Below are 144,179 nucleotides of genomic sequence, written 5' to 3'. Positions count from 1 at the left end.
CGCCTACACTGCAGAGCCAGGCATGTGCGCACAGGCGAATCAGAGACGACACTTTCCGCCTACACTGCAGAGCCAGGCATGTGCGCACAGGCGAATCAGAGACGACACTTTCCGCCTACACTGCAGAGCCAGGCATGTGCGTACAGGCGAATCACAGACGACAATTTCCACCTACACTGCAGAGCCAGGTATGTGCCCATCGGCGAATCAGAGACGACACTTTCCACCTACACTGCAGAGCCAGGCATGTGCCCACAGGCGAATCAAAGACGACACTTTCCGCCTACACTGCAGAGCCAGGCATGTGCCCACAGGCGAATCAAAGACAACACTTTCCGCCTACACTGCAGAGCCAGGCATGTGCGCACAGGCGAATCAGAGACGACACTTTCCACCTACACTGGAGAGCCAGGCATGTGCGCACAGGCGAATCAGAGACGACACTTTCCGCCTACACTGCATAGCCAGGCATGTACCAACAGGCGAATCAGAGACGACACTTTCCACCTACACTGCAGAGCCAGGCATGTGCGTACAGGCGAATCAGAGACGACACTTTCCGCCTACACGGCAGAGCCAGGCATGTTCGTTCAGGCGAATCAGAGACGACACTTTCCACCCACACTGCAGAGCCAGGCATGTGCGTACAGGCGAATCAGAGACGACACTTTCCGCCTACACTGCAGAGCCAGGCATGTGCCCACAGGCGAATCACAGACGACACTTTCCGCCTAAAATGCAGAGCCAGGCATATGCGTACAGGCGAATCAGAGACGACACTTTCCGCCTACACTGCAGAGCCAGGCATGTGCGCACAGGCGAATCAGAGACGAAACATTCCGCCTACACTGCAGAGCCAGGCATGTGCGCACAGGCGAATCAGAGACGACACTTTTCGCCTACACTGCAGAGCCAGGCATGTGCGCACAAGCGAATCAGATACGACACTTTCCACCTACACTGCAGAGCCAGGCATGTGCGCACAGGCGAATCAGAGACGACACTTTCCGCCTACACTGCAGAGCCAGGCATGTGCGCACAGGCGAATCAGAGACGACACTTTCCGCCTACACTGCAGAGCCAGGCATGTGCCCACAGGCGAATCAGAGACGACACTTTCCGCCTACACTGCAGAGCCAGGCATGTGCGCACAGGCAAATCAGAGGCGACAATTTCCGCCTACACTGCAGAGCCAGGCATATGCCCACAGGCGAATCAGAGACGACACTTTCCGTCTGCACTGCAGAGCCAGGCATGTGCCCACAGGCGAACCAGAGAAGTTACTTTCCGCCTACACTGCAGAGCCAGGCATGTGTGCACAGGCGAATCAGAGACGACACTTTCCACCTACACTGCAGAAGCAGGCATGTGCGCACAGGCGAATCAGAGACGACACTTTCCGCCTACACTGCAGAGCCAGGCATGTGCGTACAGGCGAATCAGAGACGACACTTTCCACCTACACTGCAGAGCCAGTCATGTGCGCACAGGCGAATCAGAGACGACACTTTCCGCCTACACTGCATAGCCAGACTAGTTATTTTAAATTTAGCTATATTTAAAATTAAGAACAGCTTAAGTAATTTTAATATAAATGCTTACTATTAATAGGTTATATTAGTAATCTTATATTTGAATAATTCACTTCCGTTCTTCTTTTACATTATTAATTAATTTTATATTATTAATTAATTATTATAATAACAACTATCAGTATTGGTAGCAGAGCTAGAAGAAGAAGCAGCAGTATAATTTGTTGCTATTTCCATGCGTTTGTGTGTTTTAAATATCGTGTTGTTATTGTTGTAATTAGCAAAAATAATTCTTACCATAGATAATATATCCCCAGTATCAGAACTAGAGCACGACGTTGTTTTTTTTTTACATTAAATATGATGTATTCCAGTTACTCAGTTATTCTGAGGCTTCGATTGCGCGACGCTTGCTACATAACCAATACTCTCACATTGGCTACGATTCTCCGCAAGCAGCACGTGAACTGAGCTCGTGATTTCCTGGCATCTGGCATCCAGGCCTATGATGTCAAGCGATTCTAGTCCTATCTTCAATAGCTGTTGAAAAACGGTCCGTTTATATTTCTGACCTTTATATAAGTACAGTTAGAAAGATGTACACATTAAGTTTCGCCTCATAAATGACTGTTTTCTTAATGGATAAGAATTTCAAATTAAAGTTTCAGCAATTTGCATCTGATATATTTATGCATGTATGCATGTCATTATCTTAAAGCAGAAAATGCTAATTGTTTAAGTGGTAGTTATATAGATGTTTGTTATATGAAGAACATGGCGAGGATAGATTATTACCGTATATTAAAAATACGATATTATATTTGTTATCGTTCGTCCACATGTAATTCATCGTGTACCTTTTGTGATTATCTAACCATATAATGTTTGCAATACTGCTCGTAATCATGCATATGCCATCAACAGGCATTGATAAGCATATGTTCGTTTCAGTCTTCCTTTAGATAACTTGATTGTGATGCTTAGTTTTCGTGCGTGTTCTGGGTTGTATAGCCCACCATAACTTCAAAAGAGATAAAAACAGGACGTTTCAATTAACAGTTTTCGTAATATGTCCCTGTTCCGTGGGCTTAGCCGCCTTATGTATATTGCAATAAAATGCTTTGATATAGCTTCTCGGTACAAGCACGGCAGCACTTTGCAAAGAACACTAGGTCATTTTTGGTTTATTTCCACGTGCAAATTACCACCTTTGACACTTCTAATGCAAAGCAGTAACATATTTCGTGCGACGTTGGACATAATGTTCAATATATTTGGACCATTTTGCTTGGACGGCCAAAAAGCAAAGTCGTATGTGAATGTGATCACTTTAACATATTATCCCAACACATAACTTACAGCCTATAATTGTGATGTTGAGAGTAAAATTAGGAAGACTAGAGTTATGATCGCCTGAGCACGGCAATGAGCATCCCTCAAACCATAAAAACCGTTAGTTTTCCACTCAATAATATTCCAGAGACAGAAACTATTACAGTATCCTTCCAACACATCAAGCACATTCTAGAGAAGGTCGCCGGGGTCCTATTTACTGGGAATATTGCGGAACGAAAAATTGGCCAACGAGAGAATTGTATTTAATCTATCAGACAACAATGTCAGCAATTGGAAAAGATCTCGTTTCTAGTAACCGATTGAGGGTTAAAATATATCAGGAACTATCTAGACAGTGCTTATATGTCGCGCCTTATTACAATTGGCACTGTGGTCTAATAAACACGCTCAGTAGCTAATAAACATTCGTAAATTGCGTTTGCGTCTTTGTAACGAATACCCATTAAACGTTCAACGGGGCAGCGAACCTTGTTCTTGAAAGGGTTATATTCATTATCAAATATTGGCCAATTATTCCAATAGAATTATATCTTTTGAAACACAATATCGATTTTATTATCAAAAAGAACGATAAGTCTTGAAGAGAATAACGCCTGATGAATGTTGGTTCCAATGTATGTCATTACTTCTGATTAAATGGATGGTCGTGTTTTATGTTCTAAGTGTCAGTATTAAATATTAGCCATGTCACGCTATACCGCAACAATTCAAATACTGTTTCATCTCTATTCACTATTTAAATATTTACACGTTGATCACTATTTAATCTTAATATTTCATACACGAACTACCTTGATAAATTTAAGTTTTTGAAAGCTTTAAATTCCGGCTCCGCATATATTTAGACAAAATATTTTTTCGTGACTCTAATTTTTCGGACGCGAAGATTTGCCCTAAAATTAATGACTCCTTATTGCCGGACAGATTGGTTTTATAAGAATTCTAAAAGTTTGTGTTGATTCGATGACACATCACACACGTGTTTTTGTAACCAGATGACGGCCATAAAATCTAGGAGACGAATACAATTAGTCGCTGGACCGTAACATTAGCTATGTTAGTGTAAATTGGCATTTTTACCTTATAGAGACTTTGGTTAAACTTGATAGCTTCAAGATGATGCATTTGTTATAATTGTTTTGTATAGGGGGTATAATGTAAATAAGATCCACTTTTGAGAATCCGCTTGCTTTTGAAAAGTAGTGTTTTATATATTAATGAAATGCCCTGTTAAAAAGTGTGAGTGATAATCAGCTATGTTGCAAATGCACTTCGCCATTTTTTGAAGATGTAAAAGCATCCATAAAAATATAAACGTCCATTCTATTGTACATCAAAAAGTAACCATCAGATAGTTGACGTTTTACACACGAATATCCAAACTCAATCGGTCATATTGCCTTTCAATTTTCTTATACCATATTTTGCGTATTCTTGTGATACTTTCTTAAGATATGAAAAATAAACTTCAAGCAATTACGGGTTCACTGAAATCTAGTTTGTGACAACAAACAAGAAAACAAAACAGACACCAAAGAGACGCCTTCAAGGGACCGTACCAATAAACAACGTTTCTTTACATTTTTGCCATTATCATTATCAATACTGTAAGATAAAAACCTGAATACATGGAAGGCTAAATAAGGTTTTTGTAATTAATTAATGTTGAACACGATATTTCCAAATATGCCAAGTATTTATATTCATTATTTCTCTCCAGATTGTATTTTCCCTAAATAGTCAAAATGTTCAAATCGTATGCCCTCAAAATGTTATGTACTATATTCGTAACAATATGGAATAAAGAGGCGTTTATTTCCTTCTGTTTATTTCAGAAAATTTCGTGTTACTTTACAGACATTTCGCGCTTTATTGCCTGTATGATGCTTTATTCTTTATTTTATGAACAATAATGACTCATGCAAGGAAAACCAATAGTATATTGTAATGTAAGGGTTTATTTGATTGTTCTTGTTTATGTCAGAAGCCGGGTGTAAACTTAACGCAAATGTGTAGCAGTAGTAGTACAGCGCAGAGTTCCTTGGTTAAATTACAAGAGCAACCATCGATATTGCAGTTCGAATTGCTAAACATTTCTTTGATTTAACGCCATGGTGGATACACTTTATCGACCTATTTGTTGGGACTACCGCAAATCAACCGCGTCTGTGAATTAATTATCACATTATTCCGCAAAAGGAGCGTAAAATTTGACGTTTTAAGTAATATTTCAAGGAGGCGATTGATGATTGCCTAAACACGGAAAGGAACTCCCTCAAAGACTAAAACGCCTTTGTTTGCCAATCAATAGCCACTTTTCCACAGAAGAAAATATTGTGTCATTTTTTCCGACTCAATAAGCACTTTGTCGAGAAGGTCGTTGGGGTTTTATTTGATCTTTTTTCACGTTATATGGTTGAGCGCACACAAAGGTCAGCCAACGACACGCATTACAAGAATAACAGACAGCAGTGCGAACATTGGGGTAGTGATCATCAATACAAGATTTTAACTCAATCTCTTAGTGAGCCCGAGTCTGAGTCTGAAACTTGAGCGAAGTCTAAAACACGGATTACGGCTCTTGTACGGAAGCGGAGGGTAAAAAAGCAATTGTACCTCTTTTAGACTGGGCCTACTGCATATAAAGAGTCGTCCTTGATTAGTCCGTGCAGTTACACAGGCTTATTAGGAAGCACACTTTATGCGTAGACTGGATTTTCTTTGAAAATAGTCTTTCTTTTAACGAAAAAAAAAACACACTAAAAGCGGAAGCATACGTTTGTTCCGGTTATATTCATGATCAAATCGCATGCCCTCTTCACGTATTGCATTTATGTTCATGACGATATGACATATACAAGTTGATTAGCCTCTAACTGTTTCAGCCATTTTCCGGCTATTTGTCAGAGAGTGTGTTCTTTATTGTCTGCATAATGCTGCTTTTTATGGATGTTCAAAAGAGAATTGAAGAAGGTCATTGCAATATAAGGATTTGAGCCAGGCATGTGCGTACAGGCGAATCAGAGACGACACTTTCCGCCTACACTGCAGAGCCAGGCATGTGCGCACAGGCGAATCAGAGACGACACTTTCCGACTACACTGCAGAGCCAGGCATGTGCGTACAGGCGAATCAGAGACGACACTTTCCGCCTACACTGCAGAGCCAGGCATGTGCGCACAGGCGAATCAGAGACGACACTTTCCGCCTACACTGCAGAGCCAGGCATGTGCGTACAGGCGAATCAGAGACGACACTTTCCGCCTGCACTGCAGAGCCAGGCATTTGCGTACAGGCGAATCACAGACGACACTTTCCACCTACACTGCAGAGCCAGGTATGTGCCCATCGGCGAATCAGAGACGACACTTTCCGCCTACACTGCAGAGCCAGGCATGTGCGTACAGGCGAATCATAGACGACACTTTCCGCCTACACTGCAGAGCCAGGCATGTGCGCACAGGCGAATCAGAGACGACACTTTCCGCCTACACTGCAGAGCCAGGCATGTGCGTACAGGCGAATCAGAGACGACACTTTCCGCCTATACTGCAGAGCCAGGCATGTGCGTACAGGCGAATCACAGACGACAATTTCCACCTACACTGCAGAGCCAGGTATGTGCCCCACGGCGAATCAGAGACGACACTTTCCACCTACACTGCAGAGCCAGGCATGTGCCCACAGGCGAATCAAAGACGACACTTTCCGCCTACACTGCAGAGCCAGGCATGTGCCCACAGGCGAATCAAAGACAACACTTTCCGCCTACACTGCAGAGCCAGGCATGTGCGCACAGGCGAATCAGAGACGACACTTTCCACCTACACTGGAGAGCCAGGCATGTGCGCACAGGCGAATCAGAGACGACATTTTCCGCCTACACTGCATAGCCAGGCATGTACCAACAGGCGAATCAGAGACGACACTTTCCACCTACACTGCAGAGCCAGGCATGTGCGTACAGGCGAATCAGAGACGACACTTTCCGCCTACACGGCAGAGCCAGGCATGTTCGTTCAGGCGAATCAGAGACGACACTTTCCACCCACACTGCAGAGCCAGGCATGTGCGTACAGGCGAATCAGAGACGACACTTTCCGCCTACACTGCAGAGCCAGGCATGTGCCCACAAGCGAATCACAGACGACACTTTCCGCCTAAAATGCAGAGCCAGGCATATGCGTACAGGCGAATCGGGGCGACACTTTCCGCCTACACTGCAGAGCCAGGCATGTGCGCACAGGCGAATCAGAGACGACACATTCCGCCTACACTGCAGAGCCAGGCATGTGCGTACAGGCGAATCAGAGACGACACTTTTCGCCTACACTGCAGAGCCAGGCATGTGCGCACAAGCGAATCAGATACGACACTTTCCACCTACACTGCAGAGCCAGGCATGTGCGCACAGGCGAATCAGAGACGACACTTTCCGCCTACACTGCAGAGCCAGGCATGTGCGCACAGGCGAATCAGAGACGACACTTTCCGCCTACACTGCAGAGCCAGGCATGTGCCCACAGGCGAATCAGAGACGACACTTTCCGCCTACACTGCAGAGCCAGGCATGTGCGCACAGGCAAATCAGAGGCGACAATTTCCGCCTACACTGCAGAGCCAGGCATATGCCCACAGGCGAATCAGAGACGACACTTTCCGTCTGCACTGCAGAGCCAGGCATGTGCCCACAGGCGAACCAGAGAAGTTACTTTCCGCCTACACTGCAGAGCCAGGCATGTGTGCACAGGCGAATCAGAGACGACACTTTCCGCCTACACTGCAGAAGCAGGCATGTGCGCACAGGCGAATCAGAGACGACACTTTCCGCCTACACTGCAGAGCCAGGCATGTGCGTACAGGCGAATCAGAGACGACACTTTCCACCTACACTGCAGAGCCAGGCATGTGCGCACAGGCGAATCAGAGACGACACTTTCCGCCTACACTGCAGAGCCAGGCATGTGCGCACAGGCGAATCAGAGACGCCACTTTCCGCCTACACTGCAGAGCCAGGCATGTGCCCACAGGCGAATCAGAGACGACACTTTCCGCCTACAGTGCAGAGCCAGGCATGTGCGCACAGGCGAATCAGATACGACACTTTCCGCCTACACTGCAGAGCCAGGCATGTGCGCAAGGCGAATCAGAGACGACACTTTCCGCCTACACTGCAGAGCCAGGCATGTGCGTACAGGCGAATCAGAGACGACACTTTCCACCTACACTACAGAGCCAGGCATGTGCGTACAGGCGAATCAGAGACGACACTTTCCGCCTACACTGCAGAGGCAGGCATGTGCGCACAGGCGAATCAGAGACGACACTTTCCACCTACACTGCAGAGCCAGGCATGTGCCCACAGGCGAATCACAGACGACACTTTCCACCTACACTGCAGAGCCAGGTATGTGCCCATCGGCGAATCAGAGACGACACTTTCCACCTACACTGCAGAGCCAGGCATGTGCCCACAGGCGAATCAAAGACGACACTTTCCGCCTACACTGCAGTGCCAGGCATGTGCCCACAGGCGAATCAAAGACGACACTTTCCGCCTACACTGCAGAGCCAGGCATGTGCGCACAGGCGAATCAGAGACGACACTTTCCACCTACACTGCAGAGCCAGGCATGTGCGCACAGGCGAATCAGAGACGACACTTTCCGCCTACACGGCAGAGCCGGGCATGTTCGTACAGGCGAATCAGAGACGACACTTTCCACCCACACTGCAGAGCCAGGTATGTGCGTACAGGCGAATCAGAGACGACACTTTCCGCCTACACTGCAGAGCCAGGCATGTGCCCACAGGCGAATCAGAGACGACACTTTCCGCCTACACTGCAGAGCCAGGCATGTGCGCACAGGCGAATCAGATACGACACTTTCCGCCTACACTGCAGAGCCAGGCATGTGCGCAATGCGAATCAGAGACGACACTTTCCGTCTACACTGCAGAGCCAGGCATGTGCCCACAGGCGAATCAGAGACGTCACTTTCCGCCTACACTGCAGAGCCAGGCATGTGCGCACAGGCGAATCAGAGACGACACTTTCCGCCTACACTGCTGAGCAAGCATGTGCGTACAGGCGAATCAGAGACGACACTTTCCGCCTACACTGCAGAGCCAGGCATGTGCCCACAGGCGAATCAGAAACGACACTTTCCGTCTACACTGCAGAGCCAGGCAAGTGCGCACAGGCGAATCAGAGACGACACTTTCCGCCTACACTGCAGAGCCAGGCATGTGCGCACAGGCGAATCAGAGACGACACTTTCCGCCTACACTGCAGAGCCAGGCATGTGCCCACAGGCGAATCAGAGACGACACTTTCCGCCTACACTGCAGAGCCAGGCATGTGCGCACAGGCAAATCAGAGGCGACAATTTCCGCCTACACTGCAGAGCCAGGCATATGCCCACAGGCGAATCAGAGACGACACTTTCCGTCTGCACTGCAGAGCCAGGCATGTGCCCACAGGCGAACCAGAGAAGTTACTTTCCGCCTACACTGCAGAGCCAGGCATGTGTGCACAGGCGAATCAGAGACGACACTTTCCGCCTACACTGCAGAAGCAGGCATGTGCGCACAGGCGAATCAGAGACGACACTTTCCGCCTACACTGCAGAGCCAGGCATGTGCGTACAGGCGAATCAGAGACGACACTTTCCACCTACACTGCAGAGCCAGGCATGTGCGCACAGGCGAATCAGAGACGACACTTTCCGCCTACACTGCAGAGCCAGGCATGTGCGCACAGGCGAATCAGAGACGACAATTTCCGCCTACACTGCAGAGCCAGGCATGTGCCCACAGGCGAATCAGAGACGACACTTTCCGCCTACAGTGCAGAGCCAGGCATGTGCGCACAGGCGAATCAGATACGACACTTTCCGCCTACACTGCAGAGCCAGGCATGTGCGCAAGGCGAATCAGAGACGACACTTTCCGCCTACACTGCAGAGCCAGGCATGTGCGTACAGGCGAATCAGAGACGACACTTTCCACCTACACTACAGAGCCAGGCATGTGCGTACAGGCGAATCAGAGACGACACTTTCCGCCTACACTGCAGAGGCAGGCATGTGCGCACAGGCGAATCAGAGACGACACTTTCCACCTACACTGCAGAGCCAGGCATGTGCCCACAGGCGAATCACAGACGACACTTTCCACCTACACTGCAGAGCCAGGTATGTGCCCATCGGCGAATCAGAGACGACACTTTCCACCTACACTGCAGAGCCAGGCATGTGCCTACAGGCGAATCAAAGACGACACTTTCCGCCTACACTGCAGTGCCAGGCATGTGCCCACAGGCGAATCAAAGACGACACTTTCCGCCTACACTGCAGAGCCAGGCATGTGCGCACAGGCGAATCAGAGACGACACTTTCCACCTACACTGCAGAGCCAGGCATGTGCGCACAGGCGAATCAGAGACGACACTTTCCGCCTACACGGCAGAGCCGGGCATGTTCGTACAGGCGAATCAGAGACGACACTTTCCACCCACACTGCAGAGCCAGGTATGTGCGTACAGGCGAATCAGAGACGACACTTTCCGCCTACACTGCAGAGCCAGGCATGTGCCCACAGGCGAATCAGAGACGACACTTTCCGCCTACACTGCAGAGCCAGGCATGTGCGCACAGGCGAATCAGATACGACACTTTCCGCCTACACTGCAGAGCCAGGCATGTGCGCAATGCGAATCAGAGACGACACTTTCCGTCTACACTGCAGAGCCAGGCATGTGCCCACAGGCGAATCAGAGACGTCACTTTCCGCCTACACTGCAGAGCCAGGCATGTGCGCACAGGCGAATCAGAGACGACACTTTCCGCCTACACTGCTGAGCAAGCATGTGCGTACAGGCGAATCAGAGACGACACTTTCCGCCTACACTGCAGAGCCAGGCATGTGCCCACAGGCGAATCAGAAACGACACTTTCCGTCTACACTGCAGAGCCAGGCAAGTGCGCACAGGCGAATCAGAGACGACACTTTCCGCCTACACTGCAGAGCCAGGCATGTGCGCACAGGCGAATCAGAGACGACACTTTCCGCCTACACTGCAGAGCCAGGCATGTGCCCACAGGCGAACTAGAGACGACACTGTCCGCCTACACTGCAGAGCCAGGCATGTGCGTACAGGCAAATCAGAGACGACACTTTCCGCCTACACTGCAGAGCCAGGCATGTGCCCACAGGCGAATCAGAGACGACACTTTCCGCCTACACTGCAGAGCCAGGCATGTGCGTACAGGCGAATCAGAGACGACACTTTCCGCCTACACTGCAGAGCCAGGCATGTGCGCACAGGCGAATCAGAGACGACACTTTCCGCCTACGCTGCAGAGCCAGGCATGTGCGTACAGGCGAATCAGAGACGACACTTTCCGCCTACACTGCAGAGCCAGGCATGTGCGTACAGGCGAATCACAGACGACACTTTCCGCCTACACTGCAGAGCCAGGCATGTGCGCACAGGCAAATCAGAGGCGACACTTTCCGCCTATACTGCAGAGCCAGGCATATGCCCACAGGCAAATCAGAGGCGACACTTTCCGCCTACACTGCAGAGCCAGGCATGTGCGCACAGGCGAATCAGAGACGACACTTTCCGCCTACACTGCAGAACCAGGCATTTGCGCACAGGCGAATCAGAGACGACACTTTCCGCCTACACTGCAGAGCCAGGCATGTGCGTACAGGCGAATCAGAGACGACACGTTCCGCCTACACTGCAGAGCCAGGCATGTGGGTACAGGCGAATCAGAGACGACACTTTCCGCCTACTCTGCAGAGCCAGGCATGTGCGCACAGGCGAATCAGAGACGACACATTCCGCCCACACTGCAGAGCCAGGCATGTGCGCACAGGCGAATCAGAGACGACACTTTTCGCCTACACTGCAGAGCCAGGCATGTGCGCACAAGCGAATCAGATACGACACTTTCCACCTACACTGCAGAGCCAGGCATGTGCGCACAGGCGAATCAGAGACGACACTTTCCGCCTACACTGCAGAGCCAGGCATGTGCGCACAGGCGAATCAGAGACGACACTTTCCGCCTACACTGCAGAGCCAGGCATGTGCCCACAGGCGAATCAGAGACGACACTTTCCGCCTACACTGCAGAGCCAGGCATGTGCGCACAGGCAAATCAGAGGCGACACTTTCCGCCTACACTGCAGAGCCAGGCATATGCCCACAGGCAAATCAGAGGCGACACTTTCCGCCTACACTGCAGAGCCAGGCATGTGCCCACAGGCGAACCAAAGACGACACTTTCCGCCTACACTGCAGAGCCAGGCATGTGCCCACAGGCGAACCAGAGACGACACTTTCCGCCTACACTGCAGAGCCAGGCATGTGCGCACAGGCGAATCAGAGACGACACTTTCCGCCTACACTGCAGAGCCAGGCATGTGCGTACAGGCGAATCAGAGACGACACTTTCCACCTACACTGCAGAGCCAGGCATGTGCGAACAGGCGAATCAGAGACGACACTTTCCGCCTACACTGCAGAGCCAGGCATGTGCGCACAGGCGAATCAGAGACGACACTTTCCGCCTACACTGCAGAGCCAGGCATGTGCGCACAGGCGAATCAGAGACGACACTTTCCACCTACACTGCAGAGCCAGGCATGTGCGCACAGGCGAATCAGAGACGACACTTTCCGCCTACACTGCAGAGCCAGGCATGTGCCCACAGGCGAATCAGAGACGACACTTTCCGCCTACACTGCAGAGCCAGGCATGTGCGCACAGGCAAATCAGAGGCGACACTTTCCGCCTACACTGCAGAGCCAGGCATATGCCCACAGGCAAATCAGAGGCGACACTTTCCGCCTACACTGCAGAGCCAGGCATGTGCCCACAGGCGAACCAAAGACGACGGTTTCCGCCTACACTGCAGAGCCAGGCATGTGCCCACAGGCGAATCAGATACGACACTTTCCGCCTACACTGCAGAGCCAGGCATGTGCGCAAGGCGAATCAGAAACGACACTTTCCGCCTACACTGCAGAGCCAGGCATGTGCGTACAGGCGAATCAGAGACGACACTTTCCGCCTACACTGCAGAGCCAGGCATGTGCGCACACGCGAATCAGAGACGACACTTTCCGCCTACACTGCAGAGCAAGGCATGTGCGCACGGGCGAATCAGAGACGACACTTTCCGCCTACACTGCAGAGCCAGGCATGTGCGCACAGGCGAATCAGATACGACACTTTCCGCCTACACTGCAGAGCCAGGCATGTGCGCAATGCGAATCAGAGACGACACTTTCCGTCTACACTGCAGAGCCAGGCATGTGCCCACAGGCGAATCAGAGACGTCACTTTCCGCCTACACTGCAGAGCCAGGCATGTGCGCACAGGCGAATCAGAGACGACACTTTCCGCCTACACTGCTGAGCAAGCATGTGCGTACAGGCGAATCAGAGACGACACTTTCCGCCTACACTGCAGAGCCAGGCATGTGCCCACAGGCGAATCAGAAACGACACTTTCCGTCTACACTGCAGAGCCAGGCAAGTGCGCACAGGCGAATCAGAGACGACACTTTCCGCCTACACTGCAGAGCCAGGCATGTGCGCACAGGCGAATCAGAGACGACACTTTCCGCCTACACTGCAGAGCCAGGCATGTGCCCACAGGCGAACTAGAGACGACACTGTCCGCCTACACTGCAGAGCCAGGCATGTGCGTACAGGCAAATCAGAGACGACACTTTCCGCCTACACTGCAGAGCCAGGCATGTGCCCACAGGCGAATCAGAGACGACACTTTCCGCCTACACTGCAGAGCCAGGCATGTGCGTACAGGCGAATCAGAGACGACACTTTCCGCCTACACTGCAGAGCCAGGCATGTGCGCACAGGCGAATCAGAGACGACACTTTCCGCCTACGCTGCAGAGCCAGGCATGTGCGTACAGGCGAATCAGAGACGACACTTTCCGCCTACACTGCAGAGCCAGGCATGTGCGTACAGGCGAAGCACAGACGACACTTTCCGCCTACACTGCAGAGCCAGGCATGTGCGCACAGGCAAATCAGAGGCGACACTTTCCGCCTATACTGCAGAGCCAGGCATATGCCCACAGGCAAATCAGAGGCGACACTTTCCGCCTACACTGCAGAGCCAGGCATGTGCGCACAGGCGAATCAGAGACGACACTTTCCGCCTACACTGCAGAACCAGGCATTTGCGCACAGGCGAATCAGAGACGACACTTTCCGCCTACACTGCAGAGCCAGGCATGTGCGTACAGGCGAATCAGAGACGACACGTTCCGCCTACACTGCAGAGCCAGGCATGTGGGTACAGGCGAATCAGAGACGACACTTTCCGCCTACTCTGCAGAGCCAGGCATGTGCGCACAGGCGAATCAGAGACGACACATTCCGCCCACACTGCAGAGCCAGGCATGTGCGCACAGGCGAATCAGAGACGACACTTTTCGCCTACACTGCAGAGCCACGCATGTGCGCACAAGCGAATCAGATACGACACTTTCCACCTACACTGCAGAGCCAGGCATGTGCGCACAGGCGAATCAGAGACGACACTTTCCGCCTACACTGCAGAGCCAGGCATGTGCGCACAGGCGAATCAGAGACGACACTTTCCGCCTACACTGCAGAGCCAGGCATGTGCCCACAGGCGAATCAGAGACGACACTTTCCGCCTACACTGCAGAGCCAGGCATGTGCGCACAGGCAAATCAGAGGCGACACTTTCCGCCTACACTGCAGAGCCAGGCATATGCCCACAGGCAAATCAGAGGCGACACTTTCCGCCTACACTGCAGAGCCAGGCATGTGCCCACAGGCGAACCAAAGACGACACTTTCCGCCTACACTGCAGAGCCAGGCATGTGCCCACAGGCGAACCAGAGACGACACTTTCCGCCTACACTGCAGAGCCAGGCATGTGCGCACAGGCGAATCAGAGACGACACTTTCCGCCTACACTGCAGAGCCAGGCATGTGCGTACAGGCGAATCAGAGACGACACTTTCCACCTACACTGCAGAGCCAGGCATGTGCGAACAGGCGAATCAGAGACGACACTTTCCGCCTACACTGCAGAGCCAGGCATGTGCGCACAGGCGAATCAGAGACGACACTTTCCGCCTACACTGCAGAGCCAGGCATGTGCGCACAGGCGAATCAGAGACGACACTTTCCACCTACACTGCAGAGCCAGGCATGTGCGCACAGGCGAATCAGAGACGACACTTTCCGCCTACACTGCAGAGCCAGGCATGTGCCCACAGGCGAATCAGAGACGACACTTTCCGCCTACACTGCAGAGCCAGGCATGTGCGCACAGGCAAATCAGAGGCGACACTTTCCGCCTACACTGCAGAGCCAGGCATATGCCCACAGGCAAATCAGAGGCGACACTTTCCGCCTACACTGCAGAGCCAGGCATGTGCCCACAGGCGAACCAAAGACGACGGTTTCCGCCTACACTGCAGAGCCAGGCATGTGCCCACAGGCGAATCAGATACGACACTTTCCGCCTACACTGCAGAGCCAGGCATGTGCGCAAGGCGAATCAGAAACGACACTTTCCGCCTACACTGCAGAGCCAGGCATGTGCGTACAGGCGAATCAGAGACGACACTTTCCGCCTACACTGCAGAGCCAGGCATGTGCGCACACGCGAATCAGAGACGACACTTTCCGCCTACACTGCAGAGCAAGGCATGTGCGCACGGGCGAATCAGAGACGACACTTTCCGCCTACACTGCAGAGCCAGGCATGTGCGTACAGGCGAATCAGAGACGACACATTCCGCCTACACTGCAGAGCCAGGCATGTGCGTACAGGCGAATCGAAGACGACACTTTCCGCATACACTGCATTTTATATCGTTAGATTTGACGTCCTTTAAACGAAACATCTCATACATGCGGAAATAGCCGTCCTTGATTACTCTGAACGTACTGTACATGCTAATCTAGGAAGACACGTTACGCACATGCATTCATACAAGATTTCCCAGAACGAGGCTTACTAGCAAAGCACCGCATGTTATTTACACCGTGGGGATATACTAGTTTATCGAACAAATTGTTATGACGTTCGAAAAACTAGCGCCCCCCCCCCCCCTTAATGGTAATTAATTACCACTTTAACCACAAGGAGAGTATCATTTTATTGTTAGTAATACTCTTATGGCACGATTTATCAATGCTTGAGAATGAACAATCTCGAAATGTTTTAAGAAAAATACTAATTAGTATATATCCACTATTTGTTTGTTCGCAATACCTCATATTCCAGAGACAGAAACTTGCGTTTTACTTTTATCGACACATAAAGCACTTTGTAGAGAAGGTCACCGAGGTTTTATTCACCATGATAGAAATATGTACGAATCCAAACAATAAGCACTAATTTAATTCACGCAGAAAACAATGTAAACTCGGAAAAGAAAATTTACCATTGTTTTCATATTAATATGTGCGACAGACTAATAATTTGCTTGACTCACATTTACATGACCAATGTTTGCATTTGGAATCGACATCGTTTAATAATTAAATATGTATTTAGTTTATTCTTTTCGGAGCTTTGTGCAATTCACGATATTTGTCGTTACTTTTATATAGAACAGAACACTTGTACTTTTGTTTAGCGCAATACTTCTTTAAAGTAAGTACACGGGTGTTAAACAATTTCATATTCTTAATAACTATTTTAGATAACAATATATGCATAATAGTATACACTCATTGAAGTGTTTTATAATATCGAAATAGTATTGACCATATGCCATAAAACAACATTAATTTATTGACATAATCATATATCCATCTTGTACATGTGTATTTTGGTAATATGAACAATCAAATGTCATGCCAAGCATAAGTATTGTAAACAAGGTCCTAACTATTAAGTGTTGTTTTATCATCGTTTCTGTTCAACTCCTTTGTTTCGGAAAGTTATGTTTTTTTTGTACATCGTCGCTTAATTGCTATAGTGCTCTATCTCCATTTTTTTTCAAAAATGAGTTTTTTTATATCGCTGTGTTCGTGAGAACGAGATCTTTAAAATGATGTAATCGGGTGAATGTTGTACTGCACCATCTCCGGGACTTATAGCAAAGTAGAATTCACGCTCAGATTAGTCTATCAATCGCCAGAATTTACACCACGTGACTGAGTTTCATTTCAGAACTGTACTGATCCATCTCCATGACGTTCAATGAATAAATGTCCAGATCCGTATGTGATAAAATTCTCTATATCCCGATAGAGCAGTTCAGCATTAACGATTTTTTTTTACTAGAATGCTCTTTCTCCATACATAAAATTGCAAATTACATAAACATATAATTTACTAAAGTTAATATTTAATGGTATTCATATTCTCCGTTTGCTGATAAACACTCCGGTATATTTTTTCCACATACGTGCATAAATAAGTGAGAAAATAAAGGTTAAACCTTTACATGCGTTTTTTCTAAAAAAATAAAAATGGTAGTTAGAGCACTATAGCAATCAAGCGAGGACATTGTGATTTCAATAATGGGTCATTATACCTTCATAACACGAAAGAAAAGAGTTCGTTGCTAATACAGTTGTATTGTAACTACTCATGACAAAAGCTTCGCAGCGAGTGTATGCAAATGAGCAGATTGTCTCGAACATAAACGTATTTTTCAAAAATTGCCACTGGCTATCATCATGTAAATATCCGTTACGTATTTCGTTTGCAGAGTAGAATTACTAACAATATATCGAATGATTTGTCATGACGCCTAACAATATTTCCGTCAGTGAATAAATTACCATGGTAAAATTGTATCACCACACAAGAAGCGTAATTTATTTTCATGTTGTTTATGATATTCATATTTATGATTGCTTAAGTACTGAAACCAGCTGGACGTATATTGCTTAACTTGACGTAAATGTATGCCTTGTGTTGATCGCACGTAATTTTGTATACATGTAGACAGAAGTGTCGCTCGCATTAATCAGTAATAGTTCGCTTTATTTGACAAAAGTATAATCAGTATAACATTTATTCGCGGAAGTACGAAATTCAAAGTACACACTTTGTTATAGCAATACGTACCTTGTCTTAATGCAGTTATTTTTATTCATTTATACGTTTATAGCTATTGCAGGCACAATGGTGCTATAATTTATTACTTACTTCTGTAACATATATGAGTTTGCGCATTGTCTTTATGAATGATATTGTTTTAGGCCATATCGGTATACTAGCCATACCCTATGTATATTTACAATAGCAAGTCATGTGTGTTTGTATTTTCTACAAATAATATTTAGGAAAGGTTTCTGCACAGCATTGACTGAGTAGAATTGTATTGATATAGATTCAAATTTATATTTCTACACAGATCTGGGTTTTCATCAAAGGTGATTTCATTATTTTTAAATCGTCATGTAAGATTATGAAAATGTTCGAACTTACTTTTTCCCTTAATTTCTGATAAGCTTGATTTAATTTTACCAAATGACCTCAGCATATTATTGAAATGTGTATTTTTCTATGTTTTCGTGTAGTTTATCAACAGAAACAAGTTTGTCATAAAAAGAAGTATAGCTGATGTTATTCGGTAAAACGGTTTTTCATTATTGCAGACCCCACTAACATTTCGTGATATTTTTCTATTTATGTGAATTGGAAAAGAATTTCAAATCATACTTATAATGGCTGAACAATGTTAGCTTTAAACTCTAATATACATGTGCATTTACATGTACTACCGAATAAGAAGTCAGAGAAATTAACATGCAAAATTATCAGATTAATGAAGATTAACTTAACAGTAACATAAGCAAATGAGGTATTCTATGTAAAGTGAGGCATCTAGATCCAGCTTCTAAACGAAAGATATATTTAAATGCATCTGCAATATTTTAATGTTTTCAAGTGTCATTTATTTCTTCGGGAGGTCGTCTAGTATTAAATTAGTAAACAAATGAGCACGTGCTTCTGCCTTTTGGTAGTCTTATAAATACTATACCTTATTTTCAGAGCTAAAATAACCTAACTACAAACTTCAAACGATTAAAACTGTGATTATCGCAATGGAACGATTAATACAAAGCATGGCGCTGTTAACCAGTTGGATTGCTAGCCGACCTTAAAATTACCACAGAATAAATCACTAATAAAGTTCTCGTCTTAAATGACCTTAACCCATTTATGCCTAGCGTCTAGAAAATAGGCATAGGCAAATGATGCGGCGTCTCATCAGTGTCTACGCTGTTTGCTTAAAGGAATGTCTGTAAGAAATATTCTTAATATAGAAATAAATATACTAAAAATCCCTATTTTTGGAAATAAATTGATCCAATTACGACGGATGGGAGAGTCCACTTGGCATAAATGGGCTAATCTACCTATGCGTAGAAAAAATGAAAACAAGCTTGCCGAACCGTGACGCATGAAACATAAAGTGCACATATAATTCAGCTGTGACGGTTTCTCAAGTATCGGATATCTATAACAGCAATAAGGGGATATCTTTTAAAAGTAATCGGTATATAGAGAAATATGGAACACTTCTTAAAGATATAAAACAAAAATATCAAATAAGCGATGTATCTACATAAAAATTGTCAAACAAATTAAGTGTAAGAAAGAGAGTTGATATGCCTCATCTACGTAAAAAAGCTTATCTTCTTACAGTCTCTGAATACATAATCTTATTTAATACCTACATGCTATAATTTATACAATTGTTGACATGTGGAGATTCATGCAAACGCATCACACCCAATCATAGGCATCAAGAGAGCATCCATTCCTTTAAAGTATCAGCCATACATACCCGCATTGGAAAAAATCAACAATGCACCCCATTATGGACAGGAATCAACAATACACCCCATCATTGGCAACATCAACAATACATCCAATCATTGGAAACATCAACAATACACCCACTCATTGACAGACATGAACAATACGCTAAATAATTGGAAAGCATCAACTAAATACGCCATAATAGGCAAGCATCAACAATACAATTCATCATTTGCAAGCATCAACATCCCATCATTGGTAACACCAACAATGCACCCCATCATTGGCAAGTATAAAAAATACATCCTATCATTGTCTGTCATAAACAATACACCCCATAATGAACAGTCATCAACACCATCATCATGGATAGGCATAACCAATAAACACCATCAAGCATCAATAATTCACCCTATAGGTGGCAGGCATCACATTACACCCCATCATGGGAAAGCACCAACAATACACCCCATCATTGGAAAGCACCAACAATTACCACATTATTGGCAAAACCCAACAATACACCCATCATGAGCAAGCACCAACAATACACCCCATAATAAGGCACGCACCAACAATATGCATCATCAATGGCAGGTATAAACAAAACACCCAATCATGGACAAGCACCAACAATACACCGCATCATTTGCAAGCACCAACAATACACCCCATATTGGCCAAGCATCAACAACATAAACCAGTAATGTCAGGCGTTACCAATATACCCCATCATTGACACGCATCAACACTACACCCCATCATTGTAACGCATCAATAATAGACACCATCATTTAAAGAAATCAACAATATACTCCATCATTGGCAAGCATCAACACTACATCAATAAATCATTTGCAGGCATCGAATATACGCCACATAATGTGCATGCTTCAACAATAAACCCCATCATCGGAAACTATAAAAATACAACTGAAAATGACAAGCTTAAACACTTCGCTATACCATTCGTTTTATTAATAAATACATCAAATACCTGGCAGGCATCAACAACACACACCGTTAATTGGTAGGCGTCAGAAATAATGCAAATCATTTGCAGGCATCAGCATTACTAACCATAATTGTCATTAACAGTACCCCCCCCCCCATTGGCAAGCATTACCAATACGTCCCATTATAGGCACGTATTAACACTACACACCAACATTGGAAAGCATCAACAATACGCGTTATCATAAGCAAGCACCAGCAAGTAACCAGGCATTAACAATACACCCAATTATTGGCATGAAACAACAATACAACCCATTATTGGCATGAATCAACAATACACCCCACCATTGGAAATCATCAAGAATATACCCCATAATTGGCATGTACCAACAATACATCCCATCATAAGCGAGCATCAGAAATACACCCCATAATTGGCAAGCATCAAATACTAGTATATGCCCCAGCATTGGCAAGTATCAGCAAAACACCCAATAATTGGCAAGCATCAACACTACACACCATCAATGGAAATTTTAAACATTACAACCCATATTGGCAAGAATCAACAATACATCCCACAATTGGGGATAATCAAGAATATACCCCATATTTGGCATGCACCAACACTACACCCCATCATTGACAAGCATCAGCAATACAACCCATATATAGCGAGCAACAACACTACACCTTATTAATGGCAGATATCAACACTACACCCAATCATTGGCTACATCAACAATACACTCCAATCATTTGCAGGCATTAACAATACGCTTATTTATTTGTAAGCACCAACAATAAACCACATCATTGGATGGCATTAACAATTCACCCCATTATTGGAACGAATTAACAAAACACCCCACCATTGGCAATCATCAACAATATACACCGTAATTGGCAAGCATAAACAATTTACCCCATACACTGAAAGCATCAAGAATACACCTCATAATTTGCAGTTATCAACAACACGCCCAATCATTGACAAGCATCAATAATACGCCATAACATTGGCAAGCATCAACAATATAACCCATGAATTGCAAACAACAACAATACACCCCATTATAAGCATACATCAACAATACACCCCACCATTGGAAAGCACCAACAATATATCCTATATTTGGCAAAAACATCAACAATTTACCCTATCATTGGCAATACTCAACAATAAACTTCATTGTTTGCAAGCCTCACCAATACACCCCATTATTGGCACGAATCAACAATGCATCCCTTCATGGGCAAGCATCAACAATACAGCCTAAAATGGCAGGCATAAACACTTCAGCCAATAATTTGCAAGCATAAAAAATTAAACCCCAACATTTTTCCAACATCAACAATACACCCAATCATTTTCAACATAAACACCACATCCCAACATCAACAATACAGTCAAATATTTGCAACATAAACAATACACCCCATCATTGGCAACATAAACACTACACACCATCATTGGTCACAAAAACACTATATCCCATCAATGGCAAGCATCAACACTACACTCTTCCATTTGAAGGCATTAACAATATTGTCCATCTTTGGCAACATCAACAATACACCCCATCATTGGCACGCAAACACAGTACACTCCATCATGGATAAGCAACAACACCACTCGCCCTAGTTGGCAACACAATAATACACACCATCAATGTCAGGCATCAACAATTAACACTATCAATGGATGGCCGTTACACTACATCCAATCATCGGCAAGCAGAAACAAATACACCCCATCATTGGCAAGCTTGAATACTACACACCATCATTGGTAAGCAGCAACAATACACTCCATCATTGGAAAGCGTCAACATCATGCCTCATCATTGGAAGGCATAAACAATATACCCCATGATTTCAATGCAACAACAATACATCCCAATCATTGGGAAACATTAACACTACACCCCATAATTGGCAAGCATCAACAATACACCCCATCATTAGCAGGCATAAATAATACACTCCATAATTAGCAAGCATCACCAATACACCCCATCGTTAGCAAGCATAAACAATACACTCCATAATTAGCAAGCATCAACAATACACTCCATCATTCGCAAGCATCAACACTAAACCCCATCATAAGCAAGCACAAACAATACACTCCATAATTAGAAAGCATCAAAACAATATTGTCCATCACTGGCAGGCATCAACAATACGCTTAATCATAAGCAAATATCAACATTTAACCACATCATTGGCATGCATTTACAATACGCCCCGTTATTGGGAAAATTCAACAATACACACAATCAAATGCAAGAATTTATAATACGCTTCATCAGTAGCAAACATCAACAATAAATCCCATCATAAGCAAGCATCAACAATACGCCAAGGAATGGCAAGCATCAACACTACACCATATCATTTGTGAACTATAGTTAACTCAGATTTAGGTAAGCAGACCTTAATGAAATAAGTTATTTCAAATAACACAAAAGAACTGATTATAAATGATTATTAATAAAATTTGTTAAAAATACTTTGATGCAGTCCGTTTTTGAATTGAACAGTCCTATTTTTCATTGAGACAAGAGCAATTAAAACATTGTTTGTTTCCATGGTGTGTGGACAGATGAAAGTTTGTATTGAAAAATATCTGTGACAATGCAATTTAGGATAACATTCTAGCCAGATGATATCATTTCTAATCTGTCTTTTCAGCCACATGCTTCCCTGGTTCTTAAACATTTAACAGTATGTTATTATGTAAAGATAGCAATAGTTTAACATAGTCTTTAAGGAAAGAAATGAATAAAAAATGCACGTTTATCTTTATACTAACTGTGTGTGTTATTGTTAACATAGCTGGTAAAATATAATCTTTTTTGAACATTTACATTTTTTTTTATCGGTAAAATCAGTTCAATATAAAATTTACATGTTAAAAATACATAGTACACAGATTTTTGTCATCAAAGTCATTTTTGAATTGCATTTTTTATTTACAAAAAATGTCAATAAACAATATCTGCAACATTACTTTGCTTACTTTGTATATGATATTCTATTGCACGTTTTACTCCAGTAATGAAAGATAATATTGTAATACGTAGACACTTCTCTCTAAATTGTCAGGATGTGACTCTGATTGAACAAACGACCGAGTACGTTTCAAGAAATCTATTCAAATCGTAAAACATGTCAGGACCTTAGTTTAAATATAAATAACTATGATGAAGGTGCGCAGCATTACTGTCATTCTGTTAATTTTGTAAAATAACTTAAAATACTTACAAGTTCATGGAATTTTTCCGTACAATTATAGCGACTTCAGCAGTTAAGCTGGTAGGTTTCCGACTTAAACATAGATTTTGAGCCAGTGACCGAGATAATGATTCCGTGATGCTGCGCGCTATTTATAGTTATGATGCTTTAGGATTCCGAAACTTAGGCGTCTCGACCAATCAACCAGCACTTAGGAATTCATAAACCAATGAAATAAGTTTACCAAGAACCGTTTTCCTAAACAGCATTTAGGAATCCTAAATTCACAAATTAAGTCAATAATATGATATGTATATCATAAGAAGCAAATCATATTAAAACACATTAAATTAATACATCATATCAGGCAGTAATGTTCTGCATTTAAAGTCTGTTTAACAATTAAATAATACAATGAAAACACGAAACTATACGATGCATAGGCTTTCTACGCGTAACAAAATAGTTCCGAAGCATTTTGCAACTGGAAAATAACTTTACCAAATGCAATAAACAAATGCATATTAAGATTAATAATATAAGTGAAAACCATTAATTTTGAAGAACAATAATTAGGAAAAACAAATCAGATTGTGAAATTGAAAATGTAGGTAGTATTCTTACACAGCTCGCTGACAGCGTCATAGTAAACCAACATGGAGCGTATTTTTGGATTGGAATGACTGTGTTTTGATGAACAATGGATTGTGAGCAGGTATCTGGAGTTAATAAAACATGTGTAAGTAAATTTAATTGATAATATCATAACTAGGCAATAAGGATATAGTATAGAACTGTGGACTAATACATATTACAATATTTCTTGTGCGACAGTATATTATAATGTTTGGCCACATACGTATTGAGTAATTTTAAATTTCTATGAGTGTTTAATTTAATGATAAAACAGTGAGTCATGACTCTAAACACCACCGTAAGACATATCTGACTCATCATGCTAGACTTGGAATGCCTTATTATTTTTTAAGTGCATTCATGTCACCGCATACAGGCATGCAGTCCAATAAATAACAAAACACATTTTCGTGTTTTATTCTGTAATTTTGCAGATGTTCTCATAAATCTAATAGCTGTGTGTTTGTAAAGTAAAATTAACAAATATTAACCTGGCACTTACCTTAATACATTATTATAATTACAGTAGTGTAACGCATGGATACATTACCGCACTAAAAGTGATTTTTATCGATTGAAGCATACCTCACTGGGTGTTCTGCCTCATTCAAATTAAAGCCCCTGGGTAATGAAAGTAATATTATTATGCAATTATTGACTGCATTTAGTGTGACATTTAGACAGCGTACTGATTCAATTTATAACAAGAGCACCGCATAACGGGTGCCAACGCTCGGCTGCGGGTGCAGTTTTGAATAAAGAAATCAGAATATATTTTTTTAGAGGTCACAGTGACCTTGACCTTTGACCTAGTGACCCCAAAAATGGGTGTGGCGTGTAGAACTCATCAAGGTGCACCTACATATTAAGTTTCAAAGTTGTAGGTGGAGGCACTTTGATTTTAGAGACAAATGTCAAGGTTTTAGCACGACGCGGACGGCAGACGGCGGACGGCAGACGGCGGACGCCAAACGGCGGACGACGAGCTGGCTATGAAATACGTCGTGTTTCTCCGAAAGCAGCCGAGCTAAAAATCAACAAGGTGGATACATTGACATTATGAAGTCATCTTGTTTCAATAACAACCACAACCACATTCCATGCCACATTATGAGATGCATCATGTACCAGTAGGTAGGGTTTTATTATTATTATTATTGGCAGCATTTGTTTACAAATTTATTAAAGTGAATTAGTCATAACAATAAATCATTCTACGGTATGCATACTGTATTCGCATTTTCAGATGGCACAATGATTCTAGTTATGTAGCTCTTTTTATTTAAGTACTGTGCAAGACAATAAAGAACAGAAACCGTCCGTAGTCCTGCAGAAGTATTTTGGTTAGATTTAAACGTCTTACAAGAAATAAAGATATGTAAGTTGAAAGTGTTCACCCTCACAGATGACCTATATCAAATAGAATCTTCAGAAAACAGAACAGATGCTGTTCTGATAGTATGGCGTGTCAAACGTTGCAAAATTTATGGCGTGTCAAACGTTTCAAAATTCAATGTTTCCATAATAATGTGGTATATTAATATATATGTTCTATATTCACATGTGTGTGTGGTAAAGTTGCATATATATGTTGTATAAAGTCAAATATATATGGTAAAATCCTGTATATGTATTGCATAACAAATATATGTTGTAAAATGTCATACATATGTTCGATATTTTCATATATATGTTCTAAAAGTTCATATATGTATGCAATATTTAGATATATATGTGGAATAATTCTGATATTTGTGTTGTATAATTTTCAAAATATTTGTCTGTTCTAAACTTTCATATTTGTTTGCAATAATTCCATTTGTTTGTTGCAAAATTTTCATATATAAAATTATGTTCTATAATTGCATCGTGGGAAATATTTTGAACAGGCGTGAATGAAAAGCCGAGATGGATCCCGCGTAAAGGGCTTTTAGTGGAAGAAACAGGCCTCATAAATATTTAAGCTGAAATTTCAATAATATTTTATAAGTTATTTATTGAGATAATGAATACATTTCTGTTGTATATATTGGGAAATATTCAAAATAAAAGATATGAGGCCCTGTCCGTTTAATGAAAGCCCTGTCCACGGAAAGGGACACTTCCCGCTATTAATTAAAACCGATTTGAAAGGAAGGGTTTCATTGGACGGAATCACAATCATCATTGTGGAATGAAACCTCATGGGTGAAGGTTTTGCGGGAAATTTAACAGATAAAATTTAATGAGTATTTAAGTAATTAACAATTCTAGAACAATATTAACATATCTTATGGTGGTATATGGATTACTAAATTAATAAACTTTACGATTTGTGCACTTAAAGCTTGGAGTAGCCATATCCGGTTTTAGTCATACCCGTTTAAAATATTTCCCATGATGCAAATTATAGGGCATATATGAAACCTCTACAACAAATATATGGAGTCATTGCACACATGCCACATGTATGAAAGTTTAGAACACACAAATATTTTGAAAAATAAACAACACAAATATCAGAATTATACCACATATACATCAAAATATTACATACATATATGAACTTATAGAACATATACAGGGTGATCCATAATATATGATATACAGTTTTGATATTAAAAATAAATAATTTCCGGCTGATATAATTACTCAACCTCCGCGCAGTGATTTGACGGGAATCAACCTCCGCGCAGTGATTTGACGGGAACCAGCATAGCTGGGGTTGTATGTGAGAGCAAGGAACGACAACTCTGCATGGAGATTGTTGTATGTGAGAGCAAGGAACGACAACTCTGCATGGAGATTGATAATTACTAAGTGTTATATACCCCTGTAAATGGAATTGTCAAAAGATTTGTCATAAGAAAATTACGGGAAAACGCTGACGTCGTGACTTCATATATGACGTCATCCAATAAGGTTTGTTTTTCAAGATGGCGACGTCAAATCAGAAGGCTGCTGAAATAGTAAAGCTTTATTTTCAGACTAAAGCTCCAGTTACTGTCATGCGAACGATGCAGAAAAAATATCCTGAAGATCACAGACTAACAATGTTTCAAGTACATCGGCTTATTAATAGATTTTTAACAGACTGGTTCAGTTGGGGACAGCCGAAAAAACAACAGTGGAAGACCAAGATCTTGCCGCAGCTCAGAGAACGTTGCAGAGATCATTGAGGTGATTCAGGAGACACCGCCGAAATCAGTAAGACAGATTATAGGAGATATCAACAGTAAGTCTAGTTATGGAAGTCTTTACAGAGCGCTGCGTTTCGATTTGAAATTGTATTTTTATTCGGTATCTATAAGTATAATGCACATTTGAAAGAAAAATACATAAACAGCAGACTAGAGTTTGCTGAATGGATGGTTGATAAATTAGACACAGTTGATAAAATATGGTTTTCAGATGAATCACATTGTTATCTTAATAATACTACTTACAAACCAGCGATTTTTCTTCCCCAATTGGGAAAAGAACCTGTACCATACCAATTGGAAAAAATTAGCGCGAAAACCCCTGAAATTGGGAAAATTCCCGTCGTAAAATCGTCCAATTGGGAATTAAGTTTTTTTGATTGCTTGGTATCAATAGCTCAAAATCTACTGAAATCTACTGAAATATTGATTTAAATTCCTTTTGGCTTGAAATGTTCAGTGTCAGTGCTCATTTTATTTGTTAACTTGCAGATAATGCACTTTTGGGGAAAAAATGGAAGAAATTGTCCTTTCTTTTGGAAATTTTTTAGACGGCAATTGGGAATTTGGTAGGTTTTCTTCAATTGGGAAAGTACCCTTTACGGGTACTTAATAAAGAAGGGAAACAATCGCTGCAAACAGTACAGTTAGAGTATGGAGTAAGGAGAAACCACATTTCTATTTTGAAAAGCCTGTTAATTATGAAAAGGTGGCAGTATGGGCAGCGCTGAGTTTGAGATACTACTCGCCATGATCGTAGGTCAAGGTACTCTGGAAATACCATGCAGTGGAAACAATTTCCGCGATAACACGTCACTTGCCGCAAACATGCAATCGGACAATAATCACCGCGTCGTACTTGGCATGTCCACACCGAGGGTATCCTAATAGATGGCATGAATGCAGCTGACGCAAACCATACTGAATCATCGTGGTTACATCATAATACCGCTTCGTAACAGTTTGCTACTTTAAGCTCAAGCAGAAGATTCCGAAGTAATTATAATTAAAAAATCGCAAATAACCCTTGCGTTACAATTTGTACAAATTATTATCTATAACACTGCGAGTGAATGTTTTGTTATATCAATAGGTCATCTTAAACAAAACACAACAATATCCACCTATACAGGACAAGGCTTAAGAAATAACCCGTAAGCATCCTGGCGCCAGTCACGCATTGTGTGGTACTATGGTACGAGCTCGCACGTGAACTTCCGTGTGACAAACAGTGCGTTTGTGTAAATTTGAGGGTTTTGTAACTTCAAATCCTGAACGAAGACATCACTTTGAAACCGCAAGAAATGTGATATTACCTCACGCTTTCATATGATTTATGTTAAAAAATTAAGATTGTTTTCATGCTTTAAACACGATGCAGTGCATTATCTTTCGTGCTATAATTCTAATATTTCAAAGAATAGTCACCATTGTTTTATTTTATTTGTTTTTACTTTATTTTTGTACATGCAAATTCAAACGTAGCAAATAGCAAATTTACCCGACTATAAACAGGTACGTGGGAAAAAAAACTAAAAATATTGTATACTTTAAATGTACATATAATTTACTGTGATTTGAATTTGCTCTTGACACCGATTCTAAATACAATGCTCTTTAAAAACTTTTTAAAAGAGACTACATGGCGCATATTGCGCGTGCATTTTACAACAATATTAATTTATTTACATATGTGTAACAAGAAGTTTTGCATCCTGTTTGAACAGGATGTTTTAAGCGTTAGATCTTTTAAATTAACTTTTTATGATGTATTGCTAAGTTTTTATGTTCCTTATGGCACATGAATGCATATATTTATATAGCAGTATTGAACAATTTCCTGAAAAAAGCTTTATGTGAATATTTTCTAAGATCGTACAATCGCTGTAGATACCTCAAGCATATATATTGAGTCGTGTCGTTCGAAAATGTGTCTTACGCAACAGGCGACCAGCGTATTTCATGTTATTGTCCGCAAGGTTTCTGGGTTTACAAGCGGACTGGGTAGCTCCTGACATGACTACGCGAATTCGCAGGCGGTTCTTGAGCTACGCAGGTCGTATATGGCGTATGATCCATTTATGGATAACGCGGCGTAACCTTACACCTTTGTAATCGATGCTCAATAAAACCCGTGTAATGCACACATTAGAATTTGCCCATTATTTCATTGTTTATATGTCCTCTGTAATAGTATGCACGGTCCTTACTTTTTCATAAGGACAATAGGTACGTTATCATGAATGCAAATATTACAACTGTAATCGTACATACTGGTAATTATTTCAATATGTTGATAGTGCGTCAAATATATCAATAGTTTTTCACATCCAACGGTTCTCTTAATGACATAAGTAGTATGCACGTAACAATCCTAATTGGTGTACTTTATACTAAATGTATCTTTATCTGCCATGCCTAAACAATAAGTTTGTGTTAACTGAAATGTACGTCTTGTTTTAAATTATGTGTAGGTTATTATCTTGCCAAACAGTATTGTCAACTTCTTATTGTAAAGTGTTTCCGAGTATACTCAGCAAAATTAACAGCAGTATAAACAACAACAACGGCTGTTTGATAAATACATTTTAAAAGTACTAAAACGTAAATAATTAATAATGACACGTGACATTTATATAAGCTGAACATTTAATGTTATGGCCTTCACCATCATACACCTACTGCGCATCAATATGTTTCTTCATAAACAACAAAGTGATACGTTTTTATAGCGAGTGTTTCCTTCTCATTAAACTTAATTCAGAAATAAATGCGCGACGTTAAGTTACCACGCTGTATTTTGTCTTCAGTGCATACACATTCTTGAAGTTTTTAAAACCGTCGCGAGCATATTTACACATTTCGTCGTTACTCGGTTCACTCCGTTTGCTGCATCGTCAGAATTATAAAACTGAACGCTTGCCTCAACGTAAAACAAAACGTTCGTTGACATTTAGTGCTTTCACGGAACATTACGCGTTGTGTACGGTTTTCGACGTTGACACATTGTTTGGCTTGCGTTTTCATTTACTTACACGTTTATTCAGTGTGCATCCAACGTTTTGAAGTGTTGCATCGCTTCTGGTGATGCCCTGAGCACGTCGTGGCTTGACGTTAAAACGCTAACAACGTAAGTGTTTACGGTGAACTCGCGGATTAACCTTGGGACAATTGATGTAAATGACGTAAACGAAACGTGGAGAAAAAAATACAAATTAAAAAAAAGAATCCGTTTTCTTATTTAACTGTTGGTTTATACGTAAGACAGAGAGTGTTATAATAGAGATGCAAGTGTAAAAGTCGCTCGCTAATCGGACGTCATTCGTAAAAAGTGTCCCAAAGGAGCCAATATGGAGTCTAGGAAATCCGTGTTTCATTTCACATCCTTGGCCGTCGGACTGTATGCCTTTATCGGCAGTATATCAACAATAACCTCTAGCGATGGTAAGATAATGCTAGATATCGCCATAAAGGACGCGGGTTTTCTTTTCTTTTCTATTATAATTCCTTATCGGTATGCCTTTTCTTTATTTTATTATACCTTCCATTTATGCAATTTCTGTTTCATAGCTTATAGCTCTAAAATACAAAGGTACATCATATATACCTGTTGTGGTCATATGAATTGTTAACCGGCAAATATTTTATGCTACTTACTATTCTGCAAAAGTACCTGACAGAAATTTTGACACCGAAATGGGGCATTCATTATATTTTTTTAGCTACACTCAGTCACACAAGTCAGTGTGTGTTGTTAACTGGATATTTTACCGCCGATACATTTGTTCTATGTCCTTTGTTAAGGGACGCGAATAACTATGCATGCATTTCTCAATTAAGCAGTGATGTGTACACGGGTTTTATGAAAACAATAACAACAACACGCACGCTTGTGATGTAACAATAATGTAATTTTTCCTCGAAATCCTAAAAAGACCTGTACTTCTGAAAAAAAAAACAATACAGTTTTAGGGATGATTCATACAATGCTTAACGTTATTTTACTTCAATAATAAACAAAATTCATCAAGTGCATAGTGCACGTAACCTTGCTCAACATTGTATTCGAGCTAGTCGACTGTCGAAACGTTGGTAAAGTTGGATATTAATGAGTGTGCGTTTCGCAACGCGATAATTGATAATAAGATTCAGTATTCTTTGATGCTCCCAATCATTAAACTGTCATTGATTGTGTACGATTGTGTCAAAAACAACATGGCGCTGTTCGCACTATATTGCAGCAGCATCTGTCATCCAACGTAAAGAGGTGGCCCTGTAGTTAATTTCGACGTAAAACACGTCACCCGGACAGTGCGTTAACGTGTGCCTGACTAAGTCAGTTAGCGATAATAAACAACCTGTCAAAGATAGAGATCTTAATTATGGTTGCTGGGCGTTATGCTGCTTGTGATTAATGGCGAAGAATTAGATGTTGTTGTCCTGTTTGCATTGTAATAGATATATCTGTTATGATCACTGAACATATTAAGACATGAACAAACGATTTTTTCCATAAATTAAAATGCGAGGAAAACTTAAAATATAATATTGCGGTACTCATGAAACATCTATCATTGTTTTTTTCGCTGTTAGATATATTGTAAATGTAACAACCATAAGTGCTTATGAATGCATAAAAAACTCCATGCCCAACATGATATGTTTAATAATGACAAATGAAGGAAAATCTGTATAGCTTGGCTAATATAATTACTTTAAGTTAAATGCCTGAACATGGCCCGTTTTGACCGATCTTCTACTTTAGGGAGCCACATTTCGCTCATTTTTTAAGAAAATTTGTCAGGATTTTTTCTACATGTAGGCCAATACCTTTGTTATCAATGTTAATACACAGTTGTTTCAAATTGGACTTTGAAAAAATTAATTTTTCCAATTTACTTACCCTATGAAAGTTCATGCCAAAATGGACAGCACTGTCCCCTATGGTATTACACGACCCGCAAGGTATCGGGTTTCCTGGGGTGAAATATGCAAAACAATAATAAAACGAGCATTTTGTATCTACAAACATTTATTTTACCAGACCACACCTGGCGTTGAAATTTCGGCAATATTGCCATAAGGAACACTGATTTTAATTGTTTAACTTTATTTTACGAAATATTGTACGAAATGTTCGTTGATTTTGAGTAGTGATGGGGCTTTAAATCGTACGGGTAAACAAATGTGCATTTTAATGTTATTCATATAAATGTAAATGTTAACAGCAGTAATATTTTAAATTTTACGGCGGCAAATCCGAATACATAGACTGTGATTATTAATGATATTGTTTACGACAACATCATGATAACCCTCCTACCTTAGACTTTCATTGCTAACTGCATACGTTCAAATATGTTAATTTTATTGCTTTTTGCATTATATAATGTCTTTACCGACAAGGAAATTATACAGTGTTTTACACGATAAGATGCAATAAATAGTGGCGTGCGGTGATAAATGCCTTATTTAAACGCATGCATTCTACATACGATATAGTATATTGAACATATCCTAGTTCTAAACATAGATACACTTATTTCATATAACATATTATTTTAACAAAGTTTTTCACTTGTTTATTTGCAACACTTAATTAAATTTGCATTCAAATTGAACACATGTTTTAATGTTAACAATTGATGACAGCAGATTTCCTTTTTGGTGTTTTTTTACAAGTTGGCTAGAACACAAGTTGTCCACGCAATCAACATACTTCTTACAAGTTCAAATATTCAAACAACGTTTTGGTCTTGGCCAACTTTTCTAGACGGTCGTGTTAGGAGATAGCCAAGACAAATATTTTGCAATATCTAGTAACAGCGGAAGGAACGGCATGACGTAAATTCGATTAATGTAAAGCTCGTATTTAAATCAATATTATGCAATTATGGGTTTCTTAATCATGATAAATGATGAAGTTAATGTCAATGAAAAGGACAATGTCTGAAAATAAATTGTAAGGTAAGACGGGGCCCTCTCTGTCTGCGTATAGTAACACATCCAGACTCCTAAATTCAGACAGAAGATTTTTGACCAGCAAAATGAGTTTAAGACAGATTCGTATACATTTGTAATTGATATGAAAATGTAATGTCGAATATTGAAAGGAAATAATGTTTAATATCGAGGATGAAATGCCGACATTAAGCTATTGCGCTTGTTATTCGAACGCAGATTGTAAATGTAGGTTCCAATGCCCGCTGTATTGATGTCTTGTAGATGCTATTACGTTTATAGTTTAAAGTATAAATAGTTTATAGTTTATTTATTGATTTTGATGATACAATTATTTGCTGTGATACAGTAGACGAAAACTATTGCCTCCCAGTCTTTCTGTTTATGCAAGGCTCTAAAGTAAACCGATTTATAAAACAAAATTTCGAGATTTCTACCACGGAAATAAACATTAAATCTCGGTGAAAAACTATCCTTGATCAAAAGGTATCTATTGATCACGTAATAATTACATGTGTTTTAAAAAGAGCTTCATAAAAACATACTATAATAATAATCAGAACAACAGCCGTAGTAAAGGCAATTTTAGATTTCTCGGTTTCCACAAGTTGTCGAGAACAATATATACTTTCCGTTGCTATGGCAATGACACTTGTTTGTGCTACTTGCGACTGTGCTGTCAAACATACAGGGCATACACACAGCCGCAGACGAGACCTATGTCTGCTTTGCATAAGAATGGATCCATATAAACTTAAATCTGTCAAAAGCCTTTTAACATGGTGTAAAATTGCTAGACCTTGCGACTGTAATGCCACAAAAAAGATATAAATTTCGTTATTGTTTGTTTGGGTTGTCGAAAAAATGCCTCTAGGGCCTTTGATATCTTTTGTTGCTTATGTATTTTGCGAAATAAACCAATCCACAATTTCCACTCAATTGTTTTGTAACATAGTTCGATGAAATGATAATTCATACACACGTCCGATAGTATGATCATTGATATTTTATTTTGCTTATTAATAAGTCCACATTATACATGTATTCTTATTAATAAGATACGTTCAGTAACTTTCGAGATCGAGATAATATTGATGTCCAATAATTAAAAATACGGCCGGCAGCCAGACCCTTACGGGCCTGCACGGCGATTCACAATTAACATGAATCCCATGTATATCCTAGTTAAACTCTAGCTGGACTCTTTTTGTACATACAACATGGTCTCATTTATATTCAAAAAGACTCAAACCTACGTTTCGAGTAAATAGTATATTTTGGGATTTACACCATATGTATAATATAGTGTTATAAAAAAACTGTCGTCTTCGTGTTCAAGGTCAAAACTCTACACATACCCTGTCGATTTCCCAGTCATTTATATATTATAACATGAAAAGTGTCGTTGTTAATGACTTAATGATTCGGTGGCTAGAACAGATGGTTTTAACATTTTATCAATAAATTTAATTCCGTTATTTAATCCAAGTCAAAACCAAAACTAGAAATGGCGCGGCAGAGGCCGACGCGTATCCCCACGCCGCATGTTTGACCCAGGGACGCCCCAGGGTTGGTAATGGGGCCATGCATAGTTGAGATTGACCGTTTTGTCATAAGACAAGTTCAGTATCAATTAGAAGTCAATCGGTGTAGAAATGAAGAAATTATAGTAAAAGACAATTTTGGGTGGGTGTGGCCTATTATGGGCGGGGCGCCCCAGGGTTGGTAATGGGGCCATACAAAGTTGAGATTGACCGTATTGTCATAAGAGATGTTCAGTATCAATTTGACGAGAATCGGTGTAGAAATGAAGAAATTATAGTAAAAGGCAATTTTGGGTGGGCGTGGCCTATGTGGGCGGGGCGCCCCAGGGTTGGTAATGGCGCCATGCATAGTTAAGATTGACTGTATTGTCATAAAAGAGGTTCAGTATCAATTTGAAGTGAATCGGTGTAGAAATGAAGAAATTATAGTAAAAGACAAATTTTGGGTGGGCGTGGCCTATGTGGTCTAGGCCTATGTGGGCGGGGCGCCCCAGGGTTGGTAATGGGGCCATGCATCAGGCCCGTAGCCAGGGTTTTGAAAAAGGGGTGCGAATTTTTGCCATCGACGATTGTTATTGAGCAACGAAGTGGCGAAGGGGGCATGTGCGGGATAAGATGTCCCCTCCTGCCATCGCGGGCTTTGGAGGTCCTTCCCCTAGAACATTTTGAAAATGAAACGTAAACTACTGCATTCTGGTCATTTTTTAACTGCATTTAGAGACTAAAGATAAAGAGCATTTTTATATGAAATTTCACTTGCATTGACCATACTCAGTGACTGATCGACATGAATATGATATTACATACATGTATTCCCAACCACGTTTTTCAATAACCACCTTTTTTGATAATTCACGGATAAACATAATTTCATACGATGTTTAACCCGCCACTAGTATGCTCGCACACATTTTGTTTGCAACAACACAACAACAAGTCGTGGCTTCACCATTTGGTTATAATATCTATTAAAGTTATGGCTTTAACAGACATTAATAACGATGAAAAAAAACAATCATTTAGTATCAAATATCTATAAATAAGTGTCGATTTTATACCGAGTGCCAGGTTTATAATTATGCATTATACAGAAAACAAATAACAATTTATAACAAAGATTCCTATTCCATTTTGCGGGGACCGATCTTATTTACTTATAGTGCACTTTTTTTACTCGTCCAAAAAGATTGGGTGCGAATGCACCCAACGCATCCCCCCCCCCTGGCTACGGGTATGTGCATAGCTGAGATTGACCGTATTGTCATAAGAGAGGTTAAGTATCAATTTGAAGTGAATCGGTGTAGAAATGAAGACATTATAGTAAAAGGCAATTTGGGGTGGGCGTGGTCTATGTGGAGGTGGCCTATGTGGGCGGGTTGCCCTAGGGTTGGTAATGGGGCCATGCATAGCTGAGATTGACCGTATTGTCATAAGAGAGGTTCAGTATCAATTTGAAGTGAATCGGTGAAGAAATGAAGAAATTATTGTAAAAGGCAATTTTGGGTGGACGTGGCCTATGCGGCCGGGGCGCCCCAGGGTTGGTAATGGGGCCATGCATAGTTGAGATTGACCATATTGTCATAAAAGAGGCTCAGTATCAATTTGAAGTAAATTTGTGCAGAAATGAAGAAGATAATGTAAAATAACATAAAAAAAAATAGTGAAAATCTCTGACCCGGCCCCGCCCCAACCCCCATAACTTTTGACCAAGGGGTCAGATCAAAATTCCGTCACTTTCACCGTCGCACATATGCTCATAGCTACCATGCATGTAAGTTTCAAGGTTCCAGTGCTAATAGTGTAGGAGGAGCAGGTGGCCAGGACGGACGGACGGACAGACGCTCATCACCACAATATCCCCACTTTTTCTCCGAAAAACGTGGGGATAACAACTGTGTCTTTTTATAACTACCATAAGAGGCTTATTTATGCAACCTTGACCTGTTGACGGTTCGTTGATTTAATGGGGCCTTTTCACATTGATGAATGTAAACATTACAGTTTAAAAGCTCCAGTAAAAAATCAAAAATAAAATTTAAAAAAAGGAAAAAAAAGTAGCCTGCAGCAGGGCTCGAACCAGTGACCCCCGGAATCCTGAAGTAAAAACGCATTAGCCAACTTAGCTATCCTGCAAATCATACATAAGATGCGTATTTTATACGTTATATAAGCAATCTTCTTAGTTTAACAAATTTAAACGACAACAGAACTCTCCAAATTATTCAATCGTTTCGCGTTGCAACGCTTTATAATTTTTAAGTTTTTAAATCGTCAAAAGATGCATATAGTGGCTATAGTAGACCATGGCAAATGTTCAGTAATACTGTTTCCTCACAAATATCATAACTAAACCGAAAATTTGCGAATCTGAAACAACTTTTTTCAATTTTGTCAATTTACCAAACCGTGAAAAGATCCTTGATAGTCGTCACTTAACCAATTAATAATATTTTACAATCTACAAGCCGCAGAATTGAACCAACATCTTGGAAAAGAACACACAAAAGAACAACAAAAACAACGTAATTTTGTGAGAAATGACTGACGATAATTTTATAATGTATGTGCACGATTTGTAACATTCAATCATTTACTAACGTCATAGACTCTCTCACACGCCCAATAATTTGAATTCTAATTGGGCATGATTGATGTACAGTGTTTCGTAACAAATATACTAAAGCGTCCCGTTCAAATGTCGCAGTTCTCGGTATCTTTATTACAGACCGTCTTGTAGAAGTGTTCTTACTTTTTAATGCGATTAGAAACCAAAAGAGTTAAATAACAGTTTTCTCATACAGTAAGAGATTTGTCAGAACACTATCTATTTTACAATGTGCTTCACATTTTTTACTCGTATATTAAGTTAGTATTAAAATTTACTGTGAGCACAATCCTTGAATCGGTTTTTGGTTATGTGTTATTCAATACAAATACGTCCCGATAAATACATGGCCTCATATTCGTACGAATGACGTGTTCATCAAGTAAAAAATAAGCTCCCACGTCTCAGAACGACAAATAGTTGTCAAATGAAAGATAACCTGGGATATTAGGGGTTATAAGTTTCGAGTCTAATTAAGCTAAATATTGTTTTACCACGCCGTGCTCCTGACCATGACTTCTTTATGCTCTGTTTATTGATTTGTTAAATAACGTTACTTGTGATTCTGCCTACATTAAATACTTATATTTTATCATGTAAGAATATGTATCATTAAATTAAATCACGGAAAAGTTTTTGTTTGCCAACTGATGGTGACCTCTAATAACAGCAACATTTATTCATTCCAAATGACAGAAGAAGGGGGAAACATCAATTAATAATTGCTGTCCGCATGTTCTGGCAAGTAACCACACATGACGTACACAACATCCAAGATCAAGGCCTGTTTATGGAGTAACCACTGTTGCAATCGTACAGAAACCGCTAACGATGTACTTTTGAATATCATTTTTAATTCGTGTATATTTTATCTTGGGCTTGCAAGTACATTTTGTATTCCATTGTGTATACGTTGGACGCATTGTAGCTGCTATGTAGCTCGTTTTAATCTTAGCACAGCTCAGAATAACATGTGGGTATTTATATGAATACCGGCAGCATATACAAGTTACTTAACAACCACCAGCTTTCGTCTTAGGTCCCTATCTATCTGCACGTTGAACGACATGTCAATGTCTGAAAATTCATCCGCACCATGCGAAACATAGATTGTACACACTACGAGATTAGTCAAGCTTTGGCTCCTGACAAGCTTGCTCGTTTTCCTTGTCCGTTATAAGTCAGGCGCAGTTTTGTGGTTTAATTAGCGGGTAGCTGAAGATTACAAATATTATGTTTATGTCTTCCATTTCAGTGGAAGTCGTCCGCGCTCGCCTCGTAGGGGGCCATGACAACACGACGGGCCGCGTAGAGGTGTCGCGTAACGGAAGTGTCTGGGGCACGGTCTGCGACGACCTCTGGACAGACAAGGAGGCGCAGGTCGTCTGTAGGCAGCTAGGATACAAGTGGGGAGCGGTGAGTGAACAGAACGTATTCAGGACTTTCAAACAAAGGTTTATTCTAGTACTTGTAGAGAGGTAGCGGGGCATTATGCGTTGCCATTGTCCTTCAATTCATGTTTGATTCCCCCGAAAAAAAAAATGGTTGTTTTTTTTTAATAGAAAGATGTGTCTCATGATTATTATATCTCAATTCTATTTCAATTTAATCTTTGCAAACATACTAAATTATGAAAAATGCAATGAATATAGTGCAAACATGTTCAAATGTTATAATGAGAGAGTAAGTAAAAAAATCCCCCAAAAAGGGAAACGCCAAGAAAATTCCCCCATCCAAAGGGCTGCGGACCCCTTCCCCCAAAGTAGTGTGAGGGCGCTGTATTGTCCTGTATAGTAAAATACACGTTTCACACGTACTTGATAAGCGCGAAACTCGAAACGCGTTGCTCCTTACATGATGAAATATAACATATTTACTTACCAGCATGTGAACTTGCGCACTTGGGTATAATGGATCATTTGTCGCCATTGTTGATGTTATGATACAATAGTGGAATGTAAGTGTTCATCATTGTCCTACGGCAATCTGACTAGTCACTGTTAATTGCACCGGTGTCACACGAATATTCTCATGCTAAAAGCGATATGATGTCACTCTATGGATAAATGTCATTTTATAGTTGTACCTGATGTACATTGTGGACTATGCAGTTTTTTTTACTGAATTCCTCACGTCGTCTTATGTGCACGTATTGACGAAGACGTCTTAGACTTAGGGGTAAGACTAAACACTATTGTAAATATGACGCATTCTGGGAGAACAGGGCTAAATGCATGTGCGGGAAAGGTCGTCTTATATTAGACGTCTTAGACACTTTGAGGATAGACTCGATATTCTTTAATAAGAGACTCCAATTAAGCGAAATAAATCATAAAAGCGGAAGGTGTCGTCCATGATAAGCCAGTGTGGACTGCACAAGTTAATATGGGATGACATTTTACGCACATGCATTACCGATAAGCCACGTTTTTCCAGTGCGTGACACACATGGTAATATTTCTATAGATGTAATCCGAACGCATTTATATCGCTTGATGTTAACTTTGTTTTTTAATTTAATTATGTATTTGCTACTTATCTATCTTTACTATCAATTTGATTAAGTTGCTCATTTTATGTGTGTACATTCGTTATTTTAATATCAAAGTACATGTATTCACTATGATTCGTTTTGTGTCGCTCACTTTTAAGGTCACTTTCACGGGAAGCAATATTTAATTTGAATCGCTATTGTAAATTAGTCGAAATGACTTTTACACTTAAAGGGACACTCACGTTTTGGTAAAGTGACAAAATAAAAAAAATGCGAGGAAACAATAATACTGAACCTTTACTATGCTCTAAAATATCCATTATATGCATCTTTTGACGATTTAAATATCTGAAAGTTATAAAGCGTTGAAACGCGAAACTATTGAATAATTTGGAGAGCCCTGATATTGTCGTTATATGTTGTGACACTACGAGGATTGCTTATAGAAAGTATAAAAAAACATCGCTCAATGTATGAGCACGGATTGCCGAGTGGTCTAAGCGTTAGACTTTTACTCCTGGGGTCAGTGGTTCAAGCCCAGTTGAGAGTTACTTTTTTCTCTTATTTTATTCTGTTGTTTTTTTTCACTGGAGTTTTTTTTAGATCCAGTGTTTAAACTAACACAATATAGAGCATTTGACTTCAATATCTGCCAAAATCTGTGAAAAGGTTCCTTTAAAATTCCAAAGCAGTGGGTAGATTTTACATTTTATCAATTCACTGGCTGATTTCATATTTCATTTTCGATTATGTATGTGCGCAGTATGCAGCTGATTTATATATTAAAATATACTTCTAACATATACACAACTTTTATTGCATTATAGTATTGTTTCTGGATTTTCGTCAGTTTGCATCAGTGTAAACATAAAAATATTTGGTCATTATCTATATTCACGGTGAAACCGCCCTGAGCTAAATGATGAATCGTCGTTAACATTTCACTTTAATCGAAAGACATAAGTTATACCTAATGAAACACTACGTTTTTTACACACTTTTGTACAGTTGGGCAGTTGGAGGGGGGGGGGGGGTGTATGGATTATATTCCTTGTTCAAAGAACTGCCATATTACTAAGAAAGAATGGTCGATTAACCTTATCGCGTTACGTAAAGATCAGTTGATGACCTATTCATGTTAAACAAAAAAACTACGTTTCTAACGCTGTTGAAACGCGTATTTTATTTGTTTTTAATTATAGACAGATGTAACGCTCGGATGACGGCGGTATAACAGCCAGTGGATGTCACTTGTTATTTTACCGGACATTTATGGTTTTGCGACGCAAAAAAATAAATAAATTGACGGGTTAAAGGCATATCGGTGTATTTAAATTAGCTACACAATGAACACAAACAATTTGAAACAATTAATCATAGCTGGTTAACCAAAGGTATTATTAAAGGCGTTTTCCAACATTAATTACATGTATACAACTCTTGCTTTATTTTCAATACGACTTGAACATGATCATAGTCGCAATTCATGTTGCAATACTTTGAAAGTCGTGTTTTCTTGCGTAATCATACTGAAGTAATCTAATTCCTAGACAAGAGATGTTAAAATTTTGAAATTCATTTTCCATCAATTGTTGCGTTCACGTTGCGTGTTTGTTTCTTACAAAATCATATTATTTTTTTACGTAAAACCACCTTATCAAGTAACGCGGTAACCTAGGTATTGTTTTCCATGCCTAAAAGCGTTTACGAGGTTGTTCTACGAAAATAGTCCTATGTATTTGTTCAACGAAATTAACCATTGAAACACTGAATTAGACGATAATTTTATAATACCTCTACTCAATAAAATATCTCGGCAAAGAACTCGTTTTAATAAACCATCGTAAGTAAAAAGCAGTTATACTACTCGAATAAATTACCAGTGATATTTTGAAAAGCAAAATGATAAGTTGCCCGGAAAAGATTTCAATAAATCCGCGTTGGTTTTTCATAGTAACTATCGATAATCGTAAACCAGTTTCAATAATATTTTACAAGTTGCCTAGATATCTGTCCTTCAATCCTCATGGGTTATAAATAGTTTCTACTCGTTTACCAGTCCAAATACCTAGCGCAACGCAAATTGATGACTTATGCGAATACTTAATGGTTAACGACTCAGTAATATTAAGCAGTTTATGGTGCGAACCGCAACTGCCATGGCTCCCACAATTTTTCTTAAATGTCTTGAAACGCCCCCCCCCCCAGTCTTAAACACTGACACTTACAATAGAGGTCGCTGTCAATTCAGTCGTTCACGGGAGCTGCGTTTGGCGAGGGCGTCGGCGAGATCTTTTTGGACAACGTGCAGTGCACGGGTACCGAGAAAAACCTCGGCGAGTGTCAGCACAACGGCTGGGGGAACAACAACTGTCGTCACTACGAGGACGCCGGTGTCGCCTGCTACAACAGCTCAGGTAGGTGTCGCTGTTGTAGTATTGTTTGCAAATTTATATACATGATATAAGCTATATATTAGTAGTGATGTAAGATTGACACTTAGAATTTGCAGAGCGTACAAAGACAACTGAAGTACTATCAACTTGCCAATAGAGAATCACATGCCAAAAAACGTTAAATATTTCCGATAGAATTTTGTCCTTTTGGCTTTTGTGTATATATGACAAGATGTACAAATAAATGCTATTATATCATTTTTCTGTATTACTATTTTGCCACAGTACACTTCTGATTTTTTGCAAAATTTACCAATTAAAGTACGACAATGAAAAAATATCATATGATCACAAAAACTATAAAATAAACAGTTGATAACGCTGTTATTTAACCATATTTCAGATTTAATAAGGTTTCATTGAAAATAAATAAACATTACCTATAATAAAATAATGTACACGAAAGCACTCACTATCGCCAATAAAGGATCACTGTTAACAGCATTATCTCCCCTGTCAGATCAACAGTTGGAGCATCTTTTCACAAATTTGTAAAATTGTTCATTTATCCAAGGGACATACTATGCAACAATTGTTTTTGATTTGCTTATACACGATAGTGATCCCCTATAGGTGTGACGCCCTATAACTGGCGAGTTGACTGTATGCCAATATTCAAATAACGGGTTGTTAAGCATATTTGCAAAAACCAAAGTAGTGATTTGAGCAAATAAAAACTAACCCAAATTACGATGTTACAAGGACCTGTGTTCTTGTTTTAATTGTTCAGTACACCCTAACCCTATCAATTTGTTCCACAAAGGCTCTCTGTGTATGGCTATTTTCATGCTTATGGTGTGATTGTATATTGATAAATACCTCTTCAGTAAACCCATTGCATAATGGCGAAATGCGCAGTGTCAGCTGACCATGGCATGTATTCAACCTTAAACGTAATGGAATAGATCTTTTTTTTTTTTTAAAGGGACATATTAGAAACGCCTTGTCATATTTTATGTGAGGTCTTATGTTCCAAAATTCCTACTGAACTGCGTATGCAATAAGAGTAAAATTGAATAATATTGTGGCCATTTATCATCACTTGCATAACCAGTGAATCCTTTGGAGTAAATCTGCAGTAAATTCTATTTGGAGCAAATTGTTCAGACTTGCTATCTTCACCCCCACCCCCTCCTAACAAAAAAAAAGTTTTTTTTTCCACTAAAATCTCCAATGATCTTCAATAAACATTTTTGCATTTTATGAAAGTATATATTTCATCTTTGAAATTTGCTGGAGAAAAATGATTGTTTTTGTCCATTGGTTGTTTCCTTACAATAAGTGTTCAAACAGAATCTTTAACTGAAAACTAGTTGGGCTATACCCTGTTTCCCATGTAATACTACCATTACATATTTTCTTATATTACACATGTGTAATACAACATTTTTAAGCGTTTTCATTGGCTTATTTTTTGTTTATTGACCAATCGCATTTTGTTATTTTGCTGAAATGACGTTGCAACGTCAAATGACGTCACGAAATGTAAACAACATTCAGGATTTATCATTATGTTTGTGTAAATATTTATTTAATTAGCTCATTTAAAAGCATGTGATAACAAAGATCTGAAACGTGTTGTCATATCATAGCATATTTGATAAAACTCTTCCAGGAAATTCGTTAGTAAGCTTGCCAAAGGCTCGCTTACTAACAAAATTCCTGAACTTGTTTAATAAAATATGGTATGATATGACAACTCGTGCCAGATCCTATATATATCTACCAACTGAAAAGAAGCTGCTTATTTGATACAATATATTGCCCTTATGAAAATCTTGTTCTAATTAAATGAAACTTCACTTAAGCACTTAACATTTTTCTACACACTTTAAATGCTGTTTGTAACCACTTCAAAGGCTTATTTTTGAATATTCATGAATAACATTGGAACATTATTTAAGCACTTTGAGACAAATTTGGGAACAAGGGTAGAAGTCAATTTACAATCAAGCTAATTAATATCTATCAATAATTTGCTTATTACTTCAAACAGATGTGGGAAGAAATTAGGAATCCAATAATAATGTAACATTTTCAACACCTGAACTTGTTGCTAAGGCACCAGGAATGGTTTTCTCAAGCATTCATTATTCTTTGCAATTTCGCTTACAATAAACACTACCCATATTTTTGGTTTGGAGACTTGATATCTTTATTAACTCAAACTGTTTCTGTTTTATTTCAAATTGCAATGATATCAAAATTTGCAATTATTGACTTGTATTTACCATCATGTTGATAAATTTGTATGGTAAAGATAACTTAGTAAGCAGATCTATAATTAAAATAAATATTTTGGTGACTTGTTGGCACATTTGGCTTAGAGGTAACAGGTCAGTAATTATGATAATCATTTTGGTGTTCTAAAGGCCTTTTGGCCAAGTGCTTTGATATTTTTTAATATTGTGATAATTTAAACTATTATTTCAATGCATATGTCATAACTATCATTCACTTATTATGCCCCCCTTCGAAGAAGAGGGGGTATAATGTTTTGCTCATGTTGGTCCGTATTCCGTATGTCCGTATGTTTGTCCACCAGATGGATTCCGGATGATAACTCAAGAACACTTAGGCCTAGGATCATGAAACTTTATAGGTACATTGATCATGACTCGCAGATGACCCCTATTGATTTTGAGGTCACTACGTCAAAGGTCAAGGTCACGGTGATCCGAAATAGCAAAATGGTTTTCGGATGATAAATCAAGAACGCTTAATTATGCCTAGGATCATGAAACTTCATAGGTACATTGATCATGACTCGCAAATGACCCCTATTGATTTTGAGATCACTAGGTTAAAGGTTAAGGTCACGGTGACCCGAAATAGTAAAATGGTTTCCAGATGATAACTCAAGAACGCTTATGCCTAGGATAATGAAACTTCATAGGTACATTGATCATGACTCGCAAATGAACCCTATTGATTTTGAGGTCACTAGGTTAAAGGTCAAGGTCACGGTGACCCGAAATAGTAAAATGGTTTCCTGATGATAACTCAAGAACGCTTATGCCTAGGATAATGAGACTTCATAGGTACATTGATCATGACTCGCAGATGACCCCTATTGATTTTCAGGTCACTAGGTCAAAGGTCAAGGTCACGGTGACCTGAAATAGTAATATGGGATCCGGATGATGACTCAAGAACGCTTATGCCTAGGATCATGAAACTTCATAGGTACATTGATCATGACTCGCAGATGACCCCTATTGATTTTCAGGTCACTAGGTCAAAGGTCAAGGTCACGGTGACCTGAAATAGCAAAATGGTTTCCGGATGATAACTCAAGAACACTTATGCCTAGGATCATGAAACTTCATAGGTATATTGATCATGACTCACAGATGACCCCTAATGATTTTCAGGTCACTAGGTCAAAGGTCAAGGTCACGGTGACTCAACTTAGAAAAATGGTTTCCGTATGATAACTCAAGAACAATTACGCCTAGGATCATGAAACTTCATAGGTACATTGATCATGACTCGCAAGGGACCCCTATTGACTTTCAGGTCACTAGGTCAAAGGTCAAGGTTACAGTGCCAAAAAACGTATTCACACAATGGCTGCCACTACAACTGACAGCCCTTATGGGGGGCATGCATGTTTTACAAACAGCCCTTGTTTACTTATTTTTTTTTTGCAGTAAAATTGAAATCCAGAGGGCGGACTGATGTGGGGACAGTAGAAATTCGTACTGATGATGGCTGGGTGGAGGTGTGTGACCAGGACTGGGACCCAATGGAGGCACATGTGGTGTGCCGAGAGATGGGATACACCAGCGGGTTTTCCCAATGCTGTTCCATCCTTGGTGTGGACCAGTCCATGACAGGACCCAACAAGGCCTACACGCAGTTCGCTTGCAAGGGAATGGAGACCAATCTGCTGGACTGCCCCCATGTGACATTGAAGACCAAGTGTGCCCCTGAACATCGCGCATCTGCTATTTGTTATCATCAGCCTTTGGCTAAAGTTGATAGATGTAAGTGTACTTGATAGGCCAGTATTTGTTATCATAACCAATATTGGCTGAATTTGATAGATGTAAGTGAGCTTCATTTGGCCTTTACTTAAACCATTGGCAGTTACAGTAGTTGATAGATGTAAGTGCACTCAATGGACCTTCACTACTTGTTCTCATCAACCATTGGCTGAGGTTGATAGATGTAAGTGTACTTGATGGGATGCCACTATGTCCATGGAATTTAAACTATTCCGTGAAAAAAGGTTATCGTATTGAACTACATATCCAATCATATTTCAGCTTTTGCTGTACGTCTGGACAATGGTTCAGACCCCAACCGTTACTGGGGAGAGGTAAATGTGCGCAACGAAGGTGTGTGGGGACAGGTATGCGCCATGGGAGACAACTGGAATGACAAGGCTGCCACTGTAAGTACCATGGACTCGTATTAATTAATCAAGTAAGGAATTTTCATACTGAAAATAATATTCCTTTATGAAAAAGCTATTTGAGCATTGTTTTTATGGAACTTTCCGAACAAGTATTTAAAAGAAATATATTTTTTTCTTGACTAATTATGATTTCCTCCTTTTCTCCCATTGAAGGTTGTGTGCAAACAACTGAAATTCAAAGCTGGGAAAGCGTACGGGACAGTCAATGAAACGCTGACACCACACTGGATAATAGACATGAACTGCACTGGGTCAGAGTCCAGTCTCCAGGAATGTGCCAAGCAACCCTGGGGACAGCCCTCTCGTTCATGTAAACCGGCGTACGCTCTGTGCTATAATAAAGGTAACTAGCTAATTGGCATTGTGATTTAAGCATTGAATCAAAAGTTTTAACCAATAATTATTTGTAGGAGGGAAGAGAGGGAAGAGAAACTTACTTTGAAAAATGTTTCTGATTAAAAAGAGTAGGTCACCCAATTCAGTCCCGCCAAACATAACAATAAAATGTAAAATAGTAAAAGGAGGTATTGGAAATATGTTCAAATTACTTTCCTATACACAATGCCACAGTAATAAGTTGTAGAATTTCAGTGGTGACATAGTAATCGCATAATCTATAAACAAGTCAAATGAAGTAATGAATAATACAAGGTATACAACACAGTTAAGCTTACCCGAGTAAATAAAAATGCATGTATCACCTATAGGCATTTTAGATCTGTATTCCTTTATTCTTAATTTAATAGATACAATCTGCTAACAAGTATGATTATGAAATATGCTTGTATTTAGTATGTACACTTACAGTTTACTTTAACCTGTTTTATATTTCAATAAGTGAAGTGTTAAAAGATGAAGTGTTTGAATATAAATTTCAATTGTCTCCTTTTGATTTTTCCCTCTCACACTCGTCAATACCATTTTTGAGATACTTTTCTTTTAAATTTACTAAATACATTCTTGTATTGATCATTTGTTGTTTTCTTCTATAAAATAGCTCAATAATACATAATTAAATTGTATTGCACTACATGTATATTTGTTATTTTCCAGAGGTATCCGTGAACCTACGAGGGGGTGGGGACTACTACGGGCGTGTAGAGATCACCCATGATGGTCATACAGGCACCATTTGTGACAAGGCCTGGTCCACCAGTGATGCCAGGGTCGTCTGCAAACAGCTCGGGTATGCTGATGGGGACCCTGTTACAGGTGAGAGTCAGTTTTAACCCTTTACTGCTTCGATACATATTTTGACACATTTTGTTTTCCCTTTCAAAATCAAATTAAATTAAGACCTTTTAATAGATCCAAGTTTACTTTCAACCCTCAGAAAATGATGAGCAGCAAACAGCATAAAAACCTTTACTGACTGGGAGTAACTTGCAGACTGTTCTGGTTTTATGCCGGTTGCAATAAGCTTAAAGCCATTTTTCTTTGTTTCTGATTGGGAAAGTGTTAAACACCATTTATATGTTGAATTTAAGGTATGTTTTGTTAAAATCCTAAATACGTTTTTATTTTAACATTAATTCGACCAAATGCAAGCTGAAAATACTTTTTTTCTAATTCTGACCTTTAGGAAAGTTCTTTGTTGGTGTGGATGGTTTATTTTTTGCTTAAAATATTATGCATCTTAGAGCATAGCCTGTGCATGTGTACCTTAAAGCGGGTATATACGATTTAGTCAAATATTTATGAATTTATATAAACTGTGTAAAAAATTATTATATATATATCTCAATATAAATTTAAATAAAAGTTAAGAAGAACATGTGTCGAAAAATGCGTAATAAGCCAGATATTTAATTCTGAAATTGAAAACGGCTGTATAGCCGAATTCGCCAGCATGTATACCATACATGTACGATGTGCATCTAAACTTAGTTTAACGGTTTATTTGAAATTCTGCAAGGATATCTATTCATACGACACACGAACACTATCTCCGATCCTAATACAAAGACGAATGCTTTGGTTATTGTAGGAAAATATGTACGTCACTATCGGCTCGGGGCGCTTATTCGTCTTTGCTGCATTTTATGAAATTCGGCTTTAATGTATAATTTTTCTTGCCTATTTTGTGTTATTGTAACATATTTGATCAATATATTACAATCAAACACATATAAAAAATCGTATATACCCGCTTTAAGAGAATTTCTTAATTAAGAATAACTACAATTCTTTGATATTTTTCCAAGATTTATTCTGATTATGACCACCTATAATATACAGTATTATATAAGGCCAAAAAAAAAAATAGTCTTGGTTCAGGGAACCCGACCGACCCTATTTTTTGCCCCCGACCCTAACGATTTTTTTGGTCCATGGAAAAAAATCTGATGAAGAAAATGCTAAAATCTCGTAAAATTTCATTGAAAACAGCCACCAATTAAACCTGGATTGGTTTTCTATATTTTTCTCTTTGTTTCAATGAAAATGTTCGCAATTTGAACAGTGAACAATAACCGGTCTGCACGTGTATACGAGACATCGCTTGACCTTATTGTTATTGAAGTGCGCATGCTAGCTGGCCAATCAACATTGAGCTCGCTTACACATGAAATGACGTTGTTAAATGAAATGTAAAAATGGGTGGAGCTATGGAGTAATATTCGGTCATTCATGCGCAGACACTGTGCACTTTGAATACACAGTTAATATTGTCGTCTGCAAACAAAATAGCGGCCGGTCACAAATGTCGTATTATTATAGATTAAAAATGAAAAGAAGCGTGACAATATTTTAATTATTTCCAAGCTGTCTATTGATCTGAATTTAAAAGTGATAATTAAATAATTAGTTCTATGTCGATGATGTTACAACTTTCTGCCAATATCCGATCGAAATGAAAAGATGATAATTAATTCATTTGTTTGTTTTACTCGCACACTATGCTAACTGACAGCAGCGTATTTTAATCAAATAAAAATGTGAAAAACACGCGCGGTTTAATTTTAATTAACATTTCAAATTTTTAACACATAGGAAGAGTCCTTCATCTACACTACTATAAAAATGGAAGTAACCACTTTGTCTCTAAAGTCGCTAACATGGCGTTGTTGGACGAAAAAGAGTCATAACAAAAAAAAAATTAAAACACAAAACACTAGAACATTCAAAGAGTCATAGAAACTTGACAACAATTGGCTTCGCTTTGATAATGAATCAAAATCAATGTACTGTGACGCCCTTAGCCTGTACAAACCAATAGCAACATTCAAATTTATGTACACTGCTCACTTCCTGTGCGATGCGCTCAAACCCATTGCCATTTTATCAAAAAAAGTACCAGAAGAAAGACTTGTGCTATTCTGAGGTTACCCTCCTTTTGACAGCCACTATTCAGACTCTTGAGCACCTGTCGGAGACTAGGTCAGGTCTCATGATGAAAAAAATTCTGAAGGTCACACCCCAAACACCAGAGACTCATAAAGATGGCTTGTTCACTTTTGAATATGAAGGTCACACTATCACAGACAGACAAAGAAAAAATGGTTGGCTAAAAGAAATTTTGGGCCAGCGCTAGCCCTGAAGAAGTGCATAAAGAGCTAGGAATATTGAATAATATACAACGACTAAATACCACATGTGCAATATTAATCATTTGGTCAGTGTTTAAACAATCATGGGTGCATTAACTGACCCTTTTTCACCCTGAAATCAGTCGACTGGTAAAAAAAAAAAAAAAAAAAAAAAAAAAAAAAAACCTACCTACCCTCCTACGTTTTTCTGGCCATGTTTCCTGAACCAAGACTATTTTTTTTTTTGGCCTAATGCTGTTTACATATAATATCATATATATTGACTTTTTAACTGACTTAACATACAAATTAAGAATAAGAAAAATATTTACATATTTATATTAATATATATAAAGCTATCAGACCCTTGAACAGGATATTTTGGGAGATAATGAACAACAAGATTTAAAGATGATATAAGCAAGTAGTGTGTTTTTAATTGATTCCTTATTTTAAAATATAATGTTTCATCCTGGCTCCCCCATACCTACAATACAACATCAAAAACATGGATGATTAACGGTATAAATGTTTTTATTTTATATCATTATGCTGATTAGAATCACCTGTGGTTATGGATGAGCAACTGGGGAATGTTCAGAAACAAAATGATTGATAAGCATATCAGTGCATCTTTGGGGTGATTATTAAATGTTAATGATCATGACTTTTTTTGTGCAAATAATACAAAGTTTTGTCATGATGTAGAAAATGTATCCATGCTAAGATTTTTATTTTTGAAGGGATAAAATGTGTATCAATAGCTTAAACATGACTGTGCAGATTGTCCTTATAGCTATAAAAACAATAACAAAGTTCATATTTATTGACATTTTACTTTTGATGATTTATATAAATATTTTTTTAGATATGATTTATTTGTTTAAATTATAATTTGCACATGCCTAGATTTACATTGAAAAAATATCTTATTATTTGGTTTTGCTTGGCCATTTAGGGGCTTAGTTTTATGAAGTATATTTTATGCATTTAAATGTAAATAATGTTTATCATGGTTACAAAATTGATGTTTTTAACACTGCAAATGCCCTATTTCAGGCTCCTTTTATGGAAAGGGGACTGGCCCTGTGATGATGAATGGTATGGGTTGCTATGGTTACGAGTCCAACATCGTCAACTGCAGAAACAAGGGTTGGATGTCATACCAGGGGACTTCCTGTGACGACCATAAAAATGATGCCTCAGTGATATGCTACAAAAATGGTAGTTATGAATTTGGTGCATGATGATGGCTGATGGGCAGCTCTATTCTAGTTTTAATAGTTTGATTGTGGTTATCGGGTTACTGAGCATTAAAATGCCTCTTAGAAATCTTGTTGTAACTTTGCTGTTATACTTTCTAAAAACCATTGAATTTTTGTCTGATGATCCTTCAAATGGCTTGAATAACAGTTCATTTATTTATATTTAATATTAAAAAATTATTTAATCATAGATTTGTTTCATAGCCATCAATAAATTAGCATATGATTTTGTAAGTTTTGTTAATAATATAATAAAGTGAAGTAATTGGCAATAGAATTCACATTCCCTATTTTATGTATTATCAAGGCACAATAATGTCTTATGACAACTAAAACTAAATACTGTAATTACATTCAACATTTAAACGACTGAATATTATAATTCCTCTGTCGTTAATCTCAGCTTTCACAATTGCAGCCTTATTCCAAATTTGTTTTATCACGTCAGGCAACTCATACGGAACTTAATATAGGGAATGTGAACAGGGTCTTATTTGAAAATGAACCTAGACTGGCTGAATTTAGCCTTAATTTGGGCAGTATATGGTAAACAATCATCACTGATTGGTTTGGTATACAGTTCTGTTTGACATTCATACATGCTTAGTTGGCTGTCAGTTAAATAAATATTAGACATGTAAATAAAGGAGAATACTGAAGAAAGAATATTGAAGACGTATCAATGATTCATCCATATGAAATTCTTTTTCTGAATTGCAAATATTATAATGAAATTTTGATGTAATTATTTCCACATTAAGTTGCACTGGGACTTGTACATCAATTTTATGAATTATATCAAGCAGGACTTAATTACTTAATTACAGAAAAAGCTATTTCATATACTTGTTTGATTGTAACATTTAAACGTTCAGTGCGATATTACAATTCGCTGTTTTTTTTGTTCACCTGTCAACATGAGACCAATTTTTATACTTAAAATTAGGGGTTTTCCAATAATATTGAAAAAAGAAAATTACATTATTTCATTATCTCCCCCTTTTTGTTCAGTGCGTTTATCTAGGGGAGACCATTCTCACGGTGTTGTTCAGATAATGGAAGACAACTGGTCGGTGTTGTGTGGCGAAGGATTTGGCAACAAGGAGGCACAGAGAGTTTGCTACGAACTCGGCTTTCAGGTGACTCCATTGTTTAAGCCTTTCCCACGCAGAACCAAAGTGAAAATGGCTATTTGCAAACAGCATAAAACCAGAACAGCCTGCAAGTCACTTGCAGTTTGTTCAGGTTTTATGCTGTTTGCTGATCAACAGTATCTAAGGGTTGAAATTTAAGCCTTTAAAACTTGAATCTAGTAAGAAAGGTCATTAATTAAATTTAACTTTCTAAGGGACTACAAAAGCGTCAAAATACGTATCTCAGTGGTAAAGGGTTAACTAGATCAAAATGACAGACACATCAAAAACCTGATAATGATTTATAATTAAACATAATCTACCACATAATTCGCATTTGAAATTAGAATGCTACTTTCATTATGCTGCCCTCTGGATAGGTATTAAACTGGATTTCCGCAAAGCAGAGAATTAAAAGCTGAAAGTGTTGTCACTGATCAGCCTGTGTGAACTGCACAGGCTAATCTGTGCAACAATTTATGAACATACTTTTAGCCCCATTTATCCAGATTGAGGCTCATATAAATGTTTTTTGTGAAATAAACAACACTTTGTCAATTAAAAAAAAATTAACCACAATTTTCATTTTTCATGTCTTTACTGGTTTGCAGAATGGAATAGCGCTAGCAATGGGTTCCTTTGGTACATTTTATGGAAAGTATGTTCGACCAAATGTGACATGTGTCGGAAATGAGTCCAGCATTCTCAACTGCACATATGACAAGTTCCGCGCTTGCCAGAAAGACGCTTTTCTTGGATATGCTGTTGTGTCATGTTTTAATGGAACACTGAACAAGGGTGAGTTGAAAGATGATTGCATTTTTAAACACATGTATTTTTATGTGCTTTGTCGTTGTTTTTTTATATTAACGGTATGTCAGACACATGAGACTTGCTTGATTTGACTGCATTATAGACTAATTTATTTTTAACATGTTTTTGAAAGTAATAACACAAAAATAGTAGTTGTTTATCTCATAAAATACAGCTTCATTAATATATGCTAATTGCTTTTAACAAAAATCGAGGATCCTGACACTGCACTAATGATTTTAGCCCCATTTTACCAAAGTATTGCTAATTTGTTTTATCCGTTCAGAGCCTAAGCTGAAGCTAGAGGGCAGTGAAGGTACAGACATGGCCAACCAGACAGGCCGTGTGGTGATCCAGCAGTACGGGATCTGGGGCCGCGTGTGCCCCAACGCCTGGGACGACAAGGACGCTGACGTCGTGTGTCGGAACCTCGGCTACCTGGGCGGAGTCGCATACAAGTATACATCATCAGGTCCGTGTACATATTTCAGTGTCATTTCGGAGTGAAGGAAATCATTATTATTTGTTGTTTAAGTCTTTGGATTATTAGTAATCATTTTTCAAGCAATCACCATGAAAGTATGCTTTTAGATAAAATAAAATCAAGGAAAGTATACACAATTTCATATTTCATGTTAAGTCCTTGATATGGTTTAGTAAAACATAATTCTTGTGATATGAATATGGTGCAATTAAAATTGAAACTTGCAATTTTTGTAAATTTGTTTTCTACTTTATCATTGGAGTCACTGTATTTAAATTTTGCTTCTAACTATACAAGTGTCAATGAGATAAAAAAGAATCCTTTTACACCCAATTTGAGAAGTATTGTGCAAAAGATGATCCGATGTCATATGACATCTGATGTAAGAGAATTTCTAGACCAACCTCCGTATTTGCGTATTGTGGTCAGGAGCTATCGTGTCAGCTAGATAGACACACCAGGTTTTGTGGTGTAATGTAAGACAATAAGGTAACTCATGAACAGATTGAATGTATGCGCAGGCTGGTGTTGGGCTTTGTTGGCCACATATCACATTACGACATAAGACCCATTTTTGCATGGTGTGGCTAATGTATTATTCAACTAAAGGGTGAAAACTTTAAAAAATGTCAATATATCCATTTTTAGCTGTAAGGTTTTCACTTTTAACCCACATATTTTACGATTTCACAAAACAACAGCACAAAAACAGCGGCTGTTAGTAGTATATTTAAAAATGATTTTAAATTGTTAACATAGGTTGGGAGTATTGAACATGATTTGCTGCCAAAAATCCAATAGATTTTTTATTTTCTTTATTTATTGACATGTCTTCATTGCAGGCTATGGTCCCTACACACTGGGGATGGTTGGTTGTCATGGTAACGAGTCCACACTGTTTGACTGCCCTGTGAGTCCCGGACTGTGTGACGCTCAGTTCTCCTCTGGGGACGCAGGCGTGCTGTGCTACACTGTCAAGAGTAGGTTTAGCCGTTGATTGTATTTGAGCCTCGTGCGTGGAAAACTTGGCTTAATGCATGTGCGTAAAGTGTTGTCCCAGATTAGCCTGTGCTAACCACACTTAGAAAGCACTAATTTCCCACATTTCAAAGAACGCTGCACATATTGTACCATATAGGACCAGTACTTTACTTCGGACCTTCTTAAGTTCACACAATTAGATCCAATAAAAAAAATCAAATATTCGAATAATGAAGAACGAATATTCAAATATCATTTTCAGTTTTCGTTCCCATCCCTAGTTTCTAAATGATAAAGCATCCATTGTTCAACTTGTCAAACGTTGTGTTTTCTACACATGCCATTAATTTTATTCTCAACTCATGATATTCTGAAATGGTTTGCCCTTGACTTTTCAGAGCCAGCATTGCGCCTGGTTGGTTCAGCCAACACGGGTCACCTGGAGATCATACTGGACACCTTCACAGGCACCATCTGTGACTTTGGCTGGTCCCGTTACGATGCAAGTGTGGCCTGCAAACAGCTGGGCTTCCAGGATGGGGAACCAAGAAGGTGGGATTATAAAAAGCCAGTCTCTGGGAAAACCAGGCTTAATGCCTGTGGGTAAATTATTGTCCGAAATTTGCCAGTGAAGTTGTCACATGCCAAGTACAACTTTTTCCACTTGTATGGAAGTTTTTGTTGTAAGGAAGTGTCTTCTAAATGAAAGTGCATTCTGGACAAAAAAATAGTGCACGATTTTTGAAGGCATTTTTTTTTTTTAAATATCCACCGATCAGAAATATATTTTTTATATTTTAATGATGAAGTAAATTCTTGTGTTTTCATAAGAATGGTTCAAGTGAAGCATGTACTACAATTCAGTTCCCTTCTCTCATCGACCGGGGCAACAGTTGTAATGTCATCAATGGGTTGCTATGGAGGAGAGAGCTCAATTTTCATGTGTCGAAACCCCGGCTGGCAGAAAAACATCAACGAAAAATGCTACGAGGCAAACAGAAATGCTGGTGTCTTCTGCTACAACCATGGTGAGACACTTGTTTTGCACTTTTGTTAATGTTTTTGTTCCATTACCTGTATTAGTATTTGATATTCATAATGTCTATAGACATCACTGTATTTATAAACAATAAGTGTTAAATATTGGCCGATTTTCTTAAAGATGGATTTAGTTCAGATTATAGTTCAGATTATATTCATGTCAATGTGTCAATTATGCCTCCAGTTTAGCCATATAATTTATAAATGAAGCATTAAGATCTGTGACAGCTAAATCTGGTGTGTAGGGGCTGGGTGGAAAAAAAATCAATTTAACTGATTTTCTGTGTTGTCCAAATTGAAGAATTTTTGTTATGCAATTGCTTTATCCTTATACAAGTAATTATAATAATACTTACAAAAAATATTTAAAAAATAAATAAAAATAAAATATAATTCAGGGCAATTGCTCTAACATCACACTTCATGCAAACTACATCATAATGGTTAGAAACTTTTCAGTGTCAATAATATCAACCATTATTAATGGTTGATATTTTTGACACTGAAAAGTTTTTAACCATTATGTCCTTGCCTTCCAGTACGTATATCCGGTGGCCAAGCTGACGAGAACACGACAGCAGGAAAAGTGGAGATGTATCACCATGGAAACTGGATCACAGTTTGCGCCGACGGGTTCAACGACACAGACGCCCGTCTGGTGTGCAGAGAGCTTGGTTTTCCCAACAGCAAGGCTCTTGTACCAGGTGATGTTATTGTGCCTTGTAGGTTAACTAGGCTTAATGCATGTGCCTAAAGTGTCATCGCAGGTTAGCCTGTGCAGTTATGTTTAACTGGATTTTCACTATGAAGAGACTTCCTTTAATAGAAAACTGCCATAAAAGCAGAAAGTAGCATCACTGATTAGCCTGTGTGCGGACTGCATAGGCTTATCTGGGATGACACTTTTTGCAAATGCATTAAGCCCAGTCTAAGCTTAATATAAAATAAGGTGTTTGATAACTTCTTGAAGTTGAACATTATAAATATCATGTTGTTTTTTTCATTTTTCAGTAAGAAACCAATTGTCAAAATACTGTTTTGAAATATTCTAGAGATTTCAATATCAAGTGTATTTAAAGCAGATCATAACATATAATAGCAATTCACATGTCAACCATATGAATATATTAAGCAGAATAAGCACCTATATGGGGTCACAACTTTCAACAACATGAGGGATCAATCCTTACCTGTTACCCATTTGTTGTCAGTATATATGAAGATGGCTTACAATTATCAATAAACATTCTGTTTAAAATGTTAAGAATTTTGAAAATAAAAAAATAGACATGACAGAAATTTTAAATTAAATTTTAAGCAAAGAATATTGTACAAATTACCTTTTATCTCTTTAATTTTAAGAGGCCATTTTGACATTTAAATTATCCAGCTGATATTAACTGAATATAAGACTTATTTATTGTTTGATGGATTTTCCTTAAAAAGAATTGCAAGTTGCATGGTATAACAGGATCGGGAAAAAAAAGTAGCATCACACAGGCTGCTTTATTTTTCTGTTGATATGAATTTCACTGGATGATGAAGCCTGCTTTGTGTAAAGATTGCAAACCAGTATATACTTAAATGTAAGGCAAATCCCCTTTATAGAATAACACCATTTTGTTTTATTTTAAAGGTGCTTTTGGAAGGAAATACTACTCGGACTTTGTAACTGACTTCAACTGTACAGGGAGTGAGATTTCTATAGCCCTGTGTCCGTTCAATGAGACGGGTGAATGTCTTGATAAATCATCAAACTATGCCTCTGTCCTTTGCTCAAAGTTCCCCATCGATAATAATGGTGAGTCTTAGACCAAGATATGTGATTTCTTAATATTTAAATATATATTTAAATGTGGCAATGTACACTGACCAAACATTTAAATCATAATAATTTTTGTCGTGTATGTTTTTCTATTTTCTTGAGTATGGTTTAACTCTGTTTTTGCCATTTAATTGTATGAAATATTGTTGCTTTTCTGGTTCTAGAATGGAAATCTTAGATGAGCGAGTCTGGTTTTATTAAATTGAATAAAAAAACATCAAAAAACTATTTTCAAAGCATGAAACACTTTGTCTTACGCGTTTAATAAAAGCATAACAAACTTGTTTTTCACAGCAATCTACATCTTGCCCTTTGAATCATTCCCTGCAACTGTGGCGGTCAAGAAACATGGAATGAATGGCACAATTTGTGCGGAAGGCTGGGACAACAAAGACGCAGATGTTTTGTGTCGACAGCTTGGATATTCTGGGGGAGGCGTGTCATTTGGACCACAGTACTCAGGTCATTTTTCAGCACACTTTGTTGTTGTTTATGTGTAAATATTTGTTATACACATAGAGGAATGCTTGTTATATTTAACGTATTTGTTTGTACTAGCTTTGACCAAATCGTTTCATATTTCAGTTACAAATAACACAGTTGTATTTGGCCCTTGAGAGCCAGAACTACATTACAGCCTTCTTTGTACATATACTGGTAGGATCTTCTGGCTTTGAGGGTTGATAATTTATATGTACTACGTGTAAATTTTATGGTTCTTTCAATTTCTTCCTTCTTTTGCTAGGCTCCAGTACACCTATCTGGATGACCAATGTGAATTGCTATGGCAACGAAACACGTATCCAAGACTGCCGTTTTCTGGAAACCCCGACTAGTGGCTGCCTGTCTAATCACATGGCAGCTAGGGTGTATTGTTACGAGGGCCCAGGTATTTCAGTGTTGCTGTTTTTTGCTATATTGATGCTTTGAGACAAAAACAATTCAAAGGCTCATTGTTTTCATCACCCTTAACGATGTGTGTGTTTGTTTGTAAATCGTCAGTGCGCCAAAACCTTTTTAGAAACAACAGTTATGTAACGTTATGTTATTCATTTTAAATGGTCGAACAAATATAACCAGAAACGAGACAGCTATGCCCAATTTTGGTATTTTAAGCTTTTAATTTCAAGTCCCATTTCATCTTATAAGCAAAGCTAATTTTCCTCTTACTTAGCACTAAGTACCTTCCAGAACTGCTGGGCAGTATTTGATGAATATCACTCAAATATTCCTTGAGCAGTCTTAAATGAAAATTGTTCAAATGCTTTGAGTATGTTGATAAATCAGGTCACTGGGACCTAAACGGAATTTTAAAAATGAAAACTTAAAAAACTATATCTTCTCAGAAAGCGCATAGCCTAGAGGCTTTTTGTTTTTTATGTAACATTCTTTTGAGTTTTTAGAAGGATCACCCTGGGGTAAATCATATAAAAAAATTTATAAACAGAATAACTTCAAAGGTTATTTTCAAAGGACATGGCCGATACGTGTAATATTAGGTATGGAACATCAGGTAGTGGTCCTATATTGCTAAGATTGTTCAAATTATGAAGAAATACTTAATATAGACTTTCAAATATTATAATGCCCCTGTTGTGAAAAGGCACCACAAACTAGTTTTATTATACTATTGAGTATTATACCACTGAGCTACAGTTTCTCAGGTAAGCGTTCAAGGATCCTAAAAGACCATGAAAAAGACCAAAGTTAGCATACTATGTGCTTGAGTACCCTCATCGATAACTTCTATTCCCCAAACTTGACTATTTAAAGAGTGCTCAGAGATAAAAAAGAGTGTTTGTTTGAGGGCTTCCATGCAGGCCTGCTTCCTTGATGCATTATTCTTGTTAAGTGATGTTGAAAAATGAAATTGCTCAATTAATAGCATATACATAAGTTATAGCAGCAATTCCTTGAGTGTTTGCATTGGTATATTTATAGTTTAGAAGAACTACTGAATGGTAATTGTCAAAAACACATTAAAAATTAATTGCAATCCAAAATTTTTATTCTTTGCAGGATTCCAAGTGAGACTAGTGAATGGAAGTGCGCCGTCAAATGGTCGGGTAGAAGTTTCCTACGGTGGAACATGGGGCACAATATGTGACTCGTACTGGTCAGATAGCGATGCTAGGGTGGTCTGTCGGCAGCTTGGTTTCCTAGATGGTGTGGCACAAGCAAACTCCTACTATGGAGCTGGGATGGGTAGGATGATTTGGATGACTTACTGGAAATTCTATCTCACCTGAGCATGATTTGCTCATTGTGAGCTATTGTGGTTTGCTGATGTCTGTTGTCTGTCTTGGCGAATCATGTGTCTGGCGTCATGCCATGTTCATTGTGTGACCTCAATTTTGCTGTTTAAAACTCTATGAAGGCCACATTTTTCAGCCAATTTTGATGAAACTTGGTCAGAATATTTATATGGAACATATTAAGGATGAGTTTTAATCTTGGTTACCTTCCTTTAAAAACTACGTCATATGGTCAAATCTTAGGAAAAATTTGTGACCACTCTAGACGGGACATTATTCATCCAGTCATGATGAAACTGGGTTTAATTGTTTAACTTGACAAAATCTAAGCTGAGTTTGAACCTGGGTCAAGTGGTTTTAAAAACTAGGTCACCAGGTCAAAGCTTTAACCAAATTTCTTACTTTTTAGAAGTCAAATTTATTATTCAGTCTTATTTAAACGTGCTTAGAATAATTATCCTTATATCTAGACCAACTTAATATCTTTGTGATGTGTGTCGAAAAATAGGTCACTTAGTCAAATCATAGAAAAACTTCGTTTTAACTATAGCAGCAAAATTTACATCTGAATCTTGATGAAACTTGGTCAGAATGTTTGACTTGTAAAGTTCAAATGCAGTCAAACACTAGGTAAAAAGGTAAGATCTTAGAAAAACCTTTTAACCTCTCTAAAGACTACATTTCTGACTCGGTCTTGATGAAAACTGGGTACTAAATATCCAGGCTAGGTTCAAATATGGGTCTTGTGAATCCTTAATCTAGATCAACAAGTCCATTTGGAAACAATAGGTCACAACTCAGGTCTGCGCTTTAGGGCCATCATGGTTCTCTTGTTTGAATGAATTATATTGTTTTTTGTAATTATTTGATTATTTAGTATTTAGTTTGGCTCTTGAAAAAGACTTTGTTATTGGGTTGTTGTTGACTTATAATATATTCATAAAATGAGCTTTTTAAAAATAATTGTTGCAAATTTTTTTATTTGTTCCTTATAAAAAATTGAATGTTATGCTTTCGATAAAGAAAAAAAGTCACGCTAAAGTGAGTTATCACACAAAATAGCAAACGCAGCAATGCGATCAGGACCCATCCTGTTCCTGTATAAGTCATGCAAGATTCATAGTCGCATTACTACACAGGGTATCTGATCCTTACCAGACTGCCCAAGTGCAGAGGCTCGTCTGGAGCTAAGCTACCCGCATATGGCATCATACCTATTTTCCCATGATGCAGGTTAATTGTAATCTTGGTACTTGAATGCGCAGGTCCATCATGGCTGTACTACGTACGATGTGATGGGGATGAGAAGTCAATATGGTCCTGCACAAATAGCGGCTTCAATGTGAGCCACACTTCCTGTCGCAATCACAAACATGACGCCAGCGTGTATTGTACTGATAGAGGTATGTACAAACATGACGCCAGTGTGTATTGTACTGATAGAGGTATGTACAAACATGACGCCAGCGTGTATTGTACTGATAGAGGTATGTACAAACATGACGCCAGCGTGTATTGTACTGATAGAGGTATGTACAAACATGACGCCAGCGTGTATTGCACTGATAGAGGTATGTACAAACATGACGCCAGCGTGTATTGCACTGATAGAGGTATGTACAAACATTGCGCCAGCGTGTATTGTACTGTTAGAGGTATGCACAGTATTGTCTTGTCTTATAACATGCATAGTTCTCAACTATGATAACCCAAGTAAAAGAGAGGTATGATTTCACCTCAGAGTAAATTTTTGTTAAAGCCTAGTATTTTAAGAAGCTATTTAAATGGTATTGGAAAAGGAAAATCAAAACTGAAATAATTTCATAAGAATATTATTGAAACAATATGAAACAATAATGGTTTACATAATCATGTGTTACTGAATAAAGATTTAAATAATGTCTTTCATGAACTTAGCAAATAATTTTCGCTTATTAAATTGCTTAGAACTTTGTGCATCCATATCTCCCTGTTTTATATTGCTTTATTCCTCTCTTGTAAAATGTTGCATGGAACAGAACTCACATATGCATCCTAGATGACTTTTAATCCATGAAACATATTATCATAATGTTTAATATGCACATGATGTCATGCAGTATATTTTGAACCAATGCATATGCTTAAACTTAATGATAATAGAATAACAGTTTTTATAAAATAGCACTATTTGGATCTTACATTCTTACACAGTATTTTTTTTGCCAGTGAGACTGGAGCCTAACGTAAGCTATGGAGCAGTGCAGATATGGAACAGAGAAGCATACAGACTTGTGTGTGCAGACGGCTTTGATGACCTTGCAGCCAAGGTCGTGTGCAGGTCGGCAGGATTCCAAAATGGAATAAGCGTTTGTTGTTCTGCCTTTGGGGAAATGAAGTATGACATTGGGTATCGCAACGTCCGATGCACAGGAAACGAAATGTCCATTCTGGACTGCAGCTATGTGGACGATAATACCGGCTGCTCTAGCGGGAAGTATGCGTCTGTGGCTTGTTCTGATCAACCTGCCAATGGAGGTGAGATTTTGCAGATAAATTTCAGTAGGAAAGGCTTTAATTTTGGTTTAAATTCGGTTTAATAAACAAAGTAGGAAAACGTTTGGCGAAATATATATGGGGAATACTTTTCAAAAGACGTGTTTTCTAGATGGAGTGACACTTAAATTAAGCTGTTTTGGAAAACAAAATAATATAAATAACAACTATTCTAAAAGAACAAAATTAATTTGAATGCTATAACTCACAGCCTTTCAACCTGGCACACACCATTTACATATCACACTCCAAATGTCAGAAACATATTTCTGTTATAGAATATGCACTGAAACTAAAAAGTTACAACCGCGGGACAATCTCCCTCCGCCATTTCGACATCTGGGGCTACATCTGCGCTGATGGTTTTGATGATGCAGAGGCCACTGTCATTTGCAGAGAGATGGGCTTCCAGGGTGGATTCTCCTACTTTGAAATGAAATATGATAGCTCAAAAACACTTGGTGAGTAAAGCAAATTTATTTGAGCCTGGTTCTGGGATTACTTGGCTAACCAGTCAGCAATATTTTTACTTCCATATAGAAAATGTTAGCGTAAAAACGCTAGGTTTGCCCTGGATTTTGTACTTGAAGATGAAATGTGATGGCCTTAAATTGCTGGGAGTGCATTTGATTTTATATTTTTGCATTAAGATGAAATATGGTTGCATGAAAGCGCTGGGTTTTCAGTTTGTTTTCAGTTTGTTTTTTCCCCTCAACTTTATCATGCAATATGCCTTTTTGTTTATCTCTTAGAGTTGAAATATGGTTGTCCAAGAATGGTTGCTGAGTATGGGAACTTCAGTTCTTACTTTAAGATGATATGTGGTATCATGGAAACACTATGGGAGAAATTTAACTTTTATTCTTACTTCAAGGTGATATAATTAAATTATGGTGATATTATATAAAAACAGACAGTGTGCATTTGAACTTTAACATTTGTACTAATAAATGAATGATGGTAGCCCAAAAACACTTGATGTTCATTCGAAAATTATTTTTATTCTTAGTTCAAGTTTAAATATCGTAGCCCTAAACGTTTTGGTGAGAAACAGAACTTTTATATTAACTTTAGGGGAATTGAGGTAATGAGGTATACTGAAAATTCCAGATGACCTATTACACTTTGATTTCTTAAAGTCAACCACAAACGACGAAAAAAGAAAAGTTCTAAAATACCATATTTTTTTACAATTATTAGTTTATATTGATAAAAATATCACGACTGATATATTAAATTAATTGAAAAAAGTTGTTAAGTTTTCATATTTTCATATATTCGGTAATAAAATTTAACTGTGTACAGGTACCAGGTAACTAACACTCAACTATAAATAACGCAAGTAGATTGATCATCATAGTCACGTGGTAAACTCAGAAATGCAAATTGTGCATGCATAGTAAATTGTATATATTTTATAAATAAGATGATCAATCTACTTGCGTTATTTATAGTGTCTTTATTGTAATGTCACCTATTTTCATGATGTGCTTTCGATTTCACATCCCAAAATTTTATTACCGAATATACTAAAAATATAAACTTTTACTCCTTTTTGGTTGACAGTCCCTTTAAAGTGAGCCCTGGAGCATGCATTGACATTGTAGTAAAATATTAAGGGCAGAATATATAGTCTAAAATCTCACTTTTGGAAAGCGGGGCTGCATGTGCGCAAAGTGGCAATCCAGCAGTTGGCACAGGGTATTATCTGGGAGGACTATTTCCGCTAAAACACAATTTTCATTCGTATACTTCCTTTAAATGAAACATTCCATACAAGCAGAAATTGTCCCACTTAATTAGACTGTGTTGACTTCACAGGCTAATCTGGGAAGACACTTTGCGCAAAATTCAGAGTTCCGCTCATATGATTTTATAATTGTGAAGAGTTCTGGGCTTTTCAGGATATTTAGATTATTGTTTATTTTAACATGAAGAACTGAGATGACAAAGTGTCACAATTTTAGGTCAAATATAAAGGTAAATAAGAACATATTACCATGTTCTTTAAAGGGATCTTTTCACGCTTTGGTAAATTGACAAAATTGAAAAAAGTTGTTTCAGATTCGCAAATTTTCGTTTAAGTTATGATATTTGTGAGGAAACAGTAATACTGAACATTTACCATGGTCTAATAGAGCCATTATATGCATCTTTTGACGATTTTAAAACCTAAAAATTATAAAGCGTTGCAACGCGAAACGATTGAATAATTTGGAGAGTTCTCTTTTTGTCGTTAAATTTTGTGAAACTACGAAGATTGCTTATATAAGGTATAAAATACGTTCAGCATGTGTACTCGGCGGAATAGCTCAGTAGGCTAAAGCGTTTTTACTTCAGGACTGTGGCAGGACTCCAGGGGACACTGGTTCGAAACCTGGTCCGGGCTATGTTCTTTTCCTTTTTTTAATTTTATTCTTGATTTTTTACTGGAGCATTTACGATCCAATGTTTACATTTATCGATATAAAGCATTTAATGAATAAGTTAAAAAATGCCAAAATCTGTGAAAAGGCCCCTTTAATATGTTGAAAGTTTTGTCACCTGAAAACTCATAATATTAAATGAGAATTTATGCTTTCAGTTTTGTGGATTATTCAATTTATAATATTTTGCATGCTTATATTATTAAGGTTATTTTTTAAGGATTATACTAAATATGATAATTCTATGGATAATACATGTTGTGCTATTTCTTCATCATAGGCATACCCTGGCTGACCAACGTGAATTGTACCGGCCAGGAGGGGTCTCTGGTTCGATGTGGCAACATTCGATGGGGCTCTGTAGAACAGTGCAAGTCCGGGCTTGAGCCCGCAGTGTTCTGCTACCAGAACTCAGGTAGTGATGTCCTGTACATCTGGTATAAGTCACAGAACTATTGTGTTAGGGTTTCATTAAAATCTGAGATGTGGTTAAATCAACACGCTTTTCTGTCTAACATATTGAAAAAGCAGTGACCTCAGTGGCCATATTGTATAAGCTTTAGTAAAAATTTACTTAAATTGTGAACTGTCATGCAAAATTAAGCGTCTGTCAAAAGGTCATAGAAGTTTTAAATGCTCACTCAAGAGATCATCCTTAACTTAAAGTTAATGAATGAAATTGTCTTATATCAAATTTGAATTTCATTTAGCAAGATTTAGTGTTGTTCTTGTAGAGTTATAGATTGAGATCTCTTATAGCCATTTGGCTGAATCTCATGTATAATGAAGAAATGCTTTGATATTTTAGCTAATATGCACATTTTGAAATAAACTAAATACATGTATTTCATTTTGTAACGAATTCTTTTGCCAGCATTGAACCAGCAATAAAATTATGAGATTCATTCTGAAGGACCAGAATATGACTATTTATATATCTTTAAAGTTATTATATTTCTAGGGCTTTGCAGTTCGGTTTGGGTTACATTCATGGCTATGTTCCAAATGTACATGTTTGATTTTTTTTTTCCTGATTTTTCATCTATGTAACATTATTACCATGATTCCTTTGCAGGGTATAAACTGTCTATTGTACATAAGATTTGTATATAAGTGACATGTAATTGTAAACATTTTTATTATTTGTGCCCAATAAACAGGCACCATTTTTACCAGACTGCAGAAGTTGGACTTCATAATAAATGGGATTTATAAATGATGTATAATTAATCGTTATTCAATGTTGATAAACCAATGAAATATTTTTGTGCACAGTATCTAAGAGCACATTATGGTATTCATGAATTTGCTTCATGCTTTACAATGCTCTGCTTATCAGGGTACAAGTTTAGGTTGGCAAATGGCACCAGTCTGTTGTCTGGCCGCGTTGAAATTTCTTTGGACAATGAATGGGGAACTGTCTGTGGAACGTCAAAGTTTGATGACAAAGCAGCGCATGTCCTCTGTTCAGAGATGGGCTATACAAGTGGTCGTTCCCTTGACAATGGATACTTTGGAGAAGGCAAGGGAAAAATCATGATTCCCTATATTCGTTGCGCTGGTAACGAGAGTTCACTGTTAAAATGTGGGATCAAGATTGAACCTGAAGAGGCGATATATGAGAACAGGGGACGTCTAAATTTTGTGTCCCGCAGTACCTACTACACATGCAGGACTCACGCCCAGGATGCTGCTGTCCAATGTTACAACCAAGGTATGGTTTGTCTCACATGAGATAAGGTTACTAACATTTCATTGATTGCAGGTTTAATCAAATTCTCTTACAGGGTCTTGCAACATCATCAGAGATTTGACACACACCTGTGTCATCCTCAGTTTGTAGTTGAACTGCATGTCACAACCAAATAAGAACACACATTTTTAAATATATATTTTATCAGGTTTGAATATAAGTCTACAAAATGGCACCAATCACATGAATGGAAGAATTCAGTTCACTGTCGACGATCAAGTGGGTTCTTTCTGTGGATGGTTTGACGATGATTATGCTCAAGTAGTCTGTCGTCAGTTAAACTATACATCTGGTCGCGCACTCGACAAGGGGACGTTCGGCTCTCAGGTTGTTGGTCTGCATATTTCCACTCTGAAATGCGATGGAAGCGAGCGTACGATACTCCAATGTCCCTTAATGATTTCCGGAGCGCAAGCCTCGCAAAACAACATTCCTGATGTCATGAGTTTGCCTGGCACAGGTGGTTGGTACCGGGCTTACCACAATCCCAGGGACTGTTACCATAGCAATGAAGACGCTGCTGTTCAGTGTTACAAATCAGGTTCTCAAACTGCATACATAGCCTCCCAACACTTATTATCGAGCACCAACTTTATATTTATTTTACAGGTTCTCAAACTTAGTACATAGCCTTCCAACACTTCGCACGGAGCACAAACTTTATATTTACTTTACAGGTTCTCAAACTTAGTACATAGCCTTCCAACACTTTGCACGGAGCACAAACTTTATATTTACTTATTTCTAGTGTATGTGTAGTGTCCACAAAATGTATTCAGGCACTTCATATCAATTTATATTTGCTTCAGGAAGGTCATTCTTTTATTACTAGAAAAGCTTTCATAGCAAATCATTGCACTCATTTATTGGTAGGTACATACTATGGTGTACATGTACATTGTAGTAATTTAAAGTATTGGTAATTATAGATCCACATCATGCACTTTTATCTGGTAGATAATCTCATAATGAAAAAGCCTTTCTTTTTATTTGATTTATTGATCAGATTTGAAAAAGGAGCCTTAAAATAAATATCCCGTGCTTAAGGTGACCAAATTATATTTGGCAAGACATAGAGGATATTTGTTGGATTCGGTGGATTATCGATTTTAATTCACGAGTGATCATAGAAAATAATATTTTCACGAGTGGCGCAGCCACGAGTGAAAATATATATTTTATATGATCACGAGTGAATTTAAATCGATAATCCACCGAACCCAACAAATTTTCTTTTTATTTTATGCTTTTTTTCACAGTTTATATACATTGTTAAAGAGTTAAAATAAAGAATTTCGCCGGGAAAATGACGTCATTTTGTCAAAAAATGACGTCATTTAACATAAACAATGAAAATTATCGATAATTTTCACTGATAATTTTCATTGTTTGAAACAGTGAAGCCATGAAGGACTGCTTCTAATGCTGAAAGTGTCTCGAAATTGCCTTCAAAAGTCTCTGGCTAAGTTTGAATAGACTTATATGCTATGTTCATTCCATATTTAAAATACCTGAAACCAATATAGTGAAGATAAAGAAGGAATAATCATTGACATTTCCTATTCCAATTTATAATGTACAAGCTAATGTTAGTCATTCTATTATATCTTGTGCTTTACATTGTGTAGTTACTTTTTGTGTAGCATCTGTTCTCATTCTTGTGTGCATTTAGTGAAGTCTGGTGCAATACTGTTTTTTTCCAATTATTGATCATGAACTGTTTCATTAGTTGCTAAGTTCAGAGAATTCATTTCTGTTGAGTGACAGCACTGAGTGGAAGCAGGTACCTTATTTTGTGCATCTTTGTTTATTCCAACAAGGTCCTTGTATTTCATTTACAATATTGGTTTGACACTGTCATTGACTATATTGGTATGTCTGCGATAAAATGAACTGAAGCATCCATGAGTTTGTAAACCATGTGCCCACACTCCACCCCACACCACTACACATTTGTTACCTATCGCTTATTGTTGAGTCTATATGTGCATGTCAAATAGAAAACTTCTTCCCTGTAATTGTTACATCTAGGACAAATACTTTCGCCAGGTTTTGAAGTTGTGATGAAATTACGGAATTTAGACTTTACACTTCAAGTATTAGTGTTCATCGCAATACACCAAACAAAACAACACTGTTGTGGGTCAACAGGAGTTGCACATTTCATAAAAAAGCTTTTCATTTGGTCTCTCTTGGCAGTTTACTTGTTAAAACTTAATTCAATATTGCGGAGATACTAGCCTTAATTCAAGATGTATGCTGTTGTTTTCTATTATTGTTTTAGTTTCATTTCATTTGGCTTAAACAAATTTCAATTTTGTTTGTCTGGTTTTCATCAAACAACTTAAAGGTAAATGATTACTTAATAGAAAATTAATGCATATTTTGTTACAAGTGTTTAATTTGACTTGTGACACGATTTGGTATATTTATTCATTCACTGATGACTTGACTTGTGACACTATTTGGTATATTTGTTCATTCACTATTTGGTATATTTGTTCATTCACTATTTGGTATATTTGTTCATTCACTATTTGGTATATTTGTTCATTCACTGATGATTTGCGAATAATTATGGAACTCAGTGGGAAGTTTTGAGTTCCTAACAACCGGTAGCAACACCTGATCCTGAACATTGACTGTTCCAAGCGGATCATCCCCAGTTTCATTTATTTTGTGGGTTTGTTGTGTATTTGTGTGTTACGACAAAAAGTGTGTAACTCGATCCTATGTGTTGAAAAAAGAATAGAATGCTTTGATATAAGGTTCCTCTCCTGCTGGTGCGGATGAAGTCTCACTTTGTTTATGGACATTTTAAAGATATCTGAGGCAGTATAACATTTTCAAAACTGATGAAGTTCCTAAATTTCTAATAGCCACTTTATTAATAAATATATTCTCATTTCAACAACAACAATTGATAAGAATAATCTTTAAAGGACATATCTAAGAGTACCAATTAAGAACCTAAGTTTCTTGAAGATTTGTGTGGATTTAACATTCATTGAAACGTGACAATAGGATTCTATTTAATAAAAAAAATAAAATAGTATTGTATATTATGGTACTGTAAAGGTAACAGGAAACTATAAATGATGAAAAAAACGAAATCGTGTTATTAATGAAACCTTACAGTCAATATAGGTATAACAACAAGAGATTGCCATGCAATATGGTCCCCTACCTGTGAAACTCCACCATTGTCAGAATTTTTTTTTGTTTTGTTTTTTGTTGCCATAGCAACCTTAATTATTGACGTAGGAACACAATGAAATGACGTGCATAATCTCCATATTGCCATCTATCCATATTTTAAGTTTCATGAAAAAATATGAAGAACTTTTAAAGTTATTGCAGGATCCAAAAAAGTGTGACGGACAGACTGATGGACAGACTTGCAGACAGACTGACGGAGCGCAAACCATAAGTTTCACCGGTAGGGGACAATTACTGTAATGTAATACAGAAATATTGCTAAAAAGCTAATAAATGGTAATGAAAATAAGTATTGACATTTTTGTATGGCAATCACATAAATGTATAAGTGATAATCACATTTACTCATAGTCATGAATAAATTTAGTATTCTCTATTCTCAAAATACTATAAAATCCTCCTTATGATTATCAACAATAACTTAACAATTTCTGATCTTATAAATAATAACACACAGATAAACTAGGAGTGGGTGTTTGTATTTGACAGGGCTCTACTGATGATATAAAGGCAAAAAAACAATTGTTCTAATGATCATAATGTCTTCAATGTTCAACAGAGATAGACCTTGATAGCATCGCTCAGTTGAATAGTCACGAGACGTCAGTAAACATTGCGACATCTTTCTCATATTTATATATATATAACAAACAGATGCTTAACTAAATCAATTCTCTAGGACATGCCGTTATCATTAAACATGCACATGCGTGGAATACGACTAGTGCAATATTATTCATAACAATCAGACGGTGAGCTTAAATCAAAATCATACAAGCACACAATTTAACTACATCATGTAAAAGAACAAGCCCATTGGCACAATTCATGAACAGTCTGCTCACCTCTGCCAATGCCATAATTGCACACAGGACTTCCCAAATGCCCATCCACCATGCCCTAAGTTAAGGCTTATGTTCAGAGGTTGCAGTGTTGCAGTGGATATGGTGTCCGCCTAGGGATAGAGAGGTCATGGGTCAGTGTTGCAGTGGATATGGTGTCAGCCTAGGGATAGAGAGTTCATGGGTCAGTGTTGCAGTGGATATGGTGTCCGCCTAGGGATAGAGAGGTCATGAGTCAGTGTTGCAGTGGATATGGTGTCCGCCTAGGGATAGAGAGGTCATGAGTCAGTGTTGCAGTGGATATGGTGTCCGCCTAGGGATAGAGAGGTCATGGGTTCAATCCACATTGTAGGAGCGTTCTTTGAATTTTCCCCATAGACACTAAGTACTGGTTCTAGTCCCAGGAACGGACCCTAAAGCGTTTTAAATAAGCATAAGGCTTTCTATGCAATCGAGCAAAAATAAACTAGGTTGAAAAGTAAGGCTTATTTAGATGGAATGATGTGGATGGGAAGGAATGTGGTTCTTATGGGATGGACAGACAGAAGAAAAATGTAATGTGCACCATTTGGGCCGTACTCTTGTGAAAAGGGGGTTTACTGCATGTGTGTAAAGTGTTGTCCCAGATTAGCCTGTGCAGTCCACTACGCCTAAACTAAATTTTGCTAAGATGAGACTTTCTTTAAACGAAAAATACCATAAAAGCGTTAAGTGTTGTCCCTGGACGACACTTTATGCACATGCATTAAACCCCCTGTTTACAGAGCACGGCCCATTTGTTATGCGCAACAGTTGACTTTCAGTACAGTATGACTTATGACAAACAGAAGCTGCCACAACAGATAGGAGTAGTCCATACTTTTTCATGAATACCAAATCTTGAATGCATAGACATTGAAACAAGCTATAAGGTACATGTATGATTTTGGATATATGCAGGATGAAAAAGCAAAGTTCAATTTCCATCTTCTACACATATCATAAGTTACTCTGATGGACCCATGTCACCATTCACACATTGGGCTAGACACAAAGTGCTATTTGACAACTGTGGTTTGGTTATTATGGTACAGTCAGTTTGTATGGCTTTATTGGCTTAATTGCTGCTAAATATTATTATACCTTGCTTTTTCTTCATTCAATAAAAAGTGGGAAGCATTTTGATTCTTGTTATCCAATCATTTCGGCTGTCAGCCTCATGATTTGATTCCGAAGCATAGGAACTCTAAACTGGTGGTGATTACTGCAAAAACCAACACTTATCTGGATTTGTTTCTTATTTAGTAAGAAAGCACTATTATTAACCCTTTACCACTTAGAAACGTTTTTAGACGCATTTGTAGTCCTTGGAAAGTTTAATTTAATTAAAGGCCTTTTTAACTAGATTCCATTTTTTAAGGCATCATTTCTAGCCTTTATATACTGATGAGCAGCAAACAGCATAAAATCTGAACAAACTGCAAGTTGCACGCAGGTTGTTCTGGTTTTATGCTGTTTGCACATAGCCATTTTCACTTTGCCTCTGAGTGGAAGAGGGTTAATGCATAATTTTATACAAGTCGTAGAGTGATGTTGGAAATTTGGTATTTGAATACACATGTACCAAAATAATTAGTATCACCTCAACACAAAGTAGAAAACAACTATAGTGGGAATATTTAAATATTGCATGGAATTAAACATTCAAAAACTAGTATTCAAATACCAAATTTAGTATTTGACTCAATCTCATTTAAATACAGAGATGAGAAATTTAACACAAAAATACAATTTATTTTTCAGTCATAATTTTTTTAATTTATCTCTTTCAGAAATCACAAAGAATAGCTGACTTATAAGGACACCGGAAAAGATTAAACATTTTACATTACAAATGCATGCTCATTTTGGCAACATTTTCTGTTGTTTAGGCTTCACATTCAATCTGGCCTATGGCAACAATCCATTGCATGGACAAGTGAGGTTTACAATCGATAACCAAACAGGATCTTTTTGCGGGACCTTTAATGACAGTGTAGCAATGGTAGTTTGTAGACAAATGGGTTTTGTGTCAGGAAAATCTCTTTTGCCACTACTGACTTCAACAGGAAGTGGGAATTACCAGTTTACCAATGTTGCTTGCATTGGAAATGAGAACAGCTTTACTCACTGTTCATTCAAAATAATTGAGAAGGATTTTAAGATTCAAACAGAGGGAAGCTGTGGGTCTTGCTCTCCGACAGACGCAAGCTGTTTGAGGTCTTGTTATATGGGTCTTCGATACAATCGAATGAACATGGATCCGTGCTATATTAGGGAGCAGCCCCTGACTGTCCAGTGTTACACCACAGGTGCTGCTAGTGTCGTTATCCTTATTCGTATCATCACATGTTACACCTGTATTAGCTTTTGTATTATTTGCAGCAGCGACATTTCATGGCTTAGTATTAATTACATCTTTGCATGAATAATGTTCTTGAAATTATGCACTTTTGGTAATTAACAAAGTTGGCTAGATATTTATAGTATTGCTGCTAAAGACTTTATTCTTGCTGAATAGCGTATTGCAGCTGAAAAGTTAACATGGTGTTTATGCTTAACATGTTTTAATTTGGATGACAATTATAATGCCCTTGACTAGTTTTTGCTTTTGGACTTTTTCTTTTTTTTTAAAGATGGAAAATGTTGAATGTTGAAATTAACTGGGAATTTCATTAGTTGAGAAAATTTGTACTTGTCATTTTTTTCAAGTATGGATTCATTTCAACAATGCATGGAACAAAGTTGGGGATGGAATTGTACCCCGGAAATCATGGTCTCATAGCCTGAAAAATATACATATTTAAGCCGCATTGTGCGACAATGGTCTTATGCCTTATGCAGCCAGTGACCTCTAGACAAGCCTGTGCAATTGCACAATATGATCACGAGCTAAGTGCTCTGCTATGAAATCATGCAAGGTTTTGTGTTCTCATTAACGGCGAGGTAGCTCCTGACCAGACTGCACAGTACTCTGGCCATATTTGGCATAATATCCATTTTTCCCGACGCGGGTCATTAATATTATGATCACCAAAATTACTGACACAATTCTAACAACAATAATTCTATAAACGCACAACATGCAAATTATTATTATCCCATTTGAAAAATTGCTTGATTTTGCCAGTTGTTCAACTTGAAATTTCAATTGATAACATGAGGAGATGCGGGTGTCATTGCTTTGACTCTGCTCCCATACAAATGATCTCTTGAGACTTTGCTATTGAACTATAACTCTAGCTATTCAATTTAACAAAAAACAAATGAATCTTTTTATCTGCACGCCTTTAAGTGCAGACATTAATGGAAAATCATAACAAATATTAATTGTTTTTTATTACATTCACTGCAGACCATGTATGGTTGTAGTGCAGTTGCAGTGCAAACACCAAACTAGTGTGGTAGAATACATGCCAGGAATAATGTGTGGAAGGTGTGACATCAGTGATAAATAGTGCATGAACGCCCAAGGGTTGCATTAGCTCAGTAAAAATGCTAAGGACCATGTGCTTTCGTAGTGAGGACAGCCCTGTATTACAGGAGATGCCAGACCACCATACATGTTGCCTGATGAAAAAATGATAGCACTGCACTGACAGTTTGAAAATTCTAGGTGATCATGGATGTATTCTATCAATGCTTGGTACAAAATATGTATGCTTACTTGATTTGAACTGAAAAGAGGGATAAGCATAGGTAAGGGCATACACAAAAGTTTAATAGCAATTATGAAATTATGCTACTAGTTTACCAATTTCAACGCATTTCTTTAATTTGGTATTTAGATGTGCTTTAGAAACAGTACTTCTGAAAAGTTGTGTTATTGAAATAGGTGGTTACTCAGACTTGAACATAAGACATGAGAAAGGAAACAGAAGAAGAAATTATTCGATTTAGTGTGTGTAATGGACCAGACTCAATGATATCTTTTATATCTTTCAGAAATCTTGAAGCAGGGCAGTCGTATATTCAGACTAGGAAAAGCTCAGAATTATATGTTCAGTTTGTTAGTATATTCCGCTCTCATATATTCTGTTATTCAGGTTTAACATTCAATCTGGCCTATGGCAACAATCTGATGCACGGACAAGTGAGGTTCACAATTGATAACCAAACAGGATCTTTTTGCGGGACCTTTAATGACAGTGTAGCAATGGTAGTTTGTAGACAAATGGGTTTTGTGTCAGGAAAATCTCTTTTGCCACTACCGACTTCAACAGGAAGTGTGAACTACCAGTTTACCAATGTTGCTTGCGTTGGAAATGAGAGCAGCTTTACTGACTGTTCATTCAAAATACTTGACAAAGAGTTAAAGTTTCCAACAGATGGAAGCTGTTCCTCAGCATGCTATCGGAGTCTTGTGTACAATCGAATGGCCGTTGATCCATGCTATATTACGGAGCAACCTCTTACTGTCCAGTGTTCCTCCACAGGTGCTTTTTGTGTTATCTTCACTTCATTAACTAATATCTTGCACTGTTTTAGGCTTTTTTATTATTTGGCAACAGCTCCAACATTCTTTGCTTAGTACTTATTTCGTTGTTACTGTAATTTATTTTTGACAATAGACAAAGCAGGGGGAATGTTGATGTTATTCATGCTACAGATTGTTACGCGCTATTAAGGCTTAACAGGCTTCTGGTTCCCAATGATGCTAGATTGCATGCTACTAAACAATTTGCATATTGACTGATGCTCTTATGAACTCTTTAACACTTAACCCTTTGCATGCTGGGTAATTTGTCATCTGCTAAAATGTTGTCTGCAGAATTTCTAAAATTAGCATTTATTCGATTTTTTTTTCAAAGAATACTATCAGAATAGCAAACAGTTTGGATCCTGATGAGACGTCACATTTCGTGGCGTCTCATCTGGATCCAAACTGTTTGCAAATGCCTTTAAAATTCGGTTCCAGCACTGTAAGGGTTAAGAATTGAAATGTTGAATGTAGAATTTTACAGATTTTCATGAGTCAATGAACTATTGTACAAGGCATCTTTACAACTATGGAAATTCTAACATGGACTCCTTTGTACCTTCCATCTCTGTCTAGCCTGAAGGTTTGCTATTCTCTGAGGTCACTTAAAGAAAGTTCTTGTATATTCCCTCCACATTCCATTAAAGAAAGTTTAACGGTCGAAGGTTCTCTTGAGTGTTTGGTGTTCTTTCTTGGCCAGTTGTATTTACACTCCGCCTTCATAGCCTGGCTCTTTGCAGCGGGACAGGGTTACCTCCGTAGCTTTGGTTGCACCCCTTCAAGGCATGGGGTCTGGCAATCTACCAGTTTAATGGTGCTCCACAGAAGATCACCATCATGCAATAACTGTTGTCCATTATTGGAGTATAAAGAGTTGGCCGAGTACATCCGTCTTCAGCAGTGATTTATTGTCAGACTTTTGGTTTTCTCAGGAGACTTGCCAGCCAAGGCTTCAGAGCATCTCCTTCCCTTGTTTTTTTGTCTAAGTGATCCGCCTCGTATCTCTTAGCCTCAAGGAGATGTGGCTGATATTCATATGGCCCCTACCTTTCAACATGTCCAGCTTAGGAAGCTCTGTCATGAGTTTAAACTTTGGCTGGAATTCCTCTGTGACCAACAGACCCTCAAACGATCACACCATCTAAATGAATCAGCTGAGTGGTAGGAGTGTGCATTTGAAATTCTTACAAAAAAACGCTGAAGATTGACTTTCTTGAAGACGATAGCGAGTGTGGGTTCCATTGTCAAGGGGCTATGCTGGACTAGTCATATGATAATTGCTTCTTTAATGAGGGACTTCTCCACATAGTTCAGTGCTTTAATACAGCTGCCCCCTACTCAATTACAATCAGTTCCCTGTAACTAAACACTAAGCAAATGCAATCATAGGACAACCAAAAGAAGTTACATATCACTTACCTCAGTGGAGCTTTCATCCAACCAATCACGGAGACTTGATTGCAGACTGGGAAAATATGGAAACAAAAAGAGCATTTACAAACATCTAGGTAAAATTCATTAGAATGGGCTGGGGCGAATACAAAGTATTTTGTTAGATTTTGGAAGTGAGCTTTATGCTATATTTTCTGGTAAGGCATCATTAGACTGTTGCTTTGTGTGTTTGCAAGTTTCTAGGATAAATTGTTATATTTGTTGTCATTAGGGTCCTGATATAATAGTTACCAACCAAGTCTAAGGCGTAAGGTTTCAGCATAATGAATTATTCTTGAGACTATGCTATGTGTGCTTTTTCTTGGTTTATATGCCTAGTCATGATTTTATGAAATTTATACATTTGGACAGTTAGACTTGTGCTATATTGAAAGAACAAATACACTGATGGTAATAGCATACTTGATCATTATATATATAATTTTCCTATAGTATTGAAATATTGTACAAAATAATGTATTTAAATTGGTCTTACTACCAGTATACATATTTCACTGAAATAATGAACTTGTATCATCCTTAAAGTTTGCTCACAGATAACAAACTTAACATTTGCTTTTAACATTACATATAGGATCTGGCACGAATTGTCCAAAATCTCGCTTACTAACAAAATTCCTGAATTCATTTAATAAAATATGGTATGATATGACAACAAGTGTCAGATCTTTTTTATCACATGCTTTTAAATGAGCAAATTTAATAAATATTTGCGCAAACATAATGATATCATCCCGAATGTTGCACACATTTACATTTCGTGACGTCATTTGACGTTGCAACATCATTTTAGCAAAATAACAAAATGCGATTGGTCAATAAACGAAAACTAAGCCAATGAAAACGCTTAAAAATGTTGTATTACACATGTGTGATATAAAAAAATATGTAATGGTTGTATTACATGGGAAACAGGGTATAGCATGTGATAAAAACTATTATTAAACATGAGTCTCAGATCTAATTACAACTACATTGCAGTACCATAACATAAATCATGTGTCTGACTTAACAAACATGTACATTTATACATTTGTCTAATACAGATTGAAATGGATTCCAAGTTGTTTTTTTTTCAAATATAAATTAAATTTCCACAAAATATAACGATAAGAATTACTGGCCCCAAATCATGCAATCAAAATAATTGCTCTTAAAGAAAAAATTATCATAAAGAGTATATGTATTTTAAATGTACACAGTTATTTACTGTAAATAATAAGGTAGCTTATTAAAATATTTTCACCATTAATAAATGCCTAGCAACAACAATCTAACAAATGAAAAAAAAAATGAAGCAACAACTGTGGTATTATTGTTGAGCTGGACATGGCAATGTTACATACATATTTTGAAAGTTCATGTGTCTATTTTCGTATTCCAATGAGAGGACAGGATGTTAGTGGTATATGTACATACTATTGATGTTTGTATGATTATGAGGAGTTGCATGGTATTTTTTATGGATTTAGCATGTGTCTGCGGAAAAACTGGTTTACACTGTGTAAAATATGGTGATCAGACATTGATATTTGTATAAGAACTTTTTGACTTGAATTATCAGATATATGAAGTCTGTGTGTCTGCCATTTCCTATGGTAGTGGACAATGTGAAGTTAAATAGCTGCCAACTGTGAATGCATTTTGAAGCTATTACTAGTTGTCCAATTTTCATAACAATTTTTTGCGCGTGATTGAGTCTGCTTGGATGAAGACCTGAGTGACTTGACCTTATGGTCTGTTGCCTTACCATAATTAGGCAATTACATATTCTGTTTATTGTCACCACTTGATGCTTTTTTCTCTAAACAACTATCATTTTCTGCCTGCATGATTTTATCTTTGAACGCAGTAGTTTGCACTGCGATTGATTGTTCAGTAAGCACAAGGTTTTGGTGATGAAGAGTTAACATACATATATAATAGACACAACACATATTAAATTATTGCTACCAAGCACTTGTATCTTTTTCCACACTTGAAAGTCAATTACATAAATGTGTAATATTTCATAAAAAATATGCTCAGATTTACATTTTGTTGTGAACATGTATTATAATGTCTATCTCCATTATTATACCCCCCTTCGAAGAAGAGGGGGTATATTGTTTTGCACGTGTTGGTCCGTCGATCGGTCGGTCCATCGGTCCATCCACCAGATGGTTTCCGGATCAGATAACTCAAGAACGCTTAGGCCTAGGATCATGGAACTTCATAGGTACATTGATCATGACTGGCAGATGACCTCTAAAGATTTTCAGGTCAATAGGTCAAAGGTCAAGGTCACAGTGACTCGAAATAGTAAAATGGTTTCCGGATGATAACTCAAGAATTCTTATGCCTGTGATCATGAAACTTCATAGGTACATTGATCATGACTGGCAGATGACCCCTATTGATTTTCAGGTCAATAGGTCAAAGGTCAAGGTCACAGTGACTCGAAATAGTAAAATGGTTTCCGGATGATAACTCCAGAATGCTTACGCCTAGGATCATGAAACTTCATAGGTACATTAATCATGACTGGAAGATGACCCCTATTGATTTTCAGATCACTAGGTCAGAGGTCAAGGTCACAGTGACTCGAAATAGTAAAATGGTTTCCGGATGATAACTCAAGAATGCTTACGCCTAGGATCATGAAACTTCATAGGAACATTGATCATGACTGGCAGATGACCCCTATTAATTTTCAGGTCACTAGGTCAAAGGTCAAGGTCACAGTGATAAAACACATATTAACACAATGGCTGCCACTACAACTGACAGCCTATATGGGGGGCATGCATGTTTTACAAACAGACCTTGTTTATGATAAACTCTGGGAATTCCTGGCTTAATGCATGTGCATACAATTTTGTTCCAGATTAATGTGTGCAATGTGCATTGGCTAATCAGGGACGACTCTCTCTGCTTAGACTGGAGTTTCATTTAGAAGATACTTCCTGATTTAAAGAAAAAAATCCATTAAAGCTATATTGTTGTCCCAGGTTAGCTTGTGCGGACTGAATAGGTCAACCAGCAACAACACTTAATTAGCATTAAGCCTATTTTTCCCAGAGCGCAGCTGCATTGTTAACATGTGATGCCAAATTTGAGTTGATTTAATCCACTGATCACATTTGTTCATATAAATAGATACAGACTTGTGATTGTTTTAATTCAAAAATAATTATGTCAGAAACAATGTTGTACACTTGAAGACTTTTCTTACGCAACACTTTTATAAAATTAATATCTCAGTTATGAGCTAAGATTATGATTCAAAATTGTACATGTTATCATTTGACTACATAATATTGTAGGCAAGCTCACAATAAAATCATTCATCTGTTATGTTCTGACGCTTTCACGTCGGGGTTTGAATGGTTTCATATTTTTGTACCGGTATGTTGAAATGTTGAATCACAAATTTATTTTTAATTTATTTCAATTTCATCATGTTAGGTGGGTTCTTACACTAAGAAACCATAAATTTATTAAATAAGTATCGCTCATATGAATATTCAGAAACACAACGGCACATTTTGGCAAAAGTCTCCAAGTGTTGTACAGATGGACTGTACGCTCACAGCTTTGTGATACATTATTTAATCAATAAATCAATCAATAAAAAAGGATTTTCAAATTTGAAGCAACCATGTTCAATATTTCTACATTTTGGGATCAATCATTTGAATAATTGTGTATCATGAATGTATGCTGTATAAGCCTTGATGCATTTGGCAATGAAACAAGTGGCTTTGCATATTGATTATTACACACACATTTTATTTGAATACTTATGTCTATTTCATATTCACCTTGGTACTATCTGTCTTATATGTTTTAAATTGTCAATTGCTTTTGAAATCAAATGTTTGTTTTCAAACTAATGATGCAGGATAGTATTAAAATGTAAAATGCAACATCTAACATTAGTTTATATAGTTTTTTATCCTCATTTTCTGCAAAAATATTAAGATTGCTTTCCTGAGCAACTATGGCTGCATCGATGCTTTTTTTTTATCCTACCATCACGCCAGCATTTAAGAAATAGAACACTAAATCTGATAATATTTGGCGAACTTCAAACTTGTTGAACACAGCAAGTCCTGCCTAGTATAGCGAAAGTGTTTTATATAATGTTCATGGTGTCATTTTGATGTTTGAGTGTCATTGCAACAGTTCTCCATTTTCTTTTGTTTATACTTTTGAAATGAAGTAAAAACATTCGAAACTGATGGGATAATAGAATACCAGATAATAAGATTTCTTGCACAGCATGAAAACAGGAAACACTGGCCATTGTTCGTGGTATGCAGGTCGCTCAATTTAAATTTCAACACTAACTGATTCAACACTAACTAGTATTCTCTATATACATAGTCACTGCAGTTAACACACAATTTCCTTCTACATTCTATAAACATAAAATTAATTTTGACCAAATTAATAAGATAAATAATTGTACTCACAGCATTCACCTATTTGGCAAAATAAATATCCAGTGTTTGTGTTTTCCCTTTAGACAAAAGCCTTTTTCCCAAATCCTAAACATGTCTTATGTCAATCAAAATGAGTATAAAAAGCATGAAATTGCAGCTTTGTTAGACAAACAATTAAATGATGTTTGTTTCTGACAATTTAAGTCATTAGTTGCAAAGGAAAGCATTCATTGATGCATTATATTTTGCAATAATTACTTTTGTGAATGAGTTTTCATGTTTGTAGCAAATGTTGAAGGTTGCATCTGGAACGTCTGTATCTGATTCAGAAAATTTAACCCTTTGCAAGCTGGGAAATTTGTTGTCTGCTAAAATGTCGTCTGCTGAATTTCTAAAATTAGCATTTTCTTGATTTTTTTCAAAGAATACTATCAGAATAGCAAACAGTTTGGATCCTGATGAGACGCCACAGAACGGCGTCTCATCTGGATCCAAACTGTTTGCAAAGGCCTTCAAAATTCGGTTCCAGCACTGAAAAAGTTAAAAGCAGACGCAACAGTGTCAGGCGCAACCTTCACAATGCAGTGTAAAAATGTGCAAGTTACTTAAAACATGTTTAATATCTCTCTTCTGTTTCATTTCAGTGCGACTGTCGGGGACCAGTGACTTGAACTATGGAATTCTAGAGCTGTATGTTAATGGCCAATGGAAGGCTGTATGTGATGAGCATTTCACTGAGTCTATAGCGCGTGTCGCCTGTCGACAGCTCGGATACAAGGATGGGCGCTTCCAACCAGGTACCTTTGAACTCGTGTTTTATGTAGTGTTTTGAAGTTAATCTATTTTGTTTGATGTTCTTTTTTTACAGTCTGGTAAAATATATTTATTCTTTGAAAACTGTGAAAATATTATTTTTTTTTTACTGTATTCTTATATGATATGTATTCATAGTTTTAATCTTTCTATATTTGCATTTAAAATGATTCTTATGGGTTTTTTTAACTTGTTTTTCAGATTATTTCTTGATAAATTAAAAAAAAAAAGTTTTGAAGACTTAAAATAAAAATCCAAAGATTAATTGTTAAGATTTGATACTATTTCTGTACCCAGGTTCGGTCCTTGGTCCCAATGAGAGCGATGGGATCTCCATTACTGACTTGAGATGTAACGGCGATGAGGCATCCCTGGACCAGTGCAAGTATCTAATCGGAGAGTGTCATACTAGCAACTACGTCACCGTCTACTGTAATGAGTCCATCATTGTAGAGAAAAGTATGAGCAAGCCTTTTGACATTGTTTTTTAACTCACATATGGGCCGTGATTTGTGAGTAGGGGGTTTAATGCATATGCCTAAAGAATTGTCCCAGATTAGCCTGTGCTAATCTGGGACAACACTTTCTTAGCAAAAATCCAGTTTAGGGGGAAAGTGTCGTCCTTGATTAGCCTTGACTGCACAGGCTTATTTGGGACAACACTTTACACACATGGATTAAACACCCTTTTGCACAGAGCACGGCTCATATATGGGTGCCTTCGCGACTTTATGAATATCTGTTAAGAGCTTTTCTTGGTATCCTTTATTAAAAACATATATTTAATAAAACAAATAATATGCATCAATTAATGCATGTACAATATATAAAATGTGTGTGTCAGTCTATAAAGTGCATAGCTCCTTTATAGATTGTACTAGCAAACATCTGATGAAACTATAATTACGCAGTGTAAGGAGAACATGAGCATATTTTAAGGTCGATCAGCTCCTATGATTTGTTAGAGTGCTATTATCCTTTGGTTCATAGAACAACATTTTCTGAGAAATTTTCATTTTAGTTATATATCTTATAAACAAATGATTTAAACTTGATTATCTACTGACTGCAGTCTACTTATAGGCTGAATATGTGTCAATTTTGGGGTTTCAGTGCTGTGAAAATTCTCTTTAACTAATACACATATGCAATTACATTCTTAATGTGACTTTCCTCTGTAATGAAAGGATCTTGCACATACTGTCAAACTGTTTCTGCTTGTGGATATCTTTCAGGAAGTAATTATTCCATTTTCTTGTTCCCATGCTTACGATCAATTGACAACAGGCATTATTTGAGGTTATCAATAAGCTTTACTTATATTCTCAGGGATAATTTTAATTTAATCTGCGTCCTGCGTCCTGTACGCATAGAAATCGCAGGGGACGCAAACATTTGCTATATTATATATGCGTCCCGTGGACACACAATCCTAAGAGTGTATAAATTATGATACTGAAAAATATTTCGTTCAAGGAGAAAAAAGCATTTAAGACAAAAAAACATGCAAATTGACCCCAAATTGCCGCCATTTTGCTATTGCACAATCAATAATTTGGGTCATTTGAAAGCTTAATTTTGTATTCAACAATAGGAAGCGTCATTATGAAACGGAGCATGGGTTGCATAGCACTATATTTTTCTGACAATTTTGTAATTTTCTAGCAACAAATTAACAGTCCTCGTGCATTTCATGTTAAAACATGCCAAAATAAGAAATCATGTAATTCTTCCTCGGGGAAAGCCTGGGCTTTTAATTTGAATGATGAATAAAAAACTTGTACTGCTTTGTTTTAAAATGGAAAATTTTTATGTTAATTACGCTGCATCTTAATGGCTACAGTGGTTGAGATATGTCAGTAAAACTGCTCCTCATAATGGTCAAGTGCCGGATTATTGTTTGTCGCACTACACACGCGTGAATGTGATGAACAATGGCCTGTTTAAGTCTTGAAAATAATCTAGTTATAAAACTGTTGAGTTGAGTTTTAAATTTTCCTATTTAATTGCGACTAGATAGCCATGTGATGTCATTAAAATGTAGAAATACCCTGATCCACTATGTTTTTTCTTCTGCTCATAGATGGGACCCATACCTTTTCTCTGGGATCCATAGATTTAAAACCTATGAGTCCCTGGCACTAATATACTTTTGATTTATAAAATTATCACTGTATTCTTGTGAGTGTATGACAGGTTGCTTACAATATTCATGAATGAGTTCATAACCTTTCAGTCAAATGAACAGTTTTCATAATTTACCATGTATTTAAGATGCGTTCTGGAAAAACGGGGTGTAATGCATTCTGGCAAAGTGTCATCTCAGGTTCTGGAACGACACTTTACGCACATTCACAAAGCCCAGTTTTCCCACAGTGAGGATTATTTCATTTCCAGGCACATTTGATATACGTATATCCTCCGGTCTGTACTATGGGTCACTAGAGGTCAACAAGTATGGCTTCTGGGGGCCAATATGCCCGCATGGCTGGTCTAACAGCACAGCAAGGGCTGCCTGTAGGCAGCTCAATTACATTGGGGGAGTCGCGTACAACGGCACAAGTCGTGTAGAGGCACCAATGGTACTCGGGAACTTTAAATGCAGCGGGGATGAGAACTCTGCTCAGAATCTCAGTGATTGCAAGTACAGCAAGTTCAATGATAATATCGGCTGCCAATACTCCATTCAGAAGAGCTTTCAGAGGCCCACCGCTGGCGTCCTGTGTTATAACCATGAAGGTATAATCAAAATAACAATCCAAATGATGTTGCTGTTGGATCTTTTTTTTTTATAGATATAAGCCTTTTGTTAAGGTGTGCCTATGCTTTTCATAACAAAAGAAAAAAAGAGCCATTTACCACCAATTAGTTTCATTCAAATATAGTTTGGTGCAATTGTAACTTATAAAAGTGAATTTAGTTAAGACAAGATGGTATACAAGTTGTGTTTTTTTTCATTTGGAATTCTAAACTGAAATTCAGAAAGTGATGTTAACCCTTTCAGACCCAGAATAAAAGTGAAAATAGCTATATTCAATCAGCATAAAACCTGAACAGCCTGTGAGTGACTAGCAGGCTGTTCAGGTTTGATACTGTTTGCTTTTCATCCTTATCTATGGAGTTGGAAATGAAGCCTTTAAAACTTAAATGTTTTAAGGAACTTGTCTTACATTTAATGTGATTTTCTAAAGGACTTAAATGTATCAAAATGCCTATCTGAGTGATTAAAGGGTGAATATTGACCCATTGTAAACATTTCAGAGGGAGTAAAATTCCGTCTGGATGAAGAGGGCCGTGTGCAGATCATGTTTAATGGAGAGTGGGGTCGGGTCTGCAACAGTAGCTGGGGAAACAAGGAGGCAGGCGTGTTCTGTCGTCAGCAAGGTTACATTGATGGCATCACCAAGACTTTCAGTTCCCGTCATGATGGTCATGTCTGGATGAACTACATCGCCTGTACTGGGAATGAGAATACCATACTGGAGTGTACCAATACGTGGACGCCTGGTTCCGCAAATTGCGATGACGCTGGTGTAACTTGTCTGAAATCAGGTAGGCTGGTTGGATAATGATGTAGACGATTTCTTAAAGAAGTTGCTATTGGATGATTTTTGTTTGTTGTTTTTTTTAATCTTTTTTTATTATTAGCATATGGGATAACCTTGAAAGCTGTCATTTAATAGTACACTTATATTGAATTGAATGCTGTCTTTTACCTTAAATGATAAAAAGTAATTGTGATGATATGCCCTAAATCAGATGTCAACTAAATCCTTTTGTTTGTTTTAGAAGTATAAAAGTTCATTGAATGTCACTTAATTTTGAATTGCTTATTATTGCTCACCTCGATTATAACTAGGTGATATATTTATAATGATATAAGTTAAAGCTTTGTAGGAAAATCTCAAGATAATGTTTTCATCAAATTTGTTAAGAATACATTATATATGTTAACATTTTAAACACTGTCTTTATACTGGCTACTCTAAATCTATAAGCAAAGAACTCATTTTTTATGGTTAAGAGCTCCATTAAAAGATCTTAAAATATTTCCAGATAAGAAGTACATCACTGTTTAAATTTTTTGTTTTGTTAAATCATGCAAATTGAAAAATTGAAAAGGTTTGCACATATTGTAATCTTGTTAATGGCTCAATAAACAACTCGATCTTTGTCAATTAGATAAATGGGTATAAATCCATGTTGACTGATGTTTTTGGTTCAATATCACATTGGATCTCCAAATCAAGTTTGATTGAGCCATAAACAACAATAAATGAACCTTGTTCTGGGACAACAGGGCTAAATTTATGTGTGCAGTCTGATAAGGCTAATCAAGGAAAAAAAAATTCCGCTTTTATTGTATTTTTTGTTTAAATGAAATCTCATCTTCGCAAAAATCCAGAATAGGCAGAAAGTGTTGTCCCTGATAAGCCTTTGCAGACTGCACAGGCTTACCTGAGAAAACACTATATGCACATGCATTAAGCCCCCTTTCCCCAAAGAGATGCCTCAGTCTATGATGATTTCCTTCTCGCTGCAGTGATGCTGACTAGGGGAGACTACAAGTCCCACGGTGCTGTAGAGGTGAACATGAACAACCATTGGGGCCTCGTGTGCAACAAGGACTGGGACCAGAAAGACGTCGGTGAGTACAACCTTGTCAGTCTGTATGGGATCAGAGAGATGTTGTTCAGTGAGTACAACCTAGTAAGTCTGTAATCACATAACCTTTTCCCACTTAAGAGGCAAAGTGAAAATGTGCACACAGCATAAAACCAGAACAGCCTGGGAGTAACTGGCAATCTGTTCAGGTTTTATGCTGTTTGCTGATCATCAGTACCTAAGGGTTGGAAAGGAAATCTTTAAAACTTGAATCCCGTTAGAAAGGTCATTAATAAAATTAACCTAGTGTGGGACTACAAATGCGTCAAAATACGTATCTAAGTGGGAAGAGATAACCAGAAAATTATTTACATGAGCTAGGAATATGCAGAGCGTTGTGGTAAAAACTTGAAGATGTGAGTTTTATTTCCAGCCTTACCACAAACCTTTTGTGTGGGATTGGTCAGGCAATTATTTTTGTGGGCTGTTTTCCCCTCAGTCAGATTAAATTTGGGCTATTGTCAGTTACTGGCATTAGTGTGTGTTACTATTAGTTTTGGTGTAGCAGCGTATGTACAAAAGGGGGAGATTATGTGTGCAGTCTAAAAATGCAACCAACTAGTTTATATTGTTGCGGCAGCAGTAACTGAGGTTTTCTCCTTTGAAAAAAAAGGATGTAACAGTATTGGTTGTGTGTAGAAATAACTTCAATCATAATGAAACTTTCGAGAGGTTTTAGCAGGCATTCAGGAAAGTATGTTTGATTTTTGGCTTGATTGCTTTTATGGTATTTTTATCTTTTGCCCTTTCAGAAATAGTTTAAGAAGAACTTGTGTGACCACCAGAGAAACGTATGCCGTGTTAAAAACACATCTGACAGAGATCTTTGATGTTTATTTTGCTCTCCAACATAAACATATTTGACAGAGATTTTTGATGTTTATTTTGCTCTCCAGCATAAACACATCTGACAGAGATCTTTGATGTTTAATGCTCTCCAACATAAACATGTCTGACAGAGATCTTTGATGTTTATTTTGCTCTCCAACATAAACACATCTGGCAGAGATCTTTGATGTTTATTTTGCTCTCCAACATAAACACATCTGACAGAGATCTTTGATTTTTATTATGCTCTCCAACATAAACACATATGACAGAGATCATTGGAAAGAGATCATTGATGTTTATTATGCTCTCCAACATAAAGACATCGGACAGAGATCTTTGATGCTTATTATGCTCTCCAACATAAACACATCTGACAGAGATCTTTGATGTTTATTTTGCTCTCCAACACAAACACATCTGACAGAGATCGTTGATGTTTGTTATGTTCTCAAACATAAACACATCTGACAAAGATCTTTGATGTTTATAATGCTGTCCAACATAAACACATCTGACAGAGATCTTTGATTTTTATTATGCTCTCCAACATAAACACGTATGACAGAGATCGTTGATGTTTATTATGCTCTCCAACATAAAGACATCAGACAGAGATCTTTGATGTTTATTTTGCTCTCCAACATAAACACATCTGACAGCGATCTTTGATGTTTATTTTGCTCTCCAATATAAACACATCTGACAGAGATCTTTGATATTTATTATGCTCTCCAACATAAACACATCTGACAGAGATCTTTGATGTTTATTTTGCTCTCCAACATAAAGACATCGAACAGAGATCTTTGATGTTTATTTTGCTCTCCAACATAAACACATCGCATTCGGACAGAGATCTTTGATGTTTATTTTGCTCTCCAACATATACACATCTGACAGAGATCTTTGATATTTATTATGCTCTCCATCATAAACACATCTGACAGAGACCTTTGATGTTTATTTTGCTCTCCAACATAAACACATCGGACAGAGATCTTCGATGTTTATTTTGCTCTCCAACATAAACACATCGACAGAGATCCTTGATGTTTATAATGCTCTCCAACATAAACACATCTCACAGAGATCTTTGATGTTTATAATGCTCTCTAACATAAGACATTTCCTTATAACAGAGTGTTCTGCACAATGAAATTTACTGCTTTTATCAGTAGGTATTATTCTATATTCTGGAGATGAAATAACATTCAATATCATTACTTCTTTCCAATCAGACAACAAATTAGGTTTAAGAAAGCACTTTTTTCATAAAAAATAATGTCTTTCATTCTTTATAAAACTCATATGTATCATTACGACAGATGTTGTGTGCAGACAGCTTGGTTTTGAGACTGGATTTCCCCTACACAATGCCCCATATGGCTACATAAAGGCTCCTGGGACCATGGAAGCGGTTCAGTGCAACGGCAACGAGAAAAAGATCACTGACTGTCCACACAATATTCCGTATGTCTCTATGTGCTCCATGGATTATGCAGCCGCAGCCTGCTTCAATCGCTCCACTTTGGAAAAATACAGTGGTGTGTACCCTCATAATAACAGTTAATGCATATTTGACATATTTACAATGGAACAGAAAAAGACACGATTTAACATTTGATAAGTACTATGGTTTCTTAAATTTTGCAAAGCTAAAACTTACATTTGTGCCGTGCACTGTGAAAAGGGGGTTAAATGTATGTGCTTAAAGTGTCGTCCCAGATTAGCCAGGAACTAGCCAGGAAATACAGTTTCCGCCTAAACTGGATGTTTGCTAAAAAGAGACGAAAAATACGAAAAATACCATAAAAGCGGAAAGTGTCGTCAAAGATAAGCCTGTGCGGACTGCAAGGATAGCTTATCTGGGACAACGTTTTATGCACATGCATTAAACCCCTTTTTCACAGAGCACGGCTCATATTTAATAAATATTTGAGAAAGTGTCCTTAAGTGTCCTTGACCATGTTTGACCACATTATTTTAGCCTTTCAGGAAGCTTAGGCATAAATATTTGACAGACATAACTTGAAAAAAAGATTTGTTTACTGTCATCAATGTTTTACAGACTTAATCATAAGTAAATCAAAGATATGTAATGTTTATCTCTAGTGCCCTCCTTCTCCATCGCTGGTAACCGGACCCTAGGTGTTGTTGAGGTATCCTACCTGAACATCACCGGGCGTGTCTGCTCTGAAGGCTGGGACGACTTAGATGCCACAGTCCTCTGCAAGCAGTTAGGATTCTACTATGGTAGCACTTTAGACTGTGTTCGTTATATATGCAGCTCAAGGATTATTTGCCATTGACCATGGCTGTGAAATAGAGTTAGTTTAAAAACAACAACACCATGATAAGGGTAATCTGATTTTATGGTACAAAAACTATTACAATGCCAATTTAAGTTCTAACAGTATGATCTTATCAATACTCGAGAATGAAAACATAAGAATCCATGAATACAATTCTTATTTTTGACTACTTCACCTAATATCATCCGCATATTTAGAATACAAATGAATATGCTTAGCACCCAACTGATACACACGACTACACTTCACTGATTAACACATTCCCTTCCACTCCAGGTCAGGCCTACAGCCACTACAAATGGAGCACAGGTAGGGGAGAAAACGCACCATTCTGGACATCACAGGTCAATTGTTCCGGAAAGGAGACATCCTTGGACCTTTGTCCGATGGTCAAGTACGGTCAAGTGCAGGACTGTCCTAGTCGAAATTATGCTGGCGTCTTGTGCTACCAGAAATATGGTTTGTTAGTCTAAATGCTTTTGTAGTGATATTGTGGTACAATCTGTGCATGATGTTTGTAAGGTTGTTTCTCAACATTTTTATGTCAGTATAGGAAAAGTGTCTGGCAATCATTGACTTTTCAAAATAAGAATTCAATACTTTTCTCATGTTAAATGTGTGTGTTCTATGTAAGCGTTACCTTGAAAGAATCTCAAACTTTTCTCTCTTTTTTCATAGAATATTTTCTATTTTATGCAATTTGTTTTGTATATGATGAGAAAATATTTCAATATATTTCAGGTGTGGACATCCGTATTATGGGTGGCGGAAATGAGTATGGGCGTGTTGAGATATCTGTGGATGGGGTCTGGGGAACAGTATGCAATCGATACTGGGACTTGAATGATGCCAAGGTCCTGTGTCGCTCCCTTGGCTACAAAACCGGGTACCCGCTTTATACAGGAAAGTTTGGCCCACCTCCTGATAAGATTTATGCGGCTAACTTGCACTGTAACGGTTCGGAAGATTCGCTACGTAATTGTTCACACGAGGGATTTGAACCTTCCCCCACCGATTCTAACTGTGATCACTCGAAGGATGCGGCAGTTAATTGCTACAATTCAGGTGAGAAAGAGTTACACTGTCAGCACACTTGGTGATACTTTTCAGACAGTCAGGCAAACATGATTAAATTTTCAGAACATTTGCTCACATAAAGACAAAACCCAATTGAATAGCCCATAAATGATAAATCAAATGGAAATCATTTTAACATTTCATAACATTGTCTGATATAACGGCACTTTGGTGTTTCAATTAAACTTAACAAATACTTTCAAATGCGGCTCAATGTGTAAATATTAATGGTATGTGTACCACATAACCTAATGAGGCATTTCAACATCAATATATTGTTGCCTCAATAAAGAGAGTAAAATCATAAGCATGTAAACTAAACAGCACTATAACCAAATGGCAACACTAATAATAGCTTTGATCCATACAACAGAATTGGAATGACTGGCATCAACTTTTTATAGGCATGAAAGCATATAGAAACGCAAGCATTGACACACCTACACGGTTTGCATCAGAGCCATTTTATAAATTGATAAAGTACACCAGAAATAAACCTTGACATTAAATACCCACTGTCTAGAAAATTGTTTGTAATGATATGAACAGTTTTCATTTAAAGGGCAGTTACCAGTGATGGAGAAAGCGGGCACTTAAGTGCAACATTATATATCATTGATGGGAATCAGAGCTTTTTAAATACTACAAATTTTGTTTAATTCAAATTAATTATCAGGGTTAACTTCTTAACTTTAGATAACACGTAACGGTATTGCTGTTTTTGGCCAGAAATTCCAATATTGTCTGCATATAGTATTATAAATAATTCCTCATAATCTGGACGAAATTGCAAACTTAAATGTTATCATGCAAATCATCAATTTATACGTAAAAAATAATAGGACTAAGGCGCCTTGTTCTTATCCCATTTGAAAAGTACAGGTAATAATATCACTTAAAGCATTATTTAACATTACATTAGGCATCTCACATGCATTGAGCCTTATTGTCTTAGAGACCCGACAGCTCACTAGTGGTAATGTATTGCAGTAAAGCTCGGTTCTGCTCACTAGTGGTTATGTATTGCAGTTAAGCTCGGTTCTGCTCACTAGTGGTTATGTATTGCAGTAAAGCTGGGTTCTGCTCACTAGTGGTTATGTTTTGCAGTAAAGCTCGGTTCTGCTCACTTGTGGTTATGTATTGCAGTAAAGCTCGGTTCTGCTCACTAGTGGTTATGTATTGCAGTAAAGCTCGGTTCTGCTCACTAGTGGTTATGTATTGCAGTAAAGCTCGGTTCTGGTGTTGGCAAGCACATCACCAATGGACCTGTCCTCTACTTTGACTCTACAAGAAATGTGTGGGAGGCAGTGTGTGATAAAGGATTCAATGACAATAGTGCCACGCTGGTCTGCAAAGAACTGGGTTTTGATGTAAGTTCAGGGCATTTGTATGCTTTATATGACAGTAGCAAAATACGGGGATCATTCCAAAGCACTATTCTTTTCAACATGTGTTTATGAACTTAAGGGCTGTATTGTGTTTTCTTCCATCCACCAAATCATGATGTCTGGCCTTATCTGCAGCCACTGAAATAACCAATGATGTTGCAAGCTTCATACTTAGATATTTTAATCAATATTTCGTGTTTAAAATTTAGTAATAGTATTATTTAAAAAATTGCACAGGAATATGAGAATGATTTATATTCTTAAAGTGTAATATTGTTTTAAAAGTACTTTAACCCATTTATGCATAGCGTCTAGAAAAAAAGCCTTGGCAAACAGCATAGAACCACATGATGCGGCGTCTCATCAGGGTCTGCGCTGTTTGCTTAAAAGAATTTGTGTAAGAAATATTCTAAATATAGAAATAAATATACAAGACATCCCTAATTTTTTTAATAAATTGATCCAATTTAGAAGGATGGGAGAGTCCACTAGGCATAAATGGGTTATTATATTCAAGTTTGAGTGGAATTTTACATTTTCTTTATTTTATCTATGTATTGGAAAAGTACTTATTTCAATAAAAGCTTATGATATTTGTATCAGGTCATGATTATGCAAATTATAATTGCATACTAATTGGGTTTATTGTCCCCTACCAGTGAAACTGGAGGTGTCTTATGGTTGCGCTCTGCTCTGTCTGTCAGTCAGTCAGTCAGTCTGTCTGTCACACTTCTGGATCCTGCAATAACTTAAAAAGTTCTTCATATTTTTTCATGAAACTTGAAACATGGATAGATGGCAATATGGAGATTATGCACTTCATTTCATTTCGTTCCTACGTCAAGAATTCTGGTTGCTATGGCAACAAATAGACTAGAAATATTAACAAATAGACTACAAATATTGCTGAAAATAGTGGATCCTGTGATAACTTTAAAAGTTCCTCATATTTTTTCATGAAACTTGAAACATGGATAGATGGAAATATGGAGATTATGCATGTCATTTCATTTTGTTCCTACGTAAAGAATTCTGGTTGCTATGGCAACAAATAAAAATTAAAAATCTGACAATGGTGGAGTTTCACCGGTAGGGGACCATAGTTCATGGCAATCTCTTGTTTGTAAATATAACAAGAAATATCTTTAAAAAGATATACGGCGTTGATTGTGGTTGCAGTTAATGAAAGGTAAAGACTTCAATGAATGAGATCAAAGATAGCGAATGTCTTTTTCTTAGCAGTTCTTAGCTGCTGCAAACGCAGTACGGGATGATACGCGGAGTTTTCGCGGCTTATTTTACATTATTACATATTGCTGGTCATAAACGTATAGATACAAAGCAGAAAACCAAAAGAAGAATGAAAGTGAAATTAAAACATATGAGTCAATCGGCCACACGTGAAGTATCCGTACATATTTTAAATATTTATACGCGCGTTCTTCGAACAAACCTGTTTTAGTGGTTTGTCTGGCGTTGCTATTTGATTCGATTATTAACAGTATCGAGAATCATTGCGCTCATGCTTAATTCATTAGTCAATATGATGGCATAATTCTTGTTAAATTAATTAAAAATAATATTTATCATGGTATTGTTGTAAAACACATTAAGAATCTATTATTGACATACCATATGATATCACTGGATATCTTCATTTAACATCTGTCTGGTCTAAAGAAAATTCCAGTTCACGCTATAGCGTCTTTATTATGTAACGATTTTTTCCTGGCCGCGAACTCCGATCAGCACATAGGGTAGAGACGCATCGATGACCTGTATGTAAACTCTGACATTCACACACAGTGGCCGCAAATTGACCCGATATACCTCGCGAGTTGAAATGCAATGCATTAAAGTGAGTATTCGCTTCCACTGCTCTCTATACTTTAACATGTTAACATGTTGACAGGAATATGGAAGTTAGTACTAAATATGAGAACATAGCCTTAAAGTGCAAAAGTTCTCGCGCTGAAAATCTTCTGAAAATAAAAGGTGGACGCACAAACTGTATTGATGTCGAGATTGAGTGTAAAACTGTTCTATCTATTAAGCCTTTTCATTAGATATAAATTGTTAAATGCTGAACACGCAGTAAAACAGTGTTACAAAGACGCGGACATGTTTCCAATGTTCTGGTCGTATTCTCAAATCAGCCAATGCAGTCAATGAAGTTTATTCATCTGTACTTGGCCGCGGGAAGTTTTATTTGGATTCTATTGGACGCTAACAAAGGTCAGGCTAAGGTGAAAAGCTGGCGTATACAGCTAATGCCGAAAAACCCAGGTCATGTGGGTAGATTATCCTTACAGAATAATAACATATGTGAAAACAATGTTTCCAGCTTGTTAATTCACAATCTCTGAGGTATTATGTCTAAGGCCAAATTTTTATTTCTTATGTCAGCCATGTTTTCTGTAATCTCGGATGAAGTTCTTATTTTCTATGTAAGTCTTAAGTTTTTGTAACTCTTTCTTTCTATGCAAGTCTTATTCTCTATAAAGTCTTATTTTCTATAAATTCTAATTTTATTTAAAGTCTTATTTTCTATAGAAGTCTTATTTTTCATAAAATTCTTATTTCATTTTTTCTAAGTCAAGGAATGGGTGGGCAAATAAGGAAATCTTAAATAAGATCCCAAAATGGCGTCATGTGATTTTAGACTGGGCGTGCAATCCTGAGCTCTGCTTTTGGCACGATACATGAGGAAATCTTTGAGAACAACACGCTGTCATGCTCGGAAGACGCCACCTCTATAGACCAGTGTCTCATGGCCGGGCAGTGTAACCAGTCCGACTCCTATGCCTCCGTGGCCTGCTACATGAACTCTGACCTGCCTCTCACTGAGGGTTGGTACATTCGTACTGTTTTAGGAAATGATGCGTGTTTTAATTCTCCCGATATTGTTAAATTGATTTTTATAAAACCGTTGTTTTGAAATGGTTTAATGTTTGGAAATTCACAATTATGTATTTAAATGAAATATTTCGTAGATTAATAATAATTTTTGTTTTGAAAATGAAATATTTTGTAGCTTAATAATTTTTGTTTTGAACAGTTCATTTGACCAATGTGGTCATTATTGTTAGACTATATGGATGTTTAACTGTAAAGTCTTTAAAGAGAATTTAAAGAGGCACTGTATATAAAAAGGTTGTTAATTTAAATTCATTATCTAAACAAAGACAGTCATTCTTCTGGACATATTGTAGTTTACCATGTACAGCTGAGGCTATCTTGTTGGATTTAGCATTTTAAATATCTCATAATGTAAAATAAGCAAATATTTTAACCAAATACATACCATATTTAAATAACACATACATTAATTATACATTTATATATAGATTGCATATACACATGTAAACAATACGTATAATAAAACTATTAGAATAAAATGAAAGGATCCCAAAATCATATTTAAATAGCATATTTCACTTGTTTTTTCAAAGACTACAGCTACTCGATTGAGAAAGGTTCTGCTGGGGACTATTCTGGTGTGGTTTCCGTGCGTCACTACGGACTGTTTGGAAAGATCTGCTCAGAGGGATGGGATGATATTGATGCATCGGTAATCATATTTGTTGCATATGTTACTATTCTAAATGATATTTGTTGCATATGGTACCATTGTTAATCATATTTGTTGCATATATGTTACCATTGGTAATGATATTTGTTGCATATGTTACCATTGGTAATGATATTTGTTACATATGTTGCCATTGATAATGATATTTGTTGCATATGATACGATTTATACCAATACGAGCTTTTCCATGACAAAAGCTGTCTTAATTATTATTTTTTCATTTAGTCATTTATACATTTTATTTGCCCCCCCCCCCAAAAAAAAATAATTAAAATTAAAGGTAAAACAAAAAAGTTGTTTCTAATAATATCTCAGAAATAATGGATTAGGTAGGTCAGCCTAAACTTTTTATACAATACTGAAGGTACCGTGCTTGAATAAGGATGTTCAATGATCTTCAAAATGGCTTAACAACACATGTTTCTTTATAAGTTAAAGTGAATGTAGCATTGTATATAATTATAATTAATGGTAGCAAAAAATTATCGAAAAATAAACCTGGACTTCTAAAATAAAGTTTAGGGTTAAGACCAATAAATTACGTTCATAGAAAACTAGCAACTTATTATGTTGGGCATAAATTCTGGTTAGGTTGTCAATACAGCCTATGGTATTGTTTTTGCTTCATTTTTTTGGAATGATAAACCCTTTCAGCGCTGGAACCGAATTTTAAAGGCATTTGCAAACAGAACGTGGCGTCTCATCAGGATCCAAACTGTTTGCTATTCTGATAGTATTCTTTGAAAAAATCGAAAAAAATGCTAATTTAAGAAATTCAGCAGATGACATTTTAGCAGACGACAAATTTCCCAGCATACAAAGGGTTAGGGTCATTAATTTTTTCTGCAACACATTCCTATAGCAGCATAATCTACAACTATTTTACTTTCAATACGTGTTGGTTATCATGGTGAGTTTCAAGTTTCAACTTTCAACCAATAATTTTAACGTCTGATTAAAAAGATAAGGAATCTGATTTAAAGTAAATGGAAAGAGCTTTCTGTGATCTTTTTTGAAGCTGATATTTTTAACACATATCTACCTAAATACCTCTTATTGAAATAATTGTTTTAGTGTGTACTGGGTATGTTTTCAGGTACTTTGTCGCAATTTGACCTACCAGCATGGCATTGCATTCCCGCAGGCAGACAATGATTTCTCTCCCTTGATGGGACGTGGTCCGTACTGGATGAGTGATGTCAAATGTACAGGTCACGAACCGTCCCTAAACAACTGCGTATTCAAAGAGAGACTAGACGAGAAAAATTGCTCAAGCCGAATGCATGCAGCTGTCCTATGTTACAATGACAATGGTGTGGATTTGTAGTTTGTCGATTGTTTGCTTTCAGGTCCTTCATGATTTTAAATCAATGGAATCCTGTATGAAGATCTTTATTTGTTAGTGTTATTGTGATGGAATTATCATAATGTCTACTCAATTAAGCAAACAGATTTTTTACAGTACACTGTCATTTTACTAAAAGTTATTGAAACGCAGGCATAGCAACAATTGTTTAGTATTTTAATAAGTAATAACTATTTCTATGCTGGAGTTCAAACTTATTTCTCATATCTAATGAATCTGCATATGAAAGTTTGGAAATTCAACAATTCTTTTGTGTCTGTACAGGAATTGACTACCGAATAGTAAACGACAAGAATCCAAACGTAACGTCAGAGGGACGCGTAGAAATATCGATCAACAAAGTTTGGGGAACAGTCTGTGATGCATCCTGGGACGACTATGACGCCAGGGTTTTCTGCCGCCAGCAGAATTTCCATGATGGATACGCCATCAAGGGAGGCTATTTTGGTGAGAGCAAGGTCAGTCCAATCTGGATGAGCCATCTCAAGTGTGCAGGCACTGAAGCCAGTCTCGACAAGTGCCCACACCGTGGGTTCAACAGCGGAATAGTGGACGGGTCGCTGGGATGGTGGAAGTGTAAATCACACAAGGACGATGCTGGAGTGCTGTGTGTTAACAATTGTAAGTGGAAAAAATTAGTTTCACATATATCGCTTGTATTTTCTTTTTGTGAATTTATTTAAGCAAGTCTCTAGAAAAACAGGCTTAATGTGCGTAAAGTGTTGTCCCTGATTTGCCTGTGCAGTCCAGGGAGGACACTTTTGATGTTAAAATGGATTTTTGTTTAGAACAGACATCATTTGAACGAAATAATCCATAACAGCAGAAAGTGTTGTCCTAGATGAGTCTGTGGGGACTGCATAGGCTTGTATCTAGGCAGATACTTTACACACATGTTAAAAGCCCAGTTTTCCCAGGGACTGGTCCTTTTATAATTGTTTATCATTCAAATAATACTTTTTCTTTTATACCTAATGATAAAATATGACATTTCTGCAATAACAGCAGTGAAAATAAACAAATTGTTATTTTCACAGTTGAAAATAACAAAATTTCTGAACTCCTTTTTCTTTTTTTAGATTATCATAAATAATTATATATATATATTTTCTATGATCACGAGTGAATTAAAATCGACATTCCACTGAATCCAACAAATTTTCTTTTTATTTTATGCTTTTTCACCGTTTATTTACATTATAAAACAGTTTAACTGAAGAATTTTGCTGGTATAATGACGTCACTCGTGAAAATATAATTTTCTATTATAACTCGTGAAATAACGATCTTACACTGACATGAACAAATATCCTCTATTTCACACTTGTGATGAGCAGGAAATAAATTAAATTAGCCAGACTGGCAAGAGATTATTAGAACAACAATATGATATATGTAAGCAATCTTAGTATGTACATTTAATTGGATTCAAAAATATTCTGACGAATATACTCCTGCAACAGATGCATTTTTTTCGCTTACGGGAGGAGAAGTTATTTTACGGATCAATTTATATATTTTTGTTTTAAGAATATCTTACATAGTGGTGATTTTTTGTGTAAATTAGTGTAAATAAGTACGGCATTTGTGCCTATAACATTTATTACAACATTTATTGCCAATAATGCAAAGCTAATTGTTTTAATTAATAACTGATCAGTCTGATCCACAACTGATCACAGGGGAAAGATCACAGGGACTGGGCAAATACGCGAAACTTTCTGGTTTTGAATAAAAACAAAACATAATCAAAATATATTTATTTTGTGGTTTTTCTAATTTGCTTATTTAGTGGAGAATCAATGTAATACGATATTTGACGACCTATCCCGCAAACAAGTTTATTGGAAGGCGTAGTGGTACGAAAACGTACAATGTATTAGTTTATTAATAGACATATAATAAAGATCGCTATACACAACTTCACCAAATAGCAGTACATAAATGATGTCAGCCGGAATAGCTCAGTTGGGAGAGCGTAAGACTGAAGTTGTTTACGCAACAATCATCTGAAGGCCCCCGGTTCAATCCCGGGTTCCGGCACGAACGGAACAGTTCGGCGGCTGACAATTTTTTCAGTCAGGTTAATAAATATAATAAAGCTTTATTTTATGTTAACATTTTAATATCCATTTTACTACAATTGGACATTTTTATTAAAATTAATGGATGCCGCATGGTGACAACGTTAATTAAAATTTCATACATCACTTAAATATCTTATAAAGAAATACACGTGTTTTTATATTAACAAATAAATGCAAACAACACATCTATTATCAATGTATTTTTATGGTTGTCTATCATAGGCCCTAAGTACTAACCCTACCACATATAGAGTGCGAAGCGCGACACGTATTATTGATTGTAACAATGAGTTGCGATAAAGGAAGCAGCCGCTTATCAAGGAGGAGCTGTGTCCCAGCAACCCGTTTCCCTAGAGTCAAGCACTCCTCGGAGTTTTTTTTTAAGAACCACATATAGAGCGCGAAGCGCGACACGTATTACTATCCAGATGGTATTGGCCCTTTAGCATTATCCGACCATTACGTCAATAGTTATCTTCCTTAGAATTTGAGAAATTTTGAAATCATTGTTCGAAGTCCAAAATTTTCATCCGATTGTTCCCAAATTTGCACAGGTTTTTTTTTATCAATGAGAACCCAACCCAAACTCTATATGAGCAATATCGGACCATAAGTCCAGAATTATGTCTCTTTGAATTTAAAAATAAAAGTGAAAAACTGCTTTGTTAGGTGATTGATTATGTCAACATTTTTCATCAGATTCTTTCCAAACTTACAGTGTCTTCATATCAATGAGCATTTTTACCTCATTTAAAATGAGAAACATCAGGACAATAAGTCCAGATTTTTTTTCTATTAAATTTGACAGAATAAACTAGAAATGGCAATGCAGAGGCCGACGTGTATCCCCACGCCGCATGTTTTACCCAGGGGGCGCCCCAGGGTTGGTAATTAGGCCCTGCATAGTTGAGATTGACCGTATTGTCCTAAGAGATGTTCATTATCAATTTGAAGTAAATCAGTGTAGAAATGAAGAAGTTATGGTAAAAGGCAATTTTTGGTGGGCGTGGTCTATGTGGGCGGCATGCCCCAGGGTTGATAATGGGGCCATGCATAGTCGAGATTGACCGTATTGTCATAAGAGATGTTCAGTATCAATTTGAAGTAAATCAGTGTAGAAATGAAGAAGTTATGGTAAAAGGCAATTTTTGGTGGGCGTGGCCTATGTGGGCTGGCATGCCCCAGGGTTGGTAATGGGGCCATGCATAGTTGAGATTGTCTGTTTTGTCATAAGGGATGTTCAGTATCAATTTGAAGTAAATCGGTGTAAAAATGAAGAAGTTATAGTAAAAGGCAATTTTGGGTGGGCGTGGCCTATGTGGGGGGGGGGGTGCCCCGGGGTTGGTAATGGGGCCATACTAAGTTGAGATTGACCGTATTGTCATAAGAGTTGTTCAGTATCAATTTGAAGAAAATCTGTGAAGAAATGAAGAATTTATAGTAAAAGGAAATTTTGGGTGGGCGTGGTCTATGTGGGCGGGGTCGCCCCAGGGTTGGTAATGGGGCCATGCATAGTTGAGATTGACCGTATTGTCATAAGAGATGTTCAGTATCAATTTGAAGTAAATCGGTGTAGAAATGAAGAAGTTAAAGTAAAATAACATAAAAAAAATGAGTGAAAATCTCTGACCCGGCCCCACCCCAACCCCCATAACTTTTGACCCAGGGGTCAGATCAAAATTCCAAATAGTGCAGGGTCGCACATATGCTCATAGCTACTATGTGTGTAAGTTTCAAGGTTCTAGTGCTTATAGTGTAGGAGGAGATAGTGGCCAGGACGGACGGACAGACAGACACAGACAGCTGAGATAACCACAATATCCCCACGCTTTTCAAAAAGCGTGGGGATAACAATTTCCACTTGTTTAAAAGATTTCACAACTTTCGTCTGAATCTTTCCAAACTTGCTAAGTGTTTTTATTTCAGTATTACTCGACCCTATTGAAAATGATGAATATTGGAGCAATAAATCTATTATGATCTTTTACTGAATTGCAAAGTATTGTGAAATGCAGCTTCATACATGCCATACGTCCCGGATTGTCCGGGACAGTCCCGGAAATGAAGAACTTGTCCCGCTGTCCCGGAAATCTGTCAAATGTCCCAGAATTTACAAAATCCATATATACATGTACCTTATCTTAGGCTTAACTGCACCTCGAATCTGTGTATATCTGCGGCGTCTCCATGACAATGCCTACCCGAATAGGCAGACTACGCTACGTGTCAAAATCGATCAATTAACAGGGGTCCTGTTATCATATCGATTGTCTCACGTTCGCGGTCAAACCGAAAAGGCGGCATTGTTTAATGTGGTTGTTAATTGACTTTAATCTACTACGTCATTATTTCCCGCTGCGTAAGGGCTAAGGATAGTTGTTTACACATCTGAAGTCCAACATCGCTGAGTAAAAAATTAAAAGCAGTTTATGTTAGCACGTTTAAACGACAAAGAAGTTGAGTAAAAAAGTAAGCATATAAAAACGACATCCTCACTAGGTTTATTATTGTCTTGTTCTAAAACCCCAGTAAACATAACGTTAAAAATAATAAGTGAATTTGAATTGCGTTCGCCATGTCAAAACGCCCAGCAGATTCGTCCACTTGTCCCAGCGTGAATAAAGGCGTATCAACAACTACGCGTTACACACCGGTCTTAATAACAATAACGCAGTGACGTCACCATCTATGTTTAGAACGCTTACACTGAAAACACATGGCTTGTATGTAGTAACGGATGTAGTAATGTTTCATTTGACGTTAATAGATCAAGTGTATTTCGGATAGGCTTTCGAACTTTTGCTATTAACGACGCGAAACAAAAACAAAACGTACCAAAAATGCATATGTCTATAAATATCGCTACATTTTATACATGTCCCGGAAAATCGGCAAAAACCTACACAGTTCTGTTCCATTTATGAAAACTGCACAAGGATGCCAGTAAAAAAAGGAAACCAATGTAAATAAAATGAACTATGAAATATTTGGGGGTTACAACACAAAATCATAGATAATGGTTATTTGGGGGTTATAACACATCATAAATAATGGTTATTTGGGGGTTATAACACAAAATTATAGATAATGGTTATACCAGTATCTCTTTCTATTTTGTTTAAAATAATCGGCCAATATATTAATATTTACAGTAGAAAAAAATCGTCATTGAGTGCCTAATACACTGAAATTCCCGACGCCCTCTGATGCTTTGCATCAATACTTATCTTGTATTTCACTGTGTTGCACTTAAGAACATGAACTGTGTTTGGTGGTAATGTCAATTTTGTGCTTGTCTGTGATAGGTAAGTGACTGTCATGTTAGTATAAAGCGTATTATATAAGTTGCTATGTGCATGTATGAAGGACTTTTATGAGATGCCACTGAGAAAACTATACTATGAAAATTTGAGAATGTCTCTCGCTGTGTTGTCCGTATTCCTGTTTATAATTCTGAAGATAAAATGTTAAAAAAATATATCTTGATTCGCATTCTGCAATTTCGATATCTTAAATTAAAGAGTTTCTCGGATACCAATAACTTTTAGTATATGTATACCTAAACATATTTTTATGATTTTTGGAAAACATCCCATAAAAACAAAGTGTTTTTCCTGATGAGCCTGTACTAATCTGGAACGACACTTAACTAACATGCATTAGGTCCTGTTTTCCCAGAGCAAGGCTCATATCTATATGAGGTACAATAGATTCACGTCCTACCCACAATATAATTTATTCTTCAACTAGTGAAGCTGAGTGGCGAGTACAACTCTTCCATGGGCGCGGTTCTGGTGTACCACAACAATGACTGGTATGCGGTCTGTGATGACAGCTTCAACTCACTTGATGCCCGGGTCGTTTGTCGGTCCCTAGGCTTCATTGATGGGAATGTCAGTCCCGGCTCAGCTTTCGGGAATGTCTCTAGCCCTATTGGTATACTTTCCTGTAGTTGATGTCTTTTTTATATACAATGCTTTCATAAGTCGTGTTTTTATTAATTTGGAATTTTTAACTTGTTTCATTTTTATTTCTTTTTTTTGCCAGTGGTATGAAGAGAAATATTTATTTTCAAAATGCCTGCATCAAACATACATAAAAACCATTTTATTAAAGATCTATTGTTATTGTAAAAATAACATTTTTGAAGATTTACGTAACATAATAAGTATATTATTTATTGGAAATATAATAATCATTTTTAAAAAAGTTTATCTTAAAGAATGAATATTTCTCTAAATATACAACATTTAATGATTCTCATATTTGAAAACAGGCGTGAATTCAGTGCAGTGTAAGGGCGGTGAAAACGTGTTCAATAAATGTTCCATGGAGTTTAGCAGTTCCTGCCCATCAGGAAAATATGCATCCGTATATTGCAGCCAAGAGAATATCTTTGATAAAGGTAGGCATCTGGATTAACTGAGACATGGAAGCAAAAAAGATGTTCAAAGGTTCTTATAATAGTTAATGTAGCTTTCTAAAAAGAGCGTGTAATGCACATTTCTCGCTTAAAGGCAGAGATTGTTTGTATTTATTAATTGGTGGGAAAGCGGAGAAAAGTATACCGGTACAATTTTCTTTTATATATATTGTATGCATTTTCATCTGGATTAAATGTGTTTGAAACTCAGAAAATATGCTGTGCCAATGCAAATCCATTAAATGTGAATTAAATGCGTGTAACAAGATAATATTGATAATCCAATAAGTTTTAAACTGTCAATTTACACACACTTAGTATTGAAAGCCATACCTATTTTGTAAATTGACAGTTTAAAACTTATTGGATTTTCATGGAATCCACACAGTCAAATTTTCATCGAAGATAATATTGATCGTCATGGCTTCAAATACAAATGTTTTATCATTGCTAACCCATATGTGTTGAAGCATTTATTTTTAGATATTATATTAGAACAAAGATTTGGTTTGTTCTCGCAGTTTCAGTCTGATTTCCTCAGGAGAGAAGAATGAATGAGTTCTTTATTTCTTGGCAACAAAGCTGTACCTGTACCAAAAACTCTTGTGCATTACGCGCACTCACGCATAACCATATACTTATGTGTTTTAGGTGGGATAGAGGTTTTCCCATTACATTTCTTTTGGATATTGCTGTACATTTTTAATTTATTGTAAAAAAATTGTTTAAAAATTCATAAATTTCAGTAGTGAAACAAGTGCACATAACAGGCAGTTTTGTACTATTATTCTTTGCCCCGCTGCAGGTTTCCAGGTGCGTATCAACCCGGATTATGGGAAGTCCATGCACAGTTTCCATGGTTACATGGAGGTGAACGTGGACGGGGTTTGGGGCTCTGTGTGTAACCGAAACTGGACTGACAAGAACGCTTTTGTTGCCTGCAGGCAGATGGGCTATGCAGGTATTACATAAAAAACAGATATTACCACAGAGGAATTTATGATTTATCTTAAGCGAATGTCAAGTATTCCGCTTTGGAAAATGTCATGCTAGCATTCACAGAAGTAATGATCATTCCAAATAGGACCATGTGCCATACATTGCCAGCCCAGCTCAAACCAGCCTACACAAACGTGCAACACTGGCCAATATTAAGTCTTTCAATGTTTTGTGGTCTTATTAGCAGATTGGCTAGCTCCCGATCAAAGCTCAGGCTTGTCTTGGGCTATCCGGCCACATTTGACATAAGGCTCATTTTCGCATGACACAGATCTTAGCATATTAGCACAAGTGCAGCATATTTGTAACCCATGTATTTCTGTCAGAGGACATGCTCAATATTAATGCGTTACTATTTTTATGCTCCCCCAAAATTTATTTTAGGGTAAATTTTGGGGGGAGCATATAGTCGCCGCTTCGTCTGTCCGTGCGTCTGTCTGTCCGTCCGTGCACAATTTTTGTCCGGGCTATTTCTCAGCAACTAATGACCGGAATTCAATGAAACTTTATGGGAAGTTTCACTACCAAGAGGAGATGTGCATATTATCAGCGGGTTCTGGTCGGATGATTTTTCACAGAGTTATGGCCCTTTAAAATTTTCTATAAAAAAATTCTTGTCGCCCCAACTACTGTGCCCTCAAGACGTTTCCTTTTATCTGAATATATGGTGCAATGTTGTGACAAAATTTCACTTTGGGGAGCATAACCGGTCTCCGACGGTCTCTTGTTTCCACTTAGATGTTCTATATATGCAATTGTTTTTTGAAAATGCAGAACATTTTCTGTGTTTAGATAAAACAAATAACAATAAAAAGTAAAAAGTATTTATAAAATCTCTTCCAAGTCCTGTTTTCCATAAATATGCTTTCCTTTTTACCTGAAACATAAATGGTACTTGCTATTTATCCAAGTATTGTCAGCCAAGAAGAGATGTACAGTTCACAATATAGTGATAGGTTATATTTTTTATTAATATTTTTTAAGTGTTAGTGACTTTTTACACTGCTTTCCATATCATGTTCGGTGTATTGAATATATAAACAATTATCATTAAAAAATATAGTGAGATATTATAAAGCATTATGAAATCCAAGTGTTTTAAACCTTCAGGTGGATACGCCTACAGACCTCCGAAGAACATTTCTAACGTGATCCTGATGGACAATGTGGGTTGTCGTGGTGACGAGACCTCGCTCCTCAATTGTACATACAACAAGTGGGAGGCCACCACAGGCTGTGATTTCTATGCCGAGCGTGCAGGGGTGTTTTGCTTCAGTGACACAAGTTAGTATAATTCTTATAATGTGACAATTAGTCCTTTTAGACAAAGTATTTATTATCTGGGGAAAACATGATAGAAACAAATCATATTTTCTATGTTCAACTGTACTTATTTTGAATACATATATTATGAGTAGTATATTGATTCAAATGGGCAATTGCAGTTTCATGTCTGTTTCACTGTTTAATTAAAGCAAAATCCTAAAAAATATGGAAAAGAATGTTATTTTTCATAGACGTTAATGTGTATGCTTCCCAGACTTTTTAAACTTCTAGCCTTCATAACAAGTTTTACTTAAAACATTCGACGTACAGTAATAATTGACATCTCGCCAAGTGTCAATCAAATTCTTATCTACCTGATAAATATCGATCGACCACTCGGCGATCGATAAATCGTGCTCGCCTCTTGCTAACGACCCGTCCCCCATTTTCTAGACAAGCCGAATGCCTAGTTCTCATTTATTCGAGTTTCGTTTATTTTGATCGAACAAAATAGGAAATCTAATATAAAGAAACGGTGTAAATAAGGTTTATTTAACTCTGACAATCGGTAACAAATAGAGAAATTTAATTTATACAATTTCCAACACGTGCGAGTGGAAGCTTCAATATGTAGAATTACCAAAAATACCAAAACCTCCCTTATAGAAATTTAATTTCAGAAACTGAAACTGTCATATAAGCAATATCACGTATGAATTGGATCACGTGTATATGTACGCTAATAGGGTATATTGGTATATTAGTAACTTAACGAAATCAACGCTACAACTCGCTTTTCATGTCAGAAACAAATGAAAACTATTTTATGTTTCTATTATATTAAAAAAACTCGATGCCACCGTTTTGTTGTTCTGCACTTTCAATTATAATGATTGATAAATGTCCCATAAGCATTGTTTAATATTAGTTTTATCACTTAAAAATTATACATAATACCATGGGGGATTTCGGTACCCAGTTACAAAGCGCTATTCGTGTCAAATACATATGGACACAGTGTTTTGTTAGTATCTTTGTAAATAACATTTGTAAATACCAGTGTAGAGGTATATTTTTTTTTACTCATACCACCATTACACGTAGTAATAGGTTAAATTTCGGTAAGCGCGCAAGCGATTAGGGGCGTTTTTTAAGTACCGAAATACCTTTTATGTATAGCTTATGTTATATAAACTAATAAATACATGACAAAAATCCCTTTTACTAGTGTTATAGGGATGAAAAAGTCCATAAAACCATCCGGAATATCGCGTAATATATAGGCAATCTATAGGCAAAGAAGCCACCGATAGGTTGTATAGGTTTTCAAACCGCTAAGCCACGTGACTAAGTGGGCGGAGCAATCATCGTCTAGGCGAGATTTCAATTCAACGTGTAATCGCAATAAACGCCACATGAGGTAATAGATAATCCACTGATAAGAGATAGTATGATGTGCATATCGAAGATTCTTGCCACGTGATGATATTTACATTTAACAGTCATTTCCCCGTTGCACACATTTACAGTATACATTATACACTATACATGTATATCATGATGATGTAAACTACGTTATTTAATAAAAGCGCGAAATTGTTGCTGTCGTCTGCAATGTCAAGTTCCACCCATGGAAAGCGTGCGTAATGCAACAGTCCATGTGCTGTTACCAGAGTCTCTGCTGTTACTAAATACAGACGTACATGCAGTATTTTACACTGAAAAAATGTACATTGGTATAAAAGCACACAATAACAGAGTATTCACCCATTGAAATTATATGGAAACAATATGTCACTTCACGACGTATATTTATTTTTTACTACATCATTTGACACGTACGTTCCTAAAAAATAATAAGGGAGGGCGAGAGGAGCGGAGAGAGTTACCCATCGCAAGACCGACCCCGTCAAGAACCGGGGCGTCTGCAAACAATCTTGTGAAAGGCTCTGACATTGTATACCTTAACTGCCATGCATGAAAACTAATAAAAACATATGAAAATAATGAAATTAATCATTTGATTTAAGGTGGAAAATATTTTATTTAGAAGTGGTTTGTGTGATAATGTATAACAATAATTTTGATACCAATAAATATGTGATAATACTTATGTTGTTGTTCATTATTTCATAACCTCACACACAAAGCGGCATGTTCACTCATTTATAGAGCAAATAAGCTTATGATGTGGTCGTCATCTTTACGCTGAAATTTGGCTACTTGTTTTTTTCAGTTGGATCCAACCTAGAAATGTAATTACCAAATTCCGTCCTTATAACGTATAATATATTGTTAGGAGTTGTGTGATTTTGAATTAACGCTTTAGAATTTATTAGCATTTTTCTGCAGTTCATCGGTTTAAGAACTGTTGGGTCTTGAAAATAACGCCTTATTTGAATACATGTTGACGGCGTTTATGCATAAATTAGGTGTTATTTTCCATACAAACAATGACGTCATTTTAGTTTGACTAATGAAAAGAAATGTCGTTCAATTTCAGGATCTGACAACTTGTTAAACAAAAAATTGTGCTGTCATTAATATGTATTTGTTAATTTGCAAACTTATTGAGTTCATCGGGAAATAAAACACTGTTTACATGAGCGGCTTATCAAATCAGAAGGCAGCATTTATGTGAAAATGCGAACAGCTTTAATTAGAAATACATTTTGAATCATGTTTTAGGATGTGTATAGTTTTACCCTACACTTCGTAAATATTTATGCTTTCTTGGAAAAAATACTGTATAAGATCTTTGAATGAGTAAATTTATATTACTTTCTTTGTAAAGATTACAAAACTATCTTTGAATGAAAAATGTAAAGTAATGTCTCCATGGAGAATAGAGGAGATCTTAAAAAGAAAAAATGTTAAGTATAAGATTTTATATAGAACGCAGGAATATCATTAAGTGAGAAAATTTAAAGTAATATCTTAATGGATTATGCAGGAATATCTTTGAATGAGGTAATTAAAATAATATCTGAATGGAGAATGTAGGAATATCTTCCAATTTGAAAAAGGAAAGTAACATCTGCACGGAGAATGCAGTAAAAACGGCGAATGAGAACATGAAAATTAATATCTCCATGGAGAATTCATATCGATAATTGAATGAGGAAATTTTAGATACAACCTTCATGATAAAAAATATCATTTGCGCCTCGCTCTGGGAAAACAGGGCTTAATGTATGTGCGTAAATGGTTGTTCATCCCAGATTAGCCTTTGCATTCAGTACAGGCTTATAAGATGCCACACTTTCCTCCTAGGCAGGATTGTCGTTCAAAAAGACTTCCTTTAAACGAAAAACAACAATATAAAAACTAAAAATGTTATCCCTGATTAGCCTGCACATGGTTTAAGGCCCGTTTTCCCAGAGCGCTCATCATTTGTATTGACCTCTATATTGTAGATGGCCTCAAGTACCGGCTAGGCAGTGGTGAGACTAAACACGGCCGGGTGGAGATCATGTACAACGGGGTCTGGGGCTCCATTTGCGACTGGCTCTGGGACTCTCGGGACGCGCGCGTCTTCTGCCGTAGCATTGGCTTCGAGGACGGACTGGAGGTTGTGGGCGCTAGATACGGGCAGGTGGAGGGGCCGCTCTGGTTCACGCGGGTCAGCTGTGACGGGTACGAGGATAGCCTGCTGCAGTGTCGCCATACAGGCTTCAACAGCTCCAGCGAGATGGAGGGGGTCTACGCGGGCCTGTGCAGAAAGAGGTCTTATGATGCATCCGCTAGATGCTTTGATAAGAAGCTGGGTAGGAACATTATTAGATATGATCGTAGTTTGTTCCGTGGATGTTTTGGTACGATTTATGGGTCAGTGTTTTGTGTTGCAAAATAAGAGTTTCGATTTTTTATTATAAATATATATATATTTTTTAATATTTAATAACTTAATATCATTTTATTTTACAATCGAGTTTTATAAAATATTCTGGATTGATATTAAAACACATGTAATTAATTCACTTAACTATTCATTTAACAACGAAAACTTAACTACGCTTCAAAATAAAGTATAATATCACTCATTCCAAAACCTGGAAAAAACTTAGAATCCTTATCAAACTGGCGCCCGATTAGTCTTCTGAGCAATGATTATAAAATTGCAACTAAAAGTATATTAAACAGAATTTAAAAATATTACTATCAATTATTTCAAGATCTCAATCTGATTTCATTAAAGAAAGTTACATTGGTGAAAACGTACGTCTGATACAAGAATGCATTAATTATTTCAACCAACCAAACAATTCAGACCTTATTTTCTTTGCAGACTTCGAAAAGGCTTTCGTTTATGTTCTCTTGTTTAGAAAATATGAATTTTGGTAAAAGTCTAATTAAATGGGTTAAACTATTTTATACCGATATTAACAGCATTATTATTAACAATGTTTTTTTTTTCAAACAGTTTTAACATCAAACGAGGGGTAAGACAAGGATGCCCACTTTCATCCTCGCTATTTATTGTATGCATCGAGTATCTATCACACTATATCCAATCAAATAAACATATAAAGGGAAAACCACTAGAACCAGACGAAGAAATTAAACAGTCCCTATTTGCTGACGATGCAACTTATTTTTTAAATGACAGTAGTGACTCATTCAACAATCTCATAGAATCGCTAACCCTTTATGGAATGGCATCGGGTCTTACATTAAACAAAAATAAATGCGCTGTGCTACGAGTAGGTAAATTTAAACAAAGTAATATTCATCTTAAAAAAGAAATGAAATTAATTGGACATCAGATGATGCAACAACGTTAGTAATAACTTTTACAAACAATGAAAATGAAACAGTTCGAAAAACCTATTGCCTAAATTACAAAAAAATAAAAAATGTTTAAAATCATGGCAGCATCGTAAACTTACACTAATCGGAAAAAATACTGTGTTGAAAACATTTGCACTCCCTAAATTTATTTATACACTAACAGTTCTCCCAAACCAACCGAATGATATTATTAAAGATATACAATCAGAAATATTTAATTTCATATGGGACGGTAAACCTGATAAAATTAAGCGAACTCAATTAATTAAATCAGTAGAATATGGAGGTATCCGACCAACAGACATAGATTCATTTCTGAACGCAATCAAATGCAGTTGGGTTAAAAGATATTTAGATAATACCAATACGAACTAGGCGTAAGCATTCTTGAGTTATCATCCGGAAACCATTTTACTGTTTCGAGTCACTGTGACCTTGACCTTTGACCTAGTGACCTGAAAATCAATAGGGGTCATCTGCCAGTCATGATCAATGTACCTATGAAGTTTCATGATCCTAGGCGTAAGCATTATTGAGTTATCATCCGGAAACCATTTTACTGTTTCGAGTCATTGTGACCTTGACCTTTGACCTAGTGACCTGAAAATCAATAGGGGTCATCTGCCAGTCATGATCAATGTACCTATGAAGTTTCATGATCCTAGGCCTAAGCATTCTTGAGTTATCATCCGGAAACCATTTTACTATTTCGAGTCACTGTAACCTTGACCTTTGACCTTGTGACCTGAAAATCAAATGGGGTCATCTGCCAGTCATGATCAATGTACCTATGAAGTTTCATGATCCTAGACCTAAGCGTTCTTGAGTTATCATCCGGAAACCATCTGGTGGACGGACCGACCGACCGATCGACGGACCGACCAACATGTGCAAAACAATATACCCCCTCTTCTTCGAAGGGGGAGGGGGGCATAATAAATGGAAATTATTCTACCAGAAAATTCTAAAAACATTTGGTGATTCCTTACTTTTGAATGTAACATCAACAATAATATTTTAGCTGAAATTTCTATCGAATGTTCTATCGTCATGGTGTAAAGTTACTTATAATTTAGAAACAAAAATAAACAGTAAAACCATTTTATGGAACAATAAAGACATAACTACTAACACTAAAATTTTTTTTGTATAAACATTGGTTGGAACGAAACATAAAATATGTAGATCAAATGTACGACTACAGAATAAACGACTTCTGTTCCTTTGATAATTTATGCTACAAATTCGGAGTATCTACAATTAATTTCCTGATTTACTACAAATTGATCAAAAGTATAATACCCATACATATTAAAGCTGTTACCAGTACAAATAACACACCATGTACTCAAAAAACATTCGTAGACAACATAATTGCAAAACAAAACAAAACGAACAAAATATTTTACACACTACAAATCAAAAACCCTACCGAACCCTCTAAAGCTCAAACTAAATGGCAAAACCTTTTTGGAGAAAAATAATTAAATTGGAAACAAATATTTGTCATGCCATATAAATCAACTGATAGCACATTGAGACATTTCCAATATAAATACATCCAGAGAATCATAGCTACAAATAAATATCTTTTTAAGTGCAACCTATCCAACACAAATCTATGTGATATGTGTAGTAAATATTGAAACAATAGAACACCTTTTCTGGGAGTGTAAACATATTCAATCTCTATGGAATCAATTCACAAACTTTCTAGAGAAACAACAATTAAATGTTAAACTATCTTTTTTAGACATAAGTTTAGGGGAAAATACCTTCAAAATACAAGTGGTTAATAACGCTGTGAATTACATTCATATTAATTAAATATTTTATATTCAGCATGAAATGCAGAAAACAAACACCCACCATGAACTGTTTCATCAATTATTTAAAATTAAAGATTCAAGTTGAAAAAGAAATTGCCCTCAACAACGATACACTCCATATATTTGAACATAAATGGAAAAACATTAAACTTTCATAAACAAGCTCAGTTTGCTTTCTAACCACTTTGTGCAACTCATATTTATTCATACTTATTCTGTTTTTTTCTTAAACAACTATCACAAACAACCAAACAAAGAAAATACACATTAACTTTTTTTAATAAGAAAGAGACCACAATGTCAAAAAGTATATATTAGCATATCTTGTATAACATGTTTGAACATTATTGCTGCTACGTGGTATCACTTTGTTTTATGATCATATACATGTATAAATTGTATGTCTTATAGTGAATAAAAAATGATTAAAACAAATCATTTTATTTTAGTTTTTATTTTCAGGTCATTTTTTTTCAATTTTAAGGAAATCTGAGGAAATTTGTAATGTACACCTCATTTTCTGTATCTTTTTTTTAATTTTTTTTTTTTATTTAATGCAAATTATCAAGATATTAAACTTAATGTGAAATTTATCATATTTGAAAAAAAAGTTACACTGGATTTCACAAACAACGTGTTTATATTATGATTTATTATATACGGTAGTATCACATAGAAAAAATATGTTTATTATCAGAGTTGACGAATGTGCGCCTTGTAAACATTGAGGGAGACCCAACATATGGCCGCGTGGAGGTGTATCTAGCAGGCGCGGAGGAATGGGGCACAGTCTGCGATGATTACTGGGACGATGTAGACGCCACTGTCGTCTGTCAGTCTCTCGGATTTGGAGTAGGACACGGCGTTAAGGGTGAGATGTAGAAAACTTAAAAAATCTTTATGAAAAGGGAATATCTCCATGTTAGCAAATAGTGTTCATTTTTATTCACTATGTATGACATCTGTGATACGAGATAAAGGTGGGTATACTTGAATTCCCTTGGAGGTCTCTCCGTCTGTCTTCCTGTCTGTCAATCTGGCTGTTTGTCTTTAGGCAGACATTTTACCACAGGATGTCTTCACTTTTCAACGTACACGTGCAAAATGCTAACTTACGTAGATTGTTATTTATGGCACTAAGGTATGCATAAAGGATTGTTTTTTGTCTTTCTTTAAAGTTAACAAAACTTTATTCAAGTTTTTAACTTGAATTTCTTAAAATTATTATTGTTACTATAGACTCTATAAGCAACAATATACATCTCTGAAACTAAAATGTCGCGGTGTGTTACCCAAAGTTAAAGACTCGGAGTGCTTCCACATTTGAGAAAATAAGATTATCATCAAGAAAGGAACCCCTGATCAATAGTATATAGTTATCTATATTAGAATACAGCAACTTACTCTCGTGTTACAAATAACATAGCAGATTAATCACATTTTATAAAGATGTATTTACAAAACCATTCAAAAATGAACTTCATTATGGTTGTAGAAGAAAGCATTCTATTTATTCGAACATTCATGAATACGCGAGTACTGCACAATACGCATTACCTTATGTACCCAGTATTCCTTTTGTATTTAAGAGTCACGTGATGAAACAAACTAAAACGAAAACAACGGATGAGTACCCGGTATTTAAAAATACTATGTATTTCATTATGTTTATACGTCGCTTGTGTTAATCCGCTACATGATCATATACTGCGTTCTTTTAAAAGTTTGAAAATAAAAATGAAAATGGGTCTTTCTTTAAGATGTGACCAATGCCCGTTCAAACAGTTTATGCATGATTGAGTTGCTTGCGGTAATCGGACTTTCGTTGTCTTGATAATCGGTGTCGTTTTTCGACAATATCGGATTTGTCAAGTATAACAGTATTATATCAAATACCTGTACGTCATTCTTTTGTTATTCAAACAACTGCTATTGCGTGTTCCCGTGTACAGTTTCCATGGTATAATATCAATCGGTGTAGTAATCCAGGGTCTCTGACAGGTCAAGTTTACCACAGACTTCTAATGATTGACACTGAACAAATATTATAACGCTTATAATATTTATAAGTTCATTTTACATGTGTTTTTTTAAATACTTAAGTTCGTAGTTCATGTTTTTCTTTAATGCTTTGAGCCTCGTTCTGGTAAAACCGGACGTAATGCACGTTTGTAAAGTGTCGTATCAGAATAGCACGTGAAGGCTAATGAGGGATGACACTTTCCGCTTTTAATAAAGTTATCGTTGAAACGTTCATGCATTAAGCCCAGTTTCCTCAGAACGCGGCGCTAATAATAAAATATTTGCATAGTTGAAAATGAATACATGTTTATAAACCATTGTTGTTGTTGGTGGTGTTATTTATATTGATAATAATAATGCTGCTTATATTTTAGCAAGGTTATGGGGTGCCTATCTGACTATAGTGGTCTCAGATAAGATTCGAATATGAAGCTATTTTTCAGAGTTTTGTGGCCACTAATTTTTCCGTGTACGCACTTGTAGGAGCCCATTTTGGCAGAGGCAAGGGTCCTGTGTGGTTGGACAATGTGCGCTGCACGGGGAACGAGACTCACATCCGGCAGTGTCCTCACAACAGCTTTGCCGTGCAGAACTGTAACCACGGCGAAGACGCCGGAGTCTACTGCAAAGGTCATTCTCATTTAGACTGCCGTTTTATTCATATACACGTCACATTAAAATAATATTCAATATACGGGGTATACTAAAGGGGTAGAGATACTATGCCATATTTGTTTTGTTTTTTATTTGTCTCATTTGCTTTAATATGTTTTAATTACACACAGTCCCGTGACATGTAAAGCTACATGCTGAATGCAGTTTATGTTAAGAAAATTTAAACTATTAATGAATAATACAGTAAGTAAGTTTGTAACTATAGAGAAAAACTAAATCAATAAAACTAAATGAATGCACAGGGAAAATGTTAAATGACATAAAACCTGTTCAATCTGTCATTTGTAATACATTTTTTTAAATAGAACATTTGTTGTCACAGGTAACTACACCCGTGTTCTTCCAATCACCGTGGGTCCAGAGGGAGTTGGTCGCACAGAGGTTGCGGATAATGGTTTGGTTAAGGAAGAACTTCGTCGCTCAGAGGCGGAACAAAGTGGCTCCGGTGTTATCATAGGGGTGACGGTCACCATCATTGCTGTACTCATAGCGGTCATCGTCGTCGGTGGCGTGATCATATACCGCCGGACCCGACCGAAAGGGGAGATCAAGAAAGTGCTAGTACACAACGACGCAAACGACCCTAATCCCGTGGTTAACCAGTCGGGGGCAGATGGTCGTGTAACTCTATCAAAACTTAAGGCCCATTTCTCGAAGTCCAAGTTGAACAGTGAGATTGAGGACTCTGGGGCGTCGGCAAATACGTCGGCGGGAGTTGCCAACCCTGTGTATGTGGATGATAGAAATCAAGGGATAATTATGGAGGAAGCATCCATTGAGCAGCCCACTCATGCCGGATATGACATTTAATGAAATTTCTGTTAACTTTGAATATCTCGACAGCTTTAATTATGTGCAGATGTGTTTTCTGCGGCAGCGACATAATAGTGGTTAGTTTCACTCTGGAACCAATATTTTTTGACGCTTAGACCAAGTATCTTATTTCTTGATCGTGAGTGCTTGCTTACTGAAGTATTTTTGTCATGGTTTTTGGAGTTAATAATTAACTTGCCGCTTAGCATGTGTGATGCGCATTGTGTGGTTCTGTGCATGGATATTTGTAATTTAACACTTGAAATTTAGCAGATAGTTATATACTACACATATCTACAACGAACATACACTATCCCATGATTTTTGTACTTAATTTTATGTGGTTGTATAAATACTTATGGCATTCACCATGCGTGCACAAAATAAATGTTATACAATAGCATGTCTTTAGGTGTAGTGAAAGTACGTAAGTATGCTATTTTGACTGAGGTTGTACAGTTGATACGTATGTATATACACTTATAATAATTGCTTGTAATTAAATATAGTATGACGAGAGGTTTTCGCAGATGTTTTGCGCTTACTTTATATGTAGCAATTACAAAAATGTTTTCTACAAGGCTGGTCTTGAGTTGTTTTTTTTATAGATCGCGCATGTGGAAAGTTTGATACATCTGAATGGTCAAGTGCGGTTTAATGCTAGCGAGTGTGCGTCTGGAATTATAAGGTATAATTTAAATTTGGGCATAGATGATCTTCTCCGGTCTGTCACTAAAATACTTGCCACAAATGTCAACCATAAACAGCAAGCCTGTCACGCACAAGTCCGGCGCCAAGGTCAATGTTACACTTCAAAGGGGACTTTTCACAGATTTTGGCTTGTATTGAAGTTTGTCATTAAATGCTTTATATTGATAAATGTAAACGTTGGATCTAAAAAGCCCCAGTAAAAAACAAGAATAAAATTAAAGGAAGAAACAAAAAGTAACCCTCAACTGGGCTCGAACTACTGACCCTTGGAGTAAGTCTATCGCTTAGACCACTCGGCCATTCATGCTCATACAATGAGTGATGCATTTTTTACATTATATAAGAAATCCTCGTAGTATCCCAAAATATAACGACAACAACAGAACTCTAAAAATCATTCAATCGTTTCGCGTTGCAACGCTTTATAATTTTCAGGTGTGTTTAAATCGTCAAAAGATGCATATAATGGATATTTTAGAGCATGGTAAATGTTCTGTATTACTGTTTCCTCACAAATATCATTACTACAATGAAACTTTGCGAATCTGAAACATTTTTATGTCCCCCACCACTATAGTGGGGACATATTGTTTTTGTCCTGTTTGTTTGTTGGTTTGTTTGTTTGCCCCAACTTTAACATTTGCCATAACTTTTGCAATATTGAAGATAGCAACTTCATATTTGGCATGCATGTGTATCTCATGGAGCACATTTTGAGTGGTGAAAGGTCAAGGTCATCCTTCAAGGTCAAAGGTCAAATATATGGGTAAAAATCGCTCATTTAATGTACACTTTTGCAATATTGAAGCTAGCAACTTGATATTTGGCATGCATGTGTATCTCATGGAGCTGCACATTTTGAGTGGTGAAAGGTCAAGGTCATCCTTCAAGGTCAAAGGTCATATATATGGGGACATAGTGTTTCACAAACACATCGCTTGTTTTTAATATTGTCAATTTACCAAAACGTGAAAAAGACCCTTTAATGTCAAAGTTCAAACACGTTCATGTGTTGTTTGTTAATTAGTTTCAGGCTTTCTTACAATGTACTAAAATGTGTTGCAGATTTGCAATTAGTTGATTCTTTAAAAGTAATTTTGTCTGTAGAGAACCGTTTTTGGAACAATTTGTACGTTAACGACCATACTTTAACGAATGCACGAGGTTACGTATAATGTTAATTAGACAATAACACACGGCAGAGCTGAGCCGGGCGTCTATAATCGGCCCGCTGCCGACATAACGGCCCGAGGGCCTTTGGCCCGAGGGCCATTATTCGGCAAGGGCCGATTGTAGACGCCCGGCCCAGCTCTGTCGAGTGTTATCGTTTATATCACATGTACAGTAATACTTTTTTGGTCCTTCACGAAAATTTATACAAAAACAGCTTTCCGTACATTTATTTTCATTCAATTGATTACGCAATTTATGACGTACCTCATGTGACGTTATTTCAATGACGAAACTACCTAGAGTCTCTGGATTTTAGGACAACAACAAATCGGACTTGGAGTGTTTTATATAACAGTTACATATTTTGTTAAGCATCGAACGATTAGTGTGTGTGTTTACGATGGATTAATATAATATTATGAATGTGAATAACAGTGTTGAGATATAAAACTGGAATGAAACTGGTGAGACTGCATTTTCGATTTCGTTAAAATGTCGACTCGAATAACGCGATGTTTTGTTGAACAATTGATGGATTATGCCTAAATTTAAGATAAGCGTCAGTGAATGGTTCTTTAACTGTTTGAAGGAAATCGATGTTGAATTCAAATGGTAATTTCTTTGATGAATACGTCCTTCTTTTGTCAGTCGATCAAAGAATGGCTATCCTCAAAGAATTTCCTGCTTACATCCAGTCCTTTTTAATGGAAAAGATGGATGGCGATGAAGAAATGTGTCCAGAATTTACTTCGTCATGGAAGCAAATTAAATTTTACGAAAATAAAGACGGTTATAACACAACTTCGGTGAGTAGAACAATAACCAGTAGATGATGTTTTCTTCTTTATGGCTAAGAATGAATGTGGACGCTTATTCCTTTTATTAATAAGCTTACTTTTATTACCTCACCATTGTCAAGTTCACTGCATGAAACTAAACCAGGTTCTGTTGACGAGAACACAAACTTGTGATACCTCAAAAGTCCCTTCAAAGGCACAACAAACTTGCTTAAGGTAGCACACCTCTAATGATTTCCCGCGATTTATTTTACGATCATTGCCGATCTTAAATGATCGGTTATTTCCGAGAGATGCATTTTTTTTCAAACTTCGTATTTTGATATGTGTTTACCTAATTCATTTTAAATACATTATTTTCACTATAAATATTGACTTTGATCCAATTATCATCTGAAAAATACGATTTCGCGATTTCTTCAAAGTTCGACGAGCCTTTTTTACCTGTTTACTTATGGATGTCTAATTTAAAAAAGCACAGCTGTGACATTGTCGTGGCCGAGTGGTTAAGGCGATGGACTAGAAATCTTTTGGGATCTTCCCGCGCAGGTTCGAATCCTGCCGACATCGCATACTTTTTGCGACGCATTTTATTTCTTTTCTAACGTAATATGATTTAATATAGCATATAAGCTATGTTTATTGTCAAATATAATGAAAATTGTAAGAACATCCTTCAATTTTTTTAAATTAAAACAACGTTATGGCTAAATTGGGTAATTTACTGCTGAAAATACGAATGATGCATGTTGCATTTTTATTTTTATTTCAAAAAGTAAACGGTAAATCTGTCTATTTCTTGGTATTTTTGCTGTATATAGTGTTTCTATAAACAATTAGTTTAAAATATAACTTAAATTATACTATTTTTAATTTTATGACACTTTGTTTTTAACCGACCGAATTTTTATTTGGCTGAAATCACTTACATTTCATGGCGCTATTCCATAGATAAAAAATTGTAAAAAATAAATGTCTGTAAAAGAATACTTATTTCATCTTGTTTAAACTTTAAACACCTTTACTGCATCTGTACACACCAACTGCATGCCCATATTTGGAAATCTGAATGAATAATGGAACTTTTATATACCCCAGGGGTGAAAATAAACTGGACAAAAGCCGAGCGTGAGGGTGGTTTTGAAAAATCGGTATATTTTTTTAAAAAGCATGGAAAGCCTACCTACAAATTTGCATGTAGTTCAGTGAAATGATGCTGATTAGGAAAATAATTAATTAAATTATATTTGGATGTGTGCCCATTAGAGGTGCGCTACCTTAAGCAGAGCCGCCAGTCATGGAAATCAAAATCCTCATCTACAATGTATGGGTGGTTGTGCCCGTTTCGGGAGGATTTTTCTACGCTGTTTGCAACATCCTGTAATATGGAGCATACCAAATTTAATTCATTTCATTTAAATAACAACCAAGTACACAAATAAGAAGTAAAAATGAAAAAAATGTTTGATGAAAATCTAACCGTGAAAAATGAAACAAAACAGTTTTGCAATATCAATATACTATCAAAGTGATTTTTATCAATTATTTTATAAACGCGATTTCATGTTTAGAACAGCAAATATTTTTAAATCATGTATGTTATAAGGCGCGTATTTACTTATCAACTAAAAATGCGTGTCTATTGATTATGTCTCCAAACAAAAATATTCCAACATGGAACTCGGATTATTGATAGTGGCAGAATTACCTGCAAAATTTCTGCATCCATGTGTCTCCACTTGTTCTTCCAAATGCCGAAGTGTTGATCCGAAGCGAATTTGGTGTGTCCAACTATCATCATGCTGAACTCAATAGTGTGATGTAAACCTTAAAGAATAATTACATTAAACAAGAGCACCGCATAACGGGTGCCAAAGCTCGACTGCGGGTGCAGTTTTGAATAAATAAAAGATTATCAGATTTTTTTTTAGAGGTAGACCTTTGACCTAGTGACCCAAAAATGGGTGTGGCATGTAGAACTCATCAAGGTGAATCTTCATATGAAGTTTCAAAGTTGGAGGTGGAAGCACTTCGATTTTAGATCCAATGTTAAGGTTTTAGCATGGCGGACGGCCGACGCCGGACGACGAGCTGTCTATGACAATACCTCGAGTTTTCTCTGAAAACAGCCAAGCTAAAAAGGGAATGGAATTATTCGGTACAAAAGTTGAATTGGTCCAATTAAAACTAGCTAATCTGTTAACCCTTATTAACTATTAATTAATACTATCAAAATATTTATTTATAAAGCATAGAATAAATAAACAATCAATATAACCAAACATGACTTTTTTAATACACACCTTTTGCTATTCTCCACATTAGATACCACAAAACGACTGTGTTCTTGTTTTGGCCACTGCAGTTATCAGCATGAAGGAGTGCATGTGCCTCACCTGCCCCATAGCACTGGAAGTAGTGGTGCAGATAGCTGACCACAGTGTTGGCACCTTTACCTGGTGATCTACCCTCATCAGCTATGTAGAATACTTGCTTTTCTGTAATGAAAAAAGAACATAAGAAACAATTAGTCTTTTATACCATTTATTTACCTTATCACATGAATTCAATTACTGATCTACATGTATTACATGTATATCAATTACCTGTTCCTTCAGAGCACACACCAAACACTTCTATCTTTCTAGGCGATCTGAAGAAGATTGGACCAACCTGAAATGCATAGAGTTGTAATACATCAATAAATGCTTGTTCAGTTATGTTTTACTTGTTTAATAAATATATCAATTCATCACTCATTTCGTTTAATACATAATCAATAATAAATTGTTTGGAAGTGTGACAGTGCAAATTCATTTGTATACATTACATGTTTTTTATAAGGCTTGTTTGAAGGGGCCCTAGCCTTCAAATATGTGGGAAAATAGCATGTGTTAACCAAACTTTGCAACTTCAAAGCCGAGTTTAATATTTATCTGTGTTTACCTTAAGATAGTGATATGGAAACTTGTTGTGCATAATCAAAACTGTAATGTACAGGTCCTCCAATCAATGAACACGGCTCTGATCCTGAAAACATTTAGAAAGTCATATACTTTCATATTGATTAATCATTTATTGTATCATGTTATTAATACGGTGCACATTTTGTGATATTGTGTTTGTAAGTCATCTCAAACATATTCATATTGGTTCTACAAAAATCTCATTTCTTATTTCAATATTACCGGTAAACATTTTGCCATAACCCAACATAATTTTGAATCAACTACATAGTATATTTTTCAGCTCACAAACAAACAAGCCTTCAATAACTGTGTGTGTGAAGCAAGTTAGTTTTGCATCTGCACACTTTGCTCGATATGCCTCTCTTTGAGTTGTTGCAGAATGTACATGCTTTTCATACAAGTTAAGTATTTCTGATTTTTCATTATCATCAAGCATCCCACTTTGAGTTAATGAAGAAGAGAAATTTTGACACTTATTACATAAGTCAGTTTTTGGCTGACCAATGATAATGTTGGAACAAAATTCATTCCATAACCTGCAGAATGAACTGTATGTGCCATGGAATGATCCAACACTGGAGTCCTTGGATAACTCTTGCAGAACATTAAAAATGTCTAGCTTAGTTTTATCTGAGGGCAGCAATAAAACTTTCAATTTTCTCATATGTGGCAGCCTGCCAGGTAATGGAAGAGCATTGTCGCTAGCATATTGTTTAATGAATTTGACAACATACACTTTTTCATTAAACGGTATGGTGTTATGTGGCATTTTGATTTTGGTACAAGTCCTTCATTGTCAAGTGGGGTAGCAATGGCTTGCAATTTGATTTTACTTATTGAATAAGCAAAACAAAATGTAGCTTTACAGACTTGTTTTCCTTTAATAAAGTATTTTTGACTAGGTCGTTGTCGTTGTTTACTGACATGGCCGGAGTCACAAGTAGAATTGGCAGTGTTGCGATGACATAGAATGGCTGATTTTACAACCAAATCTAAATGTTCATTGCTTAATGTCAAACAAGAGTCTCTGATTTCAATTATGTCAGTGAGGCTTATAACTTTACTGCAAGGGTTTTGGTACAGATACTTACAGCAACATGACTTGTCAAATAATTCTTCAACTTGTTTTTTGTTATTGATGTCTTGTGCAGAACATTCAATGGAAGAAGCGTTATCACGTTGATGGAAATCTAAGGGAACATCATCATCATTATCATCAGAATAATCTGAATCATCACCTACATTGCTTTTCTCATCAGGTTCACTTTCATCTGATAATGAATATTCTGAGTATTCGTGTATGGCTTTGATTGGACATTGGGGTTGTAAGTCACTATCACCAAAGTAAAGAGATTCGACCTCATTAATTTCATCTAAAAATACTGTCTTGACTATATTCATAAGGAATCGTGGAGCCTTGACTTTGTTGTGACATTCTTTTTACAATTTGACATTTCCCTCCGTTTATATTGATGTTGCTATGGATAAGTAAACAAAGAAGTTTGACCTAAAAATATCAGAATTTCACTTCCGGGTTAAATATTTTGCTCATTTTCTAACTAATTCAAACAAAATATTACCGTGACAACTGCCATAAAATCAATTAATACCTTTCTGAGATGTATGCCGATGTATCCTTCCATTTATAAGCCGTGTCATGTACGTATTATTAACACTAAGCCAGGTATTTCGCTCTCACTCGTTGACATCGCCATTTTGGACATCCGACAAGGGCAAATACTCCGACAAATATTTTAAGGTCTGCTGTCGATATCGTAGTTTATGGTCATTAAATGTCATGGAACAATATTGCCAGTGCGTGTAATGTATTATTATTATTAGTAATTAAGGGTAAACACATCTTTTTTAGATGGAATTGCAGTTATGAAAAGTGTGTAATTGGCGGTAACTTAATTGACATTTTTAAATCACGTTTTTCTCAACAACGTCATTTGCGCAACAATACCAAAAATCGCTGCGAACGTCACATATTGTTCAGTATTAGCCGCGCGCACAGGCAGCAGTATCATAAAAAAAATTAAAAAATTGCCCCTCCCCCCCGGACCATAACCCCCCCCCCCCCCCCGAGCTTACCCCAGGGGTTCCAGATTGTTAAATGTACACCTATTGTGTATGGTTTAATTTTCCAACAACGAATATTGACACACAATTACAGTAAAAAAAATACCCCTCTTATAGGTATTATATATACACAAGGTATGAAACGTACTATATGTCTATTGCTGAAAGATTGTGGAACACTGGACGTGACCTTTTTCACCGAAAACACACATGTTCCCTTGCAGTTGCCGACAAAATGCAACTGGATTCGTTAAAAGACAGTAAAAGCAACGTGATTACACAACTTACCGATCTCCTGCTCGGCTAATAACTTTAATATTCTGTTAAATTTGACTTTCACGCTACCTGTCACTCGGTGTTTCATCTACACATGTACACCATTTTAATTTTATAACGCGTCATCTGGTTGGTTTTTCTCATTGTGTTGGCCAATGATATGGCGTTTTAGAACCGAGCATTCGATCGACAAAATATGACAGCAAAACACAGACATGTAGCGAGAAAGTCGAATTTAATTGAATATTAAAGTTATTAGCCGCGCAGGAGATCGGTTAGTAGTGTAAACTCGTTGCTTTTACTGTCTTTTAACGAATCCAGTTGCTCTTTGTCGGCAACTTCATGGGAACATGTGTATTTTCGATGAAAAAAGTCACGTCCAGTGTTCCACAATCTTTCAGCAATAGGCACATAGTGCGTTTCATACCTGTGTATATATAATACCCATAAGAGGGGTATTTTTTTTAAACTGTTATTTTTTTGTCAATATTCGTTGTTGGAAAGTTTAACCATACACAATAGGTGTACATTTGACAATCTGGAACCCCTGGGGTAAGCTCGGGGGATGGGGGGTATGGTCCGTGGGGGGGGGGGGGCAATTTTTTTGATACTGCTGCCTGTGGCCGCGCGATCCCATTCTTTTCTGATATGAAAAATCGACCCTAGGGCTGATATAAGTTATATTTTCCCGCTAGATACGAATAACGGCCCGCTCTCGACGTCATTTTGTTTCTATTTATAGTAACGATATGTGATATTAACGGGTAACTGCTTTTGTTTATGATTTGATCAACACCTCCTATGAGTGCCCCCATCCCGCACCTACAAAGGGCCAATACTCAAGATCCACAGTACACATTGATTGCTTTTAAGAAAAACTATAAAAAAACATAACCATCTGTGCAAGAATAACCGCACAATCAACTTATTCAGTCATCCAAGAAAAGTCATGCTACGCACGATCCTCAATCGATTGAAAAGTAAGGCCGAGAAACTGCTGGTGGAAGTGCAGGCTTTATTATAACTGAGTCGGGACACAGTCGAATATATCTTCGACTGCATACTCATAATTGAGAAACATGCAATACCCACATGAGCTCTTTTATAACTTCATCGACTTTAAGAAAGCTTTCGACCGCGTGTGGCACGATGTTCTATGGCAGGTTCTCAGAAAATTCAACATTGATGTAGGGCTGGTTCAAGTCATCAAAGAACTCTACGTAAACGCCAATAGCGCAGTACTTTTCAATGGGCGGAAGGGGGACCTATTCATGCCATCAGTGCACGTCAGTCAGGGATTTCTGTTCCCCCGTTCTTTTTAACCCTTTCATTGAGAAGATAATACATGGGACCCTCAATTCTATCCATCGGTGACAAACTAAACTCCAACAGATTCGCTGAGAACATTGACCTCACGGGTGGCTCCAGGAAACTCATCAGCTGTCTTTATGAAAGCGTCAGAACAAATGGGATGGGGATCAGCACGGAGAAGTCGAAGATCATAGTGAACAGCACAAACAACATCAGCGCAGCCATCACCATGCAAGACAGGAAGCTGGGATAAGTGGCCCTTCAATGACTTGGGAGCAATCCTTCCAAGGATGTTATCAGTACTGCTGAGGTCCGGATAAGAATGGCAATGGCGATCGCAGCGATTGCCAGACTGAGCAGGTTGCAGACAAACATCACAATCAGCTCTCCACCAAATACAGTCTCTAAAAGTTCCACGTAGTCTCCATCCTACTGTACGGCTGCGAAACCTGGATACTTCACGCGGACAAAGAATGCAGGATTCCTGGCATTTGAACAAAAAAGAATGATCCGCATTTCGTTAATAGAGTACAGGGCCAACGAGTACGCACAGAACACGAAGACAAGGCCCCCCCCCCTCCCGTGGCGACCGTCAAACGACGAAAGTTGGCTTGGTTATGACACGTCGCCAGACACGACTCAATCTGCAAGGCTATGCTCCATGGCATGCTAGACCATGCTATAATACATTACAAAACAGTCCAAATTATAACATGTTTGAATAATTTACATTGGAATGTCAACCAAGGTAAAAGTTAAAATAAGATGTTTATTATGATCATTATTATCAAGAGTGGCCTAATTGCTTTTGTGTTTTCGAATATATAAAATTACAAGCCTTTTTTGGAAGTAGACTGTAAGTCTCCGCTGATCAGTTCCTCTGAAATTATATGTTCGTTCGTTCTTTTTTATCATAAGGTGTTTTGCCGCCGCTACCTTCATTTGAAGTGATTAAACGGTACGAATCCAATATATCTATAGTTATTTAATATAATGTTTGACGTTCGGTTTTAATAAAACCAGAGAAAATTGGCTGGATCTTGTAACGACTCACGCCGAACAAGCATGACCATTTAATTATTTTAAACGTTAAACCCGCGGTATATTTTAAAGAAAATTACAAAGAACAGAGGGATGGCTACCCCTATACTGAATTTTTTTTTGTCATTCATAGGGGTGTCGTCTTATAAGGATATGTTATTGAAAGTATCAATATGAAAAAACAATTAAAATGAATACAAAGTCATACGAGGTTAACAGCGGCTTTTCAGTACCTTTGTTTTATATTATCGCCACGAATCATACTGCGCTTCAAACATACAACGGGATAGGCTTTCCAGATTTTAATAAATTACGAAAGGTTATCCAACCGTTCATTGTTAAACACAATGACGTACTGTGAATCTGTGACACGGCTCTATTCAATGTGATCAATACAAACCCGGTGTACGTATCGACTTACTACCTTGATGAATGACTATCGACAGCGTGTCAAAATGCATTATTATGCACGTTACTTGAGTACGTTATGGAAACTTGCCTGGGCCACCTTATATGGAGGCAAACACTTTGTATACGGTGACTCCGGGTTTGTCAAATGCAGTAATTTTATTAACTTCATTAATACTTGACTTCTCTATTTTGTTGTGTTATCTTCTTTTTAAATGGTGTTTAGAAAATCAACCTTTACTTGGAGGAGGTACACGTTGATTTTTTACATACATATTGACTGAGTTTTAGAAAGAACAATTATGTTTTATTGTTTATTTTCAACTTAACCACAAACACAACATTGTTACCTAACTTAACAATTAATTTGGCGATGCGGCACTTCTAAGCGGTGATATTCGGAACATAACATCTTTTTATAAATAACTTAAAGGGGCCTTTTCACAGATTTTGGCGTTTGTTTAACTTATTCATTAAATGCTTTATATTGATAAATGTAAACATTGGATCGTAAAAGCTCCAGTAAAAAATCAAGAAAAAAATTAAAAAAAGGAAAAGAACATTGCCCGGAGCAGGTTTCGAACCAGTGACCCCTGGAGTCCTGCCAGAGTCCTGAAGTAAAAACGCTTTAGCCTACTGAGCTATTCCGCCGAGTACACATTCTAGACGTATTTTATACCTTATATAAGCAATCTTCGTAGTTTCACAAAATTTAACGACAAAAACAGAACTCTCCAAATTATTTAATCGATTCGCGTTGCAACGCTTTATAATTTTTAGGTTTTAAAATCGTCAAAAGATGCATATAATGGCTATATTAGAGCATGGTTAATGTGCAGTATTACTGTTTCCTCACAAATATCATAACTAAAACGAAAACTTACGAATCTGAAACAACTTTTTTCAATTTTGTCAATTTACCAAAGCGTGAAAAGATCCCTTTAAGTGGTAAAATGAATATTAAATAAATATAAACATGGCGTGACTACGTTTACAAATTATGATCACGAACTTTAAGGTTCGAATTGCCAGATATTGACAACTCGGCCAAACTTAAGTGGTGACATAAATATGAACGTGTTACAATTAACTTAAACCGATAATTAAGTAGTAACATGAATATTTTGTTGTTAAGGTTCCCGTAAGTAGCATATTGCAGAACGTCTTGGACAGACTTAGATGGTAACAGGGGAAAAACTTAAGTGGTAACTGGAACATTTATATCTTATGATTAACCTTAACATATGTTTATGTTAACATGAATATCAACGTGATATGATTTACGTCAGCATATACTTTTCATGATACAATTCTCGTTGGTAAAATTGTATGAAACCTTATGCAACAAGTATGTAGTTAACTCGACACATAACTGTTCAAAGATATTATAGTCGCGAAACTAATGTGATACTCGTACGACAGTTCTATGTCACCATACTATGGTAATATAATTGGCGTTGCCCTGGAGGGCGGCGACTAGTATGTAATGCATTTGTTTTTTCGCTTATGGGAGGAGAAGTTATTTTACGGATCATTGTATATATTTTTGTTTTAAGAATATCTTGTATAGTAGTGATTTTTTATGTAAATTAGTGTAAATAAGAACTGCATTTGTGCCTATTTCATTTATTACAACATTTATTGCCAATAATGCAAAGCTAATTGTTTTAATTAATAACTGATCCAGGACTGATCACAGGGGAAAGATCACAGGGACTGGGCAAATACGCGAAACTTTCTGGTTTTGTATAAAAACAAAACGTAATCAAAATATATTTATTTTGTGGTTTTTCTAATTTGCTTATTTAGTGGAAAATCAATGTAGTACGATATTTGACGACCTATCGCGCAAGCAAGTTTATTGGAAGGCGTAGTGGTACGAAAACGTATGCTGTATTAGTTTATTAATAGATATATAATAACGATCGCTGTACACAACTTCACCAAATAGCAGTACATAAGTGAATGTCAGCCGGAATAGCTCAGTTGGGAGAGCGTTAGACTGAAGTTGTTTACGCAACAGTCATCTAAAGGCCCCCGGTTCATTCCCGGGTTCCGGCACGAACGGAACAGTTAGGCGGCTGACATTTATTTCAGTCAGGTTAATAAATATAATAAAGCTTTATTTTATGTAGACATTTTAAAATCCATTTTACTACAATTTGACATTTTTATTAAAATTAATTGATGCAACGTGGTGACAACGTTAATTAAAATTTCTTACATCACTTAAATATCTTATAAAAATACACGCGTTTTTATATTAACAAATAAATGCAAACAACACATCTATTATCCATGTATTTTTATGATTGTCTATCAAAGGCCTATCCCTACCACATCGTCACCTTAGCGCAAAACAGTGATAAGTGACATTTTTTTCAAAAATGACTTTTTTGCATAAAATGATCTAAAATGATGTCATACATGTCCTAAATAAATATCAGAATGGTATTCCAGTTTAATTGGTACTTTTTAAGAAAATGTCATACTGTATTATTTGCACACATAATTCTGTTCGGTGCAGTAAGTAAATAAGTGCACTTGTCTACTTACTGCACCAATGTTCTTTTCATTTAAACTGCATCGCATTGTGCAAGAAAGTCACAAGTGCACTTGTTCACTTATTGCACCAAAATAAGATTGATTTCCAGCAAAGTTATTTGGTGTAATATAGTGATAAGTGTAATATATCAAGGCCAAATGATGATATCAGAGCTAGAAACTATGCATTGAATCCCAGTTAAAGGGACATTAACACATAGAGAAATGTTGGAAAATTAAAACAAAGCAATTGAACCATAAACTTTATTAAAATCAACTTGAACACCAAACTGTACATAAAATATCAACGGGGTCACCTAGAAATATCCAATTTTCATAATATTTGCATAATCATTGACACACTGATATTCTAATGTCAGGTACGTTATATTCATTTTAACACATCAATACATTTAAATCAACACGCACATATTCAATTATTATTTTTCATTATATGTGGTTATTTGTGCTAAACAGATTCCTGACTGTTATTTCATTTTTTGTTAATCAATTTAATTTTTGTCATCATCTTTAAAAATTACTTAACAAGTTTTAAAAAGGGGTGTTTGTTAAATCATTCTGTTTATTTAAAGGATTATATAAATGACATTTGAACAACGTTGGTTTAAAAATCAAATTAAAACATACATTTTTACGAAAACACCATTAATATTTTCTTACAAGGAAAAAATAATATCTCAGCCAAAATCAAGTATATTAACAACCTTTGGATTTTTAACGTACCTGACCATCAAATGTACATACGTATAATTCAAAGAATCTTTATAAGCATGCCTAATTCATTACATTGGTTTCATACAAAAATGATAAAAATATAATGGCTTAACTTGAAAAATCTTTAAATACACAGTCATCTACATAGAAAAACATAGATTTAAAGAACTCTTAAAGTCCAACATATAAAGCGTCGTATCGACGCGAGACGATATTTTGGGAAACTACGAGGATTGCTTATATAGCTATAAAATACTTCCGCTCAAAACATCAGCGTGGATGGTCGAGTGGTCTAGGCGGGAGGCTTTTTACTCCAGGAATCCAGGGGTCAGTGGTTCGAGCCCTGTTGAGGTTTACTTTTTTTCCTTTTTTAAATTGTATTCTTGTTTTTTTTTACAGGAGATTTTTAGTTCAAATGTTTAAATTTATCAATATAAAGCATTTAAAGCATTTTATGACAAACTTCAATACATGCCAAAATCTGTTATCTGTTGGACGGCCCCTTTAACGTGCTTGACATGTCTATTTCGTTTCTATAGACAACATGCAATTACAACTAAGTCAACTACGTTTACATTTTCAAATAGCAAACATTATGATTAAAACGTTCACATTTAATAAACACAACCATTTTTTGAGTTCTACAGTAGTTTATATACGTACTTCTTAGAACTATTTTCGAGTCCCTGTACCTGACACTTTTTTGTCAAAACAATCAATTTTCACAAAACAAACTACATAAACTGCATTTTGCTTTTGCCACAAGCAATTGGCTATTAAAAGTGGTGTCAAAAAACATGTAATGGGCATCTTCAAGTTTAAACTGCCTTTTGCTTTTGCTGCAAGCAGTTGACTCTTGGATTTCACGTACAGACTGTTCGAATTCAACATCTTGTACGTCATCTCTTAAGGGCCACTTAAACAAATCTCCTTTCCCTTGAGTTTCCTCCATGAATAAAACTGTCGCCTCCTGTTTATCATCATCAACCTTGAGAAGTTTCCCTGGGTAGACGGTATCATCCAACTTTACAAGATAGTATGCGTCTTCAGTGCTCCAGCTAGGATTTGAAAAGGGCAGGGGGGGGGGCTTTTGTCAAAAGGGCACTTTCAACGCGCAGTATTTTGTAAAAAGTGAAATTTTAAGTGCGCTTGCGTCTCTGGAATGCTTCCTGTTGCTGCTGCATGTTCATTTATATGTTTTTAATAATTGTTAGAATATATTATTCCAATTATCATTAAACCATTAAATGTCTACAATGATGAATAAATTGATAACACTGTAATAAGAGATTCATTACCGGTAATTATCATAATTTAATGTAAAAAAAATATTTAAAAATTAAAATGTAAAGGACAGGGGGAGGGGGGCCCTTAGGAAGGGCAGGGCGGAGGTTCGGAAGGGCAGGGCGGGGAACCCTTCAATTTAGACCTAGCTGGAGCACTGGTCTTTGACTGGTTTGATCAATGGGGATTCATTTTTATCTGAGATTTTGGGCAACACATTTTCATCTGCGATATGTGAAGAGCCTTTTCTGTCTGCGTACATTTCAGGTATGTTTAGCTTCTGTACTTTTTTCTGTTTTCATCGACATTTCCTTCATGATCTATCAACTTCCGTTTAAGTGAACATTCGCGTTGGCTGGTTCGTTACTTACATTGTGTTTTTCTGGTACAGTGTCTATTTTCCAGTGTCCACAGTATTCGCCTTTTGAACAGGCTTCACAATAATATGAGACCTTGGCGGTATATTACTGATTGTGTGCAGCACATAATGCATGCAACTTTATGATTCCCGAAACAGAATTCGGGTTTTTCATCTCGAGTTCTTTTGCTGTGGTTTCATACTCAGTTCCATTATAAAACGCAGTCATACTCGATGCTTTCATGTCAGGGACTAGCTTTTTTCAAGATCGTGACCACCACTGTGGAATTATGGTTTGTGACATCAGAATCAAAAATCAAATTCTTGTGTTTCAACTCTTCTTCTTTATAGTAAGCAACTACCGGGTGCAGTGTAACTCCTGTGCTGTTCCAATAAGCGCTTTGAAATTCGTCAGCGTTGTTGCATGTGAAATTTTCTGCAAAATCCATATGGATCAATATTTCATTTCTTGGCAAGTTGGCTTTTAGATTTCTTATGGCAGTATATTGCGTCTTCACCCTAGAAACATGCCGTAAGAAATATCGGAACTGCAGTTGTGTATGTTTGATTATACTCTTCTTTTGTGTTCTTGGATTTAACTTATTTTATTTTCTTCTTCCCCTCTACTTCTACGCGTTTCAACTCCTCAAACTCGACTTCTGTGTCATCCTGTATTTTATTGGTTAGCATATCTGTCATGTCCTGTTCAGATACTTTCTTGCTAACCGTTTCTGGGTTTGGTGAAATATCAATTCCTACAGAGCGAATGCTTTTAAATTTCATAGAATTTTTTTTTATGTTTGCTGCATGAACATGTATTTCAGGTTATCAGCTTTGCCAAAAGTATATTATAGTCAGGATGCAGGCAACAAAAAAACGATTTTGATACCTCGGTATTTGGGTTTTCAGCACAGAACTCGTGTCGCTCCATGAAGTTGATCACCTCCCTTTTGATTCTTTCTCTTTCCAGGAAATTTTTTCTCTTTGGAATAGCCATCAATGCCTTTACAATGGCCCGTCTTAGTACTTTTCTCGAAATCCCTGTTTCTTTACTTAGCGTGGAAATACATTTGTACTTCTTAAGGATATTGCCGCTCACAATATTTGCAATTGCCTTGCCTGAAAGGACTTTCAGGCCTGGTTACAAGCAGACCATTCCTTAGGCTAAATATAACAGTCTAGTGATGCATTCTACAAAGATTTGCCCTGTGAGTGATAACCAAATTATTACTGTTGTTTTTACTCTCAGCTACAATAATGATCAAATTTATGCTGGATACTTTTTGACGATGCTGGAACAGCAGCGTCCAAGGTTTGATAACCAGTAAAAAAATTCTTCACAATGGCGACCTATGTAAAAGACCGAGCCAGTCCGATTGAGATTTTTCAGTTACTTCCCTTGGCATTCGCCACTGCGTAGGAGATTGCTCGATGATTTTCATTGATAACATTCTCCTAGCAGAGTTGTCGTTCGTGTTGATAAAGGTAAATATTAATACATTATAGAACAGCATATCCTGGGGAAACAGATTCAATAAGTGTATCAGAACGTTAATTTCAAATTAGTAATTTTACATCCATTTTTTTTATGGACCAATGAAACAACTATATATTTTCTCTATTTTGTTTGATATTTGTTCTCGATTTAGTAAATAAATTGCGAATAAAAACATGTAAAATTAACTTTTTACGTGATCACAAAACTAAAGAATGCGAACGATTTCGAACCTGCAAATTGTAAACGCTGCACTGATATATATAGATAAAACAACATTTCTTTGCGTAATCGTCCGTCCCGCTAGCGCAATGGTAAGGACGTTCGCTTTTTCACCTTTACGACACTGGTTCGATTACCGCTCCCGGCGCAATGTTATATTTTGTATGTTTTGTGGTCACCATTCCGGACAGGTGTTTTTTTTCCGGATAATCTCATCCCCCCCGCAGCATTTGACCATATAAAAAATTAAAAAGTATTTCAGTAAAAAACAAATAGCTGGAAATTGCAGCTATCATTCAAAATTCGTCCCAACTGTCGTCAATCTAAGCTTATTAGGTAGGAGTGCTGGACACAATCCGGGTCCCAACATTATGCAGCCTCAGCGCGGAGGTAACTCATTACCTTGGAAAAACACAAATACACACACTGGGTGCAGCCTATGCGCGTATAGACTCAAACAAGGCAACAAACTCAAGTGCGGGCACAATTATTTAAAATTTACATATTGAATACGATATTCTAACAGAAATTACACAACCACCTAAGTGTACATACCATGTTTGATATTTCGTTCGATTGTTAGATTTCAGCATATACATGTATAAGGTCATTTCGCTATTAGTTAACTTATCCATATGTTCGTGGGCGAACTCGGATAGTCAAGTGCTCATACGATTGAGCTCACATGGTCCGGCTATGTGCTCATACCTACTTTCGAGAATCATCATGAAGGTATTGCCATACTTAATGAACAAGAATGTGACCCGCCTCCCAGTTTCGCTCAATGGGTCAAGTTACCCACGGGTACTATTTTCCCCGTACCCCTAAACTTTTTTTCGTACCAAAAATTTTCGTACGCAATTTTTTTTCGTACCAAATTTTTTTTCGTACCCAAATTTTTTATCGTACCCAAATGTTCGTATCAACATACACAATTGTGGTGATATAGATAAACTTAAATTGATGTTTTATATCCATCCTCTTCAAAAGCATCGTCACACCAGTTCTGCCAGTACTTTGATTCCTGTAGTTTTTATAAGAAATCATGGTATTTTGCAACAAATATGAGAAAAAAACTTGAACTTTTATCTACTTAAAGTTAAAAAGTGCAACAAAATTCTCAAGTTTTATTAAAAGTGTATGTGGGCTTATCAGTAGCATTTTTATATATCAATACTTATATACTAGGAATATGACAGTAAAATTCATGAAGCCATGAAATTGTAATGATTCATCAATATAGATGAAAAAGCCATGTAGTAAAAGATGTCTTGTTTGTCTTATTGGTTAAACTTTTTGTCATTCAAATTTGACAAATTGTATTTAACTCGCATTAAATAATATTAGCCGAAGTATACTGTATCAATGTATGGTGATGTTGTCATACTCCTCAATTTGTGCCTGTTCCAATGAAATTATTTTTCTGAAGTTTACAAATTAAATTTCGATGCTTGTTGTTACAAATATAATTATGTTAAATGAAATACCAGTGTAATATTATTGTTTAAAGTTGATAAATAAATTATCAAAAAAACCATGTTTTTTTTTCATTAATATGTAAGATGTTTCTTTAAAAATGAAAAAATATTCATTTCATCTTAAAAAGATTCATAATGCTATGCATGGCAGAACCCCAGTGCTCATAATTTTGCTTCCTACATCAACATTGGTGTAAACATTATTTTGTTTTCAATATCCTTAAACATTTTATTCTTAATTTTACTAGAAATTCAGTAAATTGTTTGATTTTAAACCATAATAATTTACCTTATTCAGTTATTGCACAAAGAATGTCCAGTGCAACATAGTAATAAGTGCACTTGTTACAGTATCGCACTAAAATATTTCAGACTCAAATGAAGTTATCTGCAAATTCATCAAATATAATATTACTTGGTAGCAATATACTGAAATACATTTTATCTAATATATTTTTAGTTAAAAAACTGTATAAAAATGTTAACAGTGTTAAAATCAAAGCTAAATCTTTTATAACAATCAGTTTTTTTACTCTCCTGTAAAATTTTGAAATATGGACTTATCACTGTTTTACATATAGAGCGCGAAGCGCGACACGTATTATTGATTGTAACAATGAGTTGCGATAAAGGAAGCAGCCGCTTATCAAGGAGGAGCTGTGTCCCAGCAACCCGTTTCCCTAGAGTCAAGCACTCCTCGGAGTGTTGTTTTAAGAACCACATATAGAGCGCAAAGCGCGACACGTCGTACTATCCAGGTGGTATGGGCCCATTAGCATTATCCGACCATTACGTCCATAGTTATCTTCCTTAGAATTTGAGAAATTTTGAAATCCTTGTTCGAAGTCCAAAATTTTCATCCGATTGTTCCCAAACTTTCACAGTTTTTTTTATCAATGAGGACCCAACCCAAACTCTATATGAGCAATATCGGACCATAAGTCCAGAATTATATATCTTTGAATTTAAAAATAAAAGTGAAAAACTGCTTGGGTAGGTGATTATGTCAACATTTTTCATCAGATTCTTTCCAAACTTACAGTGTTTTCCTATCAATGAGCATTTTTACCTCATTTAAAATGAGAAACATCGGGACAATAAGTCTAGAATTTTTTCTATTAAATTTGACAAAACAAACAATTTCCCCTTGTTTAAAAGATTTCACAACTTTCGTCTGAATCTTTCCAAACTTGTTAAGTGTTTTTATATCAGTTTTACTCGAACCCTATTGAAAATGATGAATATCGGAGCAATAAATCCATTATGATCTTTTACTGAATTCCAAAGTATTTTGAAATTCAGCTTCTTTATACAATTTACAGTTTTCATTCAATTTTTTTTCAAACTTTTACAGTGTTTTCATATCAATGAGTACTCAACCCCTATCGTATATGATCAACGTAAGAATAAGTTCAGAATCATCTCCCCTTGAAGTTGAGAAAAATATGAAATAACGCTTACAAGATGAAGCAGATTTTTTATGACCTACACAGTTCTGTTCCATTTATGAAAACTGTACACAGATACCAGTAAAAAAGGAAACCAATGTAAATAAAATGAACTATGAAATATTTGGGAGTTACAACACAAAATCATAGATAATGGTTATTTGGGGGTTATACCACCACATCATAAATAATGGTTATTTGGGGGTTATAACACAAAATCATAGATAATGGTTATACCAGTATATTTTTCTATTTTGTTTAAAATAATCGGCCAATATATTAATATTTACAGTAGAAAAAAAAATCGTTCCAAGTAACTGCCTTTTACATTGAAATTCCCGACGCCCTTTGATGCTTTGCATTAATACTTATCTTGTATACTCACTATTATTAAGTAAGGTTGTAACGACACATGGCGATAAATACAATTGGTGATTTAACTTTTTTGTTTCCTTACCGTGATTCAAAACGCTATTCAAATGCCAGATATGTAATTGTATGGTCTATGCGCATAGCGTCTAAGGTTGCTTAAAACGGTCTGTCGTGATTTTGTGAAAAAAATCATGGCGGCTTAAAGGCAGGCAAATACGGGATATTTGGCAAATACGAAAATTTACAAAAAAGCTTTATACGATGGCACGGCTATGTAAGTTTCTGGTTTATTATTTAGTTGGATTCATTTTAACTTACGCGATCATCCTTTTTGGGGCTATCAAAATTTATGGTTAAAAATATTCATTACAGGTTCAGCAAAAAGGACAACTCTCTGCTTGTTGCTTTCCATCCTGCAGATGCTAGTGTACTTTATTTAGGCAATTTACACATGCAGAGCGGCATACATTCCACACGTTACGGTGACCATTTACTCTTGAGGAACGGCACGTTGAGTATTGCTATTTACGGTCGACTTGGAAATCAGATGTTCGGGTACGCTTCCATCCTCGGACTGGCTTACACGATGAATTTTAGCAATATTGTTATAGATGGCGGTGATGACCTGTTATCATCGTTTCAACTTTCAAACAAGATGGTATCTTTCTCTCCAAAACCGCTCAATGCCAAACATGTGGGAGAAATGCGATGCTGTGCTTTTGACGAAATACTTACCATGTTCAGTAATAAAGAGGATATTAATGTTGTTGGATACCTATTGTCTTGGAAATATTTTTATAATATTGAAAAACATATAAGAAAGGAATTAACTTTTGTTACAAGTATACTGTCTAAAGCCAAACAAATTAAACTTGACATCGCTTCAATGTTTAACGACACATCACTATTTAAAAACCGCACATACATCGGTGTACACATTCGAAGAGGAGACTTCCTCCTTGAATCGAAAATTAAATTCGGCCATTATCCTGTTTCGAAGGACTATATTATTCACGCAATACAACTTTGCACTAAAATGTTCGGAGAAGACATGATATTCGTATTTTGTTCTGACGACATAAGGTGGGTAAAACGTAACTTTTCAAACTTCAACAACAAGTGGAAGATAGCGTTTGTCGAGGATTACCCTGCCGCTGTTGATATGGCCGTTTTGAGTTTGTTCGACCATACCATAGGAACAACAGGATTCTTTTGGCTGGTGGGCGGCCTGGCTGGCGGGAGGGAAAACTATCATTTCTAAACAGCAGGCAAGGAATGGATCTTACCTTAGTACTCAATTTGCATATCCGGATTACTTTTATCCAGATTGGATAATCATCGAATGCCTGTGTTGCTAATGCATGTATTGACTGGACAAGTGCCCGAAATTACTTTATTGCTGCCTTTGGATTTGTTATAAATTTTGCATTTGCTTGTTAAATGAAAAACAATATCACCTTTCACGATCAATTGTATACACTAGATTGATTCATAGTTTTATCAAGTTTGTGAAACTTAGATAAAAACTATGTTATATTTTTTATGATTCTATATTAATTTGTTTGTTTACTTATATTTCTGTATTAAAGTATATCCAGGGTAATTGCTTTTCATGAAGAAATCTTAATACGTATTATTGTGCAATCACATAATTTATTTTATAGAAAAGGTAGAAATCCATTTTTATCTCCTTTTTATCACAAATTATTCAAAGTATTATAAATCAATATCTGAAATAAATAATAATTTGTTTAAATAATGTGTGTGCTTATGGTGGGAGTATGTGTGTGCATGTATGTCAGAGTATGTGTGTGTTGGTATTTGTGAATGTGCATGCGCATAGAAGTTTATCTTAAGATCTTAAGCAGGCTTGTCATGAAAAGAACGGATTGCATGCATTGATTGTATTCCTAATGTCCTATAATTATTCCCTTTGTTCGCTTCTGCCGGTTATTTAACCCTGCCCCAAAACAGATTTAAATCAGAATAAAAAGCAATGATATACCAATCGCGAAACACTTCAAAGGGTTGTGTGTGGATGTACAAATGCACAGGCGTATTATGCTTATTTTGTAAAGTATCCCAACTTTTACGAAACCCATATACATACACGGTAAATTAATAATTAAAATTGCAGCTGTAGAACTACGAGTGACGAGTATGTTCGTAACTTAAAGTTTATATTAAAATTATATTAAGATATAATTATCACACACATTTGAATTAATGCACATCATTATATCAAGTTTAATTGTTACATCTTAAAAGCATGTACTTAATTTTTCATGATACAATTAATTGTGAAGAATACTCTTAAAATAGCGTATAACCAGTTAAAAAATTAAAAGTAACAAAATAAATAAAGCTATAATTATGGTTGTTATAACTTTGAAATAAAGCATATAATTTTTTGATAAAATACTTGAATAAGTTCATGAAATGGTGAGTGGATCGAAAACTTCGCAGTGCCTGAATCTCATACGGCAACCCAACAAAGGCCAATCTTATCACTAAAAATTACTTTTTGAAACCAAGGGGCTCTGTTTTCATTGCTTGACCTATTCCTACTAGCTTTTATTTACAAATACGCATATTTTATTATTTTTTTTATAGCAAAACACTTGTCTGATGATTATTCTATTTTCGAAAGGATGTTTTCTTTTGTGATTGTTTCTCAATGTTATGAATTTATGATGTTTTTGTCGTTTTGTTTGCTGATAATTTGTGACGAATAGAAATTATATGATTCTCGATTTTATGAAAGAATACGGCGAATTTTATACTTCAGGTGTATTGCAATCAGAACGATTTTCTGTGTTGATATTAAGCTGTGCAACATGTTACAACTAAACGCATCTGAACAAGTAACATGATAACGCAGTTGGGAATCACTTGCTGGCTTCCTATGTTATACAATTACTTATTCTGGTAAAATTATATGAACCCGTTTGATCCCAACTGTGTAACTGCAAAATGTCACGAAATAAATTAAACATCAATTTAGTTGACGCATGAACATGTAACTCCATTAATTTTTTTAATAGTTTTTGTCAGAGTACAACAATTTAATGCAATTACTATTGCCTTACTTTTTTATGAGTATAGTGTACCAAAGGTCCGATTATACAGCTGGAAAATTGGTTTATTAAAGTAACAATATGCAACAATTTTAATTTAGCATTAACATTATAATGTCCGATTAACACTTTAATTGATATTATTTGTTAGATACCTCTCTCTGTAGCAGAGTTGCAAAACTATATTTCTGATATTTCTTCTTGATACTCTTAACATGCGGTCTACTCGATTTAGGCATTAACGGTTTGCAATCAAATGCAAATTAGCTTAGTTTTGTAGAAAATCGTTTATATTGCTTTGATAAAGATTTTTTTGGTGAACGCCTGTTAAGGCAAAACTCCATATTGGAAATAAAGAATCGCGAACGACATTATTGTGGTTTGTGCCAAGCTTATTATCTTTGTACAAGCCGGGTACAAGGCTGTGCGTTTGCAACTCTTGGTCATTTCTTGATTTAATTTCAAGGTCGATACATTATCAAATAATGACAGATACTTACACGTAAACATAGACTTTGCATGTCTAAAACGTATTGGAAAATTGGTAATAATGACATTATAAGTCGTAATTAACAGATGTAATAAGATAAAGTATATTCATTTCAAAATTATTTTGAAACAAATGACAATCTTATTCAAATGAAACTGTAATTAAATGATACAAATGTATAATAATAGACAGTTGTTACTATTTTTTCATTATTCTTAATTGTATACGTTGCACAAGGACGTCTCCATACACACATGAACGTCGAATGGATTAAATAGGTTATGGTTATAGTAATATTTTCATTGATTAGGTGTAACAGTGCCCAACGTGAAACTTGAAGCGCCTATTACAATGTTTACTTGTTTAAAGGACGATGTAATTTCGTTAGCTGATGTATATACCGACCTCGTATAAGGTATTTTCCTGTTGCATCATTCAGACATGAATACAGTCATGTTGTATTAAGTTTTTCAATCTGCCATTCGAGTTCATATTTACCGCTTATTATTCACTTAAATAATATTCAATATGTTGTAAGAACACTTTTTTACTAAATGCATGCCAACTTTACACACTTAACTTACTTTTGGAATTTAATGCCTTTTTGAAACAAATGAATTGATCAATTTGTATGTACAATCTGACATATAGCAATGTGTTCACTGTGAAACGTGATAAATGCTTATAATTGCATGGTCCTGTTCTTCTACGCATTGTATTATAAATGTCATTATATTGTCACGAGCCGAGCGGTAGCTGTGATTTTACTTCAATTTCTTTAACTTTTCCAAACTTGAAGCTTTTGTTCAAGTTTAACATGGAACTAAAATGGACTCTGATAAACAGTAAACTAAGAATAACATTTTGCCTATTCAGTTGTTTTAAAATTGTCAAAGAAAAATATAAACTCAAGATTTATAACCTTTCTAAATTTTATTCATTCAAAACGAATAAATAAATAACAACTGTCAATATATATATTTCTTAACAGACAGATTAATTTTCAGACATTTACATTATAATACAGCAATATACACGTACATGTGTCAAGTATTTGTACTCTCTATTTTATAATGTTCTAAAAAGATGACAAATGCAATTTTTAAGTATTTATAAAATTCAGTCTTAATTTTAATAGCTAAGTCTTATTGAAAACTGTATTTTAAACGCTTATACATGTATAAGAAAAATAAAATAGGTCTCACACATAGGAAAACAAAGTTCAGAGTCTTTGAATGAGAATTTTCAGTGCCTTTTATACTCTCCAAAAGCGCACACATAACGTTGTGCAATAATAACGTAAACGCGCACATATGAATTGTGCACAAAAATCGCACAAACAACGCGCAGCAAAGCGCGCAAGAGCGCACAATAGAATTTGAGCGTTCTTGACACGGTAAACGTCACTGATATTAAAACGATATTTCTGACAATATTACTATGAAACAGAAGTCAAATACATATCAATTAAATAAATAAATCATTTATAAAGACAACTATTACCTTTTTAAACAATTTTTAAGAAGGAATACGAGTATTTAACAAATGATATCGTATGACTAGTCTGTCAAAATACTGTAGTCACTGTAAACTACCCAGAGTGCACTTATGTCAGCATCAGGAAATCAACTTCCTGTTTATGCAAAAATGGCTGCCACATTAACAGACGCTAATAAAATGAGACTTTTAAAAAGGATATTACAAATAATAAAGAAGCGCAAAAGGTAGGCATCGGCTGTTATCAGCTCTAACTTCCACACAGCATCCAATAAAAGCATTAAATAACAGTGACATAGTCATTTAGATGCAAAACATAAACGGTAAAAATGAACTATGTACATGTACATAAACACATGTTTTCATAAACAATCTAGGGCATGACATTACCCCTCCTTCAATTTTAAAGGTCCTCCTTTAAATAATTAAGTAATTAAAAATTTGTACTTTAACTCTCTAACAGTTACAATATCAGTAAAACTGTAATATATATTTTTTTAAACACTTTGTACAGTGTGATTTAGAGCATTTTTTAAGGTACAACACTTTGTACAGTGTTATGTTTCACTGCTTAAAGCACAAGAACTACCATACAACAAAATGCTGTAAAAACAATCACAACAAATTTCAATCCAATGTACAATACTAAATTATTTGAGATCAGAGAAAGTCAATATAAATAATGTGATGACTAGACTTCCAATTTGTACAAGTAAACACAATGTAAATAATTTAACTGACTGTTCAGCAATATTTTTACATACAACAAAAAATTACTCTCAAGAAAATCGTTAATACCATATTTCAACTTGAATACCAAAGTTAATTAGTCAACATGTATTCACTTGCAAACATTTATACTTAAATAATTATTAAACCTTCTTAACAAAATGACTAGATAATTTAAAGCACTAAATGATACAATCCTGAATATGCAAAGCTTTAAAAGATGTTATTCAAGGTTTATTGTAAGTGAAATGACAATGTTTCAATGTTTCAGACAACTAATACATACGACGATGCACGAATCTTCTGTCGCGGTGGTTTTCCTTGTCATGTCTGTCCCTTGAGTCGTGATTTCTGGGGCGCAAAGGAGAACGGTCACGGTGCTGGTTGTATCGGACGGTAGATGTTTCAGTTGCAGAATGGTCAAGACGGTGATGGGTGTTGCTGTGGCTGTAATCCGGATGATGATATGTGGGTGGGGGACACTCAGCTGCTGGTTGTGTGGGTTGGTTTTGACTCCTCAGGATGTCAGTGAGGTCGGCCATGCTCTTTGTGAAGTCACAATTGAAGCGATACTGCTTGTTGATTTCTGTGTGTATATTTTTCAAGTTGTTGTTGATGTCTGCCAACACAGCCATTAGTTCATTGTGTCTTTTAACAGAAGAGTTGGATGAGACTGATGATGAAGATGATGAAGAGCCATATGAAGAGCTGGAGTCAGATGTTGTTTCAGGGGCAAGAGCACGACATTCTTCGATGGTTGGCAGAGTGGTCAAAGGATCTTCTTGGTCGATTATGGCTTGAGGTGCTTCTGTTTGTGCGGTGTGAGATGGTGGGAGGCTGGTCAGGGTTAGTTGATTTGGTGCTAGCGTTGGGGTGTTTGTTGATGTTCCGATGACATTGATCAGTTGTTGCAGGGGGCCTATGCATTCCGAGAGGTTGACGTAGGTGATGGTTTTAGGTTGAAATGTCTGAAGAGGAGTAAGTCTGGACGGTTGTGCTGGAGAAGATTGCTGTAGGAAAGGAGACAGTGGCCAGTTGCTGACAGGACTCAGG

The 144,179-nt window shown here is 36.9% G+C and overlaps 1 protein-coding gene and 1 long non-coding RNA gene across 4 annotated transcripts; one reads left to right on the top strand and one right to left on the bottom strand.

The window, feature by feature from the left end:
• Positions 1-27,447: 27,447 nt before the first annotated feature.
• On the top strand, positions 27,448-117,209 carry LOC127876077 (deleted in malignant brain tumors 1 protein-like). 3 transcript variants are annotated; one of them, XM_052420986.1, is made up of 46 exons: positions 27,448-27,728; positions 39,087-39,247; positions 42,577-42,742; positions 46,435-46,770; positions 47,053-47,180; positions 47,358-47,547; positions 48,258-48,416; positions 51,791-51,955; positions 53,008-53,135; positions 53,741-53,927; positions 54,229-54,414; positions 55,269-55,406; positions 55,806-55,959; positions 56,272-56,435; positions 56,988-57,152; positions 58,085-58,249; positions 58,568-58,735; positions 59,019-59,162; positions 60,293-60,478; positions 61,794-61,931; positions 62,737-63,045; positions 63,342-63,524; positions 65,770-65,904; positions 66,829-67,203; positions 82,325-82,477; positions 82,791-82,952; positions 84,891-85,232; positions 85,755-86,045; positions 87,037-87,141; positions 89,315-89,533; positions 90,102-90,242; positions 90,578-90,760; positions 91,043-91,366; positions 92,603-92,748; positions 95,429-95,615; positions 96,219-96,337; positions 97,455-97,671; positions 97,989-98,345; positions 103,562-103,747; positions 104,088-104,216; positions 105,040-105,195; positions 106,344-106,517; positions 109,916-110,266; positions 113,817-113,990; positions 115,625-115,771; positions 116,139-117,209. In XM_052420986.1, coding segments are annotated over exons 1-46 (8,982 nt in total). In that variant the 5' UTR covers positions 27,448-27,727; the 3' UTR covers positions 116,627-117,209. The 3 variants fall into 3 exon arrangements, with proteins under 3 accessions (XP_052276946.1, XP_052276945.1, XP_052276944.1); XM_052420985.1 differs by having other exon boundaries at positions 27,448-27,756; XM_052420984.1 differs by lacking the exon at positions 27,448-27,728 and adding an exon at positions 29,970-31,165.
• A 3,032-nt stretch (positions 117,210-120,241) lies between these two features.
• Positions 120,242-122,050, bottom strand: LOC127876079 (uncharacterized). The gene is made up of 4 exons (XR_008047647.1): positions 121,917-122,050; positions 121,614-121,808; positions 121,019-121,137; positions 120,242-120,688 (listed from the first exon to the last, which is right to left on the bottom strand). It is a non-coding gene; the product is annotated as an uncharacterized LOC127876079 (long non-coding RNA).
• Positions 122,051-144,179: the final 22,129 nt, after the last annotated feature.

Source organism: Dreissena polymorpha, chromosome 4 (genome assembly GCF_020536995.1).
Source record: "Dreissena polymorpha isolate Duluth1 chromosome 4, UMN_Dpol_1.0, whole genome shotgun sequence".
NCBI classification, from domain to species: Eukaryota; Metazoa; Mollusca; class Bivalvia; order Myida; family Dreissenidae; genus Dreissena; species Dreissena polymorpha.
This window is presented reverse-complemented; position numbering and strand designations above follow the sequence as displayed.

What these genes read in the sequence shown, in the direction of transcription:
- LOC127876077 (XM_052420984.1), top strand. Translation starts at nt 31,072, where the DNA reads ATGGAGTCTAGGAAATCCGTGTTTCATTTCACATCCTTGGCCGTCGGA. An exon ending in CCTGTGTTATAACCATGAAG is followed by an intron (nt 85,233 to 85,754) that starts GTATAATCAAAA and finishes TAAACATTTCAG; the next exon opens with AGGGAGTAAAATTCCGTCTG. An exon ending in GAATGTCTCTAGCCCTATTG is followed by an intron (nt 103,748 to 104,087) that starts GTATACTTTCCT and finishes ATTTGAAAACAG; the next exon opens with GCGTGAATTCAGTGCAGTGT.